The 130,894-nt window shown below is 30.5% G+C and overlaps 8 protein-coding genes and 2 pseudogenes across 8 annotated transcripts; 2 read left to right on the top strand and 8 right to left on the bottom strand.

The window, feature by feature from the left end:
• Positions 1-6,260: 6,260 nt before the first annotated feature.
• LOC132933149 (uncharacterized) lies at positions 6,261-7,458 on the bottom strand. The gene is made up of 3 exons (XM_060999472.1): positions 7,164-7,458; positions 6,871-7,036; positions 6,261-6,774 (listed from the first exon to the last, which is right to left on the bottom strand). Exons 1-3 carry the CDS (start codon positions 7,456-7,458, stop codon positions 6,261-6,263), a joined length of 975 nt encoding a protein of 324 aa, XP_060855455.1.
• An 8,759-nt stretch (positions 7,459-16,217) lies between these two features.
• On the top strand, positions 16,218-27,171 carry LOC132933132 (uncharacterized). Its single transcript, XM_060999453.1, has 7 exons — positions 16,218-16,262; positions 18,077-18,185; positions 23,702-24,633; positions 24,695-24,699; positions 24,792-25,126; positions 25,251-25,866; positions 27,150-27,171. The coding sequence occupies exons 1-7, from the start codon at positions 16,218-16,220 to the stop codon at positions 27,169-27,171; spliced, it is 2,064 nt and encodes a 687-aa protein (XP_060855436.1).
• Positions 27,172-27,261: 90 nt separating this feature from the next.
• On the bottom strand, positions 27,262-31,826 carry LOC132933125 (E3 ubiquitin-protein ligase Topors-like; annotated as a pseudogene).
• A 4,888-nt stretch (positions 31,827-36,714) lies between these two features.
• Positions 36,715-40,416, top strand: LOC132933120 (eukaryotic initiation factor 4A-III-like; annotated as a pseudogene).
• Positions 40,417-72,863: 32,447 nt separating this feature from the next.
• On the bottom strand, positions 72,864-88,925 carry LOC132933110 (DDB1- and CUL4-associated factor 1-like). Its single transcript, XM_060999441.1, is given in 26 exon segments — positions 72,864-73,015; positions 73,118-73,169; positions 73,228-73,382; positions 73,479-73,677; positions 73,749-73,958; positions 74,030-74,114; positions 74,187-74,398; positions 74,469-74,649; positions 74,720-74,938; positions 75,024-75,181; positions 75,612-75,788; positions 76,458-76,603; positions 76,699-76,852; positions 76,925-77,047; positions 77,122-77,395; positions 77,455-77,627; positions 78,571-78,804; positions 78,875-79,010; positions 79,092-79,225; positions 83,244-83,411; positions 83,518-83,659; positions 84,648-84,809; positions 84,900-85,027; positions 85,091-85,222; positions 85,799-85,949; positions 88,831-88,925. Coding segments are annotated over 26 exon segments (4,152 nt in total).
• Positions 88,926-96,531: 7,606 nt separating this feature from the next.
• LOC132933100 (E3 SUMO-protein ligase ZBED1-like) lies at positions 96,532-98,177 on the bottom strand. Its single transcript, XM_060999433.1, has 5 exons — positions 98,173-98,177; positions 98,020-98,105; positions 97,599-97,707; positions 97,207-97,479; positions 96,532-97,132 (listed from the first exon to the last, which is right to left on the bottom strand). The coding sequence occupies exons 1-5, from the start codon at positions 98,175-98,177 to the stop codon at positions 96,532-96,534; spliced, it is 1,074 nt and encodes a 357-aa protein (XP_060855416.1).
• Positions 98,178-99,647: 1,470 nt separating this feature from the next.
• LOC132936688 (chromobox protein homolog 3-like) lies at positions 99,648-106,306 on the bottom strand. Its single transcript, XM_061003453.1, has 2 exons — positions 106,087-106,306; positions 99,648-100,392 (listed from the first exon to the last, which is right to left on the bottom strand). The coding sequence occupies exons 1-2, from the start codon at positions 106,095-106,097 to the stop codon at positions 99,720-99,722; spliced, it is 684 nt and encodes a 227-aa protein (XP_060859436.1). The 5' UTR covers positions 106,098-106,306; the 3' UTR covers positions 99,648-99,719.
• Positions 106,307-116,858: 10,552 nt separating this feature from the next.
• On the bottom strand, positions 116,859-118,787 carry LOC132933091 (uncharacterized). The gene has a single exon (XM_060999424.1). It carries the CDS (start codon positions 118,785-118,787, stop codon positions 116,859-116,861), a length of 1,929 nt encoding a protein of 642 aa, XP_060855407.1.
• A 36-nt stretch (positions 118,788-118,823) lies between these two features.
• Positions 118,824-122,194, bottom strand: LOC132933082 (uncharacterized). The gene is made up of 2 exons (XM_060999414.1): positions 122,104-122,194; positions 118,824-121,147 (listed from the first exon to the last, which is right to left on the bottom strand). Exons 1-2 carry the CDS (start codon positions 122,192-122,194, stop codon positions 118,824-118,826), a joined length of 2,415 nt encoding a protein of 804 aa, XP_060855397.1.
• A 4,303-nt stretch (positions 122,195-126,497) lies between these two features.
• Positions 126,498-129,453, bottom strand: LOC132933074 (sin3 histone deacetylase corepressor complex component SDS3-like). Its single transcript, XM_060999408.1, has 10 exons — positions 129,383-129,453; positions 128,995-129,279; positions 127,956-128,086; positions 127,843-127,888; positions 127,639-127,752; positions 127,372-127,556; positions 127,050-127,313; positions 126,833-126,968; positions 126,691-126,775; positions 126,498-126,596 (listed from the first exon to the last, which is right to left on the bottom strand). Exons 1-10 carry the CDS (start codon positions 129,451-129,453, stop codon positions 126,498-126,500), a joined length of 1,416 nt encoding a protein of 471 aa, XP_060855391.1.
• Positions 129,454-130,894: the final 1,441 nt, after the last annotated feature.

The following is a 130,894-nucleotide window of genomic DNA, read 5'->3' as shown; positions in this document are numbered from 1 at the left end:
TTAAGATTTTCTGTAATTTCAGATTGAGTTATGTTTCTAACATTGTTTGATATAATATCTAATTTATCTATTGGATTTACTCTTTGCTATAAACCTGGAGTTATTGATGTTTATTTTACAAGATTTAGAAATTGTTATTCTACCCATATTTGTGATTTCTATTTGGAGTTTTTCAAGTGAATCTGAACATGTGATAGTACCTGGTGTACTATGTTGAGTATAGTATAACCATGCATTGGTTTTCATTAACTTGTGCCAAATGTTCGTATTCAAATTCATGAATTTTAAATTGCAAGTCTTTGGGAAATGTTGGGGGTCCATTAGTAAGGATACTTCACATAAATCAGATCCTAACCGTTGATGGATTAGTGAATCTTGTTTACAAAGTTTGCCTAATCCTAAACTTTTACATTTTTCCCATTGTTCTGTACTTAGTGTGAAAAATTTCTCGTTATCACTACTGAGTGCTAGATATAACACTTCAGTATCTATTGATACTATTGTCATATCTGTATGTGGAATAGGTAATGGTATTGGGTGGTAAACGGTATATTTGTCATTAGATAGTAGTGGGTTTTCTATTACAATTTTCTATTACAATTTGCTTCATGATTTGGCATCGGAGCTGCCCACGCGAACTTCGAAAGGTCATCTTGTAGTGTAAAAATGAACACATTTCCATTGTATGATTTCGTAAGTGGTTCTACAATGTCCATATATATCTTTTCGAAGGGTCTGGATGCCGTGGTGGTTATCATCATTGGCTCTCGGGCAGGATGACTTGTTTACCTGGGAGGTGGCGCATTCCCGAATGTATTTTTTTTATCTGTTTCCACATTCCCTTCCAGTTATGATGTTGAGCGTTGGTGGGTACGGGCGGTTCCCTGATGCCCTCCTATCGGATTCTCGTGGAATTCACGGATGATTTGTAGCTGCTCCTCTTCCGAGAGCGTCTCAGGAACTAGCACTTGTATGGTTACCTGAGATTTTCGAAAGATGTATTGTAACATATAATGGACGGGTTCCCACTGAAGTCCATCTAGGCCAGTGCCTAGACGTGGACAAGTGAGCCTTTTAATTTCTCGTTCTTCACAAAGAGTTCAAAGCTTCTGTAAGCATTGGAATAAATGTTCAGGTTCGGGTCTTTGCCAAAAATTTTGTTTTGTAACGAGGTAAAATATTTCGCGTTTTTTTAACTGAAGAGACAATACATCTGAGACTGATCTTGGAAGTCGACTAAATTTATTTAATCCACCGAATTTTCGTCGAAATTCCAAGGCAATTCCCTTAGTCATCTTGAGGTCGCTAGAGACACAGAGTGCTAAAGCTATGCTTTGATCAGTCTCGAAGATGTCACCTTTTGATTCCACTACATTTGGAGTGAATGCAATTTTCTCTTTTAAAAATTTCTGATAGTCGCTTAAAGGTTCTGTGGAGCTTGAATATTCTGTAGAAGTTGAAGGTTCTGTACAATCTGGAGATTCGGGAGATTTTGGAGTTTTGGATGATCTGGTCACAACTCTGTTAATTCGGCTCAATGCGTCTGCATTGGTATTACTGGCTCCTGGTTTGAAATGGATCTCGTACTCATATTCGGCAAGCTTCAGCCTCCAACGAATCAATCTGGATCCGGGGTCTTTGATATTGAATAACCAATTCAAAGCTCGATGGTCTGTTACTATATTAAATTTCTGACCGAACAAGTAAGGACGGAATTGTTTCACCCCCCATACTATAGCACATAGCTCTTTTTCGGTGGTGATGTAGTTTAATTCGGCACGGTTTAGAGTCCTTGATGCATACGCTATTGGAGGGTCTGTGCCAATTGGGCCTTGCGAGAGAACGCAGCCAATGGCATAATTGCTAGCGTCACATGTTAAATTGAAGGTCCTAGTGAAATCCAGATATTGCAGTAAAGGTTCTGTTGTTAGAATTTTCTTCAACGTATCAAACGCTTCTTGACAGAGATCTATCCACTTAAAAATGACGTCTTTTTTCAACAAAGCAGTTAGGGGCTTCGCGATTCGTCCATATCCTGGTACGAAACGTCTGTAGTATACCGATAGACCTAAGAAAGATTTAACTTCCTTTTAGTTGGTCGGGATTGGAAATTCTATTACGCATTTAATTTTCTGTGGATTTGGCTTCACCCCTTGGTCAGTTATAACATGACCTAGGTAGTTAACTTGTTTGTACATAAAGGTGCAATTTCGATGGTTGCAGCTTTAGATTGAATGTTCTCAAACGTTCGAATACTGCTTTTAATTTCTCGGAATGGTCTGCTATACTGAGTGCGTAGATGATGATGTCGTCCAAATAGACGAATGATTTTAATCCTGTTAGTCCGGCCAGGACCGTATTCATTAAACGCTGAAAAGTTGCAGGCGCACCTTTCAACCCAAAAGGAACGCAAAGAAATTCGAAGTGTCCCCTGTCTGTGGAGAACGCTGTCTTTTCAGTATGTTCCGGGTGCACTCTAACTTGATGGTATCCTTGGGCCAAGTCCAACGTGGTATAGTACTTAGACTTACCAAGCTGGTCTAAAATGTCTATTATATTTGGCAGTGGAAAAGCATCTCCGACAGATATTTGGTTAAGTTTTCGGAAATCTACGCATACTCGGTGTTTGACGACACCATCTTTGTCTGCCTTTTTCGGGACAACTAGTAAAGGTGCATTCCACGGATTTCGGCTAGGTGCTATAATATTATCCTCTTCAAGTTGCTTCATTTGTTTTTTTATCTCTTCTTGGTGTCGATGAGGTAGACGGTACGGCCTTTCGTTGATTGGTTGGGTAGTAGCTGGAGTGTTTACCTCGTGAAAAACAGCATCTGTGCACGTTAATGAATCTCCCTCTAAATGAAAGATATCAGAGTACAGTTCGCACGTTGAGATGAGTGACTATCGCTCCTCTATATTCAAATGTTCAGTATTGAGTGAATCTCTAAGAGCAACTAATCTTCCCTTGGTTCCACCCGTTTCCGTTACCTTCTGTATAGTTTGTACTTTTATTTCTGTAAAATTTTCAAATTTTAATCCTTTGATTTGCTCCTCCGTGAGTTGGACGGATTCATCAGTAGGATTGATTGCGGCTATTAGGATCTGTTTTGACGGACTTGGTTTACCGTGTTGCTGCATATGATTGATTCATCCAAGGTCTGTGCGGGTATTAAGTATATTTCATCCTCCCGAAGATTAGGAGTAGGGATGCTGATTATTGTTTCACTACGAGGTTGTAGTGTAATTTTGAATTCCCTTGACTGTACATTTTCTGTTGAATTCTGTGTCTCTGAGTTACCCACTGAGTTAAATGTTTTTGAAAGTTCTGGAATGTTAACTAAATTTGACGGATTTTGGTTATTGGTCAAGATTAACTGTTTAGTCTTGTAATTCAGAATTGTTTCCAATCCTGTTATAAATGGTTTCCCTAAAATACCGTCTTATGGTACTGGGAAAGATGATGGTGCCACATGAAATTCCGTTGTTCTTTCATCTCTTCCCAAACAAAGAGTTAGATCGGTCGTGCCAAATAATCTGACTGTTCCTTAATCATTATTTCATCTTTCAATGAAGTTACTTTTATGAAATTCACATCAGCAACTGAGTCGACTAATAGCTTAAGGGTCGGTGTAATTGTTTGCAAAGTAAATGATCGTAATGAAGATTCTGTTCCTGGGGTTCGTGATTCTGATTGTCTTGTTAGATTTTCTGTTGTTTACGGCATTTAAGAAGATGATGGAAATGTTATTACGGCAGTTTTTAGACTGCCCGCTTACCGCCTGCCGTTGGAAGTCGACGGTGTTTCGTTTCCCGAGTTTTGGTTGCGACTTTCCGACGTACTAGGATTATTTCTCTTTCCTTGAACTTATTTCAGTTTTCTACACTCTTCTTTTGTGTGTCCTGGTTTACGGCAGTATTGACATGTAATTGTTCGTACTGAACTTGGTTTTGTCGAACCCATTGGATTTACCTTAGGTTCTTTGTCTAATGATCTGCAGTCTTTTGACCAGTGTTGTGACTTCCCACATTGGAAACATACTTCGGATTTTGTCCCTCCCACCCTTTTTGGTAAGGTATATAGTTTTTTTGATTCTTCCGCAGATCTTCTGACCCTTTCTTCCTCTCTGGATGCCTGTATAGCCTTATCCAGAGTTGTTGGATTTCTAGCCTTAATAAAATCTTTCAAGGGCCCTAGCCCTTCAATGAACACCTGTACTGCTTGCTGCTTGAAGCTTGCTTCCAAAGCTTTGGCTACTTCTAAAGTCTTTTCACTAGTCTCTTGTTCAATAATAAGGTTTTGTAATTTTTCGATTCGAGAAGAATAGGTCGGTACGTCTTCCCCTCTTTTTTGTTTCGTGGAATATAATTCTAAAAACAGATGCGTAGTGGTACGCTGCGGTTCCAACGCGGCTTTTAGAGTATCTCGCAGTTCAGTCCATGAGTTGAAGGTTCTGAACTTAATTGCTTGCCGGGCCTTCCCGGTGAGTCGCACTGTGATCCCCTGAAGGAGACAAGTTTGTACCTTTCTATTAGTGCACGCTAATGCAAATTCGCACTTTTCCAGGAAGATTTCCATATCCTCCTGGTTTTTTCTATTGAACGAATCTGGAAGTAGTCTTAATGCTGCTACGAAGCTAATGGCTTCGGATCCCAAACTGTCTTCTACGGAAATGTTCTGACTAAATCCTTGATTGTTATCATCGTTTGACGTATTTGGTCTGACGGTCCCCTCCGGTATGTGCGGTCCTAATGACGTCACGTTGAGCAATGGTGACTGATTCTCTGCATCCATATTGTTTTCGTAAAAGATTTGATCAAGAATGTTCTGTGTTCTTCCGACGAATCGGTCTGCTTCCTCTGTTGTGGTAGAAACGTTTTGTATGCGGTTTGTAATTTCTGTAACGGATGTGCCGGTTCTCACGAATAAATCGTCAGGGTTCGACGTCGTCTACAAGGCGTTCGGAATTGGGGTTATTTGGGTATGAAAATCTCACAGGTAATCTTGTCCGTGGGATTGGGGCAGTGAGGTTTGACTGGTTCCCCCCGAGATCCTCACCCTCTATAACTGTGGATGGTTGTTCACTCTCTGATGTCCCGCTCATTAACAACCTAACAATTCCCTCTAAATGTGCGAATAAATATTCTTACTTTTTATCAAAGCTACTTTAACTACTATAACTATATGGACAATTAAAATAAAATTTTCTTACAATGTTTAGGGTAAAATAATAATTTATATAAAAAATAAAATAACACAAATATATTATTTTTTTTTTTACTCACAATACCGCGAATCGGCTCATGGTGTCTTTGATGTTCCGCTCGGATTGGGGCAATGGTCCGACTCGGATTGACAGGAATGCTCGTAACGGCTCTGATTGAATTTGGAATGCTCTGGAATCGTCCTTTTCGTCTGCGCTTGTTGTATCGAAATTCGCTAGCCCCGCAACGGCTATGCGCGGGACCACTAATAATAATGGGTTTCTCTTCAATGATGTTCTTGATATTATGTCTTCGGTTGCATCGCGTATTTAATTAAAATTTCCGTAATAGTGTGCCGTCTGTGTTCGCGTATTTACAACACGGGCGTCAGCTGTTACAGCTACGACGACGGCGGCGGCTACCACTACGGTGGCGAAGTGACGTCACGGTCGCCTACTACAGCGACGGCGTAGTGACGTCACGGGCGGCAATATTTAACCTACGTACGCGTCGACGGCGGCGATTAACTAGCAGCGGAAGTGCGTACAACAACGTTGGATATAACGTACGCGACGCGGCGGCTTTAAAGTCCAGGGGCGTCATTTCAGCTTTTGAAAGGGTGGGGCAACTGATTAAATTTGCCGACTTCATAATATTAAAAAAAATTTAGGTTACCTAATATTTAATTTAATGGACGTATAGACTATCAATATAATATTTTTTTGGAACAAAACATGTAAGGGATCAAAATTAATAATGAATTATGATGACATGATGATACACAATAAAGAACATAAAACGTTTCAATTTACCCAATTAAATAACAACATTAAAGATAGTAAAACATTAATTCGTTTACTTACAGGATTAGTTACCTATCGGCTATCAATAAGTTTATTGGAATAATAATATAAATCTAATTAAATAAATACTAATTATTTAATTATTTGTATATGTAATACTTTACAGCAGTTAAAATAACTTACGATGAAAACATAAAATTATTGTAAATGTAAATTATGTAAATTAACATAAATTAAAATTAAAAATTAAACGCATTAAACTATTAATGGATATTTTCGATTCTTAAGATTAGCAAACATATCGACAGCTTCTTCCAAGTTAACATGACTTGCATACTCTCCTTCAACATTAATTACCATTAAATCACATAATCTTTCATCCCCAGTTGTACTTCTTAAGAATGATTTAACGCGTTTTAAAGAAGAAAAAAATCGCTCATTGGTAGCTGTAGTGACAGGCAAAGTTAATAAAATAGTCAAAATTTTTAGTGTTTCATTAAATGCGCTTGGAAGTTCCGATAGAGTTTTAAGTATAAAATAAATATCTGGTTTTAGTATGTTTTTACTTTCAATGAGGGATTTAGCTGTAAAAAATTCAGAAACTATAGATATAGAATTAAATTGAAAATATTTATAATGGTTGATGAAATTTTGAAGTTTTGTAGATTTTGAATTGAAATAATCTTCACTAGAAGGAAAAAAAATTTCAGAAATCATTAAAATTTCACAAGTTTCCTCAGAAAATCTGTTATTCATTTCTATGGTACATCTGAAAAATAAACAATAATAAATATTTATACTATTTTTATAGTACTCAATTATATTATTTAAACTACATCGTATTTAACATTAAACTCTTAAATACCTGTCATTTACTGTATATAATACTTCAATTTTTATAGAAGTTTTATTTGATGAATTTGTATGGCTTGTTGTAGTTGTAACATAATATTCATTCAAATTTTTATTGAAATGTTTTATTCTTTGAGGTCTTAGTTCTTCAGATGGCCCTTCTATTCCATTTTTAAGGCCTTGTCATAGGCCACTTTTTCAATAGTTATCCAAACATCATCAGAGCGCATTCTCAATAAATTTGTCTTTGTACTTTAATTAAATTAATTGCTACTGGAAGTAATAATGAAGAATTTTGTAACTCACAAGATGTACAATGTATAACTTCTAAGATTTTTTCCATAGTACAAAGAATTAAAATAAAATTGAAAGATGAAATTTCTCTTAAAAGGCCTGTTGACAACATTCGAGATTTTTCATCACCATCATTTTGAAGAATATTCAGTACTTCACGTATTTCAGTATAACGAAGGTTAATTTTTTTCAGAGAGTTGTACCAGTATGACCAACGCGTATCAACTAAACGTTCCAAGTGAATAACATCTAATTTTTTTTTTTTTTGAACTTCCAAAAATAATTCATACTTTGTTTGCCCATTCATCAACAGTTTGTATAGACTTTGAACGACATTGAAAAAATTAGTTATAATTGAAAGACTGCTAAAGGTACGTTTTCCTAGGAGCCCGTTTTTTGCGCCGCAGAAACCGATCACGTCGACGTGATAGCTGTATCACGTCGGCGTGAGCGTAAAACGTATTACGCGGCGTAAAAGTGTTTTCCTATAAAATATAGTGGTGGCGCGTTGAACAATTCAGTTGACTACTGGAAGTGTGATCAGTGTGTAGTGTATTTGTAATAATTTATTAAGTAAATACAATATTACTAGTACAGTATTATTATTAATTATTATTATATTATTATAATTATTAATTAATAATTTTGCAATTGCAATGAATCGTCGTGAAAGAAAGAAAAAACTAATTGCACAGCTTATTCTTCGACATTTAACAATCGATGACGAAGATGAAGAATATATGCTCCATGAACATTGGAATTTAAGAAAGAAAGTCAGTGACATTTATAATAAACGAGAAAACGAGGGTATTTTCAAAATGTTGATAAATAACCACCTTGTCGATGAAGAGCAACGGTTTAAAAGTTATTTCCGAGTAACTCGTGAGATGGTTGCCTACATTATTTGAACCTTGTAGAAAGGGATTTGACAACTGCCTCATACAACAGAGTAAAAACACCTATAACTGCTGCGGAAAAATTGGCTCTTACTCTTAGGTAAGTGATCTATGAAAAGTGATAATTCATTTTATTTAAATAATCTTTAAAATTATTTATTAAATCATCTTACTCTCCATATAAAAAAATCATTAAGGTATATGAGGTTATATATGCATATACATGTAGCTTATCATTAAATTATTATAAATAATGTTAAAAATGAAAATTATAATAAAAAATCATTAAGGTATTAAGGTATTAAGGTTTTCTATTAATAGGTTAATAGTTAATAAGTTAATGGTTAATAGGTTATTTATAGTTTCATTTTTTACCAACAACCCCATTTTCGACTTATTAAAAATGCCTGCATCGCCCTCCTTTCCATACGAACCAACATCAATAACTACAAACTTGCAATTAGCATCGATCATTGCAAGAAGTACAATAGAAAAAAATCCTTTGAAGTTGAAATACAAACTTCCCGACTTAGAAGGTGCCACTATTCTCACATGTTTGCCGTAAATGGCTGCAACACAATTAGGGAAATCCCTACGTTTCTTAAATTCTTCAGCCTTTTGGTTCCAGTTTATCTGGTCTGGTGAAGGTAGAAAAATAGGTACAAGTTGTTTTTGTATCGCAGCCAAAACCTTGGGTACAAATGTGCTTATAGCAGAAGGAGAGATGCGGTAACCAAATGCCAGCGATCTAAAGGATTCTCCTGTGGCTAGAAATCTGAAACGAATAGTTATATGTATATGAATTCGTCAGCACCATTTTACAGAATGTACATTTGCTATTTTTTGAATTTTGTTATACACGTTATTTTGCGGATTAATTTTCGGTTTTTGTGGATTACTAGTTTTTTTCACAAAATAATGTATATAACAAATATAATGAGTATTATGTACATTGTACATTAGAGTGGTCCTTATAATGGCCAATATGAAAAAAAAAATTATATAAAAAAAGAATAGAAAACTAGGTGTATATGTATCTTTGTGTTTCATTGCTATAGGAACTGAGTGCAAGAAGCGATGGAAAAGTGTGCGTGATCATTATAGGAGAGAAAAAAGGAAGGGAAAGGAACAGGAAAAGCTGCTAAAAAAAAGAGAGCTGTTTACTGGGATTGCTTGAGATTTTTAGATGTAGTGGAAGATGAAAGAGACAGTTTTTCAAACATATCCGAGCATGAAGTGACTGGCGTTGGCGATGAAGAAGATAAAGTAGTGGAAGAATGTGTTTCAACCGAGAAAGAGTCAGACCAATCAACTCTTCCTATAACTTCTGTACACACTCCTACTGAACATACTCAGATGTCAAGTGGTCTAAAGACTTCCTCTGATGATTTTAAAATACCAAAATCAAATAAAAGGAAAGAAAATGCTTTTATTAATAAATACTTAAAAGAAAAAAAGGAAGATAGGGATCATTTTAAAAAGTGCTTAGAAGAGCTTACAACACCAGAACCAGAAGAAGACGCAACAGACATGTTTTTCAAAACTGTAGCTGCTACTGTGAAAAAATTTCGCCCAGACCTCGCCACTAAGACAAAAGCAAAAATTTTTCAAATCACAGCAGAAATGGAACTTTTGAACCAGCAGTCACTAAATACCGGATTCACTAACATTATTCACGGTGATATTGAAAACCACTGTGTGACGGGGAGTATAAGACCATTCCCCCGGGGGTTTTTACACCTTTAGCCATGCTTCCCGAGGGCGGCTACTTCACGCCTTTGTGACGCGGACGCATGCCTCCGACAGGTTAAGTTCAGGGCGCCCTGGCGCCAGGCTGACGTTCCCCTGTCGGCTACTCTCGTTCGAGGTAGATGGTTGAGTCTCGCTGTTCCGCGTCGGCGAGCGCTGGATTCGACCCAGTCAAATTCCTCCCCTTCTACTAAGGCGCTACTCCCACAGTCTTCGCGAGGCCATCCACATAAGTCGCGAACGCGCGGCCGGTGAGCGCGAGCACGCGAGGTACCCGCGCGCATCGGCCGGACGCACGCCACAAAGCTCACTGGGTACTGATACCGTTCGGGCGTTAGCAAAGTCGGGTTGTCAGTAGGGCTCCCCCAGTGCCCGCGAAATGAGATTTAAGGATCCGTTATCCAGAGTACTCACAACGACTCTTTTCCCACTAGCGTCAACATCGGGACAGTTGTTTAAGCTGCCGCGATGCGACCTTTTATGAGTGGTACGGTTTTCTTTTTGCCGGGTGCCGTGTCCGTACCGAAAGCTCGGGTTTGGGTGCCTGACGGCGGGTGTCCCCCGGCCGGACTTCCACCTTGCACGTGTTCATTCACGAGTTGGCCGGGCCCGTGAACTCTCGGCCGGAGTTTGGGCGGGGAACGTGCCGGCGTGTGGCTGGAGGTCCGCGAACAGGAAAAATTCGAGGTGCCTGCCCGCGGTTGCTTTGGTCCAGCCCTTCCGTCACGTCTTCCCGCTTAATTGTTTTCCGCCGGTGTGTCGCAACATTTTTCCACGCCGTTTTTAGCGCTGATATGTCACTCGGACGGGTGAGCCCCGTGCGGAGTAGAGAGGTATCCCTCTTCCCTCTGGCCACCGGGTACTGTATCTCCAGAGGCCCCGTGTCGGAATCTTACTTTAAGCCGAACCACGTCTAACGGGCACGTCCTTCCTCAGAGCGGCTCAGCGTTGCGTGTGCAAACTGTTTCACCGCCTGGAACAAGACCTCGGATCTGGTCATGAACTCGGGCTCACACGGCCAGTCCGCACCGGCCGCTCGCACCGTGAGCTCGAGTTTGTTTCTTTCCTGGTCAGCTAGTGGGCATTCGTACAGCAGATGCTCGGCGGTCTGGTTCGGTGACCCGCATCCGCAAGCTGCGTCGCCTTTTAGGTTGAACATGTGGAGTTTCGCGTTAAAGTCCCCGTGACCCGTCATCAGTTGCGATGTGTAATAGTCCATGACGCACCAGGTGCGCTCCAACCGATGACGGATGTTTGGGAACCAGGCGTAAGTCCACCTTCCCTTGTCTACAGCGACCCATCTCTGCTGCCAGAGGTCGATGGTTTCGCTTGTATAATGTGACAGATTTCTACCGGCCTCTACGGCTGTCATTGCGCCTTTCCTTACGAGGATCTTGTCCTTCTCGGCCTTGGCCATCTCTTTTAGCTTCAAGTCCAGGGGGGGTGTCCCCGCTAGTACTTGCAGCGCCACCGTCGACGTCGTTTTATATGCACCTGTTATCGCCCGCAGCGGTAGTCTCTGGGCTGAGTTCGCTCTGCCCCGATGGTGTGCCTGGGACATGCAGTCCAAGGCCCACGTCGAGGCCGCGTAGCTCATTTGCGGTATGAATACTGATTTATAGATTTGGAGCGGCGCTCCAGATCTCAGTCCCCAGTTGGTCTTAGCGACTCCGTGCAGGCGACCAAACAGTGCCTTCGTGTTTTTCGTTTTCTCCGTCAGGTGGGCGCTGAATTTTCGGCCCTTGTCAAACGTTATACCGAGGTATTTCGCCGTCTCGGTCGGCTTTATTCTATCGTTGCCGAGACGGATGACCAGTGGCTTGGAGAGTGAACCTTTTATCCACAGTGTTTGTGATTTGGCTGCCGAGAAGGTAAGCTTGCGCTGATTCGCCCACAGCGATGCTCTCTCGAGAAGGGTGTTTGCCCTTGCGGTTAGTTCGGCCCTGTTTTTGCCCGAGATTAGCAGTGCAAGATCATCTGCGTACGCGACTAGTTCAGTACCTATGGGCAGCACCTCTAACAGAAGTGGATTCACAGCGTATTTCCACAAGTCAAGGCCGTACTCGCTGCCCTGCGGGCACCCCTTGGTGAGGGTTTTCCTTATGACTTGGTCGCCAATTTCCATTTCAGTTTGGCGACCGTCGAGGTAACTCTTAGTGAGCTCTACGAGGCCGTCTCTGCAGCCTGCGGCCTTCATGTCCATTACCAGTTGCGGCCACCAGAGGCAGTCGAACGCGCCCGAGATGTCCAGGAAGATTGCATGGACGTACTTTTCCGTTCTTGCCTTAGACCAGTCGAGTACGTGTTGGATAGCATCGACAGTCGAGAGGTTCCTAGTGAATCCGAACTGTCTTTTCGACATGTGCGAATCTGTGTCGCGCCGGATTCTCTCCACTATGACGTGTTCTAGCGCCTTAGAGAGTACTAGGAGGAGGCTTATGGGACGGTAAGACTTGGCTTCGGAAGGGTCCTTGCCCGGTGCCTTTCTGATCACGACCAGCTTGGCCGTCTTCCATGTGCTCGGGAACCTCTTTGCTCGTAGGCAATTATTAAATGCGTGTGTAATGTTCCCCGCGAGCACTGGCCAGGCTTGTCGCAGGATTTTAGCCGTTATACCGTCCAAGCCTGGAGACTTTCTTGGTGCCATCCGCCATATGGCCCTTTTAACCTCCTCGACCTCGCAGGGTTCGATATGCCCGGGGTCCTCGGACCATTTACTGAAGAAGCCGACCCTCACTCCCGTCTCCGTCCTGGCCGCTATTTGCTCAGGACTTTCATTATCGTAGCTGTCTTCAGGGACCAGGGTTTCCATAAGTCTTTCCCCTGTTTCCCTTAGAGACGTGGTGAACGTGCCGTCGCTTTTGCGAACGGCTGTTGGAAGGTTCTCCGAGGGTCTAGCGCCGCCAGTTTTCAGCCATTTGAAGACGGGGCCCCAGGGTTCTCTGTTCCCCGTTTCCGTTACGAACTCACGCCAGGCCCTTCGCCTGGCTTGGAAACAATGTTTCTTGTGGGCCGCCTTCAGCTTTCTAAACTTGGCGCGCGTAGCCCGACGCACCAATGCGCTGGTAGCGTTCCTGAGTCTCGCCTTCCAACGGCCGAGAGTGGTCAGTTCTCGACCCAGTGTGTCGTTCCACCACGGAGGGGGTCTGTGCCTACTTTCCTTCGTTTTTCTCATGTGCTTATCGCACGCTTCCCTCAGTACGTCCGAAAGCGCTATAGTACAACTTTCGACGTCCGGGCATTTGAGGTCCCTTATCCTCGCATCTCTCAGGTCTCCTAAGGTCTTACAGAATCTGGGCCAGTTCGTCTGGCTGTAGTTATAGCGTCGGGCGTTCTCCTCTGGACAGACGTGCGCGTTTTTCCGCGTGATGATGTCGAAACGGATTAGGGCGTGGTCGCTCGACGTTAGGTCGTGAGTGGCGGACCAGTTCGCGACTCTGACGTTGTTTGACGACAGAGTCACGTCCAGGCACGCCGACCCGCGGTTCCTGAACGTCGGCACGCCCGGCCGGTTGTGAACTCTTAGGTTCCTTTGGCTTATAAAGTCTACCACTATGTCACCTCGCTTGTCAGGCCTGTCGTCGTGCCAAACCGTGGACCTCGCGTTCACGTCGGCCCCCACAAGTATGCCGCCGCCCAGTCCGTCCATCACAGAGTTCAGGGCGTCGACACACCTCTGGGTGGGCTCCGAGAACTGGAAGTAGGACGATATCAGTGTGAGCTGGGTACCGTCCCTTGCGATTGTGGCCACGGCATTGTGCGAGGTACTTAACTGCCTTTGGCCCAAGACACTTATGGCTTGGTTCACTATAACGACCGTGGACTTGGGTTCGCAGCCGCTAGCTATCACCTTGAAGGGGCGCCTGTCTAGCAGGTAGACCCCTTTACCATCGGTCGCGGGCTCTTGTATCAAACAGATATCTATGGTCTTGCTTACCAATAATTGTTCGATTTCATGCATTACGATCTTCGATCTAGCTGCGTTTATCTGAACTACTTTAATTAGCATCTCGTCTTCCCTTAGGGCCGCAAGCCTGCCACTGTCCGCGTTGATTATGCAGTCAACTGACATAGCCGTTCCTTGCGTTTCACCGTTCTCAGTTCGAGCTAGCCGATCTTCGGGGCTGTCTATCAAATTATCGCGTTCGAAGACCAAGCGGCCTACGCCAGGGACGACCCTTTCTTTTTGAGGTCTGACTCGCACTGGTCTTTTCCGCCCTTTCCTCCACTTGCCATTCTTTTTGCGTGGCGGTGGGGTCGGCACGGTGGCGTCGACCGGAGTGACGCCAGCGTCCCGGCTCGAGAGGGGGTTATCTGTCGACGGGCTGCTCGGCTCCACCTCGAAAGAACTAAGTCTTATACACGTCGGTGGTGGGACCCCCGCAATCCGAATTCCCACCTACCGGGTCGCAACCCGACGGGGTGTCTTTATTCTGTACCATCGTGTTTCATAAGATTAGTAGTCTGCATAAAACGGCGCGCGACCAGGTCGCCGAGTCCTCGCCATATCACCGGGCGAGTCGGTTCGGAGATGCGCCCTCCGCCGGCGTCGAGATATTGGAACGGGGGATCTCCCGAGGGAAGACGGGGGACCGTTCAGTCCCACGTCTCCACCCAGCTCCGCTACCACGCGGAGCTCGTCGGACGCGGTCTCGATGCCGCGTCCCTCTTTCGCCCGTCCAAGGTTCCGTACCACCGAGGACGAGCTGATCACGTGGGCGCCCAAGGGTACGGCCTTTTGCGGACGCCCACCCGCCTTCCGTTCTTACTCCGAGACCTTTCGCTAGCCTAGTATTCGCTACTAAGCCTAGCTGGGTAACGCCGCTTTTAGAAGGTGAGAGCGGTGTGGAATCTTCCGGAGGTCATGGGCAACCCCGACTCGTTTGTCGGGCACATGCCCCTGTGTGGCCTGCCCCGGAAAATACCACAGTTATAGTCCCTGGGACTTAGAGCCTGTAGGCTTGCTCCGTTAAGATCCTGTGTCACCGGCCCCGGTCCGCGCCAGATTGACCGGCAAGTAGTAAACGTGGTCCGTCTTAGCGCGGGCGTGGACGGCACCCAGCGCATCTTCGGACTGCCCCGGCCGGTCCGCCGTAGGAGCGCCGTCGGTTCACCGAGGTGAGCCCGTGACGGCGCTCCCCGTGCTTACGGTCGGGTAGGTCCTCCGATGGATCTCCTCGTGCGTTCCCGTCGTCCGTGCGCGGCCGAGCCGGCCGCCCCCGACACGCGGCCCGAGACCCAGACCCGGCCGACCCCGGGGACCGTACCACCGCGGTAACTGTATCGGTTTTTCGCAGCGGCTCGCGCCGTGGGTGTTACCGCAATGGGAGTCCCCGGTGCTCCGAGCAGGGCCCCAGTCCGCGCCCCAAGACCCAGCCCGCACTCCGCCGCCCACGGAGTTTCGGGTAGCGTACGATATGTACATCGTTCAGGGTTCCGCGGGTGCGCCGTCAGTCCCGGCCGCCCGCTCTACCGTCCCAGCAGTTTCTTTAGCCGGTAAGGTTTTGCTGACGGCCAGTCCCGCCGGCGCCGCACCGCATCCTCCGCGCGATGCTAAGATGCCTTCTGCCCGCCCGCCGCAAATGTGGATTACGGCGGGCTTCCTTACGGTCTCAGTCTTACGACGGCAAATAGTGGTTTGACAACGAACTAGGTTCGCGGGTCCTCGGGGGACCAGTTGCGTTCAACGCTAGCTCAGGCAATCGACGCCAACCACGCGATATTTTCTCCTCGGGGTAACAGTCTTCCCGTGCTCGACCTACAGTCGTTCGGTGAGCTTGCGGATTCTATCGGATGGATGTAGCGGACCGCCTCCGAGTTCGCTTATCGGCCGGCCGGTTGCCGGTGCTATTGTAATCAGAGTGCGGCCGGTTCCTCGGCCGCATCTCCGACTTAGCCCGCATCAGCGGCCTTATTTGCTACCAGTTGCGCGCTGAGACAGCGTGGGGCCGTCTTCGTCGGGCGGGTCCACCATTCCACGCCCGCCTTCGACAGCTCCGTTCATGCGTTCGTCGGACGCCCTTCCCAAGACATTCGTCGCAGGCTTACCCTGCTCGTGTTACTCGGGCCGGTCATCCGTGAGTGGTCCGACCGCGCCGCGTCGTGTCGACCCGCGGTTCCGGTGTTTGAATACCTTGTCGATCCGCTGTCGGGGCGAGGCGCAGTGGTGTCCGCTCCGCGTGGGTGACCCTGCGGGCTGGTGTATGCTCGGCTAGCTCGTTGTCCGAAGGCCTCGTACGATTTCCACGTTCGCCGCCACCGAATAATCGGATAGAGAGCGGACAAAGATGTTGTTAATGTTTAATCGCGGCTCCCGAGACGACGCCCGAGGGCGATCGTAACGGGGGGCCCGGAGGTCTCTGGAACTATGCCATCAGCGCGCTGACATTATCGTACCCTTGTCCGCTCGTATCGGCGCGACATGTTCCTAAGATCTTTACGAATGTACCCGGTCTTAAAGGACTATGTGAGCTAGAGTTTCGAGCAGCCCAGTGCGCTGCGAGTCACTCACGCGCCGGATTCTCACCGGGTCGCCCCAGGCTACCGCGATCGGAGCAAGTCCTACCGCGAGAGCCCCGGGGTGGTCAAGTATTTGCTACAGTGGCCGTGCACCTCCTGGGCCCCGCATGGGGACCCCGGGGCCTGGCGATAGTGGTTTGACGACGAACCGAGTTCGCGGGTCCACGGGGGACCAGTTGCGTTCAACGCTAGCTCGGGCAATCAACGCCAACCACGCGATATTTTCTCCTCGGGGTAACAGTCTTCCCGTACTCGGCCTAAAGTCGTTCGGCGAGCTTGCGGATTCTATCGGATGGATGTAGCGGACCGCCTCCGAGTTCGCTTATCGGCCAGCCGGTTGCCGGTGCTATTGTGGTCGGAGTACGGCCAGTTTCTCGGCCGCATCTCCGGCTTAGCCCGCATCAGCCGCCTTGTTTGCTACCTGTTATGCGCTGAGCCAGCGTGGGGCCGTTTTCGTCATTCACGGTGATAGTGAAAATTCCTACCACTCATCTGCAGCATCATCTACATGCACTACACCATATACTTTTACCCCTGCGGACACTGACTCGGAAACTTCCAATTTTTCCAGTCACATAATTAGTGATGCTATGAAGGGAATTTTAGATGATGAAGATTTGTAATACTTTCAATATTTTATAAAATTAATAATATTTTAATTTTTATTATAATTTTCATTTTTAACATTATTTATAATAATTTAATGATAAGCTACATTTATATGCATATATAACCTAAATATCTTAATGATTTTTTATTATAATTTTCATTTTTAACATTATTTATAATAATTTAATGATAAGCTACATTTATATGCATATATAACCTTAATATCTTAATGATTTTTTATTATAATTTTCATTTTTAACATTATTTATAATAATTTAATGATAAGCTACATTTATATGCATATATAACCTCATATACATTAATGATTTTTTTATATGGAGAGTAAGATCGTCGTCAAACACACTGCCACAAATCAAACATTCTAGTTTAATTCTTTTTCTTTTTTTTAAAGAAACATCACTCATTTTAATTACTAAGTAATAAACCACAATCACGTTTGAGTTATGAGCACAATATGCAAATATATCAAATAAACAAACACGTTACGTCGTTACACCGTCCAAAACATAAGCAATTTTTGACTATCATCAATTGAACACATATTATTATTCTAAATTGTATAATAATTAATAACAATAATAAAAGTAATAATACTAGTAGTACTGATTAGTGGTTAGATGTCATCATAGATTATGGAAGTCGGCAATTGGCGTTCGATTTTATCTACACTAACAATTTGTTGTAAATCCATGATATCTATTTTTAGAATTTTTCTTGTTTTGCGCATTAGCGATTATCATAAACCGAGGAGCCAGTGTTTCCCAACATTTTAATAAACCATAAACCATTTAGATTATCTGATTTCTCAATACAAAATAGTAAATACAAATTTAGTATTTACAGATTTTAGCATTTGATCACCGGACAAAGAATTGCCGACTTTTTAAAAATTCTTAGAGTAGGGCATTTGCCATAGTCTGCCCCCCCCCCAAATGACGCCCCTGCTTTATACGCACTTTATACGTACCAATATTTGTCGGAAATGTTCTGTTTTTTTTCTCTTCATTTTTTTTTTTTATTATTGTTGCTCTGAATGTTCTGAATGTTCTTTGAAACCCTTGATATTTGCACTTAGTAAAAATGTTGGCTAACGCCTTAACCACACTATGTTATTAATACAAATTTCACTAGTCGAACGTGGTAGTGTATACTGTAACGTATCCCACCGCTGCCACCAAAAATGTTGATGTTTTTATTAGAGAATTGAATAAGATGGATGAATATGTTATTGGTTTTATGGGTAAATTTTTTAGGATAGTATACAATACTATAGGCATGATATATTATTGTGATCGTTTCGACTTCGGCTACATTAGGCAACATAAAGACTAGATAAATATTAGCACATAGAAATTCGGCTAAATAAATCAAAGTCATATATCCTTTAGAAAACCTATGGGAATATAACGAGAGGGTAATGCGATATTGAAACCGCATTTCAATAGGTCCTACAACTTCGCTTGTATCATAAATGTACGAATATAATATTTAGATATTGTTATGAAATATACATATATATTTATATATATATATTTAATGCATAGTATCTAAATAGTGACGGATGGCGTATAACATATATTGCAAACACGATAACAGGTCACGATTCTTAGAATAACCAGGCGTGGGAATGACATACATTTCACCAGCCCCCCCCAAATATAATTTTTGACATCTTTTTTTTGCTAAACATTAGTGTGCCATTAGTGTGAATTTGTGTGACTATTTTCAGAATTTGTGCGATACTGGTTTAACCCGTAAATTCAAAAATATATATGGGGGGCTGTAGAAATGTTCCCCAGGCCCCCCCCTCATAGAAAAAATTACAATTTTCAAAATTTTCTTTTGCCAAACATTAGTGCGTCATTTAGTGTGACTTTGTGCGACAACAACCAGAATTCGTGCTACACCCATTATACTCGGAAAAATCGTTTTTCCATTTTGAGCATTTCCCCAGCCCCCCTCATGGAAAAAATTACAATTTTCAAAATTTTCTTTTGCCAAACATTAGTGCGTCATTAGTGTAAATTTGTGCGACAACAACCAGAATTCGTGCGACACCGGTTGTACTCGGAAAATTTTGAGCATTTCCCCAGCCCCCCCCCCCCACATTATGGAAAAAAATTACAATTTGCAAATTTTTCTTTTGCCACCATAAATTTTTGCGCTGTCTTCCAGGTAAGTCGAAATATTAAATTTTAACATTGGATCTAAATCAAAAATGTTCATATTCAGTCATCACCAATATTACTTAATGTATTCAGATATAAAATAAAACCTTTTATATATTGCATGCTTGTTTAGAAAATACTATCACATTATTGTACTTTCAGTATAATTTTAAATACGATTTTTTAAATTTTTTTTTTTTAACAAATCGTTGTGGTAGGTCTTATTAAATTTAAATATGTAAATGTACAAACTATAGACAACACAATATTATATCAATGAATCAAAATAAGGTTTCTAAAATTATGTACCTATGTAATTATTCTTTCTAATTTAAGCTAAATTAATTTTGCTATTTACAATTAAAATAATGAATTCATAAATACTTTCTTGATACTTAGTAAAAATAATTATATGGGCCTGTGCCAGAGTAAGGTAATGTGTGCCCGATCCACTGGGACCTCTTATATTGGTTATGCGCGCCTTGCTCTCAACATTGTTTTTCCGATATAAATCTAAGAACATCAATGCTTGGCCTGGTATGCATTATTTTGTTTGTAGGTTTATTCAACCTGGATTCGTCTAATATTTTCGCACGACACATAGGTAATTATAGTGTTATATTAAAGCTGTAAGGATTGGTTTTGTGTAGGTATTTGAATTTATTAAACATAATATTAGCGTAATATTTGTATTCTCTATATTTTTCCTTTTTATATGATAACAAATTTTTATTATTGATAATATTTGACACAACTTTAATTTAAATTGTATAAACTAAGAACTCACAGGGTACCGTTTTTGATTCATTTATTGGAATAGGTGTTTTTGTTTAAATCGTCAAATAACTGCCAATTTTTATTTCCTCTTTTGTCATATGTGTGGTAGTGTCCTATCGAATTTCAATAGGTCCTACAACTTCGCTTGTATCATAAATGTACGAATATAATATTTAGATATTGTTATGAAATATACATATATATTTATATATATATATTTAATGCATAGTATCTAAATAGTGACGGATGGCGTATAACATATATTGCAAACACGATAACAGGTCACGATTCTTAGAATAACCAGGCGTGGGAATGACATACATTTTACCAGCCCCCCCCAAATATAATTTTTGACATCTTTTTTTTGCTAAACATTAGTGTGCCATTAGTGTGAATTTGTGTGACTATTTTCAGAATTTGTGCGATACTGGTTTAACCGTAAATTCAAAAATATATGAGGGGGGCTGGGGAAATGCTCAAAATGGAAAAAACGATTTTTCCGAGTATAACGGGTGTAGCACGAATTCTGGTTGTAGTCGCACGAATTCACACTAATGACGCACTGATGTTCGGCAAAAGAAAATTTTGAAAATTGTAATTTTTTCTATGAGGGGGGCTGGGGAAATGCTCAAAATGGAAAAAACGATTTTTCCGAGTATAACGGGTGTCGCACGAATTCTGGTTGTTGTCGCACAAATTCACACTAATGACGCACTAATGTTTGGCAAAAGAAAATTTTGAAAATTGTAATTTTTTCTATGAGGGGGGGCTGGGGAACATTTCTACAGCCCCACATATATAATTTTGAATTTACGATTAAACCAGTATCGCACAAATTCTGAAAATAGTCACACAAATTCACACTAATGGCACACTAATGTTTCGCAAAAAAAAAATGTCAAAAATTATATTTGGGGGGGGGGCTGGTGAAATGTACGTGTGGGAATGTATCAATAACAAATTAAACAACGTCCTGTAAAGTCCATAGATATGTCAATAGACTAGGGGGAAGAGGGAGAGCAGGAGGCCCTATAAAACCAGACCCGAAACGGCCTGTAGAATAGACGTGTTACACCATAATACAGACGAGCACCTTCACGAGAGACAACATAACAACTTTGTCAATTTGGACTTAGATAAAATACTAGAGTATTTTATGCAGAAGAAATTTAATAAACAACTTAAACTTTTCAACAAGTCTAATTATTTTGTCAAACCTACCTGAGAAATACTTACCAACGGTCTTGCTACCTGCAACTTATAAACTGAGCAGTTACCTCAATTGCTAGTTTATAACAGTATTAGTGATTAAATCGTTTGTCGTTTTTACTTAATTCCACCTACGGTGGATTAATATAATCAATTAATACAAAATCCTAACCTAACCTAACCGTACTAAAATCCGATAAACAAAAAAAACAAATTTAACCCTTTTTAAATTAATATAATATCTTCTTCCCAAAGGTCTAATCTACACAAAAAAAAATTCATATCTATATATGCCTATATATATATATATATATATATATATAATATATATTGTCGAAACATAATAATACAAATCACTAAACATGCCGCATTGAAATTATTATTTTAATATGCAACAATAAACTAAATTAACTTTGTTTTTTAACTTTTCAAGAACTTTATACTTATTTTTATTAACAAAAGTGGTATTACAACCTTCAGCAGACTGTCAGGTATAACAGTAAAAAATTTCAGTCAAATTGGTCCAGTAGTTTTTTTCGGTTAGCGCGGTCGTAGAAAATCCCTTACAATTTTATATAGTAGTATAGATTTTATTTGGGAGGGATGGGCCTTTGAAAAAATACGGCCGCGGCCTTTGCTTTTTTAAGTTAATTACGGTGGTGTCGATCATTAGCTAGGCCATGATCGATGAAGTATTAAAGATAACTCAAGCTTATGTTCTCGACGACAGCTATTAAAATCAAAGATAATGATTAATGATTATTAATGATTGTATAGCTAAATCTTAATTCATGGTATTTATATTTTATACTTTGTAAGAATCTGGTAGTTTTCACAATACCAAAGACTACCCACGACCAAAGGGTTCCCCTTTGGTCGTGACCTATGAGCTGCAACGCGCGATGACTTGAGGGCCAAGTCGCTAAAGCTCATAAGCTTTGTACACGCAACGACAATTGAATGTCAAGGATTTATATTAAAGGGGAAAAAAGGTTACGCTAAATAATAAATAAAAGTGGAGTTTAAGGTAATCGTGAGGTTTTATTTTACATGATAATAATGAGAATAATAGTTTGGCATTAAAATTGAATAATAATGTATGGTTTGGCACATTTTTCCCGGCCCACTGGAGGCCACACACCATATCACTCATGGTGTGTCCTTACAGGATTACCGGGAAAAATGGGTGTGCGGGCTTGTTACGGCCGGGAGCACGTGTTGAGGGGAACAAAAAAAAAATATGCGGTCCCGCGCCTTGCGACGCCTAACAAAATCGTACATTTCAGGGGGGATAGAGGAGAGAACTTAATCATAATACGACAGACGAGTGTAGTTGACTAACGTCGACCAGCATCAGCATTGCCCGTCCTTCGGGCCCTTGTGGGTGAACTTAGCAAATCATGATGGAGTGACGTGGGTGTCCAAAAAAGTTTCCTCAACCACAATTGTGAAATGGCAAAACGCCGGAACCATGAAGCGTTGTGTTTGTGACGCACAAGGAAATGTCTAGTTCTATTAAGAACGTGTTGACGGTGGAGCGTGGATCCGTGAAGACGGTGGAAAAAAAACGTCGACCAGTCATGCGGAGCCGTTGAAAACGTATTGTGTTGAGTCTGGAAGTTAGCTGTCGGCCGGCGTCGAAACTTGGTGGTCGGTATGTAGTGGGAGTTGGTCAGTGCCGTACTTTGGTGGGAATTATACAATAATTGGCCTTTTGGGGACAGGTTTCTCCAATGGTGTCGTGCCGCCGGGCCCGACGGAGGCGCTGACGGCATCGGCGGCCGTGAGCAACGACGTTCGGACACCGAACACTACAGGTTGTGAGGGTCGGGGGACAATGGTTACATAATACCGCGATCATTTACGCATTACCACGCGATATTATTTGTTATAAACGACTATTGCGTGAGAGTGGGTACGCACAACCGTGGACTTTTTCTACAAAGGTACGCTCGGGGACTGTTTCTATTGAAATAATGTGCCAAAAAATGCTGTGATGTTACAACTTATAATATGATAATTAATGAGTATTTCGTGTTTATGTGTATTAAATATTAATGTATATTATTATAAAATTAATATATGCATATGAGCATACCTAGTCTATACTATATATAAAATTGTAAGGGTTTTTCTTCGACCGCGCTAACCGAGAAAACTACTGGACCGATTTGGCTGAAATTTTTTTTGGCTGAAACCCGAAACTCTGCTGAAGGTTATAGTACCACTTTTGTCAGTAAAAAAGTTCATAAAAGTTCATAAAAAATTAAAAACAATTGTACCTATATTGTGCGTTACGTATTTTGACCGTTTTATTTTTGTATTTAGCATAATAATATGTAACTATGACAATATTTAAAACATAATAATTATTAATCATATTTTTTTACCGCAACTAGGATTTTTACATATTTTGATATTTAACCTGTTTTGATCCCGACCGCAACTCGGATTTTTTTTTTACTACCTGTTATAATCTCTGTTGTACCGTATTGTCCAGTGCTATACTATATACTATCTAGGTGCTTTAATGTGCATATTAACGTAGAATACTGTCATTCGGTTAAAGCGATAAAATACATATGTAAATATATTAATAAAGGATCAGATAGAGCTACTTTTTCTGTTAATCGTAAAAACGATGCGATTACAAATTATTTGAATGGTCGATATATATGTACTTCTGAAGCGTTTTGGAGAATTTTCAATTTTGAAATCCATGATAGAGATCCGACAGTTCAGCACTTGGCTGTTCATCTAGAAAATGGACAGCGTGTTTTCTTTAATGCTAATAATCTTCATCAAGTTATTGAAAATCCAAGAAAAACGACACTAACTGCATTTTTTGAACTGTGTTCACATGATAATTTTGCGAAAACACTGTTCTATCATGAAGTTCCTTCTTATTACACCTGGGATAATAGCAGAGGCTGGTTAAAGAGAAGACGGGGAAAAGATGTTCCAGGTTGGCCAGGAATAAAAATGGACACTGCCATTGGTAGAATTTACACGATTCACCCAAATCAAAGTGAGTGCTTCCATTTAAGATTGTTACTAAATTATGTACAAGGTCCTACTTCATTTGAAAGCTTGAAGGCCTTTGATGGAGTCATTCACGCGACTTTTAAAGCTACCTGTTTTGCTCTTGGGCTTTTAGAAAATGACGAACAATGGAAAAATACTCTAGCGGAGGCAACTCTTTCAGAAAGTCCTTCAAAATTAAGAGAATTATTCGCAATAATCATAGTTTTCTGTCAACCGTCTGAACCTCAATCTTTGTGGGAACAGTTCAGAAATGATTTTTGTGAAGATATTCTTCATACAGAGCGCACTCGATTAAATGACTTGCAATTTACTTTTTCTGATGAAATATTTAATAGAGGTTTGATTGAAATAGAAGATAAAGTTGTTTGTCTGTCTGAAAAATATTTAACTGAATTTGGAATGAACTCACCTGTTCGAAATGAAAATGCATCTGATCCTTTTGAATTCTCAATTTTGCGTTCTTACGATAATAACCGATTACAAGAATTTGTAGAAATCAATTTACCAAAATTAGTAAATGATCAAAAATATGCTTTTAATGTTATTACAGAAAGCGTAATGAATCATCAAGGAAGAGTTTTTTTTTTAGATGCTCCGGGTGGTACAGGAAAAACATTCCTAATTAATTTGTTGTTGGCTCAAATTAGATCCTCAGGTAAAGTTGCATTAGCAGTAGCTTCATCTGGTATAGCAGCAACTCTCCTTAGTGGCGGCAGAACTGCTCACTCGACTTTCAAGTTACCGTTAAATGTATTATTTGATACAGAATACGTTTGTCCGATTCGTAAAAATGGCCCTCTTGGAAAAATTCTTCAAGAAACCTCATTCGTTGAGTGGGATGAGTGTACAATGAGTCACAGATCACATATCGAAGCAATTGATCGAACATTAAAAGATCTTAGGTGTAATAATAAGTTTATGGGTGGCATAACATTTGTTTTCGCTGGTGATTTCCGTCAAACCTTACCAGTAATCCCTAAAGGTACTCGAGCTGATGTCATTAATGCTTGCTTAAAATCTTCCCCTATATGGAACTATGTTGAAAAACTTTATTTGCGAACAAACATGAGAGTTTATTTATGCGGAGGGGGACGATATTTTTCCAGCACAGTTGTTGAAAATTGGAAATGGAACTTTAGAAAATGAAAATGGTTACATTTCTGTCGATCACACGATTGGACGGGTGGTCAATAACGTGGAAGAGTTGATTTCTACAGTTTATCCTGACATTTTTAATCTGTCCAATAAATCTTATCAGTGGTTATGTGAAAGAGCTATTATCTCTCCAAGAAATGTAACAGCAGAAGAAATTAATGATATCATCCTTCTAAAATTCGATGGACACTCACGTGAATGTCTATCTATTGATACAGTTACATCAACAGATGATGCTATTCATTATCCACAAGAATTTCTTAATTCTCTTTCTCCTTCGGGATTTCCTCCTCATAAACTAAAATTAAAAATTGGTGCTCCAATTACATTATTACGTAATCTTCAACCACCGAACTTATGTAACGATACAAAATTACAAATAAAATCGTTGCGAAATAATATTATAGAAGCCGTAATTCTTACAGGGCCAGCGAAAGGAGAAATTGCATTTATTCCAAGAATTCCCATGATTCCCTCTGACTTGCCGTTTTCTTTCAAACGGCTTCAATTCCCGGTTAAAGTTTCTTTTGCGATTACCATAAACAAAGCACAAGGTCAAACATTCAAGTACGTTGGCGTAGATCTTCGTACAGAGTGCTTTTCACATGGGCAATTATACGTGGCATTTTCTCGAACTGGAGACCCGAATCATCTTATGATTTTAATTTCAACAGGAAATATAACAAAAAACATCATATACTCAGAAGTCTTATAAAATTCTTATTTTAATTGTTTTTTTTTCTTCATCAACTTCAATCAAATTCTTTATCAACCATAAATTATTTCTTTTTTATCTGTATTTATTTTTATCATTTATAACGCTAGAAAAATTTCAATCCGTTTTCATTAACCATTTTTTATATTTACTTGCCGATCACATTAAACAATAATATTTGAATAAAAAATTCTACATATCATGGTCCGAAGGCAAAATAAACAACCAATCACGGGCGAAGCTGTGACGGGTCGGCTAGTTAGATATAGTCATAGTGTATATCTGTCAACTGTTATGGACCATTATGATTAGTTACTAGATGATTAGGTATTAGGTATAGATGACTTGTAGCATTTGCATATTTTTTTTGCACAGTCACGAAAATAGCAGAGTGCAAAACAAATGAGTTTCATGCTACCACAAAGCTAGTTTTGAAATTTTATTGTGCATATAAATGCATATTTTGCTTTTTTTTTGTTTTTAGGGCAAATTTTTTCCATTTTATACTTTTAGATGCATATTTTAAATAATTCGTAGGTTTACCAATATTTTTTCTTCAACGTTTTTATTTATTTATTCATACATCCAAAATAACGTTGATATTATCGACGATATTTCTCGAGATTAGCCGATCTAATGCCACAATTTGTCGGGTTATTAATTTTTTTATAGACAGATAATATAATATTGTTCAACGCACAAAATGTTATCGATACGGGCCACGGGGGCGCCTGTCGCAGACATCTGACTTATTCATATTTCAGTAATCGCTGTGTTTCTGAACGGTCAACTAGCGTTCGCGTTCAATTTACTATTTATTATACAAAATGCCTAAAGTTAAAAGGTCTTTATTTTCACAATTAAACAATTATGTGTCTGAATTCGGTCCTCAAGTTTTGAAGAAGTATCCAGTTAAAAAAACCCATAAAATAAACCCAAATAATTCAAATAGTTAATTGTAAGTTGTTAAATAAAGTTGTAAATAACATTTTTTCATCAAAATAATAAGTACCAACAGAAAAATTCTTAATTTTTATTCAAAAATATCCACTTTAAAATGCATATTTTTTTTACTTAGGTGCATATTTTTAATGCATATTTTGTATATTTAAATGCATATTTGGTGACTTTTTAGAGCTACAAGTCCTCTGCCCTAATTGTGATTAACACCAACTGTTAGGTAGTTTAAGGGAAAACTTAAAAAAAATTATTTGTCTTGAGAATTCCTAAAAATAGGTTTTCTTGACTCAATGTGACCTAACACCCAACGATTTTTTAGGGGGTGCTAATTTTGACTTAGGGGGTGCTAAGGCCGCAAAGCACCCCTCTAGTTGCGCCAATGAGCATAAATGACAAAAAAAACAGGAGTAATTGCTCTGCTATATAGTAGGTGTTAAGCGTGCATATTCAATGTATAAACCCATTTTTAAAATTAGCATTTATTAATAAATTACAGTAGCTATACGATGAGAAACGATTCAACGGTCTTTCTAGCTATGTGTTTACAAAATTCAAATTCTTACGATTTTATAAATTTAATACGGTTTTACACTTGTTTATTGTTCATTATTCATGAAAGGTTATAAAAGCAAATGAGAATTAAATATATTTAAATAAAAAGCACAAAAAATACAATTTTTGAAGAAAAAAAATAGTTTTTTTTTATCTTACGGAATACTTGATCATCAAGATTATCAACTATCATACATTTGTTTTTATGTTATGGCATCAAATACATATATTTAAGCATATATTTTTTAATTAGAAAAATAAAATAAAATCATAAATATTGTTTATTCCTGTCTACTGGGATTGACGATTTTAATTTCTACTGTGATAACATAATGAAAATTGAATGATAAATATTACATATTTTTTTTTTTTTGATAAATTAATACTAGTTCTTACACTATATTGGTAGAATAGAACTGATCTTATATCTGTTTCTCCCAAAGATGAAGATATTCCTGGATAGGATCGATTTGCGTTGGTACTTTGATTACTGATTTCAGACCGTGAATCATTGGCGTTCTTTTTTCTTTGTTTTATTAACATCTGGAAATTTTAAGTGAGCAGTTTGAGGACGTTGTATAGAAATTATTGATTATTCATCATCTGATGAAGAGTCTAGATTGAGCCAGCCTCTTTTTACTTGAGATGAATATGATACTCGAGATAAACCACCATATTCAGACTGAGAACTAGAAGAAGAATTTAAAGTAAGTGAGAATATTTTTCCTCTCCTCAAATAAATGTTATCAATTGAAATAGATAAAAAAAATACAATTATACATCTTTATTTGTATATAAAATATAATATTAACACGATTTGATAAAAATAATTGCCTTACCTATTGTTTGGTATATTTAATAAATCTCTAGTAGATGTAGATGGTTGGTCCATAGAGGCCGAAATAGGTGGTTCGGTAGAACGGAAGGATTGACTAAGAATTTCAACATCAGAGTCATCGGTGCTAGAACTATCTTCTATTATAATTGGCCTTTGAAGTTCTTCATTATCTGAATTTTGTACAATGATTTCATCAACGGTATGGATTTGTGGTGCTTGTTCTTGATAAAATGGAGCCTAAAAATAAACTTTTATTTATATTAACAATAACTCATAATTTGTAATGTTTTGTTCATTTTACAGTCGATTCAATGTCATGAGGCTGATAAGTAGCATATTGAACATTGCGATCATAGTCCATAATATTATATGGACTATTAGCAAAGTTGTATAGTTCATGGCAAAAATGGAGTGCTCGTGTATTTAGAAGAGGCCTTAAGTTGTTGAAAAAATCTAAATGTCTTATTTCATAAGATGCAAGTGATTGCATTATCAAACTTGTTACAATCATATCAATGTTCTCAGGGAATTTCATGGGCAGACCCTCTACTCTTACAGATTCCCGTATGGCCACAACATCTCTAATTATGAATTCAAACAATCTGAGCATTTCTGTTGGATTTTCTCTGTAAGAATAAAAATATGCATTAATACAATCACAAATAAAAAAAAAATTCAAACTAATTTTTTTAATTCAACATTTCCATAAAAATTGAGGCAAAAGGTTTACCATTAAATACAACTAAAAAACTGCTGATAAACCAAATTTCTACTTATATTTTTATCTCAATATAATTCCCATCTCCCTATGTATTCTACATTTTTTCTAGAAGTTCGAACAAATTACTAAATAAATACTAATTCCAATTACTAAATATAGCTGAAAAAATTCAAAATATTAAATACTATAAGAGTTCTTTTAGAAATTATATTGTCAGTTAATACATACTAGAATTGGATTAAAATAAAGTTATTTTAGAAACACTTATAGGGGATTATAATATTTCTGTTATTATAATGATAGAATAATGATAATAGTTATTATTCAAAAGTAAAATTTTAAAATAAAATAGAAAAATAATTTTTTTAAATTTTACCGATAGAAAGCTGAAGTAAAATATCTGAAATGGCCAGCTGTATCGGGTAATGGCATAGCCCATAAATCATCAACGTACACTTGTATTCTTGTTCCTTGACCTGAAAGTTAAAGGAAATGTTAAAATAATATATAAACTAAAAGAATGTCACTAACGTGTGTGTTGTCTGCACTTTACAAACAAACAATACATCAAATTTTACGTTCACATTTTTATTGACATTTTAATTACAACGCAAGTTAAAAACTGTAAAATTTTTATAGATTTTAAAATTATCATCGCTGAATTTAAAATTAAATATCAAATATCCGATATGCCCTAGGGCCTAGATAATAATCTTATTTTTAAATTTAATAATATATCAATTTAATCGAATTTTAAAAACAATTGAATAAAATGGATTATTTAAAACGTTACATTTTGCTATGTTGTACATTTGTAGAACGGATTCGAAACATGGGAGTGGCGTTCATTTAACAAAATTATAATAAATACCATTGATTGTTATTTGTACAGAAGGACGTGGATAGTTCTGAGACGGGTAATAAAAAAATTGACCATGATTTTGGACCAATGTGCCAAGGTTATATACACTCTGCAAGGTAAACATTGTTGTCTGGTCCACATAATCAATATTCAGGAGTGAATGCATATCACTGAAAATTTTAGACAAAACATGAAAATCCATTAGTTATTTGATTATTTTTATATCTAGTAGAATACTTTTAGAAGTACATATTTGAATATACGATAGAACATTCAACTTCCTATATAAATTTCAGTCATGGGGACCGTTGGCATTTGGACAATTTAACATAATGCATTTGAGCAAATAATTTTAAAATATCACCGAGACATATTGCAGCAAAATGGAATCATTTGTGAAATTCTGTACTTTTATCAAAAATGCTAAATATATAATATTCATTTAAAATACATATTTAAAATAATACTACACATTTTTTGTCTCGAAATTTTAGTGTACAAAAAATATATTATGATACGTATTATATAATTCAAATTTCACCTGGCATGTACTTGTACACAGTTTTTTGTAATTATTCTTGGTTGACTAATAAAACTTTATGACCAATGTAATATTGTAAATACCATTTTTTTCTAGCATCGATACAGTTGTTACTTTAGACATATTCAGGTGAGATATATCCATCTTTGGCAGGGGCGTATCTACGGGGGCGGATATGGGGACAAATCGGCCCCCATGGCCCTTTAAATACAAGTGTGTAATTATATTATAATAATTACATAGTAATCTGTAAGCTAAAATTCTTGTCATCCGCCCCGTACAAAAAATACTAAATACTCCACTGATCTTTGGTAAACTATACATAATAACTAGGTTATAACAAAAATAATATAATGATTAATATAGGCTTCATTGCAAACTCTGCATGTGTTATTGTCACCCCCTGGTGTAGGTACCTATTTATATTCTGAAAGAGTAAAGGTATTTTCATATTGAGTACATTGATACATTTTTAAACAAATGTTAAATAAATAAGATGAATTGTTGATACTTAACATTCCAAATTTAATATAAAATTATGGTAAACATATTTTATATACCCAATAGTTAATAAGTGCTAGTATCTTACCTGTTATCATTTAATAATTGACTCAATGACCGCACAGATAATCTTGGTGTTGGACTAGAAAAACAAACATTGTAATAAATATTGTAAATTTAAACATCATATTATATCAATGTTATTAAATAATGTGTTTCTTACCTCGGTAATCTGTCCAGTACAGGAACAGTATGTGTTTCATGGGGGCCCAGATCATTAAATGAATGATAAATATATCTGAAATTTTTCTTACATAATGGACAAGTTGGTTCACACTAAATAATAAATATATAAAAACATAACCTAATTTATTTATTATATTACATTTTTTTCGATTTTACTAAATAAAGACTTTAGACAACAAATATGATAACATTTTTCTGATGTTCAATTTAAGTTCCTTACTTTTTCAACTATTATTGGACCTATTTATACAAATTTAAATTACCGAGAAAAAATTAAATGTTCATTAAAATCAATGGAAGTAATAATTAAAGTGAATATCTTAACAAATAAAATGTACCTAACTTTCATATTTATAATGAAAATAAAACAGTGTATTCCACAATCCATATATAACAGTAAATTTCTACTCAAGAGGTGCCAGGCATAAATTAAATTTTAGTTGTTGCACATCTAAATGTGTTATTGCGGATTAGGCCGATTTTCATAATATCAATTAATAAAGTAAAGTTTTATTAAACGTTTTTGTAAAGGTAATTCTTTAAATACCACTGCAAAAGAAAAATTGCTTGATTTACCCCGTCTATGAGCATGCCTGTGAGAAGAAAATAATATAGAACATTTACCTAATGATTGTGCTAAAGTATTAATTACGATAGTTATAATAACCTGGATGAACATTGCATATAAATTTAAATGGTCATTCTATCCAAAAGTCTCTATTACATATATATTTATTTGTAATTTAAATTAATGCAATAAAAAAAATTTAACAATATATAATGATGTTACAAGATTTAAATTTAAAAAAGTAGTTGTCGGTTATGTCATTGTAATGGATGTGTTAAATTTGAATTCAATGGTAAATATAAAATAATTGAACACATAAAAATAATTCTGAGTGGAGGCGGTGTTTCAGGCACCACACTTGTATAAATAATAAAAGTTCAATAATTATAAAACTATAATTTAAGTATCTATGTTTATAGGTATTTGAGACACACCAAAAAATTGGATCGATTTTTTAAAAAATTTAATTTGTCGTTGCGTTTTTTTTTAAATTTAAATTTTGAAAAGTTTAAGGTATTTTAAAAATGTTGACATTTTTTCTATTTCAAAACGATATAATGAACGTTATATCAGGTATAATGGAAAAATGCAACAACTTGCCCTCAGAAATATTGTCACAATTTAATTTTATAATAGGTATTCTTACTCTAAAACCAAAATTGAGCGAGTTTTACTCAGACTGCGTAAACGCGTTTTATCTACATCGTACGCGTGTAAGACGGATACAACACGTGCGGCTCTTAATAGAAACTAATGAATAGTAATAAGGTATATTAAGGTACTCGTGTAGTATGCTACCAACCTCTACTTCGTTGGTGACTGGTGTAGTATGGTACCTATCGTAAAAAGCTACCTACCTGAATTTTACGGGTGTGTTCAATTGTCGTGTTGCGTTTAAGTTACTGACCACCGTCATTATCTTTTGGTTGGTGGTTTAACATAATATTATCTGTTGCTTAATACGGCGAGATGGATAGACACAACAAAAACTAAATTAACTTAATTTCTAAAAGTAAGTGATTATGGGGATTGGTTGAAATTGACCAGTAGATAGTTACCAGTATAATTGATATTTGGCTATTATAGTATTGTATAACAGACGGACGTTATAATAATATGTCGTTTATCAAGAACTCAAGCCACAGTTGCTTTCCCATAATAAAATTAAATACAAATGTAACACACAGAAGAGTAGGAAGGTATGTCATATTCTCCTGTAAGTAGCATACTGCACGTGCACAGTTTTTTGGTACTTAGGTGGCATTTTACGGTAGGTAACATACTACATACGTGAGTACCAACCGTAGGTACGCTATTACAGCTATACATTTTTTATTTAAAATTATATTGTATTATTATAACTAACCTAAGAATATACAACGTCCCAAAGTACCTACCTAAGCACCGCAATTTGAAAAATATTTATCGACCATTTGACCGCGAGATGAAATTATTAAGTTTATTAATGTACCACAAGAAAATATTTTTATTATAATATTATACCTATATTATATAAATCAAAAACTAAGTTTATTTTTTACCTGCAATTAAAATTATTTTAAATGTGTGTACTTACAAAGTATAAGAGACGATAGGAAGCCTTAATAGAAGAAGACGTGTTCCTCCTCGATTTCAAAGATGGACTAAACGAAATTGAGAATTGTCAGTTCATGAATAGGATAGTGGTGACTCATGGACAATATTATCGGATTTACAATATGATCTAGTGATATCTGTTTTATTTTCACATGTAATTTGTATTTTTGTGGCCAATCAACGAAACAACTAATGGTGTGTACAAAGTACAAACAAATGGCAAAATTGTAAACTAATGGCCACAGAAGCCGATGTTTTATGAGATCAATAAAAAAAAAAAAAAAGTACAAACAATATTATATAAATATGTGATAGTCATAGTAACATTATCTTAATTATTTTAATATTGCAACTATCGTTTTACTAAAATGTAATTTCTAAAACTTCACAATATCTGTAAATGGTGGTATATAGTGTCATTGAGAGCACTATTAAGTATGAGCGTATTTTAGTGGGTGAAGGGAGCATTCGCCCTCCTCCCACTGTACCCGTATTTTTTTTTTACTAGACAGTACATTTATCTTTATTGTAATTCTAACCATTATTATTCAGCTTTCACTCAATATCCTACACGATTAAGTTATTATTATTAAAATCGTTGGGATTATATTTTTATCTTTAGAGTATATTACCTACCTACCTATCTAATAAATTATTTGCAGTTTTAGGTTTTAATATAAAAAATATAAGGTCAACATCAAACGCTTTTAAAAAAAACTACAATACTTTAAGTTATGTGATTTGGAATTTTCAAATTCTGTTTGCGCCATTCATATTTGTGCATCATTTGTGAACGAATGTGCACGAAGTCCGATAGTTTGTGCAAAATTATTATTTCCGGGGATATCGTCAAATAAATTTCTAGGGATGATATATACAGCATGTGGTGCTACGGCACCTCCCCATTTTACAATTTAAAATTTCTGGTTGAGCAGATCTTTTGTGCATCGTTTGTGCACAATTATTTCCGGAAATATCTCAAAATAAAATTTGGTGGACCTCAAACCTACGCCGTATAACCTATCGCTACTTTCGGTATCTTTTTAATAAACAATCTGTACAATTTGCACAATAAGCTTATATGATATAAGTAGATGATACGTGACAGGCGTGATTTAAGCAGCCACCCATTAGTGACTCTTGACTAATTGATTAATTATTTTAATTAATTTTTACTATAATTACATAATTTATATTATTTTTTTTTTTTGAGAGACGTTAGACTTTAAAGTTTTGTAATAGGTCACGGCACCACTTCCTTTTCAGTCTGCGGTTAGGATTTCCAGCTAATGTAAGGATAGAATCCTTAGGATGATCGTTTATGAGAAGGTTAGGGTGTGAATGGAGTCGTTTGTGGAAACGAGTGTAAAAAATGCGTGCTGCTTTCGGTATCTAAAGAATAAAATTAATATATAGGTCACTGACCCTGGCACCACTAAGTAAAAATTTCGTTACAAAAACGGTTTCACAAATTAGTAACCAATTCGTAATAATTTGTAAGTATAATTCTATATATGGTTATTTTCATCTTTTTTCAAATTATTTAACTTTTTTTCAGAATGTAATAATTCTGACTTTTTAAATGTATTTTTTAAATTTTGTTCAAGATGAATTAATTCTTTAATATTTTCAGGTTCGTTTTCTAAATTAGTTCCTTCCTTAAAATTGTTTTGTGTTTCTGATTGCTCAAAAATGTGACTTTTTTTAAATTTTTTTTTATTATTTTTCTTAAGTTCTTTTGATTTTTTTTAACATTTATTTATCATATTACATATTATTTTTATTGGTTTTTCAAGTTTATAGTAGAAACGATTATTAATCAGATCGATTGTTATAAATCCATAGTCATTTTCCCAACAATCTGAACATAAAGATTTAAAATCATTTAAAGAAATAGTATTACTTAAAAAATCCTCCCACACATTTTTTATGTATTGAGTTGATTTAAATGCAATGAAAAGAGTTAAATTATTTCTTATATATTGTTTATTTGCTGAACTATAACATTGATTTAAATAAATAACTGAAATATTTTTTGGTCTTGATCTATTCATATATTCATAAATAGGTTTTTGTTCATCTAAATGAATGTCATCAAAAACAACTAAACTACCACGTTTGAATGTGAACATCTGTATTAGAAATATAAAAATAAATCTCAGGTATACCTTCAAATATTTCTATTAGTTCATTATAAATTGGTTGGTCAATACTTTTTGTAAAAATATATAAATTTTCATACTTTGTCCAATGACTTAGAATTATACTCCTCGACACAGTTGTTTTACCATAACCTGATGGACCAAACAACATAAGTCACATAGGTAAATGAAATAAAGATGTAATTAATAAATTAGGAAACATAAAAATGATTCTTCTTGGTTTTGTATTTTGGAATAAAATTGAAAATATTATGTTGATCTTCTAAAAACTTATAGCTGATTGGATATTAAAACTCTTTTGTAAGTGATGTTGTATATGCATTGAATAATATTACCTCTTTGATGACAAACAATTTACCTAAGATAGATTTAGTAACTGATAAAGAAAAATAGTCATTTATAAAAAACTTCAAACAAAGGAAAAATATGGGTCTCCATCCAATGCATTATGCTGGTTCAATATTCAACACAAGGAACTAACTTAACAAATGCTGAAGATATCGCTGGAGTTGAATACAATTATAATGTTACTAAATCTTTAATAAAAGAACAGCGTGGAAATATTATGATGGAATTTGCAGAAAATCGTTCACGTAAAAGACCTTGGATTTTGATTGGTCTGTATTATTAGAACAATTAATTTCTTTTCCTTGGTGGAGGTTTTGTGAAAGTTCATCTATCAGTAAAGTAGCAACAGCAATAATGTCTTTGCCAAGTTTTCTGAGGCAACATACAGATCAAATAGTACTTTTCCCTTATACCTACATACAAAAAAAAAGGAATTGGTTATATTATTTAGGTCTGTGTTAATAAAATTAGGTATTTCTAGGTTGTTAAAATTAGGTATTTATCTTACCAACTCCATTAATTATATAAAATTTATTATGAGTGGTATATTATATTTCAATTTATACTATTAATTTATAATATATTTGATTTGTATTATTAATTGGTAATATGTTAAATGTACACCTACTATTAATTATTATTTCAACCGTATCAAATTATTTTACAGGATTATTTAAGCAAACTTTTGGGAACTGTTATTTATGCAACAACAACTCTTTTTTCTATAGAAGAAAATTAATATTTTTTAAACATTTTTAAAGCACCATGGCCCAGTTAACTACCTTTGCAATTCACAATTTCAAACATGTTGTTGGATGAAAAACACCACCAGATAACATTACACGTTCAAAAAAAGATAAATTACGAGAAATTTAGCGTGTACAAGTTGATGGTTAGAGCAACATCAGGTTACAATTTTTAAAACAGATGTACTAACTAAGTGATGATAATAATTTATTTGTCTACTTACCATAGATAATATAAGAATGGATAGGACATGCCTATACCAGTTTCATATGGGGCCGTATGTTTTTTTTGGGGAAGAGAGAAAGATATGGGGATTTTTTAAGGTTATATCCAAAAACTGTTTACAATATTTGTCAATTTTAAATTAGTATTTTGATTGTTGTGCCTGAAAATGGTAATTGGAATATTCAAATGACCCTAAACTTTGCGTACATAATTAATTGTAATTTAAATATAGAATAATATAGATCGTTAATTATTACTAATTTATCATTAATGTTATTTATTATCATTTATAAATATTTGCCCCATATAATATTAAAAACGTATCACTAAATTTTCTAGTGATACGTTCTTATGTCCTATCTTTTCTTATATTATCTATGCTACTTACCGATTGTTGAGTGGAAACACAATGTGTATAGGTAAAACGTGCGGTGTTGGTGTGACGATGCTCTCCGAACGGACGAATGCGGCCCGTGTACGGTTCGGATGTAGGTACGTAGAGTAATGAAGAAGACACTGGAAATTTGAGTTGGGATAAATAAACCAGGGCTTGCATTTGAAAAAAAATTTCGTTTTATGTTATTTACAAGTAAATGTTACCCAATTTTTGTGTTTATCGTTATTTAGAACTAAAACGTTATAGAAGTTTTGCGTTTATGGTTATTCAAAATAATGTTAATACCTATTGAATTAAAAAAATAATAACTAATGCGGGTAAGTCATGGCCCGGATACGGAATATAATATAACCAATTCTTAGATTGATTGCATGAAATAAATGTTTCTACGAAACCAATAGACCTTTTAAATAAATAGATTTTAAAATATTTCGTTTTGCGTTTTGTTTTTGTTTAATGATATATAATATCTTTTGTTAATCGTTATGTGTTGTTTTGCGGTATTTAATTTTTTGTGATTATCGCTTTCCGTTATAATTACGTTTACAAATTTCAATCGTTTTTTTGTCAAATATAATGTTATTATAATAAAGTCTGCAAGCCCTGAAATAAACCATTTAAAATGTTATTAAATTTTTGATTAAATTGTAATTCATTAGTTGTTTTCATTAATTCAATACATTGCTTTTGTTTTATAATTACATTTCTCAATTTAAACTGCATACCCAAAAGTGTTGAATACTTTTGATACATATCATTACCTAATTGTTTAAGTCTGTAAAAAATTAAAAATTAAAAATGGCAATTGTTAGTCTGAAATCCAAATAAATTGTTTGGTAAATTTATGACCCTAATAAACAATGCTGGGCATTAATGAGTTTAAAAGTTTATTTTATTTTAACTTTTTAACTTAACTAGTTATTTTTTTAGTTTTTGTTATTAGGTATTTGCCGTGTATTATTTATATTTGTGAATTATACAGCAACTCAATATACTACCTGTGTTATCGTTTATTACTTAGAGTTACTCCTTTGTCATTAGTTTTCAAGCACATACACACAAACACATATACAATATTCTATTGTTTGATGATGATGCTAAAGTATTTAAAAAATAGATTCAATCCATGATTGCATACATTTACAAGAAGATTTAACAAAAATCAATAATTGGTATTATTTAAATGGGCTATGTTTAAGTATCAGTAAATGTAAAGTATGAACATTCAATAATAAAAAATCTAGTATTAATTATGATTAAAAACTAAATAATGGTTCTATAGAATCAGTTAATTTATTTACTAGACTTAGGTATTGACTTCATTTGTAGAATTAGGTATATCATTTGACTCAAAAATAAATTTCAACAGCCTTATTGAAAAAATAACAATTAAAGAATTATTCTTAAATTTAGGTTTCAAATCACGTACGCCGTACAGGTTCAAATTTTAACAAATACGATTCTTTTAAAATTTTATACTGGGCGTTTGTGAGATCACAATTGGAATATGCCTCTCTTGTTTGGCATTCTTATAAGATTTATACAACTCAAAATCTTGAAGCAGTCCAAAACCGTTTTCTCTGTTATCTCTCTTTCAAAGTAGAACGCCAACGACATACTAAGTATAATGGTTTATTAACTTACTTTAATCTGGAATAATTAAATAAAAGAAGAGATTATCTAAACTTTATATTTCTACAAAAATTATTTAACAATTCCATAGATGGTCCATATCTGTTAGAATAATTAAAATTTTGAATTAATAACAAATCTACTAGAAATCAAAATTGTTTTTTAATTAATAATATTTCTAAAAATTATTTACGTTCTTCTCCTGCAAATATATTGATGTCCATGAAAAATACTACAGAATTAAATTATTTTAGTTATTTGTAAACTTTGGTTTAAAATTATGTTACTATGTGTTATATGTTATATAATTATATTAACTGTTATTCTATAAAGAAGAAAAAAAAATGTCAACATTTTTAATTTTAATGAATTTTTTATGTCATACACTAGTTTTAGTTTTTTTTAATGTAAATCTTACACAATTTATTTATATAATGATTATTTTGTAATTGGAGCTTTTTCCGTCAAATAAAGCAATAATAATAGTAATAATAATCAAAAATATCTAGATTTAATTGATCAGCACTTTCACCGTAATCATTCTGTCTTAAGTTAGCGATCTCTAGATGATGACGAATTGAAGTACTAGAATCACATGGATCCTTTTGGTTTTCAAGAAGTAGTTCTCTGTCATAGCATGTTTCTGGAACTCTTGGACATGTGTTTGGCATGTATAATATAACACTGTTATTAAAAAAAACGTATTTTAATTCACTATAATTTTTTGTACAGATATGTTAAAATGTAAAACATTGCTTACAAGTAACATAAAAACGTTTGTGTTAGACGAAGCAGATGAAATGTTGAACAAAGGATTCAAGAAACAAATATATGATATAAATAGGTTTTTGCCACCTTTTACTTAGGTATAATTAAACTTAATATTATTTTTGATTCAGTTGTTCAAAATGTTTAATGGTTTTTATTTTTTTTATAATCTGTCCCCAACATCTATGGTTATTGGATGTAACAATACATTACATAATAACGTTTTCTGGTTTTATTTATTTCCCTAGGTGATTTTTGTATCAGCTATAATGAAACAAGAAATATTAGAAATGACCGTAAAATTCATGACTAATTCTATGAGGATTTTAATCAAACAGTTTGTATCCGTATATTTTTAAGAGACAAGAAGTCAAACATAACATCTAACAATTGATTAAATTTTTAGAGTTGAACTGATTCTCTTTAAGGTATAAAACAGTTCTTTGTAGAAGTTGAATGCGAGGAATATACATTTTACACTTTCTATGAGCTTTATGATACTCTAACAATAGTCAATCAGTAATTTTTTGTTGTACAAAAAGGAAGATTAGTGATAAGATGTAAAACAAATGAAATTTGTACTAACCTAAGTCTAATTATAATTATCTATTTAGGTGAATTGGCTAAATGATAAGATGAGGGAATCTAATTAATTTCACAGTCAGTTCAATGCATGGAGACATGCCACAAAAAGAGAGGGACACAATGATGAAGACATTTCATGCTGGAAAAACATAAGTGTTTCCTAGCAATAAGCAGTTATTAGGCTATGTCAACTTAAAGGACTATATTATTAGAGTTATTCAAATTATTTGTCCAACTGATCCTCCGTGTCTAAGAAAATGTCTCCCACACGGGCATTAATTGTTGTGTCTGTCTTACAAACATACAACATGGCAAATTTAACCTTCACAATAATACATTTCAGTCAATCATTTCTAAAATTAGAGTGAAATTACCTTTTTTAAAATTTAAAGGTAAGATCATTATCTAGGGCAGTAGTCCCCATTAGTATATTAGAAAAAGCCAAATATTATTTTAGAAAATTACTTGTGGTTTTTAATTTACTGCATTTTAATTTGTGCATAATACCGAATGAAGGCTTTTTTTTTTCATCGGGTCCCGAGTGTATAAATTCCTAGTATAAGTTTTAAAAGTAAAAATATTATTTTGATGTTAGTATTTTATTTTATTTACTCGAGTGTAGATTGTTGGATTTTAGAATGTAAAATTCAGTTTTAGTGCGGGCCACAAAAAATTTGTTAAAGGGCTACATGCAGCCCTTGGGCCGCATAGTGGATACTGCTGATCTAGGGAATCTTGGAGGCTTTTATAATATTTTTATTAAGAAAGAAGTTATGACAATTTTTTGTACATTTGAAAATTATCATACCTTACCTAAAAATAAATAATAATAATAATAATAATAATAATAATAATAATAACAATAATAATAATAATAATAATAATTATCTATAGTATCTTGATTTAATTGATTGGCACTTTCACCGTTATCATTCTGTCTTAGGTTAGTGTTCTCTTTCTCATCACACAATACTGATTTATTAGGAACGTAGCTTGACATCTTGATCTGTTTTTCTTTCTTTTCTTCAGAAACAATTATAATTGTCTATTCAAAAACTTCTTTCGATATGGTTGAATTTAAAATCTAAAACAAAATATTAAGATAATGTAAAATACATATTTTTTTTCAACAGAAAAATTGCAAAACTGGTTTTCTTTGTCTAATACTGTGTTTAAAAAAAGACAAATTTTAATTATGTATTACTTAAACACATTTCATTAAAGGAACAAAATTGTTTTTTGATGAGTTATATATAAAGAAAGAATTGATGAAATGCAATATATTATGTATATTATTATCATAGAAGTCTGATAAGGTATAAGGAGCAATATTAATGAAAAAAACGAGAAAGGGTGTAACCGCTGTGTTGTCTTTTATATATTTTATGTTGAAATTTTACCTTGCATTATGTAACTAAGGGAAATGTGCCAAGATTAGTACACACCTATTTAATTAAAAATATATATGATAAATAATGCTGTTATATGTATAACTAATACATTTAGTTTATTAATACTGTTTATCTATGTAAACATAATTTATAATACATAAGTACACGTCTTATTTATTTATTCACAATTATATTTTTAATGAGACATTTGGTTTGTTTATTGTATGTACCCTATATAGTAAGTATGAAAATTAGGGAAATTCACATAGCTATGCTATATTAAGCTCTTATAAGACGGATACAACACATGCGAGTATGACATACTCTTCTGATTCAAACCTCTACAAAAAATATTTTTGAATAACAACAAAATAATTAAAATTCTTATTATTCTTAGTTTAAATATATAATTTTGCTTTAATTCAAACTTAAAATGTGTATAACAAATTATGAGAAACCTTTTATTTAATTATCAAGCCTTAGCTAAACAAATTACAAGTGTCAACTACAGAATAATTTGTGAATATTTATTCATTTATTTATGTTTCTATGATTAATAATTTTTGAATTATGACAAAAAATCTAAAATTAATTAGTTAAAAATTGTTTTGTTTACATGTCCAATTACAAAGTGATTTTAATATTTTAAATTATGTGCACTCAAAATCACAGAAAATATCTTGATTTAATGTTTATATTTAAACTTTTAAATAATAAAAAAGATTGTCAACCGTTACTAGAAAACTCTTATAATCTCCGTTATTCAACACAAATAGAATGTTTTCCGTACAAATGAATAAATATATTAATATTACTGTAGTACACAATTTGTACAATTATTATAAGGACCTGCTACCTACAGAGTGCTACATATTGGCTATAAATTAACTATTTCCATCAACGATGATGTATTCAAGCTGAAGGTATAAGTCATAGATCGAGATTCTATAATTAATAACTACATATAATAATAGCTAAGTCCAAATTAGCAGAATCCTAATTCTATATCAAAGGCATGGGAGTGCGTTCTCTTAATTCCTGGTTGCATGAAAAATCACTAAACTCATTTTATTTTATTGAACTATTATTGAGATTAATTATTAATGGTCCCTCGATTTGATGGCCCATGCATGATTGGTCCATTACATTTTGTTGAACCATTATTAAATTAATTGATTTTTCATCCAACCCCCCGGTTAAAGCACTGTAAGTACCGTAAAGTACTGTAAAGTATTTAAAATACTGTAATTGAACAATACGTAGTATTTACCTCTTCGGTTGTCTGATACCTACAACCTGTCGTCTTCCCAACTCGCTGGTATCGGGCAACCGTTTGTAAAAATGAATAAATGTTTTTAATTTAGGTAATTTAAAAAATAAAAAAAATTGTTTAGCCAACGAGTTTTATAAAAACGTGACCACAGAGAACAATGGCAGTCGGCAGGCAGTGAATTTGCAAAACGAAGAATACAACAGTGCATCGGTGACGCACTGGCGTCCTAAGTCCTTACCCTCCTCCCCCCCCCCCCACACGGATCAACGACCAACGTTCCCTAGCGGCAGACGCCGATCGTTTTCTACTCCATGACCGGCAGGCAAAGCCGCATAATGTTATTCTGTGGTTACGGAGCTCCATGGGTGTGTAACCATTAACCGCGTATATTATGTTTACATTGATGGTCCTTGCTCGACATCACGATTGTTTACTGTTTACGTCCCGACGCCTAGCCCGCGTCAAATGACTTGTTCAAAATGTCGAATATTATTCAAAATCTTAAGAGGACGCCACACCCGTATGTGTTGTCTCCGTCTTACAAACGCGTAACATACCAAATTTACGCTCAGAAATTCAAGTTTTATGCCGTTAGTCTAAAAGTTGGAGTGAATCGACCTATTATCGAACTCCTGGGCCCCCACACGAGTTTTCTCAGTGGGGCCCAGTATTTCATATGTATATGAAATTAAATTAAAAATAAATAAATAAATAATTATGAAACTTGATGGTAAGAACATTATCTGTGTTTTGTTGGAAGTTTTTTTACGATTATTCAGCTTTTAAGTGAGTTATGGCGTGTATAATAAATGTAAATTAAAAATGCTCATAACTCACTTAAAAACTGAATCATCGTAAAAAAACTTCCAACAAAACACAGATAATGTTCTTACCATCAAGTTTCATAATAGGGTGATTCACTCCAATTTTTAAACGAACGGCATAAAACTCGAATTTCTGAGCGTAAATTTGGTATGTTCCGCGTTTGTAAGACGGAGACAACACATGCGGGTGTGGCGTCCTCTTAAAGGAGACACCGTCATCCGCCGTCGCGGGCCGTCCTTCATTTTTCAGAGATAGAATACTCTCGTCGTCGTACTTATTTGTATGCATAATATATGTTGAGCAACACAAAATTTGTTAAAGGGCTAGATGCGGCCATCGGGCCGCATAGTGGGTACTGCTAATCTAGGGCATCTCGGATGCTTTTATAATATTGTTATTAAGAAACAAGTTATGACAACTTTTTGTACATTTGAAAATTATCATCCCTTACCTAAAATTGATAATATCAATAACATTTTCAGAAATTCCCTAGATAATATTCTTACTATAACATTTTATAAGAGGTAAATTCATTCTAATTTCAGAAGTCAGAAGGGAGTAATATATTTTATTGTGAACTTAAAATTTTCCATGTTCTTTGTTAGTAAAACAAAGACAACAAATGCCAGTGTTACGTCCTCTTAACATTTATTGAGACGACTCCTAAATACCTACCCATGTAAATGTATTATATTATTTTTTGAATGAGTTATAGTAGTTAAACTCTTCCACTGGTATAGATGATATTTCTTAATTTTGTTTTAGTGTTTCTTTATGCTAATACATAACAAAAAATGTAAAATTACTGTCTCTCTAAAATTATTATTAGGATATATATTGTTACAATGATATTTGAAAAATATTGAAAATTCAGTCACAATTTTTTTATTATAAGTATTTAAAGTTTAAATTTTGACAAAATATGTAAAAATCACGAATATGTGCAAATTATTTGCAAATTCATATATATTTTTCTTTTTAAATCGAAGATTTTAAAATGTAATACAAGATTCCTCATGTCAACAAAAAAAATGTCTACAAGAAAGTCAATTTAAATTTTTATGAGTATTTTGAGCTGAAATGTGTACAACATTGGATATACACTCGATTTTTCGAATGATGCGATTTCCTTATTTTGTTGTAAAGAGGACTGAGATTTTAGTGTAACTGTAGATTATTGAAATTTACATCGTTTGTTTACTTTATCAATTCCTATACTTGATAAAATTTTCAAAATATTTTGACTCGTTTGAGCTTTTTTCAGACATTTTGAATTTTTTAGTTTCATTTTTCTGTAAATGTCAATAAAATTATATTTGTTGTGTCAAAAAGCGTGAAAATGTAATATAAGTTTCCTGATATAATGTTAAAATAGCAGTTGAAAATATTAAAAATACATAGCCACAATTTTTTTATTTAAACATATTTAAATACCAAAGAACTATATAAGGAGTTTAATAAGTGATATTTTAATTTGATATAAAATCTCACACTGCATTTTAAAATATATGGAATTTAAATACCTATTTAAAATTAATAGTTGATATAAAATGAAAAAAATAATTTTTTTATGTTGTTACCAAAATATTTGTCAATGATTACTAAACATTTGAATAAATACATTTATGATTGTACCGATTAGTATAATTATTTTCAAAAGTTATACCTAAATATTTTTCCGATGTGGTGCCAGGGTAATGTGAACAAAGATTAACACTTCCAAAACAAGATTTTCTGTTAATTGAAATATTTTTGAGAACCATAACCTATACATAATTCAATTTACATATATTTATTCAACAAATTTCTCTAGCTGTAATATACACATTTTGTTTATTTTCCATGATACTGTAATTTATAGATGTTTCACTATACATATAATATTATTGCATAATTATGTATTTAATGTGTATATTGAATGTATTTTTAATTTCCTAATCATGATATGACAATAATGACCCTGGAGGAAAATTTACTGAAACCTCATCAAAATGCATATAAATTGCACATTGATGAATGCAAAATTAACCATATTTACCTTTGTGACATAAACATATTATAACAATTTTTGTGTTTACTTCATATGATTCATCAGTGATGAATCATCACTAAGCATTAGAACTATATATTCAATTCCAGAGAGTTGAGCAATGTTTTCTGATTTCTTCATCATTTAACCTGTCGTTGGTATCGCTATGCACAGTCCCACAATTGGTATTGAGGGAGCGCTGCGCTCACCTCGTTGTTTTTTCATCATTTTTTATTATACAATGAACATAAAATATTAAAACCAACAACAAATTATTTATTTTTTAATCTTTTACAAAAATTAATGTTCTTACAATTATAAATTGTTCACCACTAAAAATTAGTTTATAATTTTTTATACATAATATAATCATTATCATTCAACTTGGCCCTAGTGGTCTGGAATATTTTTCTGATTATTATACAGTACACATATGAATATTGTGTGCTCTTTAAAAATAGGTCTAAATGCCTGAGTTTACGAAATAGTATTAGGTCGATCTATTGAGTGAGTGTAATGCTCAATTTATGGATATTAACAACATTGCATCGATATCTAATCGAGAATTATCTATAACATTATTATATTTGCCAAAGTATATTTAAACATGTTTCGATTAAAGGTATAAAGAGTATCAGATGAATCAAGTAATAAATAAATAAGTTGCTCTCAAAATACTAACGAGGTGAGCGCCGTGCTCACATCGCGACCACTGATGGGTTAATACCATACAGACAAAATGTATTATGCTATCATGTTGTAAGCATTTAAATATCGAAAGTACGTCTTTAAAAATACTGACAGTTATTTCAGAATAATCATTTGTTTTATGATGTCTAACCGTTTCATCTAACCATGCAAGACACCATATGAATCTGAAACCCCAATATGAGTCAGAATGTTTGACTATTGTATATGCTTCCTTAGTTATTGTATCAGTATACAACACTTTTTGAAAACGTTTAAAATATAAATTCGTTTTTTTTTTTGGTATTTTGTTTTGGACTTCTTATAACCAATGCTAGACTGCTTATAGTACATGTAATACACCAAGTAAATGTTTGCTATTTGGCCAATTATGATTAAGAGCATTTATTTCTGCTGAAGAATTGTTGGTCATAATAATCTTTAATACATCCAAACCTAAAATTACTAGGCAAAGCTCCTTTTGCTAAATTAAATTCAACTGTATAGCCACAATGTTTGTCCTAAGGCAATACAATTTGAAATTATACTAACAGATTGGTGTTAAAAATAGAAAGATACTTAGAACTTGCACTTTTACATACAGTGATGCATTATAATAATTATTAAAAAAAAAGTAATTATTACTTTTTTTTCTTTATAAAGGTATATTTGGAGCAAGATGTGAAGGTTATATAAATTTAGCACGTACCTGTTGTAAAAATTGGGTTCCACATAGACTACTTGTAATATTATTTTATCATATTCATTCCTTTAGTAATGATAATGGCTAATGGAACCGCACCTTCAGCACAAGCAGCAAGCATAAATGATTTTGCAAACACATGCAGAAGATGTACCAACAAAAATTATGGTTATAGATTTCCTAATCATATGGGCCCTTTTCATCATAGACACATAATCACTACTGCAAATGGATCTTCTTTAAAATTTAAAATTATATCTCTCTTTTCATAAAATATTTTTTTTAAGAGTTTCTATCAAAAGTAGTTAAAACAATCTAACGGGACTCATAAAAACAACAGACTTTAGTGAAAAAAATAAAAGTTAAAAATAATGTATTTGATTATGAATTTTAAATTTAAATCTCTTTATTTTTTTAAAAATGATCCAACATTTTGGTATTCTAGTCAGTATAATATCTCTACTATCAATAATTAAATTATTAAATAAAACTAAAAGTAATAAAGGCTTTTTGCCTATGTGATGTAAGCACTCTAACCAATTATCCCTAAGATTATATTATTATAAAATATAACATAATAAAATTATTTATCACATATAAATTATTTATAAATTATATTATTTATTAATAATCACAATTGATAAACATTTTAAAACTAGTAATAAAATAAACAGATGAAAAGAATCAAGTGTCTAAAATTAAGTTTGTTTTATATAGGGCCAATGACATTGGCCCAATGTGGTAACATATGTAGCAAACAAATTATAAGTTTTACCATGTGAAAAGCAGTGTTCAGATTAGATAAGTATTTTTTTATCTAGATAAAGATAAAGTTAATGGTACTCAAATGTTTCTAAATAGATATAAAAGATAACTTAACTCATATTTATCTTGATAAAGATAAAGATGAATACTTATTTATCTAGATAAAAAAAAGATAAAATTTTTTTTTAATGGGTTTTAAATTTGGGTATACTTTAGTTGGGCACTAAGAACATAATAATAATAATGATATAAATAAAAATAATTACATTATTTATAAACCATAAATTTGGTTTGAAATTTTTTATAAATATTTAAACTGCATTTGTACAATTTTGCGATTTTTATTAATAAAAAATGTATCTAGATGATTTTATTTAGATTAGTAAAAAAATTATCTAAGATGAACGTTTAGATACCTTATAACCAGTGTTGAGCCCAGAGAATGAAAATAATATCTACATAAGATAAAGATAATTTCGTTAACAATTATCTAGATTTAGATTCAGATGATCATTTTTACTTTTATCTAGATAAAGATAAAGATACATATTTATATTTTTTTTATCTAGATATCATAATAGATATTTTTATTTTTTGTTTAAAATGCGCAAAAAATAAATATATTGCATAGTTATTTTATACAAATCCTTTTAGTATTTTACTATTTTATGACCATTAATTTTAATAAACAAATTTTTCTATGCAATTCCTTTTTTTAATTGTTAAACAATGATTTATTTCTGTGTACCTACTTTTTTACTTCAACTCAAACTGAATATGGAAATACTGTAAGACTTATTAATTTTTTTCAATCATCACTAATTGGTAACTTATATTATATTTTTTAAGAAGTCAAAACTCCAAACGCTATACCTATCATTATCATTATCAAAAAACAATTGGTAAAAACATTCTTAAATGTTTTACAGCTAATATGGAAGTATACACAAATACGTTCAACGATGAAGGTTCAACGTTGAGCGACGACTGCGAGTGTTAGCAATTGAATAAGAATATAATATTATTGTTTTCGAGATATACCAAATAATATAATGTTCTGAGCTATTTATGTTCGATTTACTCTCCGGACACCGCCTCACTATCCAAAAATCAAGATAATATTATTATTATTATAACGTGAAGTTGTGAACGTCTAGTGGGACAGTGCCGAATTCCGAAGACTATACTATGCTATAATTTATAATAATATACTATAATTATATCGAGTATAGAATATATCCATTACGAGTTCACGAAATAATGTGCGCTGCTGGACGAGGGTATTACACTTTAACGTAATAACAATATTATTTAGATTTATATAAATAGACAAGAACGATATTATTTCATTGAAACCATTTCTATAAAATAGTAATCAACATTACACGAGAAACGTAATCATAAATAATAAAACACATTCGTATGAATATTATATTATTATAAATTATAATATTGTGATTTTATAGTATTAGATTGTTATTATCAATACAATTACTGCTATGAAAAAAATAAATATATTCACGTTTAATTCAGAAATAGTGTAATAATATTTTGTTTGATCAATGATAAGATAAAATTAAAAATTAAAATTACCAAACTACCAACAAATCACTTGAAACTAAAAATTATTTATTTATCTAGATAGGCATACAGTTTATCTTAGATGACAATCAGATACCTAATATTTTATTTATCTAGATGAGATAAGATGCTGTAGTTTTATCTAGATACATTATCTAGATACATTTATCTAGATACTGCTCAACACTACTTATAACTATTTATCTAGATAAGATAAAAGATGAACAAATAATTATCTAGATAAGTCCGAACACTGGTCAAAAGGTAATAATACAATGTTTCTTGTAATATCACAAAAAATAATATCTACTATACACATATTATTATGTTTTCCTGTCTAATTAACCTCTCTAATGTTCTTCAAACAAATTAATGTAAGATAAAAGGATTTTTTTTTTGAATATTTAGCAGTGTAACTACGATAGTGTAAGTATATTAATAAGTTGTAGTAATAATATAATTAATAAATAGGATAGTGGATATTTATTATAAAATTGTTGGAGTAGCTAACCAATAATATTAAAATAATAATATTCAAACGCGTTATTTCACAGGAAATATATCAATAAAAGAGGAATTTTTAATAGACACTAGTAGTATATAAATGTATGTCCTGGGACAGTTTTCAATTTTCATATTATATCAATAAAAGATCACAAAGAAAACAATATGCAAAAAGATCAGAAAATTGAAATGCAATAATAATAAAAATATTTTCCGCAAAACTTATTAAATTAAAAAATGCAAATGCAATATTTCTTAAAAATATTTTTTAATAGAATTGTTCTATTTAAAATAAAAATCTAAATGAAAAAAAAAATGTATTAAAAAGAAATTGAATAGGTACCTTAGTTAAAGGAAATGAAATTTATAATAAAAGAATGGATACAACTATCAAAGATTTTAATAAGGCACAAGAAATCGAAATGCTAAATGAAATAGAAAAATCATTATTAAATAATGAAATCTTTGTTAAGTTTTGTAAATATGAATACTATAATACTAATAATAATAATATTAAAATAATGAAATATAATCTAAATACAATTCCAATTAAAGGAAATATTTTAATTGTCGATCATGGACACAATATTTCTGAAAATGGAAAACCTTATGCTTCTAAAATACTAGAATCGCCAACATGGCTTGAAATTTGTAAAATAGCTAATGATTTAATAAATACAACCGGTACTTATTTTTTCAAATATCTCCATGATATTTGTGTTGTTCAAGATTTAGGAAATATTAAAATATGTTGTCTTAGCATGGGAGGTACAGATTCCGATCACAAAATGCTTAGAATATAACTATATTATTAATTTAATTTTTAATAGAATTGTCCTATTAAAAAAATGTTCAATATTTAACGCGTGTGCCATTCACGCACGCGTTATTAAAATCCAAAAATCTTTGAAAACGATTTTACACTATGATACTATGAGGGGGACTTATAAAGAATTAAAATCAAAAATGTTAAATGTAAAAATGAAGATTCTAACATAAATAGCAACGGAATTATACTTAAATGAAAAATATGAAGCAGGGGGTAAACTTTTAATATGTAGTGTAGATAAGCATATAAAACATATCTGTGTTGATCCGACTTGAAAATATCAAATAATAAATGAAATATAGGACTTGTAATATTTAACTCTTAAAAAAATGCAAAAAATTTGCAAAATATCTGCGTTGTACAGACATCCAGAACGGTGGCCACCTCTCACTTTTTTTATTTTTTTATTTTATTTTTTTTAACTGGTTGTCTGTACAACAGAGATATTTTTATTTTTACCTAAGCATTGTGGCGCGGTGGGTTAGACATGTATTTATTTGTAGAATTTAAAGGTCAGAAGTGGACATAGGTGCACAAATCAAGGTGACAACGTAGGCCGCACCACGTGACAACTTACATTCGCATGTAAATCACCAATCGCCCGAAGCGCTACAATTGCCGGCTTTATAATGCTCCCCACCTAATTTCAAATCCCACAACGAGAACAAACACAGTAGGAACAAATCACTTAACAATTAATGCAGCGCTACAAAAATTGTCAGGCAGATTTGAACCCAATGCGGTTGCTCTCAAAGCACACACTTTAACCACCGCGCCACAATGCTTAGATATGTAATGTATACTATGTAACACTATTTAAATAAAATTAAACTAGTATAATTATACCACGCTGTATACTTCACACTGTATAGTAGTCAGCAGATAACATTCTACAACAGGATGTTAAAAATAATCAGTCTAACGTTGATATATATATTATTATTATTATTATTATTATACAACACTTCATAAGTATTATATAATATATATATTATATAATACTTCGTACTTTTTAACATCGAATTATTAAAACATACATATGAGTACATCAACAACTCGTTAACATCAACGTTAACATTAACGTAAAAAACAATGTCAACGTTAACGTAAAAAAAACAACGACTCGTTAACGTAAGAAAACGTCAACGTAAAAAAACAACGACTCGTTAACGTCAACGTAAAAAACAACGACTCGTTAACGTCAACGTAAAAAAACAACGTCTCGTTAACGTAAAAAAACGTCAACGTAAAAAAACAACGACTCGTTAACGTAAAAAAACGTTAACATAAAAAAACGTTAACGTAAAAAAAAAACAACGACTCGTTGACTCGTTGTTAAATATATATTGTTATGTTATTTAGAAATAAATAGAATTTAAAACATATTAAACGAGTTGTTATTTAAATATAAGAACAAGACAAGAGAGAATACCAAGAACAGATAAAACTTGTGACATTTGTAATTTAACAGTTAAATACAACAGTTGGTCTAAACATTTGCAGTCTATTCGTCATCAAAACAATGGTATAAGACCAAGGCAAGAGAGGCCTAATGTATTGTTCATTTGAGCAAGGTTTAATGATTATTGAATCATAAACACAACATGCATTAAATAATTATTAATAATTGAGTTTAATTTTGTTTTGTTTAAAGGCAAGCTTAAGGACTATACATATTCAAAATATATTTAAATGTAGGTGCCTACCTACTAGTTTTAACTTATAATATTTGAAAATAAGACACTGTAAGGTTATAATTCATTATCAGATGTGTTTATGCGTTATCAACTATTATAACCATCAATATAATAATAAAATTAGTAGGTATAGGTAATTACTAAGTAGTAAGCATCATCTATAGTAGACCGTTCTCTGTCTTGTAGTGTACCTACCGTTATGTACCTAGAGCTGTTCGATTACATCGATTTTTTTGTTTTTTATATTTTTTATATTTTTTTATTTTTTTGTTGACATCTGTACAACAGAACTACTAAGATATTTAGCCGTCATCGTATCACAACACAATGATGAGACGTTATTTGTAGACTCCAGGGACCAGTGAGGAGAACCTAGATATGATATCACAGGTCACACTAGTGTCTTAAATCCGACTATACTCATCATATAATCGAACAAGCCACGTGTCGTGTAGAGCTGAAAATACCACAAATAAATTCCCCCCAGCCAGTATCGAACCTACTATGTATGCATACAAAGCCTAACGTTTCCCCACTGCGCCACGACACTCGGGCATGTATAATAGTATAGCAAACACTATTTAAATAGTGTTAAGCTAGTATAATTGTATCACGGTGTATACTCTAATATAATATATTACTTACGAAGTATTATATTCACACTGTATACTAGTCAGCAGATAACATTCTACAACAGGATGTTAAAAAATAATCAGTCTAGCTACGTATTATTATTATTATTATTATTCGAATCATGTAATTCCTCTTGTATTAATTTAAGTAGTTCGTTTAGTGAAAGTTTAATTTCATTATAATATAAGTTTTTAATAAAACTTAAAATAGTTTCGAAACAACAATTATTAATTAAATGGAAGTTAAATGATTTTAATTGATTATGTTTTTTGTTATATTTATATTTTAAAAAATTTTCGAAACAACAATTATCCATTTCATGATCCCATAACCTATTACTAATTTCACAATCACCATCATTAAATATAGGTATTAGGATATTACGTTGTTGTTCAATCAAATTTAAAAGTGATTCCAATTTTTTATTTACCATTTCTATTATTTATTATAAAAAATAAAAAAATTTTTTTAAACGCGTATTTAAAAATAACATAACAACATACTATATTTATATTAATAACAACGTCAATATAAAAAACAACTCGTAAACGTAAAAAAACAACTCGTCAACGTAAAAAAACAACTCGTTAACGTAAAAAAACAACTCGTCAACGTAAAAAAAACAACTCGTTAACGTAAAAAAACAACTCGTTTACGTAAAAAAAACGACTTGTTAACTCGTTAACTCGTTAACTTGTCATTTTTTAATAGAAATATTTCTATTAAAAAATTATGATATTTAAATAAATTTTTTATAATTTTCAATAAATTCTAAACATAAATAACCACATATAGGTGGATCATTATAGTATTGAAATTGGGAAACAGTACAAAAAAGATTATCTTTACCCAAATATTTTAAAAGTTCTTTTGGTGGCTCACCAACTATATGACCAAATGGGTAAAAATATATTTTAAATGTATTGTTTATTTTTTTCCATGCAACCCAATTCTCCATTTTGAGTAGAATCATTTAAATTAATTACTCCACATTCATTTTCCCATGGTGTTGTAGGTAATTCATTTAACATAAAACACCCTCTATAATTTTTTATTTTATTTCCAAAATAATTTATATCTATATTACTCAATGGATCAATTTTTATATTATTTTCTTTAATCCAAAACAAATTGGCAAAGAACTAAATATCCCTCTGACAAACGACTATTTAATCACCTCACCAATAAACTCAAAAGAATCCTAGCTAAAATCAAATCCGACAACTTAACAAACCATCTCGCATCCCTTTCCACCACCGACAATTCTCTTTGGCAAAACACCAGAAAAATTCTCCGCTCTCAACCACAAGTACCCCCTCTGAGAAACCCTGACGGCACATGGCTTATCACTGACTCAGAAAAAGGTAATGTTTTTCGTCATCACCTACACACAACGTTCCAGCCACATATTGACATCATACCCCGTAACAAAATAGTTGAAGTCGACCACTTCCTATCCAGTCCACTACCTATGACCCTTCCGCCAAAACATATCAGACCCAGTGAAGTCGAATTTATAATCAATAAATCTGCGCGTCATAAAACCCCAGGTTACGACCTCATTACATCAGAAGTCGCCTCCCAACTTCCCAGAAAAGCCATCTTATCACTCACGCACATTTACAACTCCATGCTCAGACTCTCATACTTTCCTCTACTCTGGAAATTCTCGATCATAATTATGATACTCAAACCCGGGAAACCCGCTGACTCTCCCAGCTCATACAGACCAATAAGCCTTCTACCTTTCTTCTCCAAAGTATTTGAAAAACTCACACTTAAACGCCTACTCCCAATCATTGACAGAAACCTCCCAAACAATCAATTTGGTTTTCGTAATAACCACTCCACCATACACCAGGTTCATCGTATAGTTGACAAAATTTCATATTCCCTTGAAAAGAAACTAATCTGCACAGGCGTCTTCTTAGACGTAGCACAAGCGTTTGACAAGGTTTGGCATCTCGGCCTCCTCTTCAAATTAAAATCAATATTTCCTCCCAGCTTCTACTTAATCTTCAAGTCCTATCTAGAACACAGGCACTTCTCTGTACGATATGGCTCAGCCCTATCTGACATATCATCAATTAGAGCTGGAGTACCGCAAGGAGCTGTAGCGGCACCTCTTCAATTCAACCTGTACACATCAGACCAACCCACTACCAACCTCACCACCACCGGTGACTTTGCCGATGATAAAGTCATCCTGGCTCTTCACCATGACCCTCACGAGGCGTCCAGCAGAATCCAAACCCACCTTGACATCCTCTCGACATGGTACAAAGAATGGGGGCTCAAACTCAATGAATCCAAATCCATCCACTGCACATTCACTCTCAGACCAATAAGCTGCCCCCCTATCACACTTAACAACCAACCTCTCCCGACCGCTCAAAATGTCCGTTACCTAGGCTTATGCCTAGATCGTCGACTCACGTGGGCTACCCATATACGTAACAAACGACTTGTACTAAATAATCGTCAAAGACAACTTCGCCTCCTCCTATCATCCAAACATCTCTCACTACACAATAAAATCCTCATGTACAAAGTACTCCTCAAACCTATCTGGTCTTACGGAATCCAACTCTGGGGTTCAGCCAAAGACTCCAATATAAATCGAATCCAAACATTCCAATCCAAATGCCTTAGGCAGATAACTAAAGCCCCTTTTTATGTTACAAACGATACCCTCCACAGGGACCTCCTCATTCCGACAGTAAAAAATGTTGCCAAAACCTTATATAAACGTTTCCACCTTAAACTTTCAAATCACCGAAACCCTCTCATCCAAAACCTATCCTCCCGAACAATCCCGGGCGACCCTGGCCGACGTTTAAAGCGTAGCTGGTGCCGTGACCTACTAGTCGACTAGTCCACCATCCCGTTATGAAGTGCTATTAATGAATAGCTTCTTCTTCAAGCCAACCATGACCAATGCCCTATAATTGTATTACCCCTCCATTGTGCTTATTGTAATTTTATTTTTATACAGATTGTGCAAATAAAAACAAATATGACTAAAAAAAAAAAAAAAAAATATTACTCAATGGATCAATTTTTATATTATTTTCTTTAATCCAAAACCGTGTATAAATACCTTCAAATTTTTCAATATTATTTCTAAATGTTTTTATTTCAAATTTATTCATTTTTTAAAATTTTTTATCAATATTTTTTTTTTTTTTTCAAGCCAGAACCTTGTGATCTAATTTTTTCCATCTCTTTATTATGTCGAATTGTTTCTTGTTCCAATTTTTTTTTATGTTTAACATCAGTTATTGCAGTATAAACTGCACTTGCACCTGCAGCCAAAGCACTTACACCTTCAATCACAGCAATAGCTATTGGTAAAAATCCACCTTTTTTAATTTGAACATGTTTAAGTTCTAATCTTGATCTGGTAGGTATTATTTTTTTTAGCGTTTTTTAATTTTCTTATTTGTTCTGGCTCAAGAATATATTTATGTTTTCCACTATCAATTTGATTATTTTCAATTAGAATTGATACATCTTTCTTACTATTATGAGCTTCCAATATTTTCTTTAATTGATTTTTATTTAAATTTAGATTCATTTTATAATACAAAAAAAAAAAAAAATTAAATTAAATTCATTCCAAATCGTCTTTTAACATTCATTACATTTGCTGTAAAAATTGCTGCAGTTTTTTCACCTATAGAACTATGAGGATCATAAAATCTTTCCATTGCTTTTTGTTCTAAAATTTTATCAGCAATATGTCTTGTTTTAGTATCTTTATTATCTTTATAAAAATAATCATGTTCTCTCGCAGCTTCATCTAATTTGTTTTTAGGTTTTTTATTTTTTTCTAATTTTGTTCCCGGTCCTAAATAATTATAACCAGGCCAATGTATTTGAGGTAAACTTGAACAATTCAAAAGAAAATTAACAATTCCTGAACCTGTAATAATTTTCTTTGGTAAACATGAAACATATGATGATAAATAATCTGCACCATAAATAGGTATATCAATTAATTTTTCCATTTCTTTAAAACAAATATTAAGAATATCAAGTTTTTCATCATGGTAAATATTATTTCCATGTCTTTCTTCAATTGATATATAATGTATACGTTTAATTATTTTTTCTTTTGATATTTTCACTTCCTTTGGTAAACAAGTTACATATTTTAGTAAATATTCAATACCTTCAGCAATATCAATATGGTTTTCCATAAATTATATTAAACAAATGAAGAATACCAAGTTTTTCGTTTTTAAAATTATTATTTCCAGCTCTTTCCTCTGCAGAAATAAACTGTAAATTATCTATAACTTGGTTTACATTACTAATATAACGATATTCAATACGATTTTCTGTGTATTTCTTTAAACCCTCCCCTATTTGATTATCTTCAGCTAACATTTCATTATTTTCTTTCTTTTCATTAATTTCATTATCTTCATTATTTTCTTTCTTTTTATTAATTTTTTTATTATTTTTTTTATTATCAGTAGTTTCTTTCTTTTTATTAATTTTTTTATTATTTTTTTTTATTATCAGTAGTTTCTTTCTTTTTATTATCCGTAGTTTCTTCATTATTTTCATTCGTTTTAATTCATTCCATTCATTTCTCTCCAAATGTTTTTAATCATATCATTATATTTTTCACCACGACTTGATTTAGCTCTTTTCGTTGAAGGATCATTGTTTTGATATATAGAATTAGTTTCAATTAATATATTTTTATAAATATTAAAATCATCATCTGTATAAAATTTCGGATTGGTAGTATCTACATGAGTTAATAATCTCCACAAACCTAGAGTTCCTGTATATGTTTTTCCATTTAAAATTATATTATCATTTTCAAAATTTATTTTATCTTTTCCAATCATATTGTAACAATTATCGTCATCGACATCGTACATTACTCCCTACGTTGAGCACGGCTAATATGCTGAGTGTTAGTAATGACAAATGTGTATATATGTATGAAATATATATTATGCTGACGCGATGTTTAGCTCACATCGTGTAAATAACCGACCTGGACGCCTGGCGGGAGTCAGGTATGATAGAGTCGACAGTGAAGTAGTCGATAGGAGAGTCGGCGGTTGATAGTTGGATGGTCAAGAATGAAGAGTCGACAGTGAGGTGGTCGATAGTGGAACTCGAGGGCTGACAACGACCTGAAGAGGACCTGCGGACGACCAGCTCAACCCACATTTGGACATCGGCACCCACGACACACCATGGCCCGATCGGTAGCCCGGAGTTATAATTTATAAGTATACTTTCAATATTGTAACTTGTAGTAAATAATAATAATACATCAATAACAGATATATATATATATATACATTACGTTGAGTACTTGCTTCACATATGGTAACCCTGATCCCTAGTAATAATATCACACACCGAGGTCGAGTCTCCGAGACCTCGTTAATAAAAACAGAACGACACCGAAACGGGGAAGAGCCCAGGTGAAGAGGAGACGTTACAGTTGGTGGAGGCGCCCGTCCCTGGAGTCCCGATTTTTTTTTAGAAATTATATTTCGTTTTTTCTCGAGAAAAATTTCGATTCTAAGGTACACCCCTTGTGTTGTGATATTATTGTTGGGTGTCATGTGAATCTTATGTGAAGTTATTGGCATAATAATTCTTAATGGATGTCAAATTTTATATTAAACGAAATACTAATAATCAGAACCTAACCTAACCTAACCGATACGGTTGGACCTAAAGACGTGGCCCAACAGTTAGAAAATCTCTTAATAGACCAATCACTTTCACCAATTAAAAATACTGAGCAACCGAATAATTTAAAATTTGAATCTGTAGAGGTAAATCAAAATAATAAATTGGACGCTAGTTCAAAAATTGATAATATAGTTAAATCAAATACGAAAAATAAAATGGCAAGACCTCAACAATTTGTACCTAATATTTTCAACGGTTCGGGCGATGAATGCGTTTTAGAATTTTTCGAGTACTTTAACGTGGTAGCTACTGCTAATGAGTGGTCTCCGCAAATAAAACTAACTTACTTGCCATTATATTTAAAAAATTCCGCTTATAAATTATACAAGACATTAACAATTAATAACTTATATCCGACTTTTGATGAAATAGAACAAATATTTAAGGAAAAATTTGCATCGCCGGCTAGGAATCGTATGTTAAGAAACAAATTACGAAATAAAAAATTAAAATCGACAGAAACAATATCGGAGTTCTTAGCAGATATTTTATACTTAATCAGTCAAACAAATTGCACCATTCCTGAAACCGAGAAAATTGATATAATATTAGAGGCACTTACACCAGAATATTATAACACCGTAACTATTATGAATAATGACACTTTAGACAATTTGGAAATTAATTTAAAGAAAATATTTCGAAATTGATGCACACAGATTTTCAAAATATAAGTTCTGTAGATATTGACACTCTTAGGAAAGAAAATGAATTTTTAAAATCTAAATTAAATAATATTAACAATGGTAATAGAAATTTTAACCAGAAAAAGAAATTTAATAATAATATGCATGTGAATAGTCCTAGCCCATATCACAATCTTCAAAATAATCCAAACAATGCATTCAATAATAATATGTGCAATTACGACCCATGCAATAATAACAATAATAGTTATTGTAATCAAAAACAGAATTTAAATAATTCATTTTATCCAAACAACAATTTTAGTAATCAAAACTATAGTTCAAATAATTCATTTATTCCAAACAATTATGTTAATAATCAAAATTATCACCCAAAAAATACTTTTTATCCAAATAATAATTATAACACAAATAATGAAATTAGACAGAATCAATATATAGATCCTAATAAACACTTCCATCGAAAAAATACATATAACCCTCCAAATCATTTTAATAGTAATAATGGCTATACACAACCAAAGTGGGATGATAGGTATAAAAAAAGGCCTAACCAAAAAAGTCAGCAATATTATAAAAATAATGTGTATAATAGTAATCAAGGTGCAAATTTTAACGAACAAAACGTAGGCCAAAATTATCAAAATCCATCGCATGCTACAAATGGTATCAATCAAAATAATGTAGACGTAAATAACGTGATGAATCAGCACACTATCAGTCAGGTGCCTGATAATGATACACGTAATTTGAATAAAACATATGTTCATAATAATCAAAAAAACTATTAAGGCAAGAGAGAGTGGTTAGACTCCCTCTATGCCAGCAAAAAAATTCTAACGATACCATTTCTAGTACAACATTGTTGGAAACAATAATAGCGAAAAAATATAAAAACGACGAAACCTTATTTCCAATTCCAAAACAATTAAAAAACTTAAAAATTAACGATAAACATAATGAAATTGATATTAATAAAAACACTGACATAGACGATTATAATATAGATAGTTTATTCAATGAAAAAAAAGTAGCAGTCATGAGTGACCATAATATTCATCACAAATTCGCAAGTAAAAATTCAGTAACTGTTGAAAAGCAAAAAAATAATGACAATACGATACAAAAATGTATAACGACGTGTAATCCGACCTCGCTTCCGGCAGCATTCGAACCAGGTCAAAGACTTGAGGTAGTAGGCAAAATTGAAAACATAGAACATAATTTTGTAATAGACACAGGGGCCACTGCGTCTATAATTAATGCTGACAATTTACCAGTAGGAATCACTCCAAAGGCAATCGATTGCGTAAAGCTAATTACGGCAAACGGTTCCGATTTAGAACTACTTGGTATTATTAATACAGTTGTTGTGTTCGAAAATATTAAATTCCTTATTAAATGCATGGTAGTTAGGAACTTAGTTGGACCTAGTTTAATAGGTACAAACTTTTTAGAATTATATCAAGCCAAAATAAATTTTGTTAATAAACAGATAGTTTTAACAGGTGATAAAGGTTTAGTTGTTTTGGAATTCGATCAAAAACGTAGAACGTCAGATAATATTAAATTGAAAATTGAAAAAATAGTTGATGAAACTACATTAAATAGGGATACGGATAATGACAACAAAATTGAAAAAATGAGAAATTTAATATTAATTCAGCCAACGTTACGTGAAATTGTTAGATGTAGTAATAAGTTGATTGAGGTCCCGGGAGACGGATTTTGTGCAATATATGCGTTGACAGTAATGCTGGCGCACGAAAATATTTATGTAACTGCAGAAACCATTTCCCATTTACTTGATTTAAATTTACACGAAAAACCAATTTGGTTAGACGGTGAGGACGTAGCAGCAGTAGCTGATTTTTATAATTTCAATTTAATAATCATATGCCCAAATTACGAAAATTCTAAAAAAACTGCGGGTTTAGGGTTTTATAAACCAGGTAGGAAATTTATAGTAGTTTTTTTTGAAAATGATCATTGGACACCAGGATGTTATGACAAAAAATATGATAATCCCGACCTAGAAATGACACAAGTTACTTTTACGCATGATTTTCGTTCTCTTCATACTTCTCGTGCTTTACTAAGGGAAAGGAAAATGTTAGAAGCAATCAAGTTACCCGAAACCGAGGTAATAAACAATGAAAACGACTTGAAACGCGCAAATTGTCCATTGACCGAAGTTCGCGAAATAAAACACATTTTATTAAATTCAAACAATCCAAATATTCTTTGCCAAGATAGAAATATAAAACCTTATACGGCATTTCAAAAAGTCGACCAAAATCTACCTCACGACAGTAAAGATTAATACAAGAAAAAATACATTTTCGGATAGATATGAGCTAGGGTCCCCACACAATATTAAATGTAATTAAAAATATTAAAATATAAAGACAATTTGCATGGTCTCTCACAACATATTATTTACCACGTTGTAAATAATATTACTGTCGAGAGACCACCATAATATATTTCACAACCACTTAATTTCTTAATATTGTTAAACAATATTAACGAAGCTAAGTTGTTTGTAAAAAAAAAATGTGGGTGTTCATCACTTCATTTCCTAACGATAGATTTTAATATAATATTATAGTGTAGGTATATAACGTAATTTTTAACAGTTTGGCATTTTAGCTGAATAAATATAGGTCAATGAGTGAACAACATAAATATTAATTTAGCACAATTTCATTCATGGGCATATATTATAATATTATTAATATTATAAGTAAGGATTTATATATAGCGTATAAATTAGCGAATGATATTATAACACACCTAGAGCGTGACTACGACAGTCAATAAACAATGTGTCAATTGTAATTTAATATTTAACATTAATAATATTTAATCGGCAATCTTTATACTATATTATAATTAATCATTTCGTTTTAATTTAATAAATTGTAAAATGTTCGCAATAGTTACAGTTGTTCTAGCATTAAGCGTGATAATACCAGATACGTTGCAAACAGAAGAGACAATTATCGACAACTACCAAGGACATGGATCGGGTATTTATTATGAACTAATTTATAAAATGAGAGTATGTTCGAGTGAATTTATCTTACTAACACATGTAAATATTTCCGTATTTGTCGAGAAATTTTGAAAAAAATACATTTTTAATGTAAAAATACTGCGTTATTGAATTAGCAACCAATCCAAGTTTAGCCAAAAATTGGTGCTCTACTGTTGAGTTTATTTATAGTTAACTAGTACAGTTTTGATTAATAAAAATTTTGTACTAAATTATGTAATTAGGTTTTGTACTAGTTAAAACACTAGACATAACTTGAGTATAATATTTAAATGTATATTATTATATCAAAAAAGAAAAAAAAAATTTTTTTATTATTGTAATTTAAATTATATATTAAGTTGAACAAAACAAATATTTGTACATTGTTTTGTATACTATTTTTGAATTCAAACATGTTATAATGTATTATGAACATTTATTATAATAGTGATAAAAAAAAAAAAATGTTAATAGTACCTACTTTCAATGTTTTTGTAACCTTATAATATATTTCATGTACCATCTTCAATGTAATTTGTATGAAATTAAACACTATTTCTTATATACATATATATATATAAAAAAAAAAAAATTTCTTTATACTGCATACTTAAATTTTAACTAACTCGAGGCAACTGAAAGGGGTAAGTGAAGACAGCCGTGGGTGTCGGTATTCAAGGACGGAAGAGCCAACGACAATCCACTTCACTATCCAGAAGTTATCAAGCAATAATATACAATGAGCATATATTATTAATATTATTATATACGCATGACCATTGCCTTGGTGGCTTGGTGTTTGTATACCTAAAAAATTCATGTTTCACAGTCCAAGCAAGAAAATACAGTCGGAGGAGGTTGGAGTACCGTTATTCTTTGCTACTGGATGAACAATGAACATGAAATCAGAAAATACAACACTACCACTAACACAGCTACCGTTGCTTGACTTCCCAAATCTGGGGTCCAGATTTAAATGGACAAGGGGTACATGTAACAATTATCGTCATCGACATCGTACATTACTCCCTACGTTGAGCACGGCTAATATGCTGAGTGTTAGTAATGACAAATGTGTATATATGTATGAAATATATATTATGCTGACGCGATGTTTAGCTCACATCGTGTAAATAACCGACCTGGACGCCTGGCGGGAGTCAGGTATGATAGAGTCGACAGTGAAGTAGTCGATAGGAGAGTCGGCGGTTGATAGTTGGATGGTCAAGAATGAAGAGTCGACAGTGAGGTGGTCGATAGTGGAACTCGAGGGCTGACAACGACCTGAAGAGGACCTGCGGACGACCAGCTCAACCCACATTTGGACATCGGCACCCACGACACACCATGGCCCGATCGGTAGCCCGGAGTTATAATTTATAAGTATACTTTCAATATTGTAACTTGTAGTAAATAATAATAATACATCAATAACAGATATATATATATATATACATTACGTTGAGTACTTGCTTCACATATGGTAACCCTGATCCCTAGTAATAATATCACACACCGAGGTCGAGTCTCCGAGACCTCGTTAATAAAAACAGAACGACACCGAAACGGGGAAGAGCCCAGGTGAAGAGGAGACGTTACAGTTGGTGGAGGCGCCCGTCCCTGGAGTCCCGATTTTTTTTTAGAAATTATATTTCGTTTTTTCTCGAGAAAAATTTCGATTCTAAGGTACACCCCTTGTGTTGTGATATTATTGTTGGGTGTCATGTGAATCTTATGTGAGCCCAGGTGAAGAGGAGACGTTACAATATGAATATCATCTTCTTTATTATAATATATTCCAAAAGAATTAGTATCTTTTACAGTTGGTAAATATCTTGTCGCAATAGCACCTAAGTTTATAACATTTTTAGGTAATGGAGAATTACTTGTTGATTTTTGACTAGAATATTTTGGAGTTCCAAAAGTCTCTTCTGAACTTGTTAATCGTTTTAATTCTGGATTTCTAGGTTGATAATAATAGGATTTATTTAATTTTTGAATGTCTCCTTCAGTTTTAATAGCAACATCTTTAACTGCATTAATTGTTGTATTAACATTTGTTAATGCGTTTATTATTGGTCCAAACTTTTTTTGTTGTTCTTCAATTACATGTTTTTGTTTTACAACTGTATTTCTAAATCTATTTTGTAAATCTTTTTTAAGATTAATTATTTTATTTACATCTGTAGATTTATGTTGTTATTTTTCTTTTTTAATATTATCTTCATCTTCATCTTCATCATCTTTTTTTATAATAACAGTCTCTTTTTCATTAGGTTTTAAAAATTTATCTTTAAACCTATTCTGTAATTTTTTTTTAGTATTAATTATTCTCTGAATCTTTACATCTGATGTGTTTTTTAAACTATTTCCTACCTTGGAATTGTTTTGTGTTTGATCTTCAAATGTAACATTTTTTTAAATTTTTTTTTTTAATTCTTTTTGAATTTGTTTAATATCCATTTATTATACAAAATTAAAATAAAACATAATCATTCATCGATATATAAAATCTTATTACCTTTATTGTCATAGATTAAATTTTTTATCAAGTCTATTGTTATGAAACCATATGTTTTTATTTTACTTTTTTTATCATATTTTTTACAATAAGTTCTATTAATTTCTTTAAATTTCTCTAAAGCTATATTTTCACTAATCAAATCGGACCATATTTTTTCAATTTAATAATTTGATTGATTAAAAACAATCAAAACATTCAAATTATTTCTTATTGTTTTTATATCTACTGAAGTATAACTTTGTGTTAAATAAATAACACTAATATTCTTTGATCTTGATCTTATAAAATATTCAATTATCATGTCTTGTTTTTCTTTTAAAAATCATCAAAAATCACTAAACTATTTGGTTCACAATCATCTACAGATATTATTTCATCATTAGAAAAATGTGTGTTTATAGAAGGTATATCATCAAATATTTTTTTTATTTTTTTATAGACTGGTTGCTCAATATTTTTTGTAAAAATATATAGATTTAAATAAGGAATCCAATAATTTATAATCAGATTATACAACAAGGTTGTTTTACCACAACCAGATGGTCCTATAATTAAAACACGTGAAGGTAATTCAAATAAAGATTTTTTTTTATTTTCATCTTCAATAAAAAATTTTACTTTTACTTTATCCATTTATTTAAAAAAAAAATATATATATATATTTGGTAATATAAATAAGAAATGGAAAATTTTAATTTAAATAAGTATGATAATTATATATTAAATAACCAATATGAAAGTTATATACCTCAAATCACAACAGAATTAAATAAACCTAACCGAAATACAATAGTTGTAGTAGATGGTAAAGATAAATTTCTGAATGTTAAAAATTCAAAACTTTATTTATTATTTGAATATGTACAAGAAGATGGTACTAAATATCCAGCAAAATCTAATGTTATGTTATCTGATAATAGTGGAGCACATGTGTTTCAAAAAGTTACAATTAAATTAAATAATAAAATTATAGATGAAAGTGAGAATACTGGAAGACTAAGTACACTAAAAGGTTATTTTAGTTATGCTGTTGATGGAAATGGTCCTACACAAAATTCAGGATTTCAATCTACATCTGAAGGGGGAGGAAGTGTCGAGCTCATCATTCCTTTATCACACTTAGGTTTAGGGTCAATGAAAGATATAAAACAAATTTACAATGCTAGATTTGAAATAATTTTTACAAGAAATACTGATGATGATGCATTGATTCTAGAAACAAACACTGAAGCTACAGAAGATACAAAAAATATTAAAGCAAAAAAGGGTAAAATTAATATTTTAGAATTAAAAGTTCAAATGCAAACAATAGAATATGATGAAATAACAAAAATTCAAATAGTTGATGAATTAATTAAGAAACCGTTTATTTTAGATTTTAAAACATTGCAATTAATTGAAATAAGAAATCTTACTGGAAAAAATATAAGATGCGATTTATCATCTCAACATCGAAAAAGTAAACAACCATTGTTTGGTATGTTCTTTTTAAAAAAAAATAGACTAGACAATCAAGATAGTAATGCTGCTTTTATTTATGATTGTAATGTTGTAAATTATTCTTTTAAAGTTAATGGAAAAAAATATCCTAATGAATTGAAAAATCTTGATTTTAATGATATGAAATTTTGTCAAGCATATGAAGATCATATGAGTTATAAAAAAACCTATTATAAATCACATGAAGAAAATCCATTAATGTATTTAGATAAACAAATGTTTAGAAAGAGACCTTTTTTTGTTGTTAACATGAGTAGACACCAAAGTCAAATTGCGATCTCCAACTGTACAGTAATTTTAAACGTAGATTTCAGTAAAAATTTACCTGATAACACAATTTGTTATGTTTGTTTAATTTCTAGTTCAGTGTATACGTTTGATATTGAAAGAGGAATAGTTGATGAAATTTTATAAAAAATCGTTCCATACTTTAATTTTTCAAGATATTTTATCTTGAAAAAAAACTTTTCATATTTATTTTTTGATTAGATCAAGAACACCAATAAATTCTTCATCAAAATTAACAATATTACCTTTCAAATCTAAAATATAAATTTCTATTTTTTGAATCCGATTTTTACTCACTGGTCTATATATCATTTTAAGAGGTTTATTCAAAGCACTATTAGAATTATATTGAAATAAAAATAAAAGTTCATCATAATGAGATACCTCATCAATATTATGTGTAATAGATTGTTCAATTATATTACAATGTACTTCTAGTATTTTGTTGTTATTATTTAATGATGAATTTTCTCCATAATGTGTATGTATTGTATCAATCACTCCTAAACTTAAATTTAAATCTTTATCAAATGAAAAATAATCTTTTGTTGTTATTTTAATGTAATCATCATTATTTTCAAACTTCATAATCAAATTGAATAAACTATTTAAATGTTCAATTGAATAATTTCCTTTTAATTCTGTTTTACTATTTTCATTAGAAATAATGCCATTTATTTCTTTTAAGAAACCTTGAGTGTAAAATATTGGAGTTTTTATTCCTATTACTATATAAACAATATCTGGTGGTGTATACTCAACACCTAATTCTATTTCTTTCTCTTTAGGCCATGTTTTATTAATAGGGATCAGACGTTTTATAAAATTAAAGCCTAAACAATTTGATAAATATTCATCAAAGCACAGACCAATTGAAGCAGTTATTTTTAATAAATTTTTATTTATTTCAATATTTATTTCAGGAAAATTTTTCACAAATTTAGTTCCGAATGAATTAAATAAATTTTCAATTTCGCCTATTGAATAAATACCTATAAATATTGTACCTAGTGGGATTTGACCATTTCGACCTAATCTAAATTCACATTCTTTTTCAATATTTATATAATATTCACCATCAATAGGATAGTACATTTTTTTCTCACTTGTCATTGAAAAATCTATATTACCATTAAAACCTAAATAATTTTTTAATTTTTCATCTAATTTATAATAACAAGGAGATTTAATTGTAATTCTATTAGTTTCATCAGAAAATGATATAATAAGTGGTTCTATTTCTTTGTTCAATTGTTCAATACTATATCTACCTGTTTTTATATGTATTATATTCTGTTTAATTGTTATACAACAGTTTGATTCAATATTAATAAAATTGTTGCCTTTCAAAACTATTGAATAGAGACCTAAAAAATGATCACCATCATCATTGTGAATAGGTTTGTTTAAATGAATACAACCCTTTTTAACTTTTATAAATACCATTTTTAAAAGTAAATTAATTTTTTTATTTAAAATCAAAATCATGTCTTGTTTTCCCATTCTTTAAAATTTTTTCACAACTATAAATAAGATTCAATCTTGTTTCCGAACTTGTATTATACCATGTTATTTTGTTTTCTATAAATTCATTTTTATATCTATCTGGTAAATTTAACATATATTCATCGTTTAATACAACATTTAATTTTTTTCCAAACTTTGTATCAACCATTATGAACTTATTTACTTTGTATGGTTTTTCTTGTTCCAAATCATTAAATTTTAGAAATGTATATCCATTGTTCATTTTATTTAAAGCATCTTTAAAGTTTTCCATTTCCATTTCTTATTTATATTAGAAAATATAAATTTTTTTTATTTTCAATAATTTTTTAAAAAAAATTTCTATTTAAAAAATTTTTTTCAATATAAATATAAAAAATGAACGAAACTATATATTGTCTTAAATGTAAAATTCAAACAAAAAATATTAATGCAACTAAAATTCAAACAGTTAATGGTAGATGGAGAATTTCATCAAAATATTTTAAATGTAACACAAATAAAAGTAAATTTATAAAAAATCCTACAATTAGACATAATATTTACAATAAAAAATTAAATGACACAGATAAAATGATATTAGCTAAAGAACTTCATAAACCCGTTAGAAATAATTTCCTAAACGAAGAATTTTTACTAAAGGTATTGTTGATTTATGGGCGGCTGATTTAGTTATAATGAGAAATTATTCTGATGAAAATGAGGGTTATTCTTATATAATAACTGTTATAGATACGTTTTCAAAATTTTCTTGGGCTTTAGAACTCAAAAAGAAAGATGGAATTAATGTTTCAGAAGCATTTCAAAAAATAATAAAACAAGCTATATCACAAAAAAATATGAGAAAAGTTCGGGATCATGACCACTTAACTGGAGAATATAGAGGAGCAGCACATTCTATATGTAATCTTAATTACCAAAATCCTCGTTTTATTCCAATTGTTTTTCATAATCTTTCAGGTTATGATGCCCATCTATTTATAAAAGAATTTGGGAACGATAATGAAAGAATAAAAGTAATCGCAGATAATGAGGAAAAATATATTTCTTTTTCAAAAGTGATATCACGTGTAGTAACTAGGAATGGTAAAAACATAAAATTATCTACAGAATTAAGATTTCTAGATTCATTCAAATTTTTACCTAGTTCTTTAGAAAAGTTAACAAATAATTTAAGAAATTATTCAAAATTAAATTTAAAGAACTTAGTAAATATTTTCCTGAAGAACATTTAGATTTAGTTACTAGAAAGTTAGCTTATCCCTATGAGTATATGGATTGTGAAGAAAAACTCAATGAAACATGTTTACCTCCTATTGAAAAATTGTATAGTTCTCTCACTGATAAAAATATAACTAAAAAAGAATATGAAAACTCACAAAAAATTTGGAAAGTTTTTAATATACAAAATATGCGTGAATTCACTAGTTTATATAATACCATCGATGTTTTATTGTTAACAGATATAATAGAAAATTTTAGAGACATTTCTTTAAAAAATTATAAATTAGATCCTATGTGGTATTACACAACACCAGGATTTGCGTGGAATAGTATGTTAAGAATGACAAAAGTAAAATTAGATTTATTAACAGATGTCGATCAATTGTTGATGTTTGAAAATGGAATAAGAGGTGGTTTATCTCAATGTAGTCAAAGGTATTCAAAAGCAAACAATAAATACATGGGAGATATATTTAAAAAAAAAGAGGAATCAATATTTTTAGAATACTTGGATGCAAATAATCTTTATGGGTGGGCAATGAGTAAATATTTACCTACTGGAGATTTCAAATGGGTTGATAATCTGAATGATTTTAATGTAATGAATATTTCTGATGAATCATGTAAAGGTTATATTTTAGAAGTCGATTTAACTTACCCTAATGAACTTCATGATCTACATTCAGATTTCCCTTTAGCACCGGAAAGACGTTTTGATGACAAAAAACTCCCAAAATTATTAACAACTTTGTATGACAAGAAAAAATATATGATACATTATGAAACACTAAAATTATATATTAATTTAGGTTTAAAAATAGAGAAAATTCACAGAGTGTTAGAGTTTAGTCAATCTCCTTGGTTAAAAGTGTATATTAATTTTAATACTAATCTCAGATCAGAAGCTAAGAATGAGTTTGAAAAAGAATATTTCAAATTAATGAACAACAGTGTTTATGGACGTACTATGATGAATGTTCGAAATCATGTTGATATAAGATTATGTTCTAATGCAGTCCAACTAGAAAAATTAATTGCAAAACCAAATTTTGATCGAAGAACAATTTTTACAGAAAATTTAGCTGCAGTACATATGAAAAGATGTGAAATAACTTTCAAACAACCAATATATTTAGGAATGTGTATTTTAGATTTATCTAAAATGTTAATGTATGAATTTTATTATAATATTATAAAGAAAAAATATGGAAATAGAGTTAGATTGTTATATACAGATACAGATTCACTTATATTAGAAATAAAAACTAATGATTTTTATCAAGATATGAAAATTATGTTAGATCATTTTGACACTTCAGATTATCCAAAAGATAATATTTATGGTTTACCTTTAGTTAACAAAAAAGTCTTAGGCAAGTTCAAAGACGAATTGAATGGAAAAATTATGACTGAATTTATAGGTTTAAGATCCAAATTATATTCAAATCGAATCTTAGATACTGAAAAAGAAATTAAAAAAGCTAAAGGTGTTAAAAAAAATGTTGTAGAAAATAAAATATGTTTTAATGATTTTGAAAATTGTTTACTAACAAAAAAATCAAAATACATTAAACAAAATTTATTTAGAACTAAGAAACATGATATTTTTACTGTAGAACAAAACAAAAAAGCTTTAAGTGTTTATGATGATAAAAGATTTATTTTGAAAAATTGTATTGATACATTAGCTTGGGGACATCATAAAATAAATATAGATAGAAATGATTTTGTAAACCATCTCAATGCACTAATTAGAAATCAAAATCAAAAAGATTAGAAAAATATTTGATATTTAACGCGTTTAAATATATAAGTTTTTAATACATTTTTTTCATTTAGATTTTTATTTAAAATAGAACAATTCTATTGAAAAATATTTTTAAGAAATATTACATTTGCAATTTAATTAATTAATTTAATAAGTTTTGCGGAAAATATTTTTATTATTTTTGCATTTCAATTTTCTGATCTTTTTGCATATTGTTTTCTTTGTGATCTTTTATTGATATAATATGAAAAATGAAAACTGTCCCAGGACATACATGTATATACTACTAATATACTATAAAACATCCATTTTTCACATTCTTATCATCGAAATATGCAATAATATTCATTTTATTCAATATAGGCAATAATATGCATTTTAACCAAAATATGCAAAAACATGCAAAATAAAAAAATCACCATTTATCTCATCATGATTCATGATTCATGAACATAACTGACAAAATCAATAAACAGAAGTCGTAAAAAAATTATGCTGTTGCATATAAATTCTAGCCCTGGTTATCATCAATGACCTACATGATAAACTTCGAATTTTATATAGGAAGTCTTACTTTCCTTTTAAAAAAGAAACTATATGTAAAACAAAACGAACTCAGTAGTGTGAGAGCTGAAAATAGTGAACACCATCTTCCTGATAATCAATTGTATTTAGGTGATCAGGTGAAAAACTACATAAATGTACCCGAATTAGCAAACAAGAATGAAGTGATAAAACATTTTTTTAAGAGTTAAAGATATTTTTTACAAACCGCTGCTTTAAAGCTAAAGAAACAGTATAACATGGACAATACTGTATTGAGTAAGCTGCCATCATTGAGTGTGAAAAATGCCCTATCCATCGAGTTCCATGATTGGCACACAACTTTTGTTCTATTAATACCATTGATGATAAGAATAGTACCAGAAAACAATGTAGAATTAATTCAAAAGATAGATGACCAGTGACGTAGTCTTTCAATAAAAATTATGCACATGCCTGACTCCATTACTGATTTACAGTATGCCGATGAATCACCTGATATTTTTTGGTAATAAATGAATTATAAGTTTAAAAAGTAAAGTAGGGATATTTACTAAGTTTATAATGTTTTTTTTAGGTATGGCAACAAGGCTTAAAATTTAAAAACTGAAGTAATAAGCATGAACTTCCAAATTTTCATTATAAGTGTTTTGTTGACCACATTCTAACACAGACTAAGAGTGAATTTTTTCCAGTGTTAATGCTATACAAACCAAGTATCGAAAAAAGTTAATAACAGAAACTACATATAATGGTAGTATGGTACTATACTGAAAAAAAAGAGAGTATAAAGGGCAGAAGCTCTCAAACAAAAAATAGTGTAGTACCCAGAAGTTATGTCTTATTATTTATTATTACATGTTATATCAATCTTTAAATTAAAACAATAATATATTACATTTAATAATAATCAAGCATCTACATCTTGAATTTTACTTGAATCAGATAATGCAGTAAATTAACGAGAACTTTCACCAACACTCTCAAAGCTGCAATTGCTACTGTTTGAAACATTATCATTCATTACGCCTGCTGACATTTCTTCGAACTATAATGAAAACACTAATTAAATATATGAACGCACATTTTATTTATAACTACTGTTCACTTGAACACTAGTTATTCATTAAATAAGACTAAATAATAAATTATTGTAACACATACAAGCCATGTTTTCGTCTTCTGGCCCTGAACCTTTAGAATAAATTTATTCATCCTAAAATTACAAATATGATTAATTTTAGTTTATTAAAATTGTCTCAAAAAAAACTTACAGCTTCATCTTCGTTTCTAGATCTCCCAACATCATATACTTGTACAATTGACTCATCAATATTTTCAAATATTACTTGATTCTCAACAATAGCTATTTGAGTATCATAACTATTGCAAGCCATATGATATATACATTTTTTAACATCAACAGTGGCTAAGCACATAAAACAATTCGTAAAAACCAATAAATATTATATTTTAAAATGTTTTATAAATACAAAATACTTAACTTTATGTTCGTTATATTTACCTATATTTGAGTAGTCATTAGGATCTAAAGTTTTAAATGTAGTTTGATAAGAAGAACCATTTTCAATTTCGTGTTTAACGACATACAAATACATTCCTTCTCCTGATTTGGAGAATGTCACATTACATTGATCAAGACTTGGCACTGTACGCAACAACTGGAATGTGCGCATATCCCAGACTTCTTTATTTGATATAATCTACAAAGTTGTAGGTATAAAAATAATTTTCAGATTAGAATCTACCTAATTTTATAAAAAATATGTCTCACCTCAAGTTCATTTGGATGGAAAATTCCACTCACACATTCATTTAATTTATCAAACTTATGGATTTCTTTTCCAGCGATGGCATCCCATAATACACCATCTGATAACACTAATTCATTTGTAGCATTAAATACTGCTCGATTTCTACTATACAGATTTGAATATGTTGGAACTAGTGTTAATATTTTGTTACTAGTTTCTAAATCATATATCTAGAGAAAAAATATAACGATTTAAAGTTAATTAAAATAATTATAATGGGTATCTGAAGTTCAACTATTACTGTTGCTATTCCACCATTAGTTCCAAGTATTTTATTTTGATCATAATTGCTAAAAGTGCAGTATTCCTCATAAATGAAAGAATATCTATAAACAAAAAAATAATAATTTAGTAGGTACATATGGTATTTGAGAAATAAAAAGTTTAAGTAAATTTACTTAATATTGATTGCATCTTCAGATATAGACCAAACAGACACTGAAGGCATTCCCCAAGAAGCAGATGATAACAACAACCTTTTATCATTATTGCATTGTAAGTCCATAATATATGAACTGTGGGCTACAAATGATGGTTCTTCTTGAGAAGTCAATAAATTGAATACTTTTATTCCACCATTGGATGTCCCAATAGCAACACGATTTTGGCTCTAAAATTAATAACTTTATAATTATAATAATATATACACATATTATATTATTTTATTTTAATAGACTTACTAAAAACTCGCAACACGTAAAATATGCATTTACATCATCCATTTGAATTTGGCGGGTTTGACAAAAACGACTGTGTATTAGTTTTTGGTTAAGTTTTCTAGAATGTATGTTTTTAGAAAACCGCATAGCAAAGTTTTTACATATTGACCTCCTTGGTTTAGGGTCAGGACATTTGTGTGGACTTTATGAAAGTATGATTAAGTAATAAGTAAGTATATATTTGTTTGAAAAAGAAATACTTAAATACTTACACAAAGAAGTTGAATTGAGGACATGTAACCATAGGATGTTTACATGAAGCATGTTGATTGGTAAAGTACTCTGTTACAATAGATTCTAAACTAACCTTTAAGTTAGTATTACTATCAGTAAGTAATGTTAAATCTTGGTCAGTTTTTTTATGAACTAATTTAGACAAAGGTGACTCAAGTTCTGGTTCTGGCTCCGGTTTCGGATGATTTTCTGATCGTCTAGATAAATTTAATATAATTGATACATTTGCTTAAGATATTGAAACACAATTATTAAACCAAATATTAAATAAAATTAAAATACCTATTGACATTCAAACGTATTGGAGTTGAACTTATTCCTCTGGTTCTAAATTTAGCATCTAATGAACCATTTGATGAATTGGCTATTCCAGATTTTTGGTTCTGAATCGTGTATCTAGAACTTTTTGGGGATAATCCTTCTCCTACAATCGACCGATTCTTAAGGAAAAAAATATTTATTAGTATTTATTTACCTAACCAACACAACTAAGTACCATGATTAAAATAATGTATTACTTAGTTGCATTGACCAGACTTCTTTGTGTTGTTAGTTTTAATATTACTTCTCTAAATAAACCAACTGTCATATTTAAAGGTAGGGAAATCAATGTTGTCTTGTTCTTTTAATTTTAAATCAATTTATGATCTTTTTAAAATTTTAATATTTTATATAATAATAACTCGCTTTAAAATATTAATATATAAAAAATGATAAGGCCGCAGATAACATTCTTACCTCTGAATAATTAGATAAAAAGTCTATTTACTGTAACATTAAAACTATCAACACAAAATGGTTTTTGCTGAATGGAAATTTTACATGGAAAAAACACAAGAGGACATTAAAACCTCTATACATAATACTTACACGGCAATGGAAAATATATGTAAAAGGTGTAGACTTTATCTCTGCTATATTAAGATTTGCCTCTTGTACTAATGATTCTGCAGTTTTGGATTGACCTTTTGCCATTAAATGGTGATACATTAAAAGGAGAAATTGTTGTTCGTCGAAATTAATTTTTGTGTGTGCAACTATATTTGCCTAAAAATAAAATAATTGATACAGAAAGTCATTGAGATTGATAATCATATATTTTTAGTATGATATTTTCCTTGTTTGTGAAACATGTCCCCTTGTCCTAACAAACTTCATACAGGACTCTTTTTATCCTGTTTTTCCATATTTTTATATTTATAGGTATGTGTATACAGATGTGATTATATGATGATCTTATGTTAGATAAATAATATAGAAATAAAGAACAACGGTAAAAAAGTATTAATTAGTTCTATAAATTATATCAAAATTCTTATTAAATTGTACTGTTCATTATTAAATATTCTTTTTGACTATAATTAAGCTTGTGTTATTATTCATTAATTTAACGAAAAACTAATTATAGTCAATTGTATATCTTTGCTATAAGTTATAATATAAAAATTTGCTCACTCACATTGGTGTTAAAAAAGGCACCAGAATGTATGCACCATATCAATGACATGGTTTATTATACTGGTGTGGGATAATTTCAAACTAGTTTAGCATAGGACATTTTTATATACATAGTTGTGTTTACTAATTTCCTAATTAATTCCATGGAACTACTATATACAAGTATTTTTAATATGGATGGGTTTTTAAACTATTCAAACTTCAAACTTGAACAGTTCAAAAAATTGAAATAAGAATTTTTACAAATTAAATACATACTCGATTTATATCTTCCAGTGATTCTCCTATTTCAGCTCCATTACTTTTTTTGCTCCCTGAAACTAATTCTATTAACTCTGATGCATATTTTTGAAATGTTACATGTTCTTGATGTTTTTCTTGCAATAAAGGATGTTTCATTAAACCTATAATATTATGTATAAAATGTATTGCATTTTCTAATTGATAACATTTTAATGATGCATTCACATCAAAATTCTTAAAATAATTAATTACATACTTTGTATTTGGCCACTGTTAAATAAAATCAATTTGCTCATAATTTGGCAAACTGATTCACTGCGAGCCAATCCAGCTAATGCACGACTTGCTAATCCTCGTATAGCGTCAACATCGGAAATTGGAGTTTTGATAGCCAATAAAGTAAGTAAAACCTATTTTAAAAAAAATTATAAATTGCCTCTATATTACATATGTGTTTTAAAAAAAACTGAAACTAAACTCACCATGATTCCATTATGATTTCTAAAACAATCCCAAACTTTTTCAACCACAGCATCATCATAAGTCTTAGGTGTTTGTTTTTTATTTGGTTCATGTGATGAATAGTATGCTATACTTCCACTTTCCTGGAGTATAATATTATTTTTTTAGTTTATAATAACAAATCAAAGAGAAATATAGAATTATATTAAATATATACCCTATGTATTGGTGCACAAACACAAGTTATAATGACAGAAAGTGCAGCTTTCTGAATATCAGCATCTAAAAAATCTCCCGCTGCTGCTCTTATAATAATATTTAATACAACATTGCCATTTTCAGCTTGTGGGTTATCTTCTTCTAATGTAGATGTATCATTTTGATTATCTGCTGGAACATTAGGCGATGGTATTTCACATAATGCCAATTGAACTTTTGGTAATACAGCACATATGTTTAGTACTTCAAGTGCATTTTTAATAATTTCACAGCTGTAACAAAATGTAATAGTTTAACATGCATAATTAAAGAAATCAATTATTTTATCTACTTGTGCCTTCCGGAAAAATTCAATTCTTGGGCCAAACTGATTATTTTAAATAATAAGCTTAAGCCACCCAATTTAAGTAATTGATCAATTGGTGTCCAATGGTTCTTCAGTGACACATCATTTGATAATAGCTCTATTTCTTCTTGGACTTCAGAACGAGATTTTTTTGTGGCCTAAAAAGTATATACAGTGAAACCTCGATAATTTGAAGGTCTTAAAGTCAAATTTTCGATAACTCGAAGGAATATCTTCTTCCCTGCATTTCAATAAGCACACACAATTTTTTGTAAATCGAATTTTTGATAAATGAAATTTTTTTTTGCTCCCAACCAATTCGAGTTATCAAGGTTTCACTATATAATATAATATAGATATTCTTTGTATCAGTGGTTCCTAACCTGTGGTCCTAGACTCCCTGGGGGTTCGCGATACTCATGTCGGGGGTTCACGGAAGCCTTAACACATAACATACGTCAATAAGTGACTTGAGTGCATTATTACAATATTGTTAAATTATAATATCTCTTATTATAATATAAGAGGTAGACCTATTTTATCTTTATCACACCGATGACGAGATATAATGGAATTTGATAAAATTAAGTATTTAAAATGTTAGATACTAGGTCACGGATCTCTCCCCAGTCCTCGCGGTTCTCTCCCCGGTCCCCGCGGTTCTCTTCTCTGTCCTCCATAATACAAAAAAAAAGATACTAGGTGTAGATTTTACACAAAATAATTGTATTATTAATATTTATTGATCAGTTTTCCTTGTTCATAGAAAATGTACAGACATATAGCACTGTAGTCAGCAGTCGTATATTTACTGCCACTAAGTGCAGTTGATTGATCGTACTCAATTATACTTTTATATTAAATTTTTATAAAAAAATAAGTGTAATAAATGTTTTGTTAAATCTACTTATGTAATTTGTAATATAAAATAATTATCATAATTTTGGTTAAGATGACATGAGATGTTTTGAAAAAAAAAGGTATTCGAAAAAAAATTGGTAAGGGAGTCTGCGATTTCTAAAAATCTTTCATCGGGTGTCCGTGATCTACAAAAAGTTATCAACCGCTGGTTTACATAATTAAGTTTTCAAAATGTCATACTTTACAACCAGGTTCTGAGATAAAATTATCAACCATTGTTGATGAAATGAACGGATCAGAATCTCTCATTTTTGCTCTACGTATTTGCTGAGCTTTTATATGTAAATGTGCTTCAAAGTAATTTTTAAAACCAACACAGACATGGTGAATGATTTGTTTAGCAGAACGTTCAGTGTCTTCTGTTAATGAACTATATGCTGGATCTTCAGATGAAAGAATAGGTAATGTACTAACCTGTTGAAATTATTATTATGAGTATATTTCACTTACTTAATTTAACTTTGAATAAGTAAATCAATCATACCACATTAAACAGCTTACATAATCCGTCATTGTTATCAAATATTTCTAGAATAATTTTAAAATGAAAACTATAACTGAAGAACATAATCGCATGGCTACTATAATCATTAAAACACTCAAACATCCAAAGTGCATACCTAAAGAGTAATGATTAAAAACAAGTTAAATATAATAAAAAAGTAATAAATATTATTAAACAAAAAAATACTTTCACATACTTTACAAGATCAACCAGGACATGTTTAGGTAAAAGACATATTCTTTCCATTGCTTCCTCGCAATATGACAAAGAATTAAAGCAAATTGAAACACCATTGGATAGAATATTATGTTTTGGAATCAGAAGTAATTTCTAAACATAAATATATAAATATATTTTTTTTAAATATAACATACATTCAACATCTAAAACCTTAATTATTTAATTTCAGATTAGTCTATACTTAAGACTCTAAAGCATACATTATTTTTGGTAGTTAAGTGTATGCGATCCACAAATTAGCAAATATGTACTAAGTATTCTGTATTTACCAGTGAGTGTGCAAGCATTTGCTGTCCCAGATAGAATATAATTATAATTTATAATCAATTAGTTTGGTAGGTATCAATAACAATCAATAACAAAATTTAATACAGTTTAACCATACTAAACTAACCTATTAGTAGTACTCGGTAGATTAAATCTTAATAATATATTAAATTTGAAATTGAAACTCAAAACATTTTTGGTTTTGAGAATGGTTTTTTTTTTAATTTTTCGGTTTTACTTGTAGATTAGGTTTCAGGTACGGTAAAAAACTGGTTTCGAGCTTTTATTGTTTAATTCTATAATCTTTCTAGCTACAAACTATCCCATAGTTTCAAGGCATCTATTGAAAAGGGTCAAGTGGTTTTTGAGTCTAGGGGACACATAAAAAAAGAAACATCAATTTATATTATGTAAATCTATGTTATCATTTTTATTTAAAACTGGAATAATATATTTATACATTTCAATTTTATATTTTATTCTTAGTTTGGTGCCCAATCAAAAAGTTCTATAACTTAATTTTATTTCTTTTTAGATTCTGAGCAGAGCAATGAATATATTGGTCTTAAAATGACGTTTTTTGGCATATATTAAAATTTTATATTTTTTTTTAATTGGTTCAGTCTAAAATATTGAGAGAATTTTTTAAAGTAAATCAAAACTAGTGTGTCAAAATTAAGAAAATCTCAGAACTTCTATTAATAATCAAGAAAAACTAAAAAAAAATATCCAATACTTATGCAATACCAGTTTTTAACAAAATTTATTTTGTTTTATTTTTGTTGAAATTCAAAAATAAACTACCAAATACTTAAAATATTCAGAAAATTGTGGTATAACTGTTAAAAAATGTTAACTCTTTATGAGCTATTTAAAAACGTTGATAAACTAAATTTTCATATGTCAAAAACCTTTGACATAGTATTAGTTGTAGGAAATTCATACAACAATTATTTAATACTATGTTGGTATTGTGTATAATTTTTACTATTGACATTTGAAGTTTGAATTTCAAAAAATGTTTTTATCCGAAAAACAAATAATGATTTTATTTTTTGTTGTAACCATTGGTTCTCACGATTTTTCTGCAATTTCTATAATAATATATATCATCATAATATATTCTAAAATAAATAGCTACGTTGGACCTATAACTTAATTGATAATAATATATGATATATTATATAATACTAGCTATTGTTGCCCGAACAAAATTACAACTCTTAAAAAATTGTGATTGCTCAACTCCTTTTGGGTGTAACTCTGTGACATAACCCGAGAGTCATGTGGTCGAGTGAGGTCGCCAACCACGAGCGGAGACCACAAAAGGTCGGAGCGCCATGGATTTTATATATTTTATAGTACCAGAAATGAGGAAATCCTAACAATATCAATACGCAAAGAAAACATGACACACTATTTCGGGTAAAATATTAATATATTATTTAAAATTAGCACCGAGAAAGCCGTCGGCATAAAACTCGGACAGAGAGATAAATAAAAAAAACCACATACTATTATAATAATAATAAATCAACCAATATGACAATAATAATACAAACCAGCCAATATGGCAATAATAATATAATCGGCCAATAATATGGCAAGAATATGACTCAGAACTTATAGGAATACAACCACGGTGTTAAAGAAATAAATGCAAATTATTTATGTACGTTACCACCATGCTCCTGTATGTGCCACCCGATGGCGCTACGGCGATCGCGGTGCTCTACTCCAACATGGTACTTGAACCGGCGTATGGAGAGAAAAAGTCGTCTGTCTGCTTAGTCGGCTGCAAACGCACGAAAATACGACGGGTGACAGAGACAGTGGGAGTGAAAAGAACAGAAAAAGAGCATGTGGAGACGTACACACGGTATTAGTTGGCGTGGACCAGAGCATTGAGACGAAAGAGGGGAGCGTGTGTACGTTTGCCGTATCGGCAGGTATTGTCGTCGATCGGCGGACTTGGACCCATGAGACAAAGTCGCTTTCGCACGCACACGCAACATACCTATCACTGCAGCCTAATGCGTACAATCGATGGTCAACTAGTCACCCAACTCTGATCGTCACAACTCTCTGCAGTAAGTGCGACTCGGGCACCTTGGTAGGCAATGTGCGAAAATTAGATTTGAGTCATGCATGTACCTGATCTGCCCGATTAACAAATGGTAACCAATAAACAAATTTTTAACCTTGTTTATTCTTAGTTTGGTGCCCAATCAAAAAATACTAATTTCTACTAATTATTTCTCCCATAACCAAAAGATACCATTTATAAACAAAAATGTCCATCATAAATATCAAAACCTCTGTTTGAGCACCTTCCCAGGGTTGTACCTACCGGATCCAATTGTGAATCTAAATCATCCCGGAAACCACTCACACACAAAATATTTTATCAAAATCGGCCCAATCGTTTAAAAATGCATAAAAAGGCATACAGACAAGCATTAGTTTATTATTGTTATTATTTTTTATTATTTTTGGCCACCCAATTAATTTTTCCAAGACAAATATTACATTAAATACTTCCCCGTGACTGGAACGATCTATAAGTGCAATCGGTATAAAAATCTGTTGAATACCTTTTGAGTTATACACGTAAATAATAAAAGTGCTTCTATTTTCGATAAAAAAAAAAAAACTGAAAAATTTTTAATATAATCTTTATATATAAAAATGAATCCCGATTTCCTTAGTCATCGCATCACACGTGAATGGCTGGACAGATTTTGCTAATTCTTTTATGTTGTGTTCGTAATATTGTCAGGAGAAGGTTCTTATGTAATAACATTTTTGGATACTTAACCGGAAAAGTAGGAAATATGGATGAAAAAAACAAAAACAGTGGTGCCATCTGCCCAGAAAAAAATAAACTAAATAATAAAAAAATTTGTTGCAGATTAAAATAATAATAGTGTATTGTATATTGCTTGCTATTGGTTACGGGCATGTTTGTTGATTTGTATTATTATTTTTTGTCAATATATATATATATATAATTGAATGTTAGTGTGTCTGGGAAGAAGATAGGCTAATTTAAAAATGGCTAGATTTGGTTTTTTTTATTAATCTGATTTTAGGATATTGTATTAATTGATTATATTAATCCACCATAGGTAGAATACGACAAACTTGGTATAACTTTAATACTTTAGAGTTAAATCATACACTTACGTGCAGACAGCATGGTGTCTACGATCTACCGCATGTAGATTGCCTACATGATAATATACTTTTGCGAATCTGAATTTTTATTCTGATCAATGGAAAAGTTAAGATTAATAATTTTGAACACCATACACCGAATATTAAATAACAAATTAAACAAAGTTTGAGTCATTTAGAGTTAGTACATTTGACGGGCAACGAAGTGCATGGGTTCAGCTAGTATATTATAATGTTAATTATATATTATATAATAATATTGATTGAATTAACGATTATCCATTGGCAACCAATAATTATTAATATATAAGCAATCACTGCCACCATTTATAAACAAAAATTTCCATCGTAAATCTCAAAATCTATATTTGGGAACCTCTCCGGGATTTAATTTCTACTTTTTAAATAAGCATACAGCACTCAGGGATAATGTAGTATTTTAATCATTAAAGAATTTTTTTAATCGGTCTAGCCGTTCTTGAACTATAAATGGTCTAACATATTTTTGAACCCTTTTTTTATGTATGTCTAATATGATATATAGATTATAATAATATACACTGTTTTAATTTTCTGAGTGGATAGGTTATTTTTAGAACCATAGCAACTCTTAATAAAATTAAGTTTGACACCAATGAATTTACATAATATATAATAAACATACTTGTAATTGTTGCGAATCAATAAATTCTGTTGCAAATTTTTTATGGCATAAAAGAGCAGCCAAGTATTTTAATGCTCTACTAGTTAAATAACTGTTTTGTTTTTCTGAAGAATTAATTATTTTCATTACTAAGTTGAGTGCATTTTTCTCATAGGCATGGCTCAAGAACTAGAATCATATTTTTTTTAAATTTTATAATACTTGATTTATACATATTAATATACATATATGTATACATATTATATAGGTATACATTATAATATAAAATACATACCTCTTGATATTGTCCAGTTGGAACTAAATATTTGAGACAGTAAACTAACTTTGTTGTCAAAGTAGGTTGATCAATTTGTAACCAGCATGCATTAAACTTATTAGAAGATGAATTACGATCACCGCAAATACCATTTTCTTCTCTTTCTAAAATGAATTTTCAGATTAAATAATTAAAATAAAATAGTACAAAAATTGACTGCAATTATTAGAAGGAATGTATTCAAGGAAAAAGTTTCTTTTAAAATAATGTGCAGAACATATTCATTTTAATAAAAAAAAATAATTAGATATGGAGCATAATCTTTTCATCTACAAAAAATAAATAACATTTTCTGTTTCTTCGGAATCTTGTAATAATTGTAATGAATAAGTTCTAGATAGTTCTAGTGCCTAACCCTAACCTTAAGTTTACACAAATATAATTTTTCCGTTAAGAGCAGACTGGAGATATATAAAAGCTATGTTTTTAAACTACATAGTTAGAAATCATGAGTAAAAAATTAATATGTTTAAATAAGTTTCAAATTATAAGCGTTTGGATTCATCAAATAACTTGCTCAAAATTATAAATTAACAATATTAAGATTTTGCACTTTTTATTTCACAATTTTTAAATTTTTGAACTAACTTGATTATTTTCTTAAAAAATAGCAAGAGAACAAATTTGTATTATTTTGAAAAGAACAGGGAACAGAATAAAATCTTTTTAGAGGAATGTGCAAAACACTTTTAGTAATTATCCTTGATTTACTAGGCGATTCCTCAAAATAAATATTAATACTAAGTTAGAATTTTCAACGGTGTTATCAACTTCATTTGAATTAAGAGTACTTGTTGGTTTATACCGTGCTAAACAACCATTAAGAAATATATTTTTTTATATATTAATCATGGTTAATTATGGTTAATTATTAGGTCATGTAGTGTAATCTACTCAAAAAATATGTTGATGAAATTTAAATTGATTTCAAGTTTAAATTATGTAAATATTTTTAGTATATCTAAATATATTTAAATGCCTAGTACCTACTATATAATTTATGGTTTTTTTATAGTTTAAAATTCATCAAATATTATAAATTAAATTAAATTTTATAAATAATTTAAATATTATGAATGAAATATTACTTTTTTTTTTTTGAAGATGGAGCACTTATATCATTAAGCTGCTCGCAATTTGCATTTTGATATGGCTGTGTGCTTTGATTGATTTCATGTTCTTTACAAAACTGAGTATAATATGAATGTAGACGATCCAATATAATTGGGACAAGTTTATTATTATCTTCTCTACATAATTTAAAATTATGTTTAAATAATATATTAATCTATGTAGGTATCTATATATTATAATAAATACTAAAAATGTAATTAACACACTTGAAATTAGCAGCAATATATGTCAACTCCATACAAGATGCCAATAATCCCGTTGCATAAGTTTGTAATGGTTCATTAGTATTTTCTGCCCAAGTGAATAGCCTTTGAATAAATTGATCATTTTCAGGCTAGAAAACATAATTTGTTTTATTTATCCAAACATTAATCTTATAAATTAAAGATTTACTCACACTTTTAAAAAAAACAGTTGTTTCTAAACCTGGTATGAGGTTCAGTATAAGCCTACATGCAACAACATTTAAATTGTGGTTTTCTTTAGTTTGTTTTGGCCAATGGTGTCTTATTGAATAATCCATTACTAACTGAAAATATTTGATAAATACAAATGTGAATTTTATATGATTATTGGTATCAGTGGTAAAGATAGTCCTATAAAATACATAACCAATGTGACAGACGGTGGACGTTATTACTTATACTTTTATTACGTACAAAATGAAAAGTATTTTTTGATATCATTCATTCTACATCTACACAATAGTCATACAGAAATTGGTCATGGAGGCCAAGACCTGAGATGTTTAAACATAAATCAAAATACTCGAGTGTGACAAAGGAAACAATAATGGTTTTAAAAAAAACACAATAAATGTAATAAAGTATATTTAAGACTATGATTTATCCTAAATAATAGGTATTATATATTATTTGATTTTCAATTTTATCATCAATGCCTTCTTTTATTAATAACTATTATGAATTACTAGTTATTGACGTTAATTCCTTACTAAATCAGGCATTATCGTTATTGACTAGTCATTGTCAACATTAACTAAATTTCATCTTTTCTGGTAACATAATATGGTTACATATTATGTATACATATATGTATATATTAATTTATTAAAATCAAAATATGTATGAACTTTAATATTTACCTTATTGATTAAAGAATCTTTTAAAAACAGAATCTTATACATCTGGCCCAATACACAAGTATGATCTATTCGAAATGGATGGCAATCAACAAAATAATCTGTGTCTTTATCAAGATATTTTTTTAATTCTGCTTCAAATAATTCACATAATCTGGAAAAAGTTAAAATCACAATATTAATGACATTGATAAATTTTATATCAGAAAAATTTTAATCGATAATAATGTTTTGTAAATTTATTGAATAATGAAAAAGTTCAGGTGTTTGAGGGTAATTTAAATTTATAAATAAGAAACGTATACTTGTATTTACGCTTTATTAATGGTATTTAGTTTACCATTAATTTGCTTAAAGAAGTAGGTATTATAAAAGGTTCAAAATTAAAAAAAGAATGTGGATGAAATGGGTTAAAAAACTAGTACGAAATTGAAAAAAAATTATTTTATATCAAAATAAAGTATTGTTTTGTTCAAAATATGAAATAATTGGCTAAAAGAAAAAATGTACGCTAGTGTACGTCTTACATAATCAGAAAGAAAACTTTTTGGTTAAACAAGATCTCCTGTGAAAGAAAAAGGTATTAAATTTGTATAGTTATCTAATGTTAATATTCTCGTACGACAAAATTAGAACTCCGAAATAATGAAAATTAAATCGTTTCAAAACAAATAGTTAGTATTTTTTTACGCTCATATAAATTATAAAAATAAAATAATATTTTTTCAATTACAATGAATGAAAATAATATTTTTTCAATTACATTGAATGAAAATATATTTAACAAAAATAAAATATGTGATATTCATAGGATAACTAGTTACTAGGCTTAATATAAAATTATTTTGGTATTATATATTGTTTTGTGTAAAACATGACTTTTAAACGATGTTGAATTTACGTGAAATTGTTATAAATCTATTAGCACGTTAGGCACATTTTATAAAAGAGATGATGTCACAGTTTTGATTAATGAATTCCTAAATATTCTACAAATAGAAAAACGAGTGATATCAAATTATTATTCAATACTTTTGAAAATCAAAGAAAATTAATTATTATTTTCTGTAATATGTATTTATTCATCACCAAATGATAGTCTAGAAACTAGAAGGTTATATTAAATATTTTGATTTGTTTTTACCTAGAACTAATAATAAGTAGTTAAATATCTTATGTAACAATAATAATATTGATCTAAAGTAAACTTCATATAAGAGGTATGATTATTTAATTGTCTGGCTAAAAATGAATATATAGCATGTATAAATAATTTTACCTAAGTAACTGAGTCCACAAATATTAGCATTGGTCATATTATTTTTAATGTCTAAGATGTGATAACTATGTTACAATATTGTTTTCATATGATGTTACGTTTAATGAACTAAATTCTAATCAAAATATAAAAATAAATAAAGTAAATTTTTGCCATTTAAATAAATAAATAAATTTAGAAAATTGGTTTTCCACTATGGATTTAGATAATGTTGCTTGAAGTTTTTAATTTTAAAATAAAATAATTTATTCTACATCCAACTATTACTGTTAATAAATTTAAATAAAAAAAAAATGCAACGGAAATGAAATATGTGATATTCATAAGATTACAAAAAAAGATAGTTCAATCCCAGAATTAAAAACAGACTTTTGTAATGAGTTAAATTAATTTTCTATGAACATTATGATACGGCTGATGACTACGGAACCATAATTGATAGTGTATTTTTTAAACCAATAAATAGTGAGAAAATTATAGTACACCTTAAATAAATCAAAAATTATATATTTATTATATAAATACTGACATTTTAAGGTTTTCGGATGATACTGCAAACTTATTATCTGAACAAACAATAGATACATTAATAACATTATATATTATGAAGCAAATAAATACTAAATAATATTAATGTTTGTTTCTGCAAGAACAAATTGAGACTAAACTTTAAATCTAACAAAAGTATAATATTTTAAATGGAAATAGTCTAATAGTTCATTCTTTAATATGTACAACAGTTTCGAATAATACATGTGTGACACAGTGTGTGAAACTTTACAATTTGAGGGAATTAAAATACTTCGGTCTAATTGTTGATTATAAACTTAAATGGAATAGTCATAATAATTATATATATATAATAATTTAAGTAAATTCTTCTTTCTTTTTAAAGATATTAAATATATATTTAATAAATTATACCAAATAATTTTGAATTTATCCTTGGTGCAATCTATATTCACTAATGTTATTTTATTATGGGGAGGTACTCTTAACTTCTAGATTAATATAACTATAAATTGCATTAGGTACCTACTAAATATCTACTAAATTTGCCAATTCTAACAAGTACCAAAATTATCTATAAGGAACTAAAAGTAAATGATTTTAGATATACTTTTAATTTTAATAGATCAAGTTATAAAAATAAGCATTTTTTTATCTACTTATACCATGATCATATTTCTAGATATAAAGATAATATAAATATAATATGCTATATACGTTAATATATGTTTATCTAGTTATAATAAAGTTTTCGGTCAAATGAGCATTTTATATAATGGTCTAAAACTATGCCGAACTTTAAATATTATTATAAATCATTACTGTAATTTAAAGTCTTTCAAAAAGTATGTTAAGAGTCTTCATTTTTCTATCATATAATTAATATTAGTACATTTAAATAGTATTCATTTACTTATACTATATTTTTCTTTCCTTATTTTTGACCTTCATTATAATTAAAATATTGTTTACTATACTTTTTATATTGTAATATTTTATATTACTTTATGTTATTATATGTAAATTGCAATTTATAAGAACCACTCCCCCAGCACATCTTGACTTTTAGGGGGGGCTGCAATTTAATTTATGTTTATTGTACATAAATCATCATATGGATTCAAGATCACTTATTACCAATGTTTTTGCGCAAAAAAAAGCCTTAACTAAGCATCTATATCTTAAGGTATTATTGTATACAAATTAAAAAAAGATCCATCATTAAAATTATGAAAAATTCAATTACTTGATCAACGTCGGTATAGGGTTGTAGTTAGGGGTCGTTATTTTATCTTCCCATCTCTGGAGCAAGTTGGTTAGCTCACTGACGGACTGCTCCATAGCTCAATTGTAACGGTAAATAAACGCCAAGCGACCACTATTAATAACAGGACGACGTTCAACCCTGTTGAAAATAAATAATAATCAACCATGAACAATGGTGCCTATCATGAAAACCATATTTCCGGGTCCATTTTTTCTACGGAAAATAAACTAGATGCCATACTTATCACTGTTCGCAGCCCGGGAAGCAGTCAATGGTAACATAAACAATTTACACAGTTCTTCTTCAGTATTTTCAACAGAAGCCACAATCACAACAAAAAACAACTAACAACCAGAAACGACGAGCAACAACCACTACAAGACGCGACTGTTATTTGGAAGCCATAGAAAATTGACAAGAATGGTCCCGAATGATTTTCTAGGTTATGGCAAATTACCGAGACAGACACGAATGGTTCATTCTAACAGAAATGCCAACCTTCCCTTATATTATGCTTCTCACTTGTCAGTCGAATCGCGTCCTTGAGAATTATAAGGGTTGGTCACACTACTTTCTTGAATAATAAGTCTCCGGGGGATGCGAGTGGTAACGTTATAAATTAAATATTTTATATCAATATTATACATTTTTTGAAAAATGTCAAATTACAATATTTAATTCATATTTCATATCAAAATGTATAGAATTATACAGAAACTAACAATACGATGCATAAAAAAACTTTGAATAAATTAAAACGGTCGTCATTCGTGGTCAATGGATTGTATCCGATAATGTAATTTCATAACAAAGAGGGATACGCGTTACCAACATCAGATTACGGATACGGTAAAACTTTTCTAGTCCAATAATGTATTTGATAATAATAGTAGAAATTGTACTTACTTAAATTTCAATAACAAAGTTAATTTATTATAAAAACATATTATATTTATAACTTAAAATTTAAGTATAAAATATTTAATATGAAATTACTTTTTTATGAGCTTTTGAACTTGTAATTTTTACGATATTTGATATTCAGCAGTAAATTAAACAAGAATTTTTGATACTTTCTAGTATTTACAAAACGAATAACCGTAGACTAATGATATTTTAACCAAAGAATTATATCAGTATTTTCGACAAATAGTAAAACTGTCAAACTACTTCGACGTATTTTGAGCTATTTAAAACCATGATAATTTTTTAAAATCGTGAAAACTATTTTTCAGTTGGGATTTCATAAAAGTTTTTATTTTCATAGCTAAGATAAGAAATTTTAATTAAAAGTACCAAACAAAATGTTCTACTCATAACAAAACAATTAAGGTTAGCGTTTAGTAACAATATTTTTTTATGTGCATTTGAATTTTTTTTTATAATTTTTACGATATTGTATATTTTTGTAGTAATTTTTGAATTCATTCAGACCTTACATTATTTCCTTAGCAGTATGGTTTAAAAATGTATCAAGTGTCATGACTTTTATTATTTATTAACTCACTAATTGTCCACCTAATGCTTATTATTTTTAATAATTTGTCATAATATTATATTAAGCCAAATTGTGAAATATTTAATTAGTTGGATTGTTACTCCATACAAATATAGGCCGAGTCTCAATGCGGTGTCAGACTGTATTTCTAATGTCTGTAATTTATTCTATTCATGACTTCATGTATACTATTTTGCTCTTTAATTATACTATTTTAATTCTGGGGTATTTGCCACCGTAGCTATACGTGTTCGACGCCACTACGCCCAGGCTCACGCACCGTCTCCACTCAGAATTGTTTTTTGTATCCAATGATTTATCATTGATTTCAAATAATATAACAAATCCAAAATTACAGTGACATACTCGACGACTACTGTACAGCAGAGCGATACCCACTTTTCCACCTTTTTTATGTTAGCTTAATTTTGGGAAACAAGTATTTTGACTTAACATTTTACTAATAATTCACTATTCTTTAACATCAGAATAAAATTATATTCTTGTTTGATATTTTTTAAGAATTAATTATCTACATTGTAATGTTATTTTATTTCTCTTTTTAAACAAAATGTTATTATATTATTACTAAATGAAATAATTAGATAAATATTTTGATATTAGGTATGTGTTCAGGGGCTGATTTACCCATAGGCCACTAAGACACGTGCATAGGGCGCAATATTTTTTGGTGCGCAATTTTTCAGTTAATTTTTACTTTTTAATTCTTCATAATTTCATAATTATATTTACTTAAATTTATATTTTATATTAATTTGTTTTGTATACAACTTGCATGAAACTGGAGAATATCTCACGTAGTCACGTCGCAGTAACATTTTAATTTATAAGCTATAATAACCTTGCCGTTTGAGTTTAATCCTGAGAACGGCGCGCGTCGCCACCGCTAGAGGTTCGACATCGACACTCAACGAGGCAGTTGCCAGCGTTGCCTATGTTAATGCATGGGAGGTGATATACGGGTGTGCGGCATAAATACATACAATATTGTGAATGGCGCATGCACAAAACTCCAGCCAAGGCAGTCAAATATACTGCTTCGGACCGCCGGGTACATGGTATATGGCCGCTCTACTAGCTGATTACAGCTCGCACAGTGCTTGGCAAGTACATTATTTGATATTAACTGGAATGACCCGGGCGCGCGGCTACCAAACTAGTCTATTCTTAGAATACTGTGATTAATTCTGGAAATCAGATGTCTTGATAAAGTAATTAATAATAATAAACATTGCGACGACGGCACTGTCGCCCGTCTCCTGCATAGTGCATACTGCTCAAAAATCTGCTAATCGATTATAGAGACTAGAGTGCTCACCACTTTAATCAGTACCTTCCTGGCTACCTATAAGAAAACATAAATTACAATATTAAAGATTAAACATAGTGTTGTAGTGCCTAGGGTCGGAAAAATGGTAAGTCCGCCCCTGTATGTGTTAATTTTATTGAATGTGAATACTTGTTTTAGTTATGCATGATGCCTTAAGTTGCAAAATAAGTTGATCTTATGTAAACAATTATAATGAATGATTTTCAAGACTATTTAATCTAATTTATTTTAAAATCATTAACATATTTTTATATAGGTAATGAACCACGGGTCTACCAAGGATTTTACCTTAACAAATATAGTAAGTAGATGGTAAACTGTGCCAAAATGATCAGCGATGACACGGTACCTTGGTTCAACACAGCTTATCATGTCATATACCTACATAAATAAACGAACAAATAATATTATTCTATGTGTATACTGAATGCCTACAAAAATTGTATATCCCCCATTGAAAAAGATTCTAGATAACTACGCTATTGATGCAGCTTACACAAAAACACAATTTATAATCTCGTTTTAGCCGCCCGGGATCTATGCGTTAATTGCAAATGATTATTAGTAGGTATGAGTGAAATTTATTCAATGAAAATACCACTCTCGTACGCGCATGCATATGTCAACAAATCGATAACAATATAAAATTCACCATACGAATTTTACAAAAACTTACTTGTTGTTTAAACAAAATTAATGTTAATTAACATTGCCTGATTTCGATTCTAAAAATAATTTTTGAATTCAGCAGAAAAATCACTATAGATCGTACGAAACACTATCCGTTTTTAATTTAAAATATGATTTGAAAAAATTCATATTTTCAACTTATCAATAATTACAGTTCACAATAATATAATATTTAATTTTTACAAAGTCCTCCGTATGATAGAAATGTAGTGATGTATAGACAATTTTCTGTCGAGTATTACTTTTTTGATTTGTAATCAAGCAAGTATGGTAATTGAAATGAAAAAAGTCTGCATTTTAAAAACTTCAAGAGTTTATATTAAATCGGAAAATAATAAATTTGTAACTCAGTAATGAAGAGTAGATGGGTAATTTAGCTAGCTTTAATATAAAATATTAATGAGATAGATTTGATATCACACCCATGCGGTATAACAATTTGTATCCATAAAAACGTCGGCGTGAACAGTCCCAAAATTTCTATTTTTTAACTTTTCTCCTAAATTATAATAGCTAGAAAGTTGGTTTATAACTCATTAAAAAAAGATTATCAAATAAATACTAAATATGGAATTAAAATTTTTAAAAAAAAATTATTTAATTTTTCACAGATATAAAAAAGTTATTTTTCGCTAGATTTTCATTTAGCTAGGTTGATTTCCGAAATTGGAGAGCAGATTTTGTTGTTTGAGGTCTTGTTAGATTCACATTAGCTATGAGAAGTGCAGTGAAGATTTTCAGAACTTTATCTCCAATCGTTAATTCACTACAAAGCAGTAAAGCTGACAAACATCAAAAAACGCCCAATAAAATTAGTTTTAATTTTTTTTAATGTTCTGTAGTGAATCAACTATTAAAGATAAAGTTCTGAAAATCTTCACTGCACTTTTTATAATTATAACCAATGTGAATCTAACAAGACCCCAAATAATGAAATCCGCCCCCTGCCTCCTGGTTTCAGAGATCTATCTCACTAAATGAAAATAAAAATAATTTTTCGTGGGTCTGTTCACACTGACATTTTATGGTTTCAAATTGTTATACCGCTTGGGTGTGATATCAGTTTATAAATTTCTAAAAATAAAAAATCAAGAAAGTTTACACGCCGATCCCTGACTTGGCCAGCGTTTTTTTTTTCAGAATCAACATCGGACAACGTTAATTAATACTTTAATATTGCCAAAAATCTTTTGAGTGAGTTATGAATATATAAAATACTAATATTTTAAAATAATCATAATTCATTTAAAATTTAAAAATCGTTAATCAATGAGAAAACACAGATAATGTTCTTACCTTAAAGTTTGCCGCTTGATACTAGGCCATTTCACTATAATATAAAAACTAACAGCACATAATATGTACTATTGTGACTGACGAACGAACATTTGCTATGTCGTACTTGTTTTTTTATTTTATTTCATATGACATTTTTGGCGAAAACCTACGTCAACTTTGTAAAAATACTAACAAATACCTATTTACTTATTATTTGAAATTATACAAGACCCTAAATGATAAAATATTATATTTATAATATATAAATAAATGTAAATATATAAACAAAATGATACACAAATGACTGCCATAACGAGTAATTTTGAGGGTAACAACAATGGTAGTAATGCAATATACAGGGCTTATATCCATCTTTAGAGGCGCACTTGGCACTTCTAGGTTGCTGGATGTCTACGGATTTCTGGTTGTGCTATACTGGAAAGGACTGGTAGCCTTTGTTGACCGGGCCCAGCCTGATAGAATTGTCATCGTATTATTTAATTAAACGTCTACATTCCTCGTATGAACACTCCTCTCGTACGTGTGTAAGACGGAGACAATGAATTATGCGGGTACAACGCGCAACGTCCTCTTTAGGGGATCGCGGCACATGTATGTTTTAGACCAATAAATTAGCCGTGGTAAATTACACATACCTACTTCGGAATGTCCGTTTTTAATTTTTTGTACATGTATGAACTCTTTGACAAAATATCTATAGGTACTTATAGGCTTTTCAGGAAGTCGATTTTCAATTTTAAGGAAGTTTTATAGTTATGCAAACAAAAATATTATATTTCATTTTTCGTGACATGTGAGTGCGAGTGCGAGAATTTCATCTGGTGGCGGTTGTTTATCGTGGTATTACAGCGATTCACGGAAACACATTAATGTTAATTTACTACTCACACATAGACATAATATCCCAAATTTTCATATCATGTGAATTGCCTAAATATTACTCCTTAAAACATGATATGCAATATAATATGCTAGATCCCCTTAAAAAACTATTGCAGATAATACCACAGAGTAGATTTACCTATAACTCTTAAAGTATCTATGATATTATGTAAATGTCATAATTATTATTGTTGTTAACGACTAAAATTAAATTGATATTCCGGGAATCTGACACCGCCACACCGGCGTAGCAACTGTCAGTGTGTCCAGTACTATTATGATAACGTGAATATAGTGTGACTTGTGAGTCGTAAGTGACCGTTATCGACGAAATTACTGAAATAAATAATAATTAATAATTGTGTAGGTACTAGGTAGTTGTGTTAGTTTTAATCTTATTTTACTATAGTGCATTTAACTTTGCATTTTTAAGCATAATAAGTATGAAAATACCTAGTACTTACGTATTCTGTATCAATAATTGAGATTGAAGTTAATCAATATATTTTTCATCTGTTCATCAAGCATGAATTGTCTACTTGTCGGTTTGTTAATATCTAATTTATATTTTCGGTAATGTATCTTTATTATAAATTACAATGCCAATATGGTTCATCAAACATTTTTCATACTGGGGCCCACCAAACATACCTTGTTGGCCCTAGAGGACTTGTTTCATACAACTTCGTTTCAAGTTATTAATTTCAAGTTATTGCCCCTCTAGAACCCACCTTATTGCTGAACTACTTTATTGACAAATGTTTATTATATACTCTATGCCTACCTATCTTTATTTGTCATTAAATAACTTAGCTAAACCTAAAATACCCAATTGTATAGGTACATTGAATTATTGAAAATCTTTTAGAAGTGAACTTGGATTTTTGACTAACACTAAATATGTCAAACATATTCTTTAAATACTTGAACGTCACATAAAATCTGTATTCTGTTTTTATTTACCTTAAAATATTCCACACAATTTGATTACAGGTTAGTTAAACATGAAACAAACATACACACATAATACCTAATATAAAATTATAAATTTATATGAAAAAATGTATTTATTTAAAAAAATGTATAAAAATAAAAACCGTTTAAATATAATTATAGGTAATAATATTATTACTACTAACTAATAAGTAATCTAATAAAATGGATACCTGCTAACATATTATAGACAGTTTGTTGCTCACTACTGTGCTCCAAAACATCAGTTGGGAATTACATTCTAGGTACTACACCTATCAACAATTTAATAAGTTGGTAATTTTTGTTTACAATTTTAATTTAATTTTACCATGCAGATAAGATTTTAAGTATATTCAGATTTTACAATATATACTTAAAGATTTTAATGTTTTGTTCTACCTATAATATTTTATATTTTGTTAAATGTTACAACTTACAACTAGGTATAGTAGGTAACCTATACCTAGTGGATAGTACTACCCACTTTTTATTTTTATTTTTTAATAGGTTATTGATTATTATGTATTTATATTTCAAATGTAATATATACTTTATTGTTTATATTTATTATATAATTTTATTTTGTATTAGGTATTTAATATTTTAATAACACTTATTTGTTATGACTTATTGATAAATATTAAATAATAAATTTCGATTAACTATTCGAATAAATCTAAAATGTATGTATTGTAATGGCTATCTCCTTTTGTACTTCTTGTTCAGCATCATTGGCATTATCATTTAAATTAAATGCAGCTTTTTTAAATCTTGGATCTAATAAAGTAGCCTTAGCATAGAATTGTGATGGGCATAAATCTTCAATATTTTCAAAACGTTTTGTTGTTTGTTCAAGAAACTTTTTTTTTAAGAACTTTCCAGTGAAAGTTACTGGGTTCTTATTATTGACAGATAATAATAAACCTATAAGTTATAAGTAAAAAATTAAATTTATTATTATTTACTATGATAACATACCTCTTATTTATGGAATAATTTTTGACAAGGTTGGTCGTTGTTTTGATGATAGTTGTATTGTTAAGCTTTCAAAAGGTTTCAAAAGTATAACAAAATCATTAATGATTTGCCACTGTTCATTTGATGGCATGTCTGGACATTGTGGTAAGCCCATTGAAACTAGCATCAGTGGTTCTTTAACTATTAGCAAACATTTCATCATGATAAGTGTACTAATCCAACGAATTGCTATGTCTTGCTTAAGTTTTAAAACAGGAGAATTTAGTTGTTTTTGTTTCTCATGAAGAATTCTCGTTGGGTTGCTGTGTTTAAAATGCCCAATAATAGAATGACATATTTTGACCAGCTTCATCATTTCTATTTCCTCAGTTTGGTTAGTATCAATGTCATTTTCCTCAAATTCACTTTTTAAAGAATTTTTTACAGCATTGTTCAATTTATGAGCCGCACATGGAATATGTTCAATTTTTAGTAATTTTATTGCTGCCTTAATATTTTCAACAGAGTCTGTCACAATTGCTGCAACTTTGGTTTCTATTTTCCACTCTTTAATAATATCTTTTAGTACTTCAGATAAGTACTGTGCTGTATGACTAGATTCTAGTTTTCTTGTGGTTAAAACATATGTTTTTAAATTAAAATCAATGTCAAAAAAATGTACAGTCACAGTTATAAAAGATACTGTAATGAAGTCCAAATATCTGATGTAAGTGATACATATTTTGTATGAGACAAAATAGTTTCAATTATCTTTCGAGTTGATTCATACAAATTTGGTATAAGCGTAGTTCCAATAAGTTTGCAGCTAGGCAACTTATAACGTGAATCAAGTAGGTTAATAAGTTTTCTGAATCCCCTGTTCTCTACGATTGATAATGGTTGCATATCTTCTGCAATCATTTCAATAACAGCTTTATTGAATTGGTCCACTTTACTTTCAGGTGGTAAACTAAACCTATCAAAGATTATTAAGAATTATTAACTTTTCATGAATAAAAATAAAAATAGGTATGTGTAAGATTGTACAAATTTGACATATTAGTATTAATTAATAACTAATATTACTAATATTACCTATTCATTAGTGTCAATTGTTTCTGTCTCTTTGGTGGTGGTCCTTGTATCTGTACAATATTGTGTTCATCAGAATACTGAGCCACTGTCATAGATCTAGATGTAGAACCTAAATAAGATAATCAAACATTTATAAATCATAATAAAAATCTGAGGAGTTTTATAAATTAAAATATTATTTAAAATTAATTATATAATAAATTATTTTATAATTCATAATAAAAAAATTAAAACAAAAAATTAATTAATTTTTGTTCTAGTCAGCTTTTTAGTTTTTATTTTTAAGTGTGTGTATTATTAATTAATATATCTAGCACTTAATATACCATATATAGGTACTCAACTTTAAAATTAAAATACTTATTATAAATATCTAATAAAATTCTTAAACATATAATTTAAATAAAAAAATGTATATTACATGTAAACGTTGATGGTTCGTTGGGGACATTAATGTCATCAAGTTCTTCTACTTGTGTCACTAATTTATTAGCTTCCAATACCGTACTATGTTTTCAACGTAAATGGTCCCAAACATTTGATGTATCATTTGAATATTTTATTTTTAGCTTACATCATTTGCATTGAATCTGTCCAGGAGAATTAGGATCTTTGTCCATATAATTCCAAACATCAGAGCGATTTTTTTTGTACATTATTAAAAGCAATAATCAAAAATTCAAAACACAAAAATACTCAATCACAAATAATTTAATTATAAATTGCGATAAAAAAAAGTAAATAACTAAAAACGTACTGGGCTGTGTCTATGAAAGACATAAACTAAATGATCGTAATCGAAAAAAAAATAATAAATATCTTTACAGATTTCATCGGTATATTTTCATTTTAAATTTATTTTTGGCTTCTCTTTTTAGACCTATGATAAGATAAGTAATAACAATACTGTAATAATAATATTATATTATCTTAACAAATAAGAATGCAATGCCACTGACAGTCTAAAGTCTAAAAAATACAATAGAGCAGCGACCCGTTTGCCGATAAAGGTACTCATGTAGTCATCTCTGTATTAAAAACAATACAAATGTAAAACATAATAAAAAATGAAGAGCCATTTCACGCAAACGAGAACCACTTAGGCTATTAATAGTCCACCAAACTATTCGATAGTTCGACATTTTAATAAAGTATTATTCATCAATATGTTTTGTAAAATTTATTGTAATTCTTAATAAAATCTAAGCATAAATGTCCGCATATAGGCGGGTCATTATAACTTTTAAATTCTTCAGTTGTATAATAAAAATCATCTTTTCCCAAATAATATACATTTATAAATAAATAAAATAATAAATATAATAAATAATATATATTTATTATATTTTAATTGAATTATTACATTGGTATTTATTCAGTTAGCGGATATAATTTTTTTAATCTGAAAATCACTTGATGATTTTCATTGATACAGTAGAATCTCAATAACTCAAATGTTTCTTTTGCCCCTTACAGTATTTTAAGTTATATTTGGGATTTATAATTTGAAAAAAACTATGACATCAAATTAATTTTTATTCCCCTCGAGTTTCAACGGTAATTTGTATAAAACATAACATTTTATTGGTGACAACATAATAAACATTATTTACACAGATTTATTTGAATGTGTATAGAATTTTTCAACTTGAATTAATAAAAAAAAAACTTCCATTAACTTATAGCATTAAAAGTTGTAATAAAAATTAAAATAATAAGGTGAAAAATACTTTAATGTTTAAAATAATACAAATATTGAATGTATAAACCCAACATTTGAACAAATAAAAGTAACTAAATTAACTTAAATTAACATATTATTTTGCATTTAAGATAAAATATTTCACTAATACATTTTAATTAAAACAAATAAATACTGAATGAAAAATTTCAAATCTAATAAGTTAGTTATTAACGTAAACCTATAAAACAAATTTTATAGATCACTATAATTGAATTTTACCAATCTTATTTATTTATATTTAGTAACTAACGTTTAAGTATTTTATAATTGATAAACTGATATTTTTATTTGTAAGTAATAACTGCCACAAATAATCATAAAGTAAAATAATTGAAAATATTTACCATAGAATTTTATATAAAATTAAAGTTATTTTTTTAATGGTTGTCTACCTTATCCATAATATCATAGTTAATATCAAATTTATCATCACAAAAGGCACGCCATCCAACTCTTTCTTCGTAGAACTTGATTACTATTTGTGGGCACATTAAATTAGCCTTTTCAGCAGGGATTACATCAAGTTTTTCAATTCCTTCCCACTTCAATAAAAACGTCAATTGTCCATTCAAAAAACCTGCACTAATAATTTTCTCAACTATTTTCTTAGTTTGATTAGTTACATTATTTTCCATCTTCTCTGACATATTTTTCTCACTACCATCAATATTGTCATTATTTACGGTCAAGTCAGATTTGTTTGACTCATCAGTCTTTTCAACTTCTATCATTGTTTGAGGAAATGAATTGTTCGTACGTTCTTTACTTGGACCAGCTTCTGATGATGCACAACTTGTAACGGTTGAATTAGATAGTGGATATTTATGACCACGTTCAATTTCTTCCTTTTTATTTCTGTCCTTTTCTTTTTGTTTTTGTTCAAAATCTCTGATTAACTCTTCACAATGAAGATTTTCTTCAGGTTCCCAAGTATTGGTTGTTTCATCATAGCCATGCCACTTGAGAAAGTATTCCACCTTATTATTTATGACTCTTTTATCTACAATTTTTTCCACAATATATTCATCTTCTTGTTCAACTTTTTTTGCTCTGGAATAAAAATACATTAAAATATTGTAATAATATATCAAAATAGATGTATCTTGAAATCAATAATGTTAAAAAAAAAGGTAATACTCGTATAACTTAATAACTATGTCAGCAGAACAACTAAACTAATGGTTTTTTTTATATATTTCATCAATAGAACCAATAAGAATTATTTCAATTAAACTTTATATTCAAAGGTAGGTCGTAGGTACATCAATATGATTAAAGTTTAGATTTACAGTATATTAGGGCATACGTGACTTTCTTCTTCTTCAAAATGTACACAAAAAAGTGTGCATTTATGTAAATGCACTTGTTTCCCATATAAAGATAATTTGCCATCTTTGAGAACTCATGATAATTTTGTTTTAGAACCCATGAAAATTATTATAGTACAAATGTAAATACCATTCTTTTATGTTTGCATTATTTTAATATTGGTGAAAAATTTTCTTTTGATTATATGCATCTAACATGCTTAGAAGTAATCCATCTTCCAAGCTCTAAGATTCAATTAATTTCATCAAGTTCATTAAAAATAATAATCCAGTTGAATTCTCTAGAAAACCCAGGGACTTGGAAGAAATTTGTAGGTGGAAAGCTACCGAGCTGTGGCAACTATTAATTTATTCTGGACCTTTGGCACAGGTTTATCTGAAAAATTTTATAGATGGTTTTTTATATTTCTATGGTAATATTATTAAGTCCTACACTAGGCAAATATTTAAAATTTACTACGGGACTTTTAAATTATTTTTTAAAATCTTTTCAAATTATTTATGGTAAACATTTGATTTCCTATAATATACAGAGATTATTATACTTATGCCAGGTTTATGAACTATTTGGTCCATTGGATAATGTAAATTGTTTTCTGTTTGAGAATTTCATGAAAACATTTAAGGCCCTATTACAAAAACATGAAAACCTCTTAGAAAAAATTATGAAACACTTCAAAGAAACTGACAAAAACACTATTAATAATTCTAATAAAATCTAGATAAAAGCACCATTTTAAAAATTCAACATACTAATAGTCCTTTACCAAATACTACACTTCAAGGAAGTCTGTATAATATCCTGATTTTTGTTTATTAATTAATGACTATAAAAATGTATAAAGAGTCCTATTGCTATTTTGGTACATTGAATAATTATGTGGTTAAAATATTTAATATTATAAAACATTTAAATAATGAACAAATTATAATAGTAAGGAAGATATTAACAAAAAAAAAGGTGGGTAAGTGGATGTCGCTCTGCTGTACAGTAGGTTACAAGTGGGTCACTGTAATGAATGGTGTTAAATTTTAATTCGATGATAATTTCATTGTATAAGAAAAACAATTCTGAGCGAAAACGGTCAGTCAGCCTATGATATTACTAAGTATATTTTATGATATTATTGTAAATAAAGTAATTTATATATTTACTTATTTACGTGGAACCTTTTTTTAAATTTTCAATCCTTAGATACAATAGTTGAACATTTTATAAATTTTTAACTACAAAATAATTATTACATTTTAAATTTGATAAATTTTGTCAAAATTTGAACTTTGAATGCTTATAAAAAAAAACTGTGCCTATGTATTTTCAATATTTTTCAACTGCTATTGTAACAATATATTATCAGAAGCCTTGCAAATAACATTTTCACGCTTTTCTACTCAACAAATAAAATTTTATTGATATTTATAGAAAAAAAAACTAAAAAAATTGAGAACTGACAATGGCCGTAAACAGCTCAAAATAAGTCAAAATATTTGGAAAATATTATGGTGTATAGAAAACACTAGTATAAACATTCAGTCAAGATTTCATGTACCTACGGTCATTTGTTTTAGAGTTACACCAAAAACCAAAATTGATTTTCTCGAAAACAGATTTTGCGTAAAAATTCCAGTTTTTCCTTAATTTTTCTTTTGTTTTTCATATCGCTTTTGAAAACAATTGGGAAATTTTTACTTTTGACCCCCCAAAGTACCAACTAGATTCACTTTCCTATCAGAAAAGTTACTGTTGAGGAAAATCCAAGCACTATTACTGTCCTAAAAGCTGATGACAGACACAAAAAAAATAAATAATAAAAAAAAACACACATCATTGTAAAATCAATACATTCATCGCTTCGCTCAGAATCTCAAACATTATTTTATCATAAACCAATTAAATCTAAATCGTTGGATATTCTTACTGTAAATGAAATGTCTTAGGAATTTATGTTGTATTATATGAATTATATTATTTTAAAAATAAATAGTTGGTGCCCGGATATTTCACTGCAGTTATTTCACCAATCGACTATTTTGTTGTCATTTTATTTTTTTTGAACAGTATGTAAATGTATATGACAAAAACTAATTTATTGAACAATTTATTATAATATTTTAATCTTATATATATTTTGTATCCATGCAATGTATTTTACTAGAGTTATGACGAATAGTAGCCGCGGAGAATTATAACTGTGGTGATACGTGAATACGGTGAAATGATGTCGGTGAATGGTCGCTCGATGAATTGTCCTCGATCCATATAGTATTTACACCTTATGGTGGTGACTGTAATAATAATATTACAGCCTCATGAATAAATATTTAATTGTTATTAAATTTGACAAACAAAAAAATATTATATAGTAAAGAAAAGCTTAATATAAAATAATTTAAATATTATATTGAGTATGTTAAAATACACTTTTTAATAAGATTCCTATTGTATAAATTCAGTAAAAGAGTTTTATTTCAATATGTTCACTAACTTTTATTATTTTATGTGGGTATCTTGGGTATAACAAATGGTATACTTTATTGTAGTATTCACTAAAGAAAATGCTGTAACTGCAGTTCTATAATGTTGGTATGATGCTTTATTGAGTAAATCTGCTTGGCCCAAGCTATTAGTACATTTTTCAACAAATATATTCACATTCCTATAAACACATTCTTTAAAAAACCTATCGATACAAAGGATGAATTAGAAGCAGCGGAAGCAAAATTGATTATTCATGATTAAACCATGAATTTTGCTCTAAATAAGTAAGAGATAATTTTTATTTGAATGGTGGAAACCATTTATTAACTAATGAGTTTTTTAGTGTCTTATACATTGTTAATACTTTAAAATTAAAAGAATTTTTATAGTTTCATCCAATGGTTTAAAAAACGCTCATAGTTATAATTTTAATTTAATAAACAAAAAAATGAAATAACATGTATTTTTTTCATGAATTATAATTTTTATTTATTTTTTCAGATTTTTGAAATTAGATGGTAAAAGAGAAATGACATAAAACATTAAATTAAACGGATATTTGAAAAACCATTTTATGGCAAACTTCTATACAAATATTAAGTTCATAGAATTTGGAATAAAACACCTTTTTCCTCGTTAAATATCTGTTCCAGTATATTTTTGATAAGATATTATATGAAATTTAACAGCCATAACTAAGTTTCCATCATAATATACTTCTTAGTATGTATATATGTTTAGAAATTATTTATAAATACGGAATATTATGAATCACTGTACTATGGGATGGTGAACCTTAATATCAATAATTTTATAATACACAAATAAATGAATAAAATCAATTTTAGTTAAAGTTTTATTTACAAATACGTATTAGAATATAATAATTATACTGTTGTATTTAATAGAATTTTATATTTTTATTATATCAAAATTATCTAATTTAATAAAAAATGACTTGTGTACCATAACTAATGCTTATATCACCATTCCTGTTATATTATACCATATTAACAGAGACAAGTAAATTTGTGATGAAATATTAGAGTAAAAATAGGATAATATTATATAATATTAATTTAACTTTCACACTATTTTGTTACTTTCAACTTAAATATAATTTTAATATGATATTTAAATAAATTATTAATTAGCTTAATATAATATGTAATTCATATATTATAATTTAGGTATACAATATACATTATACTATTGTTGATGATTATATTTTGTACTATTTATAAATAACTTAAATATAAACAATGTTTTAATTAAATCCAGTAATTAAGCAATTGTATAAGTTTAATAGTTCCTATACTTGTAAGATTGTTTTTATGTTTTTAAATTATTTTATTATTTTATAGAAGCAATTTTAATATAATTATATTATATTATTATATTAAAAAAATTATATAGGTTAGCTGCTATTTTATTTTATTCTTATGATAATAAAACTAGCATTTGTTTATTTCAAATATTATTATTATTTAATTCTTCAGACATGTTTTGTACATTTTGGTGAATCTGAAGAATATATTTATCGTGGTTTTGATAAGTATAGTGGTAGTAGGTAGGTATTATATAATAGCGTATCATAACAAAACTATTAGTAAATTTTAATGATTGAAACGTTTTATGTATTAATCAGTAAATAATGAAGTTCAGATGTGAAAATAATATCAACAATAAATATTGGATGCATATTGAATGCAACATTTAAAATATCAATCCAATATTTGGTCAATTGTTAATTTGAATTCTTATGAAAATTATCTTAGTGAGGCAATACAACTATAATAATTTGTGATTATTAAATATTATTCAATTAATATTCATTCAAAATTATTTTCAATAAGCATTTAATATTGGTACAAAGTATCAATGCACAATTGTAAGTTCAATATTAAATAGACAATTTAAATTTTTCATGGATATTAAATAATTTACATTCAACTCAGATGCAATATCCATTTAATTTTATAATTTCAAATGAATTGTCCATACAATTGAACTAATATCTATTTGCTCTGTGTCTGATATTACATAAAATAGAATGAAGATGTTATATAATAAATTATACTATATTATATAATACTGTCTCAATTAATAAAACAAAATATACTTAATATTTTAGAAACCGTAAGAAGTGTACGCAAATACCGGAACTGCACAGGTTTGCAAGTATTAAAACCAATAACATTCTTCTTGGTAAATGCTAAGTTCAGGGAAGAAACGAAACAACAAAAAGATCACTCTTTTTGTATTATTATTATTCATTATTATAAATTAATTTTAAATGTATTGTTTTATAATATTCATATTAAAATTCCTATTTTTAATATTATATAAATTACAGGTTTTATCTGTATTATTTTACGCTGATGCAGTAAAAATCCAAACAACATCAAAAAACATATTTTATAGCCAGAATGATGTTTACTTTCATTATAACAAATGTTTTCCAGAAAAAAATATATATTTTATTTTATATGTTAACTGATGTGGAAGCGCGTGAACCGGTTGGCGGAACGTATGCTTATTCTCAAATTCTCAATAAATTCTGCTTAGGGCTGTAGGTACGCAACCACCCAAGTATAAGATATAAACCGTTGTGGTTTGCAATCGGAATATTATTTATACATCGTATATTTTAAAATTTTAAATGGTTTTCGTTATTTTATTATTTTCACGATCAAACGTTTTTTTGTAACCACCATAAATTTGGAAGATGGCGGCGGCGGTGACGTTGCTAAATTGACTCATGGTGTATGGATTGTGTTTTTAATGTTTTTTTTTCATTTCGCGAAAATCTACACAGGTTAAAATCTGTCACGCGCTCTTACTCGACGAAAAATCGCAAAAAATGAAAACCGAGGGTATAAACCAATTCAGTTATAAAATACCTAAACATGAGCGTAAGTATTAGTTTTTACTAACCTTGAAGACATCGTAGGTTTATGGAACGAGACTGCCGGAAATCAATTTCACAACGTCGGGATACATAAATCGACCATTTGGTGGGATCCGTCAAAAATGAAGTGCGTTACCTTTGGTATAATAGCGGCTTCTTCAGCGGTACCTGCTAATGCAATGTGGTTAGGAGTTTAGAACAGCGGCAAAAGTTCTGAGGCCAGACAGTCTTAAAACGACAATTTACAAACAAATAAACACTGAAACCTCTTATCAAAGGAACAACGACGATTGAATGAAAAAAACATTGATAATAGCGGTGGCGTTACTACTGACATCAGCGTTTGGCTCACAAACAGCTGTATACGTGCAGGTGACGTTGGCTAAACTGCCTTCGGTGGATTAAAAGAGGAGTGTTACTTTTTAATGTAGGAGTGCAGTGAGGTTATGAATTAAAAAATAGCAGATAGGCCGACTTTTTTGGGAGGGAGTTTGGAACTTGGCCTTTTTTCACGGTTAGGTTTTTGTTGGGATATCATTTATTTTTGCGGGCTGCAGCATCGTGGACGACGTGTTATTTAATTTTAATTTTTAATTTTTTAATTTCTTAATTTTTTTTTAAAAGTCAGACATTTTCTATTGTAAGACCGTTTGGGTCTCTGTTGAGGAGCTGAGAGATTGGACTCTTGAGCGTTGTCAATACCGGACAAAGATAGCCAAGTACGATCTATTATTTTTCGTCGTCGAGACTTTTTGATAGAATAGTTGTTAAGTCTGGCCTACACAAAGTTCTTAGACGGTTATATTCAACTATGGCTATTTCGATAACTCCTTCTTTATTATACAAAATAATGATAATTCAGTGATGATAATTCCATTCAATTCATAAGATTATGCAATTTTTCATCATTGTTTTCTTATGACGTAAAATTATCGTCCGTAAACCGACGAATATTATTGAAATATTCTGTATTTGAATAATTATTTTATATTTTGTATTTGAATAATTATTTTATATTTTGTATTTGAATAAAATACATTTACGAAAACATTAGTACCTATGTTTTATAAATATATATGTATGACACATTATTAAAAATAATAAGCATTAAGTGGACAATTAGTGAGTTAATAAATAATAAAAGTCATGACACTTGATACATTTTTAAACCATACATCTAAGGAAATAATTTAAGGTCTTAATGAATTCAAAAATTATTACAAAAATATACAATATCGTAAAAATTATAAAAAAAAATTCAAACGCACATAAATAAATATTGTTACTAAACGCTAACCTTAATTGTTTTGTTATAAGTAGAAAATTTTGTTTGGTACCTTTTATTAAAATTTCTTATCTTAGCTATGAAAATAAAAACTTTTATAAAATCCAAACTGAAAAATAGTTTTCACAATTTGAAAAAATTATCATGGTTTTATATAGCTAAAAATGCGTCGAAATAGTTTGACAAACTATTTGTCGAAAATAGTACAAAGTAACAAAATATCAATAATTTACCGCTGAATATCAAATATCATCGAAATTATAAGTTCAGAAGCTCATAAAAAAGTAATTTCATATTTAAGTTAATTTTTTTTGTTTGTTATTGGTAGGAAAACTTATGCAAAATCTTCTATTAAGAATTGTTAATCTTATGTATGAAAATAAATCTTTTATGAATTTCTAACTAAATAATACTTATTTACAACATTTAAAATATTTATGATGGCTATTAATAGCTGAATAAGTTTCAAAATATTACCACATTTAGATAATGGTTGTTTTAACATTTGAATTTCAAAAATTTCAAGTATCTTGTTCATTTGTTTTTAAGATACAACAAAATATCAAAAATGTATTGACGAAAATTCATTAATTTACCTATTACAATCCAATATGGTAAAAATTTAAATACAAATATTCATAAAAATTAACGTTGCTTTTCGGTAAATTTTTTTTTTTTGATTAAGGTAGGTAAATTTGGTAGGAGTCATCTTTCAACATTTATTATGTTAACTTTGAAAAACAAACCATTTATGAATTTTCTAACTTAAAAATGTTCAATATTTTGTTGAATTTTGTCAAAATTTGAACTTAAATTGAATATAAAAAAAATTGTGCATATGTATTTCCGACTTTTTTGAACTTACATTTATGAAACTTATAAGGAAACTTGTATTCAATTTTGAAGTTTTTTACTAAGTGAAAATGTTTCTATCGAGAATAGTTTAAAAAAAAAAATTATAAATTTCTAAAAATTTCCCAATACCTACTATGATTATCCCAAAAAGAATCTAAATATTATGAAAATATTACCATTTATTTAAAATGCTAATATAAATATTTCCTTAAATTTTCTATGGTCTATGGTTATTAATTTTTGAGTTAAGTAAGAATAATAATAATTATGAACAAGTTATACATTTTTTGTTTACATGTATAAGACCAACTCATTTTACAACTTAATACATCATGTAAAATTGAAACAGGCATTCATATTCAATAAAATTAACTCATAGTATTGAAATATTTATCTAATTATTTCATTTAGTAATAATATAATAACTTATGTTTAAAAAGAGAAATAAAATAATATTACAATGTAGATAATTTATAAAAAAACATCAAATAAGAATATCATTTTATTATCATGTTAGAATAGTGAATGATAGTTATATACAAGTTACAAGTTACAATTAAAAGTTACATAATCATATGTGGATCTGCAGAAAGCAAAAAAAATAATAATGCAAGATTCCTCATAAGTGTTTCTACTTTTATCAAAAAAAAGTCTATACCCGAAAATCAATAAAAATGTTTACAAGCGTTTGAAGTTAGACTGGATATTTTCCCGTAATTAACAAATTGTCATAGGATTTTCTTATTTTTTTGTTATTCAAATTTCACTAATAACCGTTGATACTTTAAATTTACACCAAATGTTTGTTATATCATTTTTATACTAGATGAAATTTTCAAAATATTTCGAGTTGTTTACGGATATTTTTTTAGTTTTTTTTTTAATAAATGTAAGTTAAATTTTATTTGTTTGGTCAAAATGCTTGAACATTTGATACAATACTGAAAGATACTCACACATTGTTGCAATAGGTACCAGTTTAAAAATATTAAAAATATATGATCGAGATTTTTTTTTTTATATTTGTTCATTTTGGTTTTCACAATTCATCTGGTCACTGGATATTTAGTAATTTGTTATAAACTAGCTGTTGAGATAACTGCTTAGTTTATAAGTTGCGGGTAGGAAGACCGTTGGTAGAGGATTTCTTAGGTAGAGTTGATAAAATAATTAGACTGGTTGAAAGTTTAAGTTGTTTATTGAATTTCTTCTGCATAAAATACTCTAAGTCTAATTTGACAAAGTTGTTATGTTGTCTCTCGTGAAGGTGCTCGTCTATACTATGGTGTCACACGTCTAATCTACAGGCCGTTTCGGGTCTGGTTTTATAGGGCCTCCTGCTCTCCCACTTCCCCCTAGTCTATCAACATATCTGTGGATTTCACAGGACATTGCTTAATTAATTTTCAATACATTCTCACGCCTGGTCATTCCAATGATCGTGTCCTGTTATCGTGTTTGCAATATATGTTATACGCCATCTGTCAATAATCAGATAATATACATTATATATATATATATATACATATGTATATTTCAGAACAATATCTAAATATTATATTCATACATTTATGATTTAATTGAAGTTGTTGGATCTATAGAAATGCGGTTTCCATATCGCATTGCCCTCTCATTATATTCCCATAGGTTTTCTAAAGGATATATGACTTTGATTTATTTGCCCAACTTTCTATATGCTATTGTTGATCTAGTTATTTATGTTGCCAAATGTAGCCGAAGGCGAAACGATCACAATAATATATCATGTGTATTATTGGGTTCGTTACAAATTGTACGATTATAGTTGGTACATCATTTTTTACCTAGCCCTAGCTGCTCAATAATTCTCTACACTTTTACCAATGTAAAAAACTGTAACTTGTAGCATGTAACCAGTTACAATAAATTGAGTAACTTGCCCAGGCCTGGTACTCTCTAATATTGTGTAATTTATATTTAATTATTTTTCAGTCATATAAATATATAATAGGAATATATTTGTAAATTAACAGTTATGTGTACTGTGTACATAGTCTTAATTTAATAGTTTCAAGTATTTTCAATGGTGGTCAACTTCTTGAATGAATTATAATAAAATAAATGAATTATTTTACATATCCAAAACTTATTTAATTTAATTTTACTGTTCACTGAACAATCTGTTTTCTATTAATAGGGGCTCATAGAAAAAATGTATTCAATAATTGTAATAACTATTATACATTTCATACAATTTTAAGTATCAGTAAGAAATTGAGTATTCATGGAATTCAAACCCTAATATATTACAAACACAAGTATATTACTAAAAAAAATGTAGTACATTTTATATTTTATTACATTTACTAGAAACATTATTTGTAGTATTTTTATCAGCTAAAATAGTGTTACATATGTCATTTACTATCATTATTAAATTAATTAGCTATGTTCTATTTATAATTGTATGTGTTTTAAGTTCCTTAATAATTATGCAAAAACCAGAAGTCAGAAAATTCCTTTAGGAAGCAAGATGAATTAGTATTTCCCATTTTCAAAGTTTTTAAACATACTGTTTTAATTTCAATTTGATTTTACAAATAATCTAATTCACTTATCCAATACATCATTGGTTTTAAATATTGATCAAGTGGTTGACTAACAACTCAGTGGCAATAACAAGAGAGTGTCCTACATATGGTAGCTCATACTACATACTTTAAATCACAATAAAAACATAAAATATTATTTACTAACCTTAATGATGTCTTGTAAATGGGGAAGTTTTTACTTCTAGAAGCATAACAATCACTCTAAAGATGGGTTTTCCAACTACCTTTGTTATAACGTACTAAGATAATGATATGTCTTGTCAGTCACCTTTACAGAAATATGTTGTTTTTAATTGGTATTTCTCAGAAGAGTAAAAACAATAATGAGGTGGTAAGAAGCGGCAATTTAATTTGTATTTCTTGTCAGCTTGAACATTTATATACAAATGGATGTCCTTAATATCTCTTCATTTTAATTTTAGATAGAACTGCAATTGATTAAATAATGCAACCAAAAATTATTATTTTTTATAATAATAATAAAAAGAATAACACCTAACTGCAAAGTGCAGACCATAAATGTATAAATATATAGGTATATAGATATTTATATGTCTATACTGTAGATAGTACCCAATGTTTTTTTAAAAATTGATTAATATATTGTGTGCACTAAAACATTAATTACAAGTAACAATAGGTATTATTAAATATATTTTAAAAATTTAGGAGGATTTAAATTTTTCCGGGCTCTTAAATTTAGCACCTTAAATGTGTTTAAAGTTAAATGTAAGAACAATCATTTAATAAAATAATTCAATTATCATTGCAATGAACTTTTAAAACTAAAAATAATAATACAAAAGAACCCCCATAAAACAAAATAATAAAAAAATTGATACCTATCTTTAAAAGAAATTTATATTTCAAGACTAGTTACCCAAGGAACTTATGCAAACGAAACCCATCATTTATAGGACAGTTAGTGTTTAGAATCACTAACTAACTAACTAAAAAATAAAAAGTTAAAAAGTATAAATCAATATAACCAATTATATATTATAAACCCACTGTTGTATATAACCGAGAATTTGTATTAGTGATAACTTATAACATAAGTTTTGGCTATAACATTTAGCTATAACATATAATAAGGAGCTTAATATTTGTTTTTAATAGGGAATATGTGAAAAAGTTAGTTAACTACTATAAACTACAGTACATTTGGTAAGTTACATTTGTCAGTTAAATTGTATTTAAACTTTTAATTTTAGTTCTAATTGTATCAATTTTGTAACATTTATTTTTTAGACTGCATATTATGCATAGGTTATTATTGCCTACTGGTATACTACATTCATAGATAGATCGTATGTTAAGAGGTTTTTAATTCACAACAATATTGTGTTCTAATGGCACAAGTGTAGAACAAATTGGAAAATAAATTTATTCTCTCCTTTAAATCTTTTACTGTTACCAAAATAAATATAATTATTTATAATAAAATATTATACATACTCAATATTTTATTTGCAATAAAACATACATTTGGACCACAAAATGCCTTCTTGAAGTACTGTTTGAAGCAATCATAATAAAATAAACAATTTATAGTTGAAGTGGAGTTTATTAAAAATTGAAAATTGTATGGGTTTATTTTGTGTTTAATTTACAGAATATATTAAATAAATATAAAGAAATATAAATTCTTGCATTTTGCACTATACCATACTAATTACTATCAGGCACGGCACTAGAACTTTTTTCCGTGAGATGCTAGTGAAGCAGACAAATTTTGTACATAGACTAGGGTTTTTCAAAAACTACAGTGATAACTCAGATAAATAATTTAATGTCATCTGATAGTTGATTAATAGAAATCTGTGAACATATATTAACAAACATTAATAATTTAACATCAATAATAAAGAATATATATATAGGTATATAAAAAAAATAGGACAATTTGTACGTTAGAAATTAAAATATCCGATGCATAATTCAACATTTATTGTAAAATAACATTTAAGAAATAAATAATTTTAAGTTTTTACAATTGGTAATAAAGTTATGTGCTTATAATAATGTAGTTTATCTTAGATAGTTTATTTATTTTTATTAATTAATACTACTTACACATTCTTCAGAACACTCAATGTTAACATCAGTTACATAAACGCAGTAGACGTTGTTGGTGTTTCATTAGTAACATCAAGGAATGGCATATCAAGTAATTCTGGTGGCTAAAAACACAATAAATATATCTTAAGAAAATTACAATTATTATCGTAATTAGTAAGGAGATACAAATATACAATATTGTAAAAATATATTATTCATAGTCTATAGGTATCTAACAAAAAAAAATTTGTGATAATTTTACAGCAAAGAATTTCATACCTACTGGCTACTAATAAATTTTGAAATGCCTTTGGAGGAAAATGGTTCAAAATAATATTTGTGAAACAAATTTTTTCTAGTGGTCTCTGAGTATTTTTAATCTAATAAATGAGGACGTCAAAAATTAATTACATTCTTTAGCCCCTTAGTAGGTAAAAAAAAAAAATACCTATATCTACTTGCATAAAATATTAAAACAATATACTAACTGTTAATAACATAATAATGATAGTTGGTATTATTTATTTTAAGTACCAATATTTTTACTTACTAGTTTTGAATTTGATTTAGAAGCTTCAAATGGGTTTTTAGGGATACCAAAATGTTTAGTTGTGACTTTTTTACCATTATATATATTTTTTTCGTGTTTTTGTTTGTTATCATTATCAAATGTTTTACCACATTCCAAGCACTCTAATTTCATCCGTTTCCGTTTGCCGGAATATTTTTCATTTTAATTGTTAAACTTCATGATTAATAAAATAGCAAAATGCAAAATTATATGAATAATATGAAAAAAATAAGCACCTAGTTTTAAAATTATAGAAAATAGTTTATGTCTAGTAGCTACAGAACACGATGTTAGACATGTTACCACTTACCTCAGACGAATAGACGACAACTGACAACTATCGATTGCAAAAGTGCAAATTTCAAGAATGATAAAATAATATTTTTGAACGTCGTTCAATTACTTAATCTAATATTATGTACGAGGTACCTATGGGTCAGTGCAAAAAAACCATAACTTATCTGAACAAACGGTATCAATAAAACATAATTTAACGTTTGTCGATAGATAAAATTGAAGATATTGATATGTTTACTGTTTTTACGTTATTAGTCTGTGTGCAATCGTTGTTATACATGTAACTCGTTGTTACAGTTGTTACATGTAATTCGTTTAAATATAAAAAAGTCTTAAGATCTCATCGCGATCATAACCATGCATCTGATCAAAGTGCGATTAACTAAGTTGTAACTTATCAAGCCCAGCCATGTAAAAAAATATTATAGACTATACACTCAAGTTGTACCTACCTTGTAGATATCACCAATTATCTTTTTGTAGTACCTAATACTATAAAAAATAAATAATTTTCAAATTCTCAAGATATACAATATATTATATACAATACTCAGTGGCGTAACTATGGCTGAGATGTTGGGGGAGGATGTAGCCCCCACCTGTCATTACATGAAACGTAATCCGAAGGGCGATGCCCCCACACCACCACTTAAAAATATAAAAAAATCATACAAAAAAAATCAATTATTTATTTACTCAAGTATTTAATTATACCTTATTTTTTAATATTTATATTATAATTTTCAAACATTAACAATAATATTTTTTGCTTAATACCTTTATATTATATGTATATTATAATAATATATCCCCGAAATAAAATATTACGTTTCCTAATAATATTTGAATAAAGAAGTAGAATTTACAAGTTTAATTAATATAGGTGGATACAATACTTATTTAAAAGATTATAAAATAAAATATTTAAAAGATTATCGTACTATATATCGTATTATTGTGATATAAAACAAAACAAAATTATTGTTCATTTTTGAATATTATTTGTTATATATTAATTTTTTTACTGAAAAGTAATATTATATTATAAGTATAATAATATTTTTGTAATTAAATATTAATAATGTAATAATTACGCTAATTACGTTTTAGAAATATCATATGGTTTATACTGTAGAACTTTGTGTAATAATCTTACCAAATACAAAATAATTTATATCATACCTATACAAATTGTTTCCTTAAAATAAATACAAGCATAAAGCTTATAATATTTACCATATTTCTCATAGGCAATATAAAAAAAAAATTTTAATGAAAATTTAAAAAATTGAAGTTTAATTTTTTTCCAAAAAAAAAATATAAGAAATACAGTTATATTTTTAAAGATTTGTTAATATTTTAGGAAAGAATTGAATAATTTATTTTGAGGGAGCTATTACAAGTTTTGGTGGGGTTAGCCACCCCAGCCCCCCCCCCCCTAGTTGCGCTTATGACTATACTATTAGTATATGTACACATTGTTTAGAATATTAAGACTCTTTTATATGAATGAAATACTTTAAAAAATATTCTAAATAGTTATTCAGAATGCTTTTGAGAAAAGTATTTTAAAAGTATTCACAATATTACCCAAGAGTCAATACTACAGTATAAGTCCATATACCTAGTTGTTAGAATTTATTAAATATTAAATAATATGCATAAATTACAAATTTTGTTAAAATATTTTTAAACACTATACGTATAACACAAATACATTGTTATGATATTATAATTAATCAATACCTACACTCTACAGGCTACAATATAATTAAGAATAAAATATAATAATTGGTAATTGCAATTTAATTAGCACGTAGTTCTTAACAAAAATAAATATATAATAAATGTCAAGGGTGCCTTCACGACTAGGCGTTAGTTAAATATAAATACTAACAACCTTATGAATAGCAAAAGGAATTAATATAGATAATCCAAGTGATATTGGGATAAATAATTGAATTTATTGATTTTATAAGTGATGTTAGGTACTTTGGTTAAGTATAATAAAATAAATAATAACAAGTGTGGAATGCCTATTTGGCACCCACCAGCTGAATAAAATATAAAGTAATAATAATATTGAAGTGCTTGATTAGCACACAAAAATAATAACAATAATATTGAATAATAATATAAAAACAGCTCGTCAGCTGGTTACCTGGAGAACTGGTGTCCGTTAGCGGCTTATAACCAAACGCTACCGTCTCAGGATGCGCACATTTACACAATAAAAATACAATATTATAATAATTAAATGTGCAGCAACCTGAGAACGTACGACGAACGAGCCACCAGTTCAAACGAATAAATCACTGAACACATGTAATTGACAACGACACAAAATTCACGTGCTTCTGTAAGTATCTTGTGGTACGCCCTGAATAGGGGAATAATATTAAATGATTGAACAGATCAAATGACTGAACGATACTTACAGAAGTAAATTCACAGAAGACGAGTAGTACAAGATGATTGAATATGTATGAAATATGAATGTATTGAATGAATGTTTGCTTCTTCAGCGAAAAATGAATGTATTTAGGTTAATGAAACAATGTGTTCTGGCTGGCAGTTGACTTCGACCGAACAGCTCGAGAGGCAAAAAAAAAAAAAAAGGAACGAATGTATTGAGTTGAATATGATGCTTTTACGAAAACGAATGAATATTTGAATGACCAATGAAAAAACGCATAACTCACGAAAATGCGATCAGTACCACCTTAAACATTTAATACGACGAAATACAGACTTTCGGTGGCACTGAAAGCGGTACACAACTTTATGAATAACGAAAAACATTGAAAATACACGAAAAAATAATATGAAAATATAACCGTTGGAATACGCACATGCACACACCAGACAGCCAGCTGATTTGCTGTTGGCGCGGAAACGAAAACATTAATTTGTTTGCGGAGCGAACATACACCCCCCTTTGAAAGGATCTACCTTTCAACATTATATACAAAAAACAATTATTTTGACACATTTATGAATACGAATGAAAATAACTCAATATGATTAATGATAATTTTGCTACATGCAATATTATCAATGATAGCGAAAAAAAAAAAAAATAATACATTGGTTGAAATCCATTTTCGATGATGACTAAGGTTCTTCTCTCTCATCTTCTTAACTTGGTAGCAAAGAAAGTTTCACCACCGGACGTTTGAAAGTGTTGCCAGAGGAATTGCGTAACGTGACCACTCGAACGGTGCCATCAGGACCGAGATGAACATCTTGAACCCTGACCAGAGCCCATCTTGTAGGAGGAAGATTTTCCTGTCGGAGAAGACATAAGTCACCTACTCTCATATTTCGAGTTACCTTTATCCAGCGACCTCGGCGTTGTAATTGAGGAAGGTACTCCCGGGACCATCTCTTCCAAAACTGTTGAATGCAAGATTGTACCAATGCAAAACGTTTAAGTCTAGATATCGGGGTTGTGGATGAATCTGCTTCAGGTGGTAATGTGATAACTCCACCAATCAAAAAATGAGCAGGTGTTAGCGCTTGATAGTCTGATGGGTCATTGGATAACGGAGTCATGGGTCTAGAATTTAAAACTCCTTCTATTCCACACAGCAACGTTGTAGCTTCTTCAAATGTAAATGTTGCACTTAGTGATAGTTTTGTCAGGAGTTGTTTAGAAGACTTAACCGCAGCTTCCCACAGGCCTCCAAAATGAGGTGCTGAGGGTGGAATGAAATGCCATTGCATAGATTTTTCAGATAAATATGATGATGTTGCATGAGTCTTGGCAATTTCCTCAAACTGAGACATGAGTTTGCGATTTGCACCAACAAAATTTGTGCCATTATCGCTGAAAAGGTTACTACATTGTCCTCGGCGAGACATGAATCTAGTTAGCGTGGCTAGAAACGCATCGGCAGTCAAAGATGACACTAATTCCAAATGAATTGCACGTGTGACTAAACACACAAATACCGATATATATGCCTTTTCAGTCTTTACACGACGGATACCACTTCGAATCATTATTGCCCCGCAGAAATCTACTCCACATTGAGAAAACGGTCTTTCAATAGTGGTACGTTGCCGAGGTAGGGGAGCCATGAAAGGCGTCATTAATTTTGGATTGGTTCGGAAACATTGAATGCATTGATGCACGGTTCGACTGGCAAGACTTCGTCCACGGATGGGCCAGTAATTAACTTGTATGTGTGAGAACAATGCTTGTGGACCAACATGCAATAGTCTCAGGTGTTCATATTTGAAATATAATCTTGTGAAAGTTGAAGAGGGCGGCAATACAATTGGAAACTTTGTATTGTCATGTATTGGTGCATACGCTAAGCGGCCTCCCACACGCAAAATACCAATACCGTCTACAAATGGATTTAGCTTTAACAGACAGCTTGACCGATGAATGGGTAAGTTTGAATTTAGAGCCTTTAGTTCCGAGGGATAAGCTTCAGCCTGAATTTTGCGAATCCAAAACTCTCTAGAACCTTTGAGGTCATGTGCAGTCAATGCACCTGTCGTACGTTGATCTATGAGTTTCCTCTGTATTGTACAATTGTGTACGAATCGTTGGACTAAGGCAGTTATACGTAGAAGTTGCATGTAACTCGAATATTTGTTCAGCAACCAGGAATCGGATGAATGAGCTGTAGCCAGCACTAATTTTACTGGACGAACTTCAGGGATTTCTGATGGTAGCTCTGGAATGCCTGGCCATGAATCACTTTCCAAAAGTAACCAGGATGGTCCGTTCCACCAAATTGACAATGAAGGCAGCGCAGCAGGATGTATACTTCTTGTTATTTGATCGGCAGGATTTTCCTTAGAAATAACATGGCGCCATTGAACATTATCTGTAATGTCTAATATTCGAGCAACTCTGTTTGCTACGAATGATAGTAAAGGGACTTCATTTTTTAGCCAAGCCAAAACAATTGATGAATCAGTCCATAGTAAAATTTCGTTTATACTGAATTGTATGCCTGAACAACTGAGTTCATTTTTTACCTCTAGCAACAGTTCCGCCAGCAACACTGCACCACATAGTTCTAGTCTAGAGATGGTTGTAGCTTTCATTGGGGCAACACGAGATTTGGATGCCAGGAGATGTACTTACACTTGACCATTTGGACTGGCAGAACGTAAATAAATGCATGCACCAAATGCCTCTTGCGATGCATCGCAAAAGCCATGAATGGTGATCTTTGAATCTGCAGCGTTGATACCCTTGCGTGGTATGGCCAATTCATGCAACGACTGAAGAGAGTTGTAGAATTTTATCCATCGAGCTTGCAATTCAGATGAGATAATGTCGTCACAGCTCATCTTCATTCCCCATAATTGTTGAATGAAAATTTTTCCAAGAATGAGTACAGGGGATATGAGTCCAATAGGATCATAAACTGAGTTGATGTCTGATAATAGTGTACGCTTGGTCATGTTTAACGGCGGTGACCAATGCTTGAACGTAAAACGAAACTGATCAGTGATAGGTTGCCATGTGAGTCCTAAGGCTGTAACCGTATCATCCTCACTGAGTTTTAATACAAACGTTGGGTCATTACACGCTGATGGTATTTGGCTAATAAGGTTGACTGAGTTGGAACACCATTTACGAAGTGGAAAACCAGCTGGACTAAAATGTCTTAATAGTGAAGTGTAAATTTGATAACATTCATCTTCAGATGCCCCGCCACTCAGGAGATCATCAACGTAGAAATCTTGAGTGATTACTCGATTTAATTTAGGATTGTCTGTGCATTTTCCAATCTCAGCTAGACAACGAGTGGCCAAATACGAGGCTGACTTTGTTCCATATGTTACAGTGCACAGCCTGTACTCTTGTAGTTGATCAGTAGGACTTTTTCGATAAAGAATTCGTTGGAGGTCTCTATCCTCAGGTGCAACTAACACTTGTCGGTACATTTTCTCGACGTCCACTGTGATCACTTCTTGGTGAATGCGAAATCGAAGAACATGGATATGAATAAGGATATGAAATATATCTGACTGTACTTTTGGTCCTTTTAACAAAATATCATTGAGTGCTATTCCGGACTTGGTGTTGGCAGAAACATCAAACACTACTCGAAAATTTGTGGTTGTGCTATTGGTCTTAAATACTGGATGGTGAGGCAAATAATATTTTGGTCCAGTCCATGTAGGACTTGCCAGCTCCATGTGGTTTAACGCCAAGTATTCAGAAATAAACATGTCATATTGCTCTGCCAAATTTTTATCTTTACCAAGTCTCCTTTCTAAATTGTAAAACCGCCTTTCTGCCATTGGTCGAGAATCACCAAGGAATGTGATCTCGTCATTAATTGGAAGCCTTACAACAAATCTACCACTTTCATCACGCTTAACAGTTGATGAAAAGTGCTTCTCCGCTTGAGCTTCTTCGATGAATTGAGCATTTGTAGTTGAGGTAAATAGATTTAAAGCAGAATTGGTAGATACTGGTGTAGATAGCATGGTTATTTTTGACATAACCAATGACTTCTCAAATAATTTACCAACAAGTATCCAACCAAGTTTTGTATTGTGTGCACTAATATGCTTGGACAGCTGTTTACGTGCACCCAGGAAAATGTTATAAAATAGCTCGGCGCCAAATAATATGTCAACAGCAGCTGGTACGTTGAGTTGAGGATCAGCTAGATTGCCCTTGACATCATCAGATATGTTCAATTGATCCATGCTGAACATTTGATGCGGAAGTCTTTCTGTTATCGTTGGCAATGAATGAAATTCAATCGAGGATTGATAGTTTTGACAATGCGATGATATAGTGCATGGCATTAAACGCACAGTGGAAGAAGACATAGTACCAACACCAGATATTGACAATGAAACATTAGTCTTCTTTAAACGCAGGCGTTGAGCACAAGATGACGTTATGAAATTAAGTTGAGATCCAGAATCCAAGATGGCTCTACAACGTTGAGGTCGTCCATCAGAGTCATGAACATTTATTACAGCAGTAGCAAGCATCACAGTGGACGTGGTACTTGACGCATGCTTATTACTGGTCATCGCATGGCATACTGCATTATGTTGACTGGTTTTCTGTGTCTCAGTTTGCGTAGAGCTCTCTGGTTCTGACATATGGATCGAGTCAGCATGTAGTCTTGAATTATGTTTTTTCCCACAACGTGGACATCCAGGATAATAACAAGATTCAACTTGATGTCCGAAGTTCAGACAGTTGAAACATAATTTAAATTTGGTTACAATATCCTTACGCTCAGATACTGACATTTGATTGAATTGGTCGCATGCATAAATTCTATGTGGCGCTGTACACAACACACACTTGATAGTATGAGGTTCAGATTTTTTGGCAAAAAATGCCTTGACATCATGTTTTTTGGCTCCATACTGATTTTGCTTTCCAGCGGTTTGTTTTGTATCAGACTTTGATGAAATATAACCGACTTTATTTTACAATACAATCATAAAAATAATTGTAAATTATAATTTTATATTTTTAATATTAAGCATTTAGTTATATAATTGTAATTAAGTTGATTTTTTTTATTTATTGTCACCTACCAATATATTGTATACAAATATACTCTTTACTTTTAAAAATTTATAGAAAACAATGAACTTATTTCTTACAAGATATTTTATTATTAAAAATGTAGAATAATTTCATTTTCGCCCAATTAATCATACTCTTTACAAGTACATATGAGGTAATATTTAGACCAAATCACTTGACAAGACTATTATGATTCTGTTTAGATAAAAAAGTGGATTTTATTTTATTAACTTAAGAATACTCAGAATAATAAATAAGTATCAACTCAAATGTATTCAATTACACAAGTTTATATTAGTCATCACAGTGAATTCTAAACTTTGGTGACTAATAATAAACAATAATATACTTTAATATACTCGGTATTTTACGCTCTTGGCCACACTTCTGTAATAAATAGCAGAATTCTATAACGATATTGTAATTGATTTGATTAACCTGTTGCCGTGTGCGCCTTCTTCATCACCTGCACTATTTCCCTGTTGGTATTTATTGTAAATTGTGATGATTCATAAAATTATGAATAATTGAATACATTTGAGTTTGTTACTTTAATAGTACAAACTTTATTTGCGATCGATTACAATTTATTTTTTCCTATAAGAGAACAAATTTTGTTCACCATATTTATGAAAATATTTTTAAATGTCAACTTTTTTACAACACCAAGGCATATTAGGTGCATGTAATCTATGAGTACAGCAGATACTGGTTCAAAATTTGAGAACCTTTCCATGATTGTTTCCCCTGTATGATGCTCTTGGTCAGTTTTATTTAAAAACTCGGTATTTGTTCTTTTAATAAATTATATTTCTGGGAGCCAAATTCTATTAATAATATATTCACCTTCTTGGATACATGTAGTGCAAGACGAATAACCAGAATGTCCTTTAATATATAACACACTTGCTTTTGAAACTGCATCAAATAAAAACATTGTTATTTTGAACAATACAGATTTATCTTTAATATTTAAGCCTTGAGTTGTTAATATTACAGACTCGTCAACAAATTCTTCAAGAAAATCATTAAAACTTGATGGCTTATCATTTCCATGATAGATACCGATTGAAAATATATTAGGAGACATTTTAACATTATTAACTATACACAAAATTGGATACAACTGATTAGACGATGATTTACATAATGGCAATCCATCTATGCTAATACCCACTTCAATAATGTTAGAAATATCTGATGTATTTATATATTTAAACATATTATTAAGTCAATTAGAAATCCCCAAATGAAAATAAGTTCGTGGATTAACATTGCGTGTAATAGTATTTCTAGGTGTATGTACAAATATCCTAGTATCTTTAAGAGTATTCTCTAGCCCAGGTATCAAGCATATAATTTTTAGTAACTCTCTTAAAGACAAATGTGATATTTTACAAGGAACAGCCCAGAGTTTAAGTTTCTCAGTTATTTGTTGTGATAATAATAAATCATCTTGTATGTCACTAGAAATTTTATAGTGAACAACAATGATGCTGTCTTCTGGTGGTTTATTGCAATAAGTATTTACATTTGTATTAGTTGTTATTTCTGAAATATTATTTGATGAACAGTGTACTCTAGGTTCAAATTGATGTTCAAATAACAAAATGTCATTAGATTGAGAGGCAAGAACATTTGGTGGGAAATTACTATTATTCACTCCTGGGGCTGGTGGTTTTGACAAACTATTATTTTCAGTAGTGACAATACTATATTTTGTTCTTAATAAGGCTAGATTATGTAAGTCATTTTTTATAATTCTATTTATCTTCCATTTTAAAAACCCAGATTGTTTACTCATCTTTGGAAGTATACACTGATCATAAATAAATTGATACTTACTTAATATTAAGTAGATAATATATCGTATAACATATTCTTGATTCTTGAACAATTAATGTTGATTAAATACACCACTCACGTGTTCAGTCAAAACACTATAATAATATATTATGTCAAACACATTTATTTGTAATTCGTTTACACATTAGAGTTATCTACAGTACTCTGCTACTCATGTGATCTTCAATAAACACCCTCAACAATAGGGTTACTTAGGTTTTGTGTACTGTATAATAAAATAACTATTTTAGACATTTAATAAAATTTATTATTTATTATTTATATTTAATTATTGTATATGTTGCTAAGTCGTGTTCGATTGTGTTAAATTATGAACGCAGGTCATAAGTTTTTAGGACCTTTAAAATATAACTTAAAAAACTTTATTTATATCAGTCCAACAACCTGGTCCTCAAGACCAGTTTGTGTAGAGGGAAAAGCCAACTACTCCTTAACTGGATAGGATTAGGTATAAAATTAATATTGACAGCCACTTGGTTTAACCAAGCAGGTGTGTTGCACTATTTTTGGTATTTTTTTAATTGTTAATACATATTATGAGATTTTTGTATCAAATTATCTAAAATTTGATGCATTTGTACTTCTCTTAAAGGACAGATATTTAAAAAAAAAACTGTATGAAAAACTCATTATTGTTAAACCAATACATTAATCACTCTGAATCTAGTAGTATAATATTCTAATTAGAATAAAATACAAATTCAGTCGATTATTATACAAATGTAAAATTTAATCTTGATTACCTAATTATTTTTTTGTTATTTTTATTTTTAAAAACGTAAAAATATGTATAAAATATGAATATGTTTATATTTTTTTAATGATTGTATTGCACACCTACTAATAGTCCATAACATCCCAGTTGAAAATCGCTAATAATGATTGTTATCATAACCTAACCTATGTAATAATTAAAAACATTTATATAATTGTATTTATTTTTTTTATCTTATTACATAATTTTAGGTAGAAAATCTGGTAAAGGTTACTTTGTGTACAAAGCTGATAAAAAAAGTAGACCAGAAAATAATAAAGCTATCAGTTTGTTAGAAAATTTCAAGCTTCAACCGCTAGATGGACAATCTGTTGAAAATTAATAACTACGTATTGTATCCAGATTTATAAATGAGGTACCTAGTTTTATGTTTGGATGAATCAATTCTTAATAGCCTGGTGAATATTTATATATATATAGACTTAAACTACGATTCTGTTATATTTTATATATTTTTTGGAACCAAATCAATTTAATTGGTAAAATTTCATCGACTTTTCATCACAAAATACATTGTAAACTATATATTATTAATTAATACTTTGGCATATACTTTTTTCCCCATGAATACGTCAGTAATTAAAAACAGTGTTTAACAAAAGTTCTAATAAATTTCTTAATAACTAAGTAATTTTCCTGTTTCTTGATAAAATACGTCCAGTGTGATTAAATAGTTTTTACTTAGAATTATGTATATAAATATTATTATAATACCATCAACTATCAATAAATATTATTTGGGATCAAGTTTACGATTTTCATTTTTAAACCAGCGTTTTAATTATCCTATGTTCATATTTTGTTCTACATTTGCAAAGAAAACTTATTTAATTGAATTTTATGAGATAAAAATTTTAAAAATATTTTTTTAATGGTTTCTTTATTTTCTATCTTAAATAAATGTTGAACCCATATACTGCTTTAAAATAAATTGAGTGGTAAGAGGTCTATGGTTTTTAACTTCTGTATGTGTTCATACACTATTAATAATTTACAACGTATAAAATATTTTAGAAAAATAAAATTATTAGAAAATTCCAAAATAAGTATTTTATAATGTATTTTATTATTATTTATGTTGCGATTAAATGTTTCATACTGAAGGTGATATCGGTGCTGTGTTTGGTCTTGGATTTTCTCAGTTTTCTGGTGGTCCATTCAGATGGGTTGATTGCTATGTTGCTGATAAGCTTGTGTCAAAAATGCAAACATTCCAATACGATTATGGTCTACCATTTAAAACTTGTCAATTATTGTGAGATCACACTTAGGTTAAATCCAAAAAGTTTTATTCATCTTAAGGGAAGAGCAACTATATATTAAATATTAATTCTTAATAATTCAAAAATTGATTTGGTTTTCTAAAGTTTTACTTAAAATCTTAATAATAAATACCCTAAGAGATTATGGATTACGTATGTACTCGTGTGCTAGTGATTTTTTTAAATTGTTGGTGATTTCAAGTGTTAAAATATCTCAGTGATTATTATATATTTATTATTTTATCGATTTCAAGTTTTGTTTGAATAATGCCTATATTCAAAATATTTTTTCAAAAATGTGTAGTTTATATTTTTATTTTGTTACATTCATTATAAAACAGCATATTGTAAGTACTTGCTATCTTTATTTTGTGTACATAAAGAATTTTTAGAAGAAACTAAATTGAATATTTAAAGGTTTTTAGTGTAGAACTAGTTATAAGGAATCAGGGTTGAAAGTCAAAACTTATTATTTATGTTGACTTCCAAAAAGCAAGCAATTCAAGTAGGTTAGGTTAGGTTATTTATTTAAACAACTATTCACTTTTGAATAATTGCAAGTTGTTTAGTTTGTTATTTTAAGTGTTTCTACATATTATCTACTGCTTTTCCTAAATTAAAGTTATTGTACAAAATAGAAAAAGTCAAGTAAGAAGAGAAAGTTTTGTCGGCCATTACAAAAATTTTAAAATTTCTGAAGATACTTTACTGCATAGAGAATTAAGTAAGTTACTTTAGTATAATATTATTGCTGTTAAATGTCTACCATAATTAATGAACAACTGTTCAATAATATTTTAATTCAATTTGTTCTAGAAGAGAAAAATATGCAGTTTTATTCAAATGTATATTAACGCCATGAATCAAATGAACAAAATTGATCAACAATTTGACAAATCTCAAGTATAACTTAAAGATACTGTGACCAACTGGAAGTACATTGAACAAAATGTGTCGCACATCAAACGTAAGGTGACTGATATACTGGCTGAGGAGTATATTCCAAAAATTAAATTTTGAAGCGTTTCTTTATAGAAAAAAAATTGTAAACATAAATACCTAAAATAAAATAATTATTACTTTATAATTCCATACAGAACAAAATGTATTTGTATATTATTTTATTATACTAATACGATAATTGAAAATAACCTCACGAATCTTTAAATAATTACATTTTCAAAAGGTACAACAGGAAATGTAATATTATTATAGGATACAAACTATTATTTTTGTAAGCCGTCAATAATAATAATAATAATAAAAAAAAAAAAACTGGAAAATAAAGTGAATGACATAGATTTGATTTATAACATCTGAATATATTAAGAAGTTGTTTAAACAGCAGCTCGACGTTGTATAGACATTTTACCTTTTGATAGATAAGACAAGGAGATACAAAATTTACTGTTGTCTGACGTTTTCTTAACCAAAATCTGTAATATAGAAATGATTTGCAGATTTTATTTTTGTTATAATACCATTTTTTTTCATAATATTCAACTTTTTTTTATTAATTTAATAACTTACACTTTCGTTGCCAATGGCAAATATAACAGCTGGGAATTTTTCCATTTGCCTTCCTTCGACAAAAACATGTTGTCCTCGATGATACCTAAAATTATAATAATTCTTATCTTAGGAAACATATACTTAACTAAATTTTTCATACCATCTTTTTTCAAACAACAGTTTTCCATTTTCAATTCGCATATTTGGAATAGCTGATGATCCTTCAGTAACTGAACTCCGACATTTTTTAGGACTCATGTTACTTGCAGTTGATGAACTAGTACTCGGAAGACATCCTGAAAAATAATTTTGAATAATACTTTATACTATAATACTATACTACATACTATCAAAATGTAATTGTAAATTTAACTAACCTGGTCTCCAAATGGATGAATAATTTACTGTATCACGTGTTTTGACTGTAGGGGTTATTGTGGTAGAAGTAGATGCTAATGAAGCCAATGAGTCTTGAATAAGTTTTACATCCTGTTCAATTTCATGTTCCTGCAATAAAAAATACTTATCTGATACAGGTGGGGGTTTGCGAAGTTTTCCTCGGGGTGTTGGCTCCACTGGGTCATTTGGTCTTCTTCTCAGTTTCCTTGTCATAGCAGGCTTTTGATTTGACGAGCTAGGAGCTGAAAACCACCCAAATATTATAAAAAAATAAAATAATATACTGTTTTTAATACATACAAAGTTCCATGTTTAAATTGTCATGTTCTATAGCTTTTTTCTTTTCGTTTAATTCTGATATCAAAGTCTCAGTGAGTTGAGCATTACGATCTTCAAACTCTTTGTGAGCTAGACGCCGTTCTTTATTAAATTCTCTTTCAATGTCATCAAACAAACAGTCTCGCCACAAATCATTCATCATTAGTCTATTGATAAATTATTAAAAAAATCATTTGAATCATGATTTTACTGGCATTATACTAGATAGAAAAAGAAATATTAACATACTCATTTTTATGCTGTGCATCCAATTTTTTCAATTGCTTTACATATTCCCCATGTGTCCCATCACGCAACTGCTGTAGTTGCTTTTGGATACCGGCCAATTTGTCCTGGTAGACCCTAAAATAATAATAAAAAAATTCAAATGCAAATTGTTTAGCGACTGCCAACACAATTAAGTTGTTCATCGCGGGAAAATGAACAACTCACTGCTCCTGTATTTCAGTGTGTTTCTCACGGTATTCTTTGCCTTCTTCTGGAAAACAAAAACTAAATAATGAAGTTTTATGTGAATGTTTATTTCATATAACTTCGTTGCATACCATCTGAGTTAGGTAGATCTTTGTTCTCAATTTTCACACTGTTGTTGTCATCGTCGTCCATTGAAAACGTCAAAGATGGCGATATGTTACTGTCGTGGAAAGAGATTGTGTGTCTCCAACCCTGTTCGCGTCTACGAAGTTGATTTAACAGCTCGGCCGCTCGTTATAGTAACGATCGAATGCTTCGTGCAGAACGACCAAAAAGTAAATTATTACTATATAGGTATAATAAAGAATAATTATAAATAATAATTTATAATGGATAATGAATACCCACAATCAGTGCAATCACAGTATATAACAATCAAATTGGACACTGATCACATTTTACTCAGGTGGCATGGGACAATGGCTTGAGTCAGTCTACTAAGGATTACAGTAGGGACAGTTCAACAGAACAGTTTGACCAGTTTTCACTGAAAAAAAGTGGAACCAATTTTTACAACGATGATACTTTTATACAATAGTAAATAATATTCAACAATTATTATAACTATTTTACATTATTTTATCATGGTTATAACTACTTATATGTAAGATAAATTATTGCAGATAATATTACTATTAAAACATTTTTTTTTCTTTTTTTTTTAAATGCCTATATGTTCTGAGCACTCAGTGCAAGGACACCCGTCCCCCGTCCCCCTTTCATTTAGATAATACCTCATTCGTACAGCATTTTATTGCATTTATTTGGTGGGCGATAAGGAGGACTGATAACTGATGAAATGACACAAAATTGTGATTTTTTTTTACGATGTAATACAAACAATTTATGATAAGTCTATTATTTTTCGCTGCAGCCACCCTAACTTTAAGGTCTAGTTACACTTTTGACTGTAGATATTCCAATATTTGCTACTTTGAAATAAAAAGAAAATTATGAAAATAGGTAGTGAAATTTACAGTATTTGATAACATTAGTATAATAAATTAAGAAGTCCTAAAAAGGTAAGAATCGGTTAATAAACAACATATCATTACAGAATAAATCACTCGAGCATTTTGGTAATCAATAATTCAAAAACTTTGTACGTACCTTTTATTAAAATTTGTGTTACGGTCGAGGACGGTCGTTTTGCGCCACGTAGCTGCGGCCTCGTGACCGTCGATATCTGAGATGCACGATCCTCGGTCGAAAAACACAATATGGAGATAGACGACGAGGTCGCGCAGATCAATGCTTCCTGTTGGCGAGTAAAAACACGAGGGAGAGACGAGCGGCGGCTCGGGCTGCCAAGACGCTGGTCGGTGTCGTGGCAGGCCTGGCGGTGATGCCAACCGCGGCAGTGCGGCCGATGAGAGGGAGTACTTTGGCGGTGATCTGCCATAGTATGCAATGTGCACAAATATGTATAGATAATATCATGAACAACAATGCTATTGTTATCAGTATTTTTGTTATTTTTATAAAACTAACAACTTACAAGTGGTAAAAAATAACAATATTATTGAAACAAGTCTTCTTCACAGGTAGTAAAATATAATCTAAGTACATTAATACTACAAGTTACTCACAATTTTTATAAAATACTCCATCAATATGTCAGATAAAGCGACGCTCGTTCTGGGTGAAGCTTCTGAATCCGATGATGAAGACTTTCAACAAGTTGAGGTAATATCAGATATACAGTGTTATTGTTATATTCAAAAAATATATGGCTACAAAAGAATAACGATTCATTTCAGAATTCAAGAAGTGGAATGGGCGTGAGTGACCAAACAGAGTTTGATACTTATTCCAAATATCGAGCAGGTAATTCAAATACGTTAAAACATTTATTTAAACAACCATTCACTTTTGAATAATTTCAAGTTGTTTAGTTAGTTATTTTAAGTGTGTCTACACACCAATCGCTTTTCCTAAATGAAAGTTATTGAAGAAAATATGAAAAGTCTAGTAGGAAGAGAAAGTTTGGTCAGCCATTCCAAAAATGCTCAGTGATCAGAAACTAGTGCTTAAGTTGTGTTGTAATATGATTATGTTACCTATTTATTATTTAAATGTTCTTTAAAGTTTACATACAGATTTTGCACATCTATTATTTTAACAATTGGTTCAAGCTGTTATCACACATATCATTTGTGAAATTGTTACTATTTTACAAGATTTGTTGTCAAATACTTTACCAGTTAGGATGGTTGGCTTGAGCTGTGAAAAGATATATATTGAAGATGTTGCTGATATACTGTTGAAAGAATTGGGATGTCCTACAGTACGTACATTTATTGATCATAGTAATATTAACTATCAAATTTAATTAAGTATATAAATTATAGGTTTACTGGTCGTCAAACCTGTTACCACACATGGAACTAACTTTTCAACAAGGAACAACAAACTTCTTTGAAAGAAGACTAAGTGAATACCAATTACCTTCAGTTGCACCCTGAATCGTGTTTGTGAATAAAGTTATTTGTCAATGACTTATTTATCATTATAAGAAAACTTTATTTTTAAATTTTATTATAAAAATGTAAGGTATTCAAATTCTTAATAAATTATATTATCATACTTTTCATATTAGTTTAATTGTAATGCAAAAATTAGAAATGTTTGACTAATGTGTTGTAATTTATTGTTATACTTGCAGCAGTTATTTGTACATACTAAATAAGAAATTCTTAGTAAGTAAGAAGAAATAAATTGTAATATAATATAAGATATAAATATAGGCGTATAAAACAATCAAAACATTTTGTTTTTTATGTCTATGCATAAAACAGAACTTTAAACTATATCTTATGATAAATACGTTGCTTTAAACTTTTTTAACTTAAGTTTTATCGTTTTTTATTTAAATTTTATTATGATTAGAGTGCAGATTTGTATGCGTTTGCATATTTATTCTGGTTGATGGTATGATATGTCAAGTGATCACATAATTTGTTTCATGATCATAATGATTTAAACTATGAAACTTTTTGGCTGCATAATT

This window comes from Metopolophium dirhodum, chromosome 1 (genome assembly GCF_019925205.1).
Source record: "Metopolophium dirhodum isolate CAU chromosome 1, ASM1992520v1, whole genome shotgun sequence".
Taxonomy (NCBI): Eukaryota; Metazoa; Arthropoda; class Insecta; order Hemiptera; family Aphididae; genus Metopolophium; species Metopolophium dirhodum.
This window is presented reverse-complemented; position numbering and strand designations above follow the sequence as displayed.

What these genes read in the sequence shown, in the direction of transcription:
- LOC132933149 (XM_060999472.1), bottom strand. Translation starts at nt 7,458, where the DNA reads ATGAATGGGCAAACAAAGTATGAATTATTTTTGGAAGTTCAAAAAAAA. An exon ending in AGTTATACATTGTACATCTT is followed by an intron (nt 7,037 to 7,163) that starts GTGAGTTACAAA and finishes GCCTATGACAAG; the next exon opens with GCCTTAAAAATGGAATAGAA. An exon ending in TTATATACAGTAAATGACAG is followed by an intron (nt 6,775 to 6,870) that starts GTATTTAAGAGT and finishes TTTATTTTTCAG; the next exon opens with ATGTACCATAGAAATGAATA.
- LOC132933132 (XM_060999453.1), top strand. Translation starts at nt 16,218, where the DNA reads ATGTTCCTAAGATCTTTACGAATGTACCCGGTCTTAAAGGACTAT. An exon ending in ATATGTTATTGGTTTTATGG is followed by an intron (nt 18,186 to 23,701) that starts GTAAATTTTTTA and finishes ATATTAATAAAG; the next exon opens with GATCAGATAGAGCTACTTTT. An exon ending in CTTACCAGTAATCCCTAAAG is followed by an intron (nt 25,127 to 25,250) that starts GTACTCGAGCTG and finishes ATATTTTTCCAG; the next exon opens with CACAGTTGTTGAAAATTGGA.
- LOC132933100 (XM_060999433.1), bottom strand. An exon ending in CGAACCATCAACGTTTACAT is followed by an intron (nt 97,708 to 98,019) that starts GTAATATACATT and finishes TATCTTATTTAG; the next exon opens with GTTCTACATCTAGATCTATG. An exon ending in GATATTTGGACTTCATTACA is followed by an intron (nt 97,133 to 97,206) that starts GTATCTTTTATA and finishes TTTAACCACAAG; the next exon opens with AAAACTAGAATCTAGTCATA.
- LOC132933091 (XM_060999424.1), bottom strand. Translation starts at nt 118,787, where the DNA reads ATGAAAGCTACAACCATCTCTAGACTAGAACTATGTGGTGCAGTGTTG.
- LOC132933082 (XM_060999414.1), bottom strand. Translation starts at nt 122,194, where the DNA reads ATGTTTTTATTTGATGCAGTTTCAAAAGCAAGTGTGTTATATATTAAA. An exon ending in CACTACATGTATCCAAGAAG is followed by an intron (nt 121,148 to 122,103) that starts GTGAATATATTA and finishes TGTAAAATAAAG; the next exon opens with TCGGTTATATTTCATCAAAG.
- LOC132933074 (XM_060999408.1), bottom strand. Translation starts at nt 129,453, where the DNA reads ATGTACTTAGATTATATTTTACTACCTGTGAAGAAGACTTGTTTCAAT. An exon ending in CACACTGAAATACAGGAGCA is followed by an intron (nt 127,753 to 127,842) that starts GTGAGTTGTTCA and finishes TTATTATTTTAG; the next exon opens with GGTCTACCAGGACAAATTGG. An exon ending in CAATTTAAACATGGAACTTT is followed by an intron (nt 127,314 to 127,371) that starts GTATGTATTAAA and finishes GGTGGTTTTCAG; the next exon opens with CTCCTAGCTCGTCAAATCAA.